Here is a 107507-nt window from a genome sequence, read left to right as displayed (position 1 = left end):
ACAACACGGTCCGATCGGATATTTTCCGTCGGAATGTCCGAGTGTGTGTACAAGGGCTAAGGAGATAGGGGCGTGGTCTGACCACGTAATGGGTGAGATATACTACTGTATGAGGGAGTAGTGGTGCTGATATGAACAAAATGGTCTAGTCTAGAATACATTTTATGGGCCATGGAGTAAAAGATGTCTTGGATGTCTTGTAATGTGTTGGATGTTTAATTCTCCAAACATCAAACAAGCGGTGAGACCTGATTTATTTTTGAAAGGAGGTGGCTTGGAGTGTCCACAAAAATCGTATGCCTGTGTGTGCCTGTCTCTACTATGGGACATAACCAGGTTAAAATCACTCCCTATAACACAAAGGGCTGAGAATAATGCTGTACAAGGAGAAAAAGCTCATCTAGAAAACCAATTTGCCCAGAATTGGGTGCATATAAATTTCATTGTGAATGAGGATGACAAGTATTCACAAACCATGATGACAAACCTCTCATTGGGGTCTGTATAGTTATCCTTGACCCTGATAGGGCAATATTTTTTAATAAGTAAAGCTACACCGGCCTTACCAGAAGGGTCAGGGGCTGCATAAAAAATAGGGAAGTATTTAGATGCAAATTTCATCAAACCCCTAGCTCGGAAGTAAGTCTCCTGGATCATGATAATGTCAGTACCAGACATTCGAAAGTCTTTAAGGGCAAGCCATTGTTTCTGAATGGAGTTTAGGCCCTTAACATTATGAGAAATGAGTTTCAATGCCATATCATATTAACAGTGTATCTGCTTGTTGAGATAATGAACCAAGAAACCTGTAGTTCTCTAAACTGGCATAATGCCCAGTACCGAAATATGAATATACATTTTACAAACTGCTCTAGGAACAATAATAATAATAAAAAAAAAAACAACAGTGAGGGGACCCAGGAGGGGTCTGAAAAAAGAAAAAAGAGAAACCATGGTCATTAAGCCTGAGAGGCAAATGCAACTCAGGAGTCCTAGACCGAAGTCTTGGACGGTTTGGGGCCACACCGCGAATCTCATCAGATGGAAATGTTGGGAGAAAGGATCCACCTGCTCTCCAGCAGGCATAATAATAATAAAAAAACAAAAGTATAGCAAAAGAAAAAAAACTGAATACAAAAGAAAGTGAACAAACTATACCCCATGGGTATGTACAAGGGTATCTTCAATTCTTTGGAGAACTCTAATGTCGAGATCAAAAACAGATCAAAAACAAACTGTCACAAAGGTAAAGGCAGGCCTGCCTGTAACTTGAAGCCATCTGCAACTGTCATCATCTCAAGGAGGACGTCCTGTAGTATTTCTTCTGTTTACTTTCAACAGGGGTCCAGAACTGGTTAAGTGTAGTGGGAGATGGACGACAAGACGGAGCAGTAGGTGGTAACAGAAAATCTTCCAGCAGAGGAGGTAGTTCCAAGCTTCTGCAGCAATGTTGTGTGTTAATTGATGGAGAAGAGCCTGGAGTCTCTCATCCAGTAATTTGGGGGTTAAAACAGCCGGAGTAGCTTGGGGGAACATTGCAGGGGTGTCTTGGGTGAGAGATGTCCACATCGTTGGTCCCCAGCAAGGGATCCATTGTGGCGAACGGGTCCGTGAGTGTAGGCAATTCCGGGGATTGCGGCCTAGTGAGGTATCTCTCCATTGTGGTTTGATAACGTAGATTCAGCAGTGGCCTGTAACAGTGTTTTTGCTGGCCAAATTTACCCATGGGGTGCTGCAAACATACAGGGAGTGTTTGTGCTTACCCCCGTGGCGAATGGAGTAGGTTTGAAGTGGTGCAGGGGCCCGGAGAGCAGATGGGATCCAGAGCTCAGCCTCTACACGTCTGCCATGATCGAAAGCCACGCATGTGCCCCGATTCTGGAATTTTTTTTTGCAAATTCTTTATTTTTATTTTTTCATATATCAAGACATTGTACAATAATATCAAATAAGGATATAAGGATTCATAGTGCACAACACCACAGTTATATATATATGTATATATATACCGTATATATATATATATATATATATATATATATTGTTTATTCTTCTTATCTTAATCATAATTGATATTAATTATCATATTACATGCTCAATATCTCTCTCTATTACATGCTAAATCTCTCTCTCTATTACATACTCAATCTGCTCAAAATAAACACCATTTCTTTTTCCTTTCCAAGAACAAGTCCTGGTTTTGCCTCTATAGGCAGAGAGATAAACAAGGAGAGAGAGAAAAACAAAAAAACAAAAAAACATTGAATCCTCCTCCCCCTCACATCTCCCCCCCCCCCCCCAAGGCCCATCTCAGCCATAATATTCACTGCCCAGTCTCTAACTATTAAATAACTATCTCAGGATTGACCAACATTATATTGTATACCTTGACGATATATTGTTTTCTCAGTCACCACAGAATACATATGAATAGCGTACGGTCTACTTTGAGGAAGCACGGATTCTACGTAAAAATCAAAAAAACCGAAAGTGTTGATTCAGTTCCTGGGACATATTACAGGCAGTCCCCGAGTTACGAACAGGTTAGGGAGTGCCTGTTTGTTCTTAAGTCGGTTTTGTTCGTAATTTGGATGAGCATGCGCCAATGTTTTCTGCTGTTTTCTGTTTTTCCGGCATAATTTTCCTGTTTTCCCGTGTTTTTCGTTGTTTTCCGTTGTGCCCGCCGGTGTCGCCTGCCATTCGTTAGTAGGAGTTGTTCGCAAGTTGGAGGTTCGTAACTTGGGGACTCCCTGTATTTCTACAAAGGGCATTGCCATGGATCCACAAAAGGTAAAAGCTATCCTGAAATGGCCGGCTCCATCAGATAAAAAAGGTATTCAAAGGTTTAAGGGCTTTGCAAATTTTTATAAGGACTTGTAAAGAATTTTTATGCCATCATTACACCCATCACCTAAGTAACCCGCCAGCAAGCCCAATTCCAATGGTCCTCTGAAGCTCATGTAGCCTTTGATGAACTTAAGACTTTATTCATTTCAGTGCAAATTCTCCAGCAACCCGACCCCACTCTGTCCTAGAAGTTGACATGTCAGAAGTGGCCACAGGAGCAATCTTGTCACAACACCAGGGACCCAAGGCGTTACTTCATCCTGTAGCCTTTTCCCCAAAAAAGATGAGCCAGCCGGAAAGGAACTATGATGTCGGGGACCAAGAGCTATTGACCATAAAAACAGCTTTGGAAAAATGGAGATACCCTATTGAAGGTGCCGCACATCCTATCCCGATTTTTATGGGCCACAAGAACCCGTAGTACCTTATAACTGCCAGATGTTTAAAGCCTCAACAGGCCTGGTGGGAGTTGTTCTTCTCCAGGTTCAATTTTCCTGTTATTTACCGGATCCAAGAACGGGAAGGCTGATGCTTTGTCTTGGATGTTTTCTAGATACTCCAGAAGACACCACACCTGGGACAATTCTGTCAACTCAGAATTTTCTTCTGCCACAACCTGATTTGAAGGCATCAATCAAACAGGCCTCCCTCCAGTGCACAGAACCAGAAGTACCATCTCTAAGAAACCAAGAGGGGTTCCTGTGGCACCAGAACAAAATTTTTGTTCCTCAGCAAGCCAGACTGAAGGCCTGGAAAATGTTTAATGACCACAAACTTGCCAGGGGGTTTGGAAGACAATTGAACAATATGCCAACGTAACAAGGGTTCCAACACCAAATCTTGGGGTCTGTTAAGACCACTACCAGTCCCAGAGCAACCATGGAAGAATTCATCTATGGACTTTATAGTAGACCTGCCCCCATCAGAGAGATTCACGACCATCTTGGTGGTAGTAGACCTTCTGTCCAAAATGGCACCCATTATAGGCACAACCTCCGCTATGAACACAGCAAATATTTTCATCAAAGAAATAGTCAGCTACTTGATAATATTTTCTCTGATAGAGAGGTACAGTTCACTTCTGGATTTTGGAAGAATCTCTGCAAAATCCTGGCAATCGAAGTATGTCTTTCCTCCACCTATCACCCACAGAGTAATGGTCAAGTGGAGAAGACAAATCAAACTCTAGACCAATACCTATTGTGCTTCTGTTCTTTCTCCCAAGATGACTGGATCTCTTTACTTCCATGTGCTGAATTTGCATACAATAGCTCCATACAAGCTACAACCAACCAGTCGCCCTTTTGAGCTACTTATAGATTTTCCACCACTCTTTCCTAATACCATTCCTGGTGTCTTCGGTAGACGTCATCCAAGACAGGAGAAGTTTTATCCAAACAAACTATCAAACTCTCCAGGAAGCCATGCAGAAAGCCCAAGAAGACTTAGTAAGATAAGAAGAGGAAACCCTACTTTTAAAGTGGGAGACAAGGTATGACTCTCTTCTGTCAATCTTAAACTTTATTGCCCTTCCCAGAAACTAGGGTCAAACTTTGCGGGCTATTTGAAATTAAGAGGGAAGTGAAACCTGTGGCTTTTGAATTTCTCCTGCCGACTTCTTATGCCGTGTACGCTCAGAATTTCCAACAGAAAAAGTCAGACGGGAGCTTTTCATTGTATATTCCAATTGTGTGTATGCCCCATTGGACTTTTTCACTGGGAAAATTCTGACGGACCTAGAAAGAGAACATGTTTTACATTTTTCAGACGGAACCAATCGGGAAAACCGCTCATCTGTATGCTGTTCCGATGTGCCAGAAATGACGCATGCTCTGAAGCAAGTATGAGACGGAAGCTATTGGCTATTGCACTTTCTTTTTCTAGTCCCGTCATACGTGTTGTATGTCACCGCTTTCTAGATGGTCGGACTTTGGTGTGAACGTGTGTATGCAAGATAGCTTGAGCGGAATTCCAACAGAATTTAGTCGGAGAAACCTTCAGAGTTTATTCCGACGGCAAAACCATGTCTCCTTGCTGAAACTAACTATACCCAGTCCATTCCCTGGAAGAGAAGAATTTGCCACCTCCTCCAGGAAACAAAATAGAATATGAAGTGGAAGCTATCCTGGATTGCCGTAAAAGGGGTAGAAAAATTAAATTCCTTGTTAAATGGAAGGGGCATTCCACAGAGGAAAATTCCTGGGAGCCTGCAAGCATTGTACATGCCCCTAGGCTCTTGCAAATATTCTGAAACAGATACCTTAAAAGATGGTCTCATTTGGGTATCTGGAGGCTGCCCTTTGGGGGGGGGGCACTGTCATAGAAATGGCCCTAGAAGAACTGGCAATGTTGCCAATATCCATCATGGGCACATATGGCAAACTTCCGTGTGCACTGCGAGCTGGTGCACGCAGATGCATGACAGCGTAAACAGGCGGATGTGCATGCGCAATGGCACGCGCATGGCATGACAGATACTGGTGCCCACTGGCCTATTTAAACCTGCTGTTGGGAGCATGATGTTGCTGGATTATCGTCAGCTTCCCTGTGTTTCCTGTGCTCCTGTATTCCTGATTCTTGGACTTCCTGTTACCGACCCAGCTTGCCTTGATATCCTGGTTTGACCTCTGGCTTGTACTTCTGGCTCTGCTCCTGCTTGCTTCCCAGTGTTTGACCCTGGCTTGGCTCACCGACTCTGCTTCTCCTGTGTATGACCTCGGCTTTTTCCAGTTCTGCTGCCTGACTGATCCACCATGTATGACCTTTGGCCTGGCTCTCGGTTTCCTCTCTACCAAGCACCTCAGCATACCTGCTCCTCAAGTGCTTCTGGCCTGCTACAGCCATCTCCTGGTGATCAGCTCTTCTTACTACAGCATCTGGCAAATTGTACTTCTTTTGGCACTGCACTCCCTGTACCTTCTACAGTGGTGTGTTGCACTTAACCTGCAAGGGGAGCCCTCTCAGCACCTAGGCCTCCAACTGGTACATGACACCAGTGCTCTGGCATGGGCTGCTGAAGCCACTTGAAAAATATATACATGAAGAAAGCTGGCACCACACTATATTGCAGTTAAAATGTCAGATTTTTGAATAGCGATGTAAACATCCAACAAATATCAATGCGTTTCAGCCGAATCAGCCTTACTCATGATTAACCCAACTCACCCAGACGCTAGAAACATGAATCGCTTGTGTGCAAAAGCTTCAGATGAGGTGGTTAACAATGGGAAAATACATCAACATAACAGTCTAAACAAGATATAATGAAACATAGTAAAACATGATATCTCAACACTGGAAAAAAGAAGTATAAAGAGGATCAAATATAACAAAGTAAACTACAGCAAATGACATATTGCACTCACATATTACAGATGAATAAAAGCTTAATCATGTATAGATAAAGAAGATAAAGAGAATATATTATTATGAGGGCTAATCAATAGGAATACTTGAGGTACAGATCCACATCCCACCTATGGTTAACCCTGCAGGAATGCTGATCTGTAGGTCAACAATACAGAAAACCTCCTGTTTGAGGAGCCTCCTATGTGTATTTTCACCTCTTACTCTCTTACTCAGGATGGGACTATCTCAATGCCATCAAAGTTAAAAGACATAATGTCCCCACCATGTACCTCCCTAAAATATTTGGAAGCATGCGAGATATTGCATGCATTGGGGTTCATACCATCATGGGTAGTATTCTCTAATGCATGTACACAGAGTACGGGTGGTATTGTTGATGAATTGCAGATCACATTTGGTGCACTGGATAAGATACTATATAAATTGATCCACAATTTATATTTGTGCAATCTTGTATTCTTTTCCCCTGATGGATGATATAAAACCAAATATATTCTGCGCCAGGACCTAGGTGAGAGAAAGGAACACAAGGTGGGTGCCCATTGGCTAGAAAAGCCGCAACCCTGCAATGCCTTGTATAAACTGCTGTATGCATAGAGGATTGGCAAATTTTTCTTTTACTAATTACTTATATATTACTTTACTGTACTCTACTGATAACAATGTAACAAAAGTGGCACCTGCCTTTTGCTTTCCTCCAGACCTAACGTTTTTCTTATCACATAGGAGGTCACCTCTACACTTATGGGAAGCAACTCTGAAGCCCCTCTCAATACACCAGTCTGGATATTCCCTCTCTCTTAACATTTTCTTTAATTTTATCATGTGTAGACTGTTATGTTTAATGCATTGTACTATTGTTAACCCCTCACCTGAAGCTTTTGTACACAAGTGATTCCTGTTTTCTGTTTAACTAGCTTCTGGGTTAGTGGGGCTAGTCAATATTAAGGCCTATTAGGCTGAAACACATTGATGCTGTTGGGTGTTCACACAGCTGTTCAATAAAGCTGACCATTACTGCAATATACCTTGGTGTTGGCTACCTTTGTGTATTAAGTGTATCTTATATCTAGGGGTCTGGTACAGATTTTAAGAGGGCCCCATGCAACAAAACAAAAGAAAGTGTGAGGTCCCCCAAAATATCCATACCAGAACCTTAATCTATAAATGTAGCCTGGCTAGCCAAGAAAGGGTGGGGGGTGAGGGTGTGGCCCTTCCCCATACCATACCAGGCCATATGACCTCAACATTGGGGGATTCCTCCTGGCAAAGCACACTGTCCCCATATTGATGGGGATAAGGGCTTCTTCCTCACAATCCTTACCAAGGGGCCCATGGGCAGGGGGCTTATCAGAATTGGAAAGTTCCCTTTGACAATAAGTGGGCACCCTGATACCGTCCGCCCATGTGAAGGAGTATGGGGTACATAGTACCCATACTCAGTCACAAAATATTGTCACCTAGAAACAGACATCCACAAGTTTGACCAGTTTTTTATTAAAGAGAAGAAAATACTCAAAAATGTCCCTTGTTGTAAATCCATTATCAGTCAGGTTGTTCAGCAGTGCAGATCCATGTCAATCATGATACCGGACAGCTGATGACCTGCCGAAAGAAAAGAAATGCAGTTGGCCAGCCAAATCCCAGTGATTCACTTTTTACCCACTGAATGGAAAGTCTGTTGGGCGACATATGTTATATACAAGGATTGGGTTCTACCTGTAAAGTTATTGACCAGGCAGTGTATGAACATGGCCATATATGGTCAATAACATCACTGGGAATCCACACCCCTTTGTTTACATAGCTGGGGATTCCCAACCAAGTAAGTATATAGGGCCAGTGACATCACTTGTTGGTAAACCACTCAGAGATGCCCTCACCTACCGGCATGTGTAACAATCATTGACACCCAGAAGCAGTCATGTATATGAGCGGTAGTGACACCACTGTTATTCACGATGTTCAGCTCCCGCTAAATAGGTAAATATTTGAGTATTTGTCCAAACCCCCAAACATACAAAGTTCAATCTGAACTCCTGTTCAGGCTGAACATTCAGCTCACCCTCACTGCTGAATCACTGCTGGGAGACAGAGCTAGAGCTTGCTTAGAGAAGTACTGCAGCGCTTCTGCAGTGGAATTTGAGGTACAAGTGCTGAACAGTGTCTTCAGCTCAAGGAGATCAAGGAGGACTTGATTTAAAACGTACTGCATTTGCTGCTTTTAAAGATTTGAAAATGCCTGAATGTTCATAAACTGGCCACAAGTACTGCCTGCATGTAATGATGTCACTGCCTTAACCCCGCTGATGCGTTTCCATTACAGGCGTCTTCTGGGATTGGGAAAGACTGTTATGGGGAAACACGTCAGATGGACTTAGGACAGCTACATTATTATATGCGGGTGGGCCTGATTGTTTACGGCGACTTGATGTTTTTTAAATCAACGCTTGAATAATTTTATGCTTTTAAGTGTAATATCTTTTTTTTATTAAAGTCCGCCATGAGATTTCTCCTCCTTTGCATTTAACACATACCACTGGAGTCTTTTATTGAGAAAAGATTGGGATACACATCCGCTATATCTTCCTTAGCTGCTGTAAGTACTAATTATGTTTATGCCTTGAGATTATTATGGTCTGGTAAGGCGCTTTGTTGCAGAAGACTCTTGAAAGTCCCTTGGAAGGCAAGAAGATCAAACCAGTCAATCTTGAAGGAAATCAACCCTGAATATTCACTAGAAGGACAGATCCTAAAGCTGAAACTCAAATACTTTGTGGAGAAATTACTCCTTGGAAAAGACCCTGATGCTGGGAAACATGGAAGGAAAAAGGAGAAGAGGATGACAGAAAACGAGATGGCTAGATAGCATCATCAAAACAATAAACATGACGTTAAGCAAGATGCAGGAAGTAGTGGAGGACAGAAAAGCCTAAAGCAATATGGTCCATGAGGTCACGAAGAGTCAGACACGACTAAATGACTGAACAACAACAGGAACCTTTAGTATTCACAGGAAGATTTACAAACACTGCAGCACTTTTTGGTATAAAGAGCACCTGGCACTTACTTAGGAGCATTTTGATGGACTGGATTTGATTTAAATGATTTTGGAAATCATTAAAGGGTAACTTCACTTTTGTGTGGAAAAAAAATAGCAAATAAAGAAAAAGCAATATAACGTATACAATTGTGACATAGTCATATTGTAATTGAGTGTTATTAAAAATTACCTTTCCTTTTCAAACTGCAGCCGCTATAATTTTCTTAAGATGCAATGCAATATGGCTACCTGGAGTTGTTCTGTACACAGAATGTGTACTGACCTCTCCCCAGAAACATAATGTCCTGCTTGTGTGATTGGCTCACCAATTTTCCCAGAAGTCTGCCTAAGGCCGCGTACACATGGGCGGACTGTCTGGCCAACTAAGTCCGTCAGACAATCCGACAGACAGTCCGTCCTACTTTTGAATGAACGGACTTGACCACACACGATGAACAGACAGTCCGCTGAAAGCTTGCGCGATGACGTGTACAGCACGTACGATGGGACTAGAAATACGACGTCCAATACACTGCAATGCAACCTTCGGCCGTGTAAATCCTTTCTGAGCATGCGCCATACTTAGTCCGTCCAACTTGCCTACTCACGAGTGGACTGTCCGCTGAAACCAAAGTTGGACGGACAATATTACGGAAATTCCGAAAGACTTAGTCCGCCAGACTGTCCGCTGAAAAAGTCCGCTGAAGCCCACACACGAGCGGACTGTCCGCTGAAACACGTTTCAGCGGACCAAGTCCGTCAGACAGTCCGCCCGTGTGTACGCGGCCTAAGAGACAAGTCAGATTTCAGGCATCTCCTGCAACATAAAAATGTCATTTTTGGTGAGATACTCTCAATAGGAAATCCCGTCTAAAGGGATGCAGGCCCAGTAGCTTTCCTCATTAGTGCCCTGCAGCTGCCACAGCTGACTGATTGTTATGAAACTACTACCATTAGACTCAATTAGCACAGAAGCACAGTGATTTCTTCAGAATAACAGAAGGTAGGAATCTGCAACTCAGTTTGTTATAATATAATATCACCCATCGTTTTTTTCTCAACGAATGTGGAGTTACGCTTTAATTTTATTAATTTATTCAATTATTCGCCCTTTTAGCATTTATAACATCCAGGTTTATTGAAAAAACTAAATTAAAGTAGAAGTAAGGAGTCACAGCTCCAAATGGTAAACAAAAAGTATACAGTAGAGTAATACACAGAATATCATGTACTTTCTTAATCTATACTGTAGGTGGCGATTGAATGTGTTCTGGAGAGTGGAAACCAGAGGTTAGAGCAGATTTGTGTTTATTCCTTTAGTGGAGAAGTACTCACATTGAAAGATAAAGATTTAGGATGGAGCATATTTTGATGATAGGAGGTAATAACAGTGAAACGTGAGAAAGGAAAGGGAGGTATTGAATATAATGGGGATAAGATGTAGGAAGGCTTTTCTTCTAGTATAGATCATACCATATAGCAGCATGCCATTGTTCGCCATGTGTCCGTTCCACGTATTTTCAACATTAAATCATTCATAGCAACAAAACTACATTGACATGACAGTAATTGTCTTTTGTAGAATAGAAGGTTAAATCTTGTCTAGAGCCAGCCAGGGAAGTGAAGGCCTTCCTAACCAGCTGCTTTCAGGTTCTCAAATGCCTGAGAGAATTTAAACATGAACCAGGGGGTCCAGGATTTGCGAAATTGTTCGGTGTTATCAGTTGATTAAGCAATGGTCTCCTCCATATCACAGATATCAGCTACTCTAGGTAGCCAGTCCTGTATGGTTGGGACTCAGGAGGATTTCCAGAAAAGAGGTATGAGTGCTTTAGCTGTGTTCAATAGATGTTTGGAGAGAACATTTTTATATCTCTGAAATGAGACCCTCATGATATGGTGTAGACAACATGCCGCATCAAGTATGAATTAAGCTGTGGCGCTAAAACCTTTTCTAACAAATATCCTGGTGTCAAAAAGGTGTGTAGAGATCTAATCAGTGTAATAAATAGATGGCCCTGTTTATTGCCCCGGAAAATAATATAAATAAATACTGTGAATTGATGTGAAATGTGTGGTCTCCTGAGGACCACCTTATAGGTGGTACCTACCAAATATTATATATATACTTCTTATAAATGCGTGTTGTGTAGAAAGGACAATTTTTCTTGTTGGCATGCAGCTCAAAAAGTACACATGTGTTATAACCAAAGAATAGTGAAAATATTTCATAAAAATGTAAATAAATAAACCATATATGCTAAGTGAGAGAGATCATATGCAAACCACAAGCCACTATATTAGTGGTCTGTAAACTGTGCTCTATATTATGAGTCCCAAGAGTGACAGTCCAAGAACAGCAAAAACAAAAAGAATTCTTTCAATGCCCAAACAAACTTTTTCAAATCGCATCACACAGTTGCTCGAAAAAACGCATAAAGTCTCTTCAAGTAAAAAGGGTAGACCAAAGTGACTAGTGCAGAAAGGTTAGGAGCAATCTTCTCCGGTGCTCCAGATGACGTCGCTCTGACGAAACGCGTAGGGCGTGGCCTAGGACGTGCACCTCATACTGCTATACAGGCAGCAACGCCAGCGCAGCCATTTCAAAGGCGAATTGTTTTATGAAATATTGTGAGTAGTTTGGATTTTAGATAAATAAATCGTTAACAAACAGTGTTGCACTATGGTTGTACTTCTGTTTCCTCCCTCATGCACTTGCTAAACGGACTATTTGCGGAAGTAAAAGGGCGAACATTCCCCCAGCACAGCAGGAGCAGAGCCCAAGGAAAGCTGCACAGTGGCTTATACTGTGACTGCTCGGCTAACCCTTTCAGGGTTCTCTGTCTGGTGAGCGCAATTATTTCTCTGACACTGAGTGGCGCACCGGAGAAGATTGCTCCTAACCTTTCTGCACTAGTCACTTTGGTCTACCCTTTTTACTTGAAGAGACTTTATGCGTTTTTTCGAGCAACTGTGTGATGCGATTTGAAAAAGTTTGTTTGGGCATTGAAAGAATTCTTTTTGTTTTTGCTGTTCTTGGACTGTCACTCTTGGGACTCATAATATAGAGCACAGTTTACAGACCACTAATATAGTGGCTTGTGGTTTGCATATGATCTCTCTCACTTAGCATATATGGTTTATTTATTTACATTTTTATGAAATATTTTCACTATTCTTTGGTTATAACACATGTGTACTTTTTGAGCTGCATGCCAACAAGAAAAATTGTCCTTTCTACACAACACGCATTTATAAGAAGTATATATATAATATTTGGTAGGTACCACCTATAAGGTGGTCCTCAGGAGACCACACATTTCACATCAATTCACAGTATTTATTTATATTATTTTCCGGGGCAATAAACAGGGCCATCTATTTATTACACTGATTAGATCTCTACACACCTTTTTGACACCAGGATATTTGTTAGAAAAGGTTTTAGCGCCACAGCTTAATTCATACTTTATCTCTGACCTACTCCTTTATTTTAAGGGGTAGATTCTAAGCACAGGCAGCTTCAACCTCTCGAGTTTACTTTTTATCTTATTCTTATTTTCACTTGTTTTTCTTTCAGTTTTGCAGTGTATAGGCATTATATCTGTCCATAGCGCAATCTTATTTACCTATTTTCAACATGCCGCATCAAGTTTCAACTTCGTCCCTGTGATCACATATATCACCTCTTTGACTTTGGCCCAAAAAAGTTGATATTAAAGAGCATTGCCACCAAATGTGGGAAAGGGTACCTTTGTCCTTTTGGCAACGACAGCAGATGTCAGGGATCTGTGGGAACCAAGAGTGGAGTTTCACTGGCATGGCATACCAATGGGTGAGTAGATTATAGGCTGTTTCTTGTGTTATAGTACCGAGAGAACATTTGTGGGTGAATATACATGCCCTTTGCCATTGCTTGTCCGAAATTGGCATGTCCAGAGCCTTGGACGGTGGGTCAGGGGTGTTGTTGTCTGTTTTGGGCTCTCTGAGCTCCTTGAACAGATTGTTGCAGAAGCAATTCATAGATGGAAAGTTCTTGGTTGAATTTAGGGGTGTAGGAAATGGTTCCCAAATCCGGGTTGGAAATCAGGGTTGTTCTGCAGGAGTGTAAGGGGACTTAATGGGGTAGATATGTCAGTTTGTTTGACTAGTCAATGAAAGATTGCTAATGTGGTGCCTATTAAAGCACGCTTTTTTGGAGATGGAGGGTAACTTGACCAGGGGATCCAGGGTGAAAATTTTATGGGGATGGGGCTCAGTTTGTTTTCTTTTTTTTTTTTTTCAAAAATTTTTATTGAGAAAAGAAAAGGGTGCATTACAAATGGGTGAACAGTACATATAAAACAGTTTGTTTTCTAAGGAGATCCGGTCCTTGAGATTTCGATGGCAATGCCAATCGATAATTCTTGTGATTTGGGTGGCCAAATAGTAGTTTTGGAAGTCTGGCACTCCCATCCCTCCTCCTGTATTGGATTTGGCCAGCTGACTAAATTTAAATCTGGGAGTTTTGTTTGCTCAGATTAATTTCAATTGAATTAAGGAGATTGCTTTAAAAAAAACTCTGGGGTATTTTAACCAGTAGATTCCTAAATTAATACAGAATTCTTTGGCAAAATAGACATTTTGCAGATGGCTGCTCAACCAAACCAAGAAAAGTTTTGTGGATGTCATGCCTGGAGGTCCTTTTCAATTGTTTTGAGGAGGGGTGGGAAATTGCACTCGTAGACTTGGGAAAGTCTTGGTGTCAGCGTAATTCCCAAATATTTAAGCGCTGAAGCCTTCCACTTAAAGGAGCAATTTGTTTTTATGTTTTTAAGGGTGTCTTCGGGTATAGTAATGTTCATTGCTTCTGATTTTGAGTAATTCATTTTTAGATTGGACACATAGCCAAATAGGAATTCTTTCATCAGGGCAGGTAGAGAGGTGTGTGGACTGGTCAGGAAGAACAGCAGGTCATCTGTGTAAGCTGCCACCTTAAACTCCCTGTCAGCTATCCTGAATCCCTGTATTGTTCTTTCAGCTATCACCCTTCTGATGAAGGTTCTAGTGACAGAATGAAGAGGAGGGATGAGAGGGGACAGCCCTGCCTTGTGCCATTGTTGATGTGTATTTTGTCTGAGAAGGATCCATTAACCTTAATTTGAGCAGATTGATTCTTATATATTGATGAAATCCAGGTCATCATATGGGTACCCAAGTCAACAAACCGGCATGTTTCCAGCATGAGGTCCCATGCTACTCGCTCGAATGCCTTCTCTGCGTCCGTAGACAGGAGAAGGCCATTGATCTTTCACGATCGTGTGGCATATATCAAATTAAGTGCTTTAGTCACATTGTTTTTAGACTCTCTGCCAGGCATGAAGCCTGCCTGCTTTGAACTAATCAAGTCGTGTAGCAGTGGCCATAATCTGTAGGCAATTCGTTTTGCCAAAAGCTTGAAATTAATATTGAGCAGATAGATTGGTCTTTAACTGGTACATTAACCTCCCTGGCGGTAATCCCGAGTCTGGCTCGGGTTGGGACTTTAGTACCATAAGCGGTAACCCCGAGCCAGACTCGGGATCGCATCGCTGGATACAGGGAGAGGTTACTTACCTTGTCCCCTGGATCCAGCGATGTCCTCCACTCTGTGTGATCAAGCTGTCCTCCGCTCGATTCACACAGTGCCCGAATACCGCCGAGCTCCGTTCCCTGCGACATTACGGCGCACGGGAGCGGAGATCGGCGCCAAATTCAAAAAAGTAAAACCACACAAAACACATGCAGTACTGTAATCTTACAGATTACAGTACTGTATAAAAAAATTACACACCCCCTTTGTCCCTAGTAGTCTGTGCAGTGCCCTGCATGCACTTTTATATTATAAATACAGTTTTTTCTGCCTGGAATTTGGAGATTACCCATAGCAACCAAAAACTGTCCCTTTATGTCAAAAGTGATTTTAGACCAACTAGAAAACAAAATAAATTATAATCACTTACAGAATTGAGCGATAGCGATTTGTGGGGAAATTCGTCATCAAACACTAAATCTAATGACAGCGACAATTCTGCAAATTAGCAAATTTCAGTGTTTTTGGATTTGATTACATTATTGAATACATTTTATTATTATTTATTATATTATAAATTTTGTCATTCCCGGGATGTCTTCTAGACTCTAGTTTGAACAGATTTAAGAGAGTTATTCCTAAGAATTACAGGACTACAATAAAAAATGCCAAATTTCCATGCAAAATAATTGTACCGCTTTCAGCACCTAAAACCAGGACTAATCATACTGCCGGGGAGGTTAAAGGGGATCTTTGTTTGGCTTGGGGATTAAGGTTACGTGAGCTGATAGAAAGGCTGATGAGACTTCCCTTGGGGCCGAAAGGGAATTCAGTGCACGTAATAGTGGATCAAGGAGCTGTGAATGTCTTGTAGTAGATGGATTTGAAGCCATCAAGTCCCGGGCTTTTCCCTGCTTTTAGGTCTTTCACAACCTGTCTAAGTTCTAAAGCTTCAATGGGACTTTCTAAATGTAGAGCATCTTTTTCTGTCAAAGTGGGAGGTTTAGAGTATTTTAGGTAAGTCTGGATTATATTCAGTCTATCACCTTGGGCATGTGCGGGTTTGTGTGGACTTGGTAGGTTATAAAGATCAGTGTAATAGTTATGGAAATGGCAAGATATTTTTTCAGTAGTGATGTCGACTTTCCCTGCTTTATTTCAGACACCTAAGATGTTTTGATGTTTTGATTGGCTTTGGCGCTTTTCAAGGCCCTTGCTAGGAATTTGCCTGTCTTATCTATGCTCGTAGAAGATTTTTTTTTCTTAGCTTTGAGCATCTGCTGAAGAGATTTCTTGCTGTCTAACAAGGTCTGGGTGGATTGTTCAGTTAAAGACTGTTTATGTTGGGTTTCAAGAGTGTTTATTTTGTCCGTTAGCTGTTTGATTGCCTTCTCTCTTTCTCTTTTGCGGTGTGCCCTCATTTTGATTATTTTCCCCCTAATGGAGCATTTATGTGCCTCCCAGACCATAATGGGATCAGCACCTGGGGTGTTGTTGTGTTCAAAGTATTCTTTTATGCACACTGATATCACAGGGAGCAACTGGGTATCAGTTAATAGCGTGGGGTTTAGTCTTCAGGTTTTGGGTTTGGGTGGGGGGCTTTGACAGGTTCATAGTCAGGGATATGGGGACATGGTCTGAAATGGATTGACTCCCTATGTTGGCTTCGGTGATCATGTTTAAATCTCTTTGGCAGGTGAAAATGTAATCGATCCTGGAGTAGCGGTCATGGGGAATAGAGTAGAAGGTGAATCTCTGTCTTCTGGGTGGAGGAAACACCACGTGTCAAATAATTGCATGGAGTTCAGAAGTGTTTTAATCTTTTTAAGGATCCTATAGGGTGATGTAGGTTTTTCCAGGAAAAGGTGTCAGCTAGGGGGTTTAGAGGGATGTTAAAATCACCTAGAATCACACATCCAGAGCTAAAGCTTTTAAGTTCAGACAACATATGTTGGCAAAACGTCAGATGAGAGGTGCTCGGGAAATAAACATTTGCTAATATAATGGGTATTCCGCAACATTTCCCTTTTAGGAAGATATATCTTCCTCCTGGGTCTGTCAGTTTGTCTGTGAGTTCAAAAGAGGCATGTCTGCGGACTAAAATTGATATACCTTTTGACTTGGCTATGCCGTTTATGGTGTGGTACGCTTCAGTAAAGAAAGAGTCAGTGAGCCTTGGTACGCGATGAGTTTTAAAATGGGTTTCTTGCAGGAAAACAAAGTGGGGCTTACCTCTTTTGAGTTCTCTCAGGAGGGTGGAGAGTTTTTCAGGAACATTCAGTCACTTGACATTGTGGGATATTACTGCGGCATTGCAACTCAAAGAGGAGTATGCCATTGCGTAGATTCAGAGAGCGCTGGTGAGAAGTGATCTGCAAAAATCACTACTCAGTGTAGATCTACCATTCAACTAATGGGCATAAGAGTGTATAAGATAGAGAGGGGCAAGGTTAGAGATAGTAACAGAGGAAAAGAAAGGAGAGATGAGAAAAAAATTATAGATAAGTTAGTACTCTTCGGGGCTCGGATAAAACCCCAAAAGAATTAAAGTAGTGTTTTTGAGGGCTGTATCAGGCGACACTTTGCGGGGACTAAGATGAGTCAGCTGATCTGAGCAGTGTCTATCAGGACGTATTGTATTAGTACTGTAGACCTGGGTATATAGAGGTAGACAATCCACAGCCACGGTAGTCAGTAAACTTTAAAGCATATAGATCAACTCTGCACTTATGGCGCTTTAAAAAGATAACTAAAGCAGATGCAAAAACAGGAAACAATGAAAAGTAAAACATGAAATGAAATGAGAAACCACTGCACTCAGTCAGGAACAGAAGAGCAGGGATGACCCTATTCCCACTGTCCCAAATTATTGCGGTTGTTGGGTGTCAAGCATAGCTGCGGGCAACAAACTAGAAACCTTTTCTAATCATCACTAAGGTAAAACTGCATATTGACTTGTTCAACCTCTAAACAGGGATAAGTAATTAGGTGTCAACTGCAAGGAGAATGGTTATCATCTGCTCCCTGAAAGACAGCCTGTTATGAGGAACAAACTGTGTCTAAATGAATATATATGTCACCCTAGCATCCTTTGAGTGTGTAACAAGGGTGGGTGAGGTGTGTCCTAATCCTCCTGATGGTTGTGAGGAGCCGAGTTCACACTGATACAGGCAGGGATTTATGGGTATTTGTAATTACTCCTTTAACCTATCAGGGAGGGTGGCAGTCATATGGAAGCAGAAGTGTTCCAGGGAAAATGGAAAGGTTGGGACTTTAAAATTAGACCATGGACATGATGGAGGTAATTTGAATAAAAATACATATTTATTAATTATAATGAAATGCATAACACCAATCAAGTCAAGAACAGACACCACATGTAGGAAAGACATTATAATAAATATAATTTCATAAGTATTTACAAACACATATGTATGTGCATATGTAATACTAACATCAAGGGTACATCACATGTATAACGACCTGAGGCCACGTAGTGGTCTTAATTGATGGATTATACATTCATAAAATTCATATATATACATATAACATTATAGCAGCACTTGCAAAGGGAATAAAAATGAGATAAAAAGAACACCGTAGAACCATGATTAAAAGGTGAAAAGGTATCCAAAGTTGATAGTGTGTTCTAAACACAAGTCTGCATCCCAAATTTACCAATGCGTTTTGTGTAAATAACACTCATCAGGGACGGAAGCTCAAAAAAAGATATAATAAAGTATAATTAATCTAATTATACCTGATCATAAACAGAGGAGGGCAGGTGAGCCCATCCTAAGTACTTACATAGAGTCAATGCAATGAGATGAAGCAGGTGTAGGACCAGGGCCAACAGAAATGTCCGTCCCAGGAGCTAAGGTATAGTGGGGCTGCGTGCTGGTGGGGTGCATACAAAAAGCCCCCCCTGGAACACAAGAAATTGTTCCAGGGAAGTCAGTTTGAGCGATGTAGGCAGTATAGGGGTGGCCATGTCAAGCTCCCTTTCCCCAAGTGGTGGTTGGTGATCGGTGGAGTCCATACTTTGGGCTTGGGGGAATGAAACAGTCACATTGACCTGTATAAGCCACGGGTAGAGCAGGGGAGCAGAATACCTGTCAAACAAGAACTATTACCTATAGTAGAGGTAGATTATCAGAAAGGCAGAAGTAACAGATGTTGTGGACGATTTCAATATTCATCTACTGCCCTGGCGGAGTGAGCCCGGTTGTTTGGGGTTCCAGCTTGCGAGCCACCTTGGAGGAAGGCTTTTATCTTTTTAGATTGTTGTTTTTCTAGGAAAGCGAAGGGAGATCCCGGAGGGGTCAGTTCCAGGGTGGGAGAAGTGGATTAATCTTTTGATTAATCAATAACTATCTTTGTGGGAGAGATACACACTTTGATATTAGAAATATATTTAAAGGGCTAGCACGTTTTTCTGTTTCCTTTTTATTCTTTTTACTCAGTATTCAGGCTTTTCAAAGTGCAGCAGTCCATTTACATTTATATCCTAGCTCTAGGTTGTCTTTAATATATAAAATTGATGAGCCTGTCAGCAGCATTAATGATGGACTGAAGGGGTAATAGCCTATGCAAAGATAATCCAGTGATGAGTGAGTTGCAGTAGTCGAGGCGAGAGATTATCAGGGAGTGAAATAGGAGCTGTTATGGTTAGGAAAGGGTGTATTTTGGAGCTGTTGCGAAGGTTGAGGTGCAATTGGATGTGGGACTGAAAGGATAGTTCGGAGTCCAAGATTACCCCAGAACCTTGGCATGCGGGGATCGGTTGATAGTTGTGCCATTGATCTTGACAGAGAAATCAGGGGAAAAGGCACACGGGAAGGAAAATATTACAAGCACAGTTTTGGATAGATTGAGTTTGAGGAAGTGGTGTGACATCCAGGCTGATATGGCTGTAAATTGATGATACATGACAAGACTGAAGGAGTGAGCTAAAGCATACAGGTGGCACAGCGATGTAGTGGTTAGCACTCTTGCCTAGCAGTAATAAAGGTTGCTGGTTCAAATCCCAACAACGACACTATGCCCAGAGTTTGCATGCTCTCCCTGTGCCTGTGTGGGTTTCCTCCTACATTCCAAAGACATGCTGGTAGGTTAATTGGCTTCTGTCCAAAATTGGCCCTAGTATCTTGGATTATGGGCTCTTTGAGGGTAGGGACCAATGTGAGTGTGCAATGTACAGGGATAGGGATAATTATCAACACTCACTCTGGATGGACTGATGTCTTTATTCAACCTTACTAACTATGTAACTATGATAGAGAGATACATTTGGGTGTCGTCAGTGTAGAAATGTTATTTAAAGCCATGGAAGACTATCTACTGACCCAGATTGAGAATAGGAGAGATCCAGCAGCAGAACCTTGAGGGACTCCAACAGAGAAAGGAAGAGGAGAGGAGGAAATTAAATTATAAGTAATGTTAAAGGTGCATTAGTAGAATGAGAACCATTCTCATGGAGACCAAAAAGGAGAAAAAGTAATGGGACAGATTAACAATCATCCATCAAACTTTCACTTTTTAATACTTGGTTGCAAATCCTTTGCAGTCAATTACAGACTGAAGTCTGGAACGCCTATACATCACCAAACATTGGGTTTCATCCCTGGTGATGCTCTGCCAGACCTCTACTGTAACTGTGTTCAGTTCCTGCTTGTTCTTGGAGCATTTTCCCTTCAGTTTTGTCTTCAGCAAGTGAAATACATGCTCAATCGGATTCAGGTCAGGTGATTGACTTGGCCATTGCATAACATTCCATTTCTTTCCCTTAAAAAACTCTTTGGTTGCTTTCGTAGTATGCTTCGGGTCATTGCTCATCTGCACCGTGAAGCGCCGTCCATTGAGTTCTGAAGCATTTTGCTGAATATGAGCAGATAATATTGCCCAAAACACTTCAGAATTCATCCTACTGCTTTTGTCAGCAGTCACATCATCAATAAATACAAGAGAACCAGTTCCATTGGCAGCCATCACTCTGGTACAAGTTGATCTTGGTCTCATCTGATGAGGTGGTATGCTTTTGATCATGAGCAGTTCCTTTCCTTCTCTATACTCTTCTCTTCCCATCAATCTGGTACAAATTGATCTTGGTCTCATCTGTCCGTAGGATGTGGTTCCAGAACTGTGAAGGCTTTTTTAGATGTTGTTTGGCAAACTCTAATCTGGCCTTCCTGTTTTTGAGGCTCACCAATGGTTTACATCTTGTGGTGAACCCTCTGACACACATACACCTACCTTCTGGAGAGTGTTCTTGATCTGGCCAACTGTTGTGAAGGGTGTTTTCTTCACCAGTGAAAGAATTCTTTGGTCATCCACCACAGTTGTTTTCTGTGTTTTTCCGGGTCTTTTCGCGTTGCTGAGCTCCCCAGTGCGGTTTTTCTTTTTAAGGATGTTCCAAACAGTTGATTTGGCCACACCTAATGTTTTTGCTATCTCTCTGATGCGTTTTTTTTTTTTTCAGCCTAATGATGGCTTGCTTCACTGATAGTGACAGCTGTTTGGATCTCATATTAAGAGATGACAGCAACAGATTCCAAATGCAAATAGCACACTTGAAATTAACTCTGGACCTTGTATCAGCTCCTTGTAAATGGGATAATGTGGAAATAACACACATCTGGCCATGAAACACCTGAGCAGCCAATTTTCCCATTACTTTTGGTCCCTTAAAAAGTGGGATGCACATATACAAACTGTTGTAATTCCTACACCGTTCACCTGATTTGGATGTAAATACCCTCAAATTAAAGCTGAAAGTCTGCAGTTAAAGCAGTTTGTTTAATTTCAAATACATTGTGGTGGTGTATAGAGCCAAAAAGATTAGAATTGTGTCGATGTCCCAATATTTATGGACCTTACAGTCTATAAATAGTAAATTGAAAGAGGAGAGAGAGAATAGGGGAAAAAAGTAGAAGAGAGAAAGAAGATAAAAGAAAAAGTAATCTTAGGTAGTAGAAAAAAATAGATAGGCAAGAAAGATATGAGAGGTAGTAGGGGACCCTGGGGTAGTACATTGTAATAAACAGATACAATGAATGCAGAGAATGGAAGTATAAATTGAGATTACAAAGGTCTTAGTAGGGAAGCATCAAAATTGGAAGGCAAAAAGTGAGTCACCTAAGGATTCCTTATATTCTCAAAGTTGGGTATTTTATCTTGAGTTATAGCCTCTGTTTTGGCATGGATCATTATTTGATTGACTTTATTTTTCGTTTTCGCAATTATTAAGGATGGGGATTTCAAAGCTTTGGCAATTGTTTGTTTGGCTGCTGTAGTGATCTGTAATAGGCGTTTGATTTTGAATTGGCAGTAGGAGAGAGTGGCCAGTTTTAACAGTGCTATTGTAAGATCAGGATTGATAGGAATTTCAAACAGTGTTGAAATCATAAGAAATACCAAACATTTTTTGCTAACGGGCAATCCCACCAAGTATGGTGATGTGGTCCTAGATCATCACAGCCATGAAAACAAGATGGAGAATAATTTGGAGCATATTTCGCAATTCTGACAGAGACCAAATACCTATGTAATTACTTTGTAATTTGTCTCTAAGGCAGCTATAGTTTGTGAGGATGACTTAGTTGTGATCTAAATTGTATCCCAATCAGCTGCTTCCAACGAAAACCCAAGATCCATCTCCCACATATGATGGTTGGTCTGAGTTGAGTTTAGTAATAAGATGAGTGTAAAGAGTTGAAATAAGTCCCTTAGTGTGTGGGTCACATTTACATATATTTTCAAAGCATGTTAATTCATCTAAATTAATTCTTCCTGACGGGGGGGGAGATTATCAGTGCAGTCCCCCTAAGGATGCCCACTCAGGACGACTAGGGATGCCCACCCAGGATCACCAGGTATGCCCACCCAGGACCACCAGGTATGCCAATCACTGCTCAATAGGGATGGCACTCAGTGCCCATCAGTGATGCCTACCAGTGCCTCCTGATCAGTGTTGCCTAAAAGCACCATCTATCATTGCTGCCTATCAGTGCCCACCAGTGCCACCTATAAGTGCCACCTATCAGAGCCTATTAGTGCCACCTATCAGTGCCCATCAGTGCTGCATATCAGTGCCACCTATCAGTGCCCATCAGTGCCCATCAGTGCCGCCTATCAGTGCCCATCAGTGCTGTATCTAAGTGCCTCATCGTCAGTGCCCATCAGTTCCACCTCATCAGTGCCGCCTCATCAGTGCCAATCAGTACTGCCTCATCAGTGCCCGTCAGTGCAGTCTCATCAGTGCCTATCAGTGAAGGGGAAATTATAAAAAATGTTGTTTGTGTACAGTGCTGCATGACTGCACAATTGTCATTCAAAATGCAACAGTGCTTTAAGCTGAAAATTGGTCTGGGCAGGAAGGGGGGAAAGTGCCCAGTATTGAAGTAGTTAAGAGAGCAGGAGCATGACTTTTTTATTTTATTTAGGGTTACAACCACTTCAGCCCCGGAAAGATTTGCTCCGTTAATGACCAGGCCATTTTTTGCAATACGGCACTGACAATTGCATGGTCATGCAACGTTGTACACAAACAAAATGTATGTCCCTTTTTCCCCACAAATAGAGCTTTGTTTTGGTGGTATTTGATCACCTCTGCAGTTTTTTATTTTTTGCGCTATAAACAAAAAATAGTGACAATTTTGAAAAAAATAAATATATTTTTTACTTTTTGCTATAATAAATATCCCCCCAAAAAACCCCAAAAAACTAATTTCTTCATTAGTTTAGGCCAATATTTATTCTTTTTTTATTCTTAATTTTTTTGCAATAAGCATATATTGATTGGTTTGTGCAAAAGTTATAGCGTCTACAAAATAGGGGATATATTTATGGCATTTTTATTATTATTATTATTATTTTTTTTCGTTTTATTGATCGCGATTTTTAATGGGACTGTGACATTGTGGCGGACCGATCGGACACTTTTAACACTTTTTTAAGGACCTTTGACATTTATACAGTGATCAGGGAAGGGGTTAACACTGGGGGCGGGGTGATCAAGGGGTTAAGTATTCCCTAGGGAGGTGTTTCTAACTGTGGGGGGGAGTGTAGTGACAGGGAGTAGAGAGAGATCGCTGTTCCTGATTAGTAGGAACAACAGATCTCTCTCTACTTCCCTGACAGAACGGGTATCTGTCTGTTTACATTGACAGATCCCTGTTCTGGCTCTCTGAGGAGCGATTGCGTGTCGCTGGTGGTCATTTTTTTTGTTGCCAGCCACACGCATCGGCTCCGGCATCAGGCACGCACCCCCTAAAGACATACACAGAGGCTGGTCGGCAAACAGTTAAGGACCTTGCAGCGGACACAAACCTATAACTTATGGTGTATGAATAAGTTGCTTGTGTTCTGTATGGTATTCCAAGATATGACATTTACAGGAAAGTGAAAATTCCTTTTTTCTTTTTCCAAATCATGTTCTGAAATATATTTATTCCCAGTGAATTCCAAGTGTTTGTATTTGAAAATGTAAGCTTTACCCTAGTGACACCCCACTCATCAGCATCAGAGAAATGTCTGCAGCCACTACTATGCTACTATTTCTCAACAGTGGAATTACATTACAGGCCATGTAGTGGGCAGATCATGCCCAGTCTGTTTCTGAATTCTTCCCACAGAACAGTGCTTATATTACCTCTCTCTAGAAGGAGTCAATTACCGAACAGAAATTTAAGCTAGTAAAAAGAAGACATGAGAATGCAACTTTCAGACCAAAACTCTAGTCCAGCTGTATAAATGTACTTTTCTAGAAGGCTAATTAACTTTAGCTATATCTCATAAACTAATAACATAAAAGTTGCCACTTTAATGTAATAAATGTAGTAATCCCAATATTTACATTATATATGATGCATGAAAATGAACCTACCAGTTCCTCGTGATCTGGTGCCAATTCCTTTTTAAATCCATAGGGATACATGAGCATCTGTTAGAATGCATGGAAACTGATGTACACTTTCATAATAGAAAGCTGTTCACAAATATGTGCATAACTGCTTTAGTCTCTGGTGCAGACTCTGGGCCAGTTCCAGAATATCATTTAAAGCATGGATCACCATAACATCTATCTAGAAGAAGTATATTTCACTATTACTATTGCAGGTTTCTATTTAAAGTACTCTGAATAGAAAGGTAAAGGCAATACACACATTTTTTTTGTGTAATTAAAGAATAGACGTTTGCCAGCTTTTTATTGCTGTGTTAGCACTGGAGATTTCCCTTGACTTCCTGTCCCAGTGGTAGTGTTATTAATTGAACAGGAAGGTAGGGAAAGCTCTCCAATAAAAAAGACACACCAGTAAGAAACATAATTTTGTAGAATTATAAAAGACAAGAATCTCATACAATTTTTATTATTGTTTGTGTATGCACAGCTGGATTTTCCCACTCTACTTCTTTGACAATGCTGTCACTGGGACAGAAACAGAAATCTTCCCCATGGAGATACAGATAATATTAAACCTGCCGCAGGCTATCCAAAGAACAAAAGAGAGTTGTAGGTTATTTGTACAAAGACAATTCACCTGTTCATGAAGCATTGAAATTCCTGTTCCTGTTGAGATTAATCCCAAAGCAGCTTTCATTCGGAGTTGTTACACAATTCTTTCTCCATAACTGATCCTGGAATTTTTATCAATGTTTTGAATCATACACAGCGTTTTTTTGAACAGTTAACTTGTTTACGTTTCAACCAGTATATGTCCCTTAAAACACTTCTTACTGACCTCTGTAGCTGCAGGCATTGTGGAACAATATATTCTCAAAGCTCACAAAGTTATTTCTGGTCAGGTTGTACTCAGATTCTACACAGCTTTGTCCTCTCCCCTTTTCAGGGTTCTAGTGTTGTAGAGTAGTTGTTTACATTAGAGTAGGGATGAGCACGCAGTTTGAGTCGAATGTAAATTCGACTTGAATATCAGGTGTTCGCCCGTCCGCCGAATTCTGAACATTTTGGGGCATTCACGGGAAATTTGAGCACCCGCGGAATGCCCCATAATGCGTTGTGAGATCACAGTGCATTAACGGCTGCTGCCATTGGCCAATCATGGCTCTCACAGCAGTGTGCACTGTGACTGGCCAAAGCATGCAGGTCAGGTGCATGCTTTGGCCAATCACAGCGCACACTGCTGTGAGAGCCATGATTGGCCAATGGCAGGGTGCCTTTGGCCAATCATGGCTCAGGGGGCTAATTCCGTACCCCACACTATGTAAGGCTGCTTACATAGCAGCCATACATGAGGTAAAATGTAATTTAAAACTGCTCGCAGCTGTAATGTATTGTCGAATCCTGGCAATATAGTTAAAAATCATTGAAAAAAAATGGCGTGAGTTTCCCCCCAGTCCATTACCTAGCCCTACAGGTCTGGTATGGTTATTAGGGGGAACCCCGTGCCAAAGTAAAAAAAAATGGCTTGGGGGTCCTACCCAAAATCCACACCTGGTCCTTCAGGTCTGGTATGGATATTAACCACTTCCGGACCACTATGCGCCGTTATACGTCCTCTCTTTGAAGAGGAATATCGTTGTTATGTATGTTTATATTAAAACATTTTTTCCTTTAGAAGTGTAATTGGGGAGACACCCAATGCACAATATTTAAAGGAATATTTCATTTTTTTTGTTTCATTTTAAGCATCATTAAAATCACTGCTCCTGAAAAAATGGCCATTTTTAAAACTTATTTTTGCATTGATACATGTTCCCTAGGGCAGGACCCAGGTCCCCAAATACTTTTTATGGCAACAACTTGCAATAAGCTTTTAAAATGAGCACTTTTGATTTTTCATGTTTGTGTCCCATAGACTTTAACAGGATTTGCGTATTCGCACAATTTTTTTGCCTGTTCGCATGTTCTGCTGCAAACTGAACCAGGGGGTGTTTCGGTTCATCCCTAAAGATAAATGTTTTTCAATTTTTAAATACAAATAAATAGATGAAAAGTGTGGCGTACATTTGTGTTCAATCCCCCTGAGTTAATACTTTGTAGAGCCACCTTTTGCTGCAATTACAGCTGCAAGTCTTTTTGGGGATGTCTCTACCAGCTTTGCACATCTAGGAGAGTGACATTTTTGCCTATTCTTCTTTGCAAAATAGCTCAAGCTCTGTCAAATTGGAAGGTAGAGTGTCTGTGAACAGCAATTTTCAAGTCTTGCCACAGATTCTTAATTGGATTTAGGTCCAGACTTTGACTGGGGCATTCTTACACATGAATATGCTTTGATCTGATCCATTCCATCGTAGCTATGGCTGTATATTTAGGGTCTTTGTCCTGCTGTAAGGTGAATTTCTGCCCTAGTCTCACAGTTTTGCTTTTAGGTCAAAACGTAAAATTTTGGTCTCATCTGACCAGAGCACATTCTTCCACATGTTTTCTGTGTCCCCCACATGTCTTCTCCAAACTGCAAAGGAGACTTCTTATGGCTTTCTGTCAACAATGGCTTTCACCTTGCCACTCTTCCATAAAGGTCAGATTTGTGGCGTGCGTGATTAATAGTTGTCCTGTGGACAGATTCTTCCACCGGAACTGTGGATCTCTGCAGGTCCTTCAGAGTTACCATGGGCCTCTTGGCTGCTTCTCTGATTAATGCTCTCCTTGCCTGGCCTGTCAGTTTAGGTGGATGGCCATGTCTTGGTTGGTTTGTAGATGTGCCATACTCTTTCCATTTTTTGGATGATGTATTGAACAGTGCTTCATGAGATGTTCAAAGCTTGGGATTGTTTTTTCAAAACCTAACCCTGTTTTAAACTTCCGCACAACTATAGCCATGACCTGTCTGGTGTGTTCCTTGGCCTTCATGATGCTGTTTGTTTGCAAGGTTTTCTAACACACCTATGAGGGCTTCACAGAACAGCTGTATTTATAATGAGAGTAATTTACACATCGGTGAACTCTATTTACTTATTAGGTGACATCTGAAGGCAATTGATTCCACTAGATCTTAGTTAGGGGTATCAGAGTAAAAGTGACTAAATACAAATGCACGCCACACTTTTCAGACTTTTCAGATATTTATTTTTAAAAAATCTTGACAACCTTTTATAATTTTCCTTCCATGTCACAATTATGTGCCACGTTGTGTTGATCTATCACATAAAATCCCAATAAAATACATTTACGTTTTTGGTTGTAACATGACAAAATGTAGAGAATTTCAATAGGTATGAATAATTTTTCATGGCACTGTATCCCTGTCTTTTTGTAGATCACATCTGTCATAAGTTAATGGATAACTATCGCTGCCCTGGACAAATGCTTCAAATAGCTTCAATGTTCCTGTGTAACATATGTGGAGAAGCAAGCAACAAATGAAAATCAGAATTTTATCAGTTCAGGGACCCAGAGAATGTTGATTCTGAAGAATGAGAATGACAGCTGGGGAACTTGTCCTTTCAGAAAGGAGCCTTATTAGGCTTCATTCATATGACCGTAAAAAACAAAAAAAAAACAAAAAAACGCATATACAAGTGTTTTGAATTATAGATCTGAAAGCAGCTGCATTGTTTTCAATGGAACCATTCACACAGGTGTGTAAACATGAATCTATAAATCTGTGTTTAAGAACATGCACTTTAAGTCCTAATGCATATAAACACATGTATACGCGTTTACTTATAGCTTGTAAAAGGGTGTTATGCCCTCTACACATGGACGGACTTTCCGACAGAAAATGTGCGCTCAGACTGTGTTATTGGAAATTCTGATCATGTGTGGGCTCCATCTGACTTTTTCCATTGGAACTTTCCGACACACCAAGTTTGAGATCTGGATCTAAAATTTTCTGACAACAAAATCCGATCATTTAAATTCTGATCGTGTGTAGACAATTCCGACGCACAAAGCTATTGGCTACTGGCCTCTTTATAGTTCCATCGTACGTGTTGTAAGTCACCTTGTTCTAAGCGATCGCATTTTCCGACAACTTTGTGCGACCATGTGTATGCAAGACAAGTTTGGGCCAAAATCCGTCAAGAAAAATCTGACAGATTTTTTCGTCGGAATGTCCGACCGTGTGTACAGGGCATTAGTCTAACTTTGTTTAATTCTGAGAATTGTCGATGGTGCAGTTCTCACTTTCTGCCACTAAATGTCCCCATGTGTCCTTAATTCCTTAGCTGAAATTTTTTTGCCAGGAAAATCCGAGGCCATTGCACCCGTCTGTCCTCTGCCATGGACTCCAGGAGCTATTTTGGGGGAGCCTGTGTCTGATGGCCAAAACATAACGCATATAGAAAGGAGGACAGATAGACGGAACTGCCTTAAGGACCATAACTATGAGCCCCCGAGGAATGGTAAAAATTAGGGATGGGCCAAACACCCCCGTTCCAGAACATGAACATGAACAGGCCAAACATTTGTTTGAACACGCAAACACATTTAAAGTATATGGGACACTAAAATGAAAAATCAAAAGTGCTAATTTTAACGGCTTATAGGCATGGTATTGTCTTAAAAAGTGTTTGGGGACCTGGGTCCTGCCCTTGGGAACATGTATCAATGAAAAAAAAAAAGTTTTAAAAACTGAAGTTTTTTGTGAGCAGTGATTTTAATAATGCTTAAAGTGAAACAATAAAAGTGTTGTATTCCTTTAAATTTCATAACTGGGGGGTGTCTATAGTATGCCTGTAAAGTGTCCATGTTTCCTGTGTTTAGAACAGTCTGACAGCAAATTTACATTTATAAAGGAAAAAAAGTAATTTAAAACTACCCGCGGCTATAATGAATTGTCGGTCCCGGCAATACACATAAAAGTTCATTGATAAAAACAGCATGGGATTCCCCCAAAGAGGAACCCCGAATCAAAATTCAGGTAAGGTATGGATTTTAAGGGGAACCCTGCGCCAACGTCACATAGCGGGAGACTCCCATTGTGGCGGATCTTATGGAGGACGAAGCGGAGAAGAAGACGCCGGAAGAACATGCCTGACGAGAATACTGGAGTAAGAAGCAGAGGAAGATAGAGGAAGAAGCTGGGGAAGAACAAGATGGAGGAAGAAGAAGAACAATGAAGGAAGACCAGAAGAAGATAGAAGAAGAAGCAGGGAAAGAAGAAGACATTAATAAAGGAGTTATCAAAATGTGTGTCTATTGTCTTTTTTAACATTTTTGACACTTTTTTGTGAAATAGTAGGGGTACATTTATACCTCATTACCAATTCACATGGGGGGCGGGATCTGGGGTCCCCTTGTTAAAGGGGGCTTCTAGATTACGATAAGCCCCCCGCCCGGAGACCCCCACAACCACCGGGCAAGGGTTGTGAAATAGTAGGGGTACATTTGTACCTCATTACCAATTCACATGGGGGGCAGGATCTGGGGGTCCCCTTGTTAAGGTGGGCTTCCAGATTCCGATAAGCCCCCCGCCGGGCAAGGGTTGTGGGGATGAGGCCCTTCTCCCCATCAAGATGGGGACAAGGTGCTTTGGGGGGCTACCCCAAAGCACCCTCCCAATGTTGAGGGCATGTGGCCTGATACAGTTCAGGAGAGGAGCGCTTTCTTATCCCCCCTCTTTTCCTGCAGCCTGTCAGGTTGTGTGCTCGATAAGGGTCTGGTATGGATTTTTAAGAGGACCCCATGCCATTTTTTTTAAATTTTGGTGCGGGGTTCCCCTTAATATACATACCAGACCTGAAGGGCCTGGTATGGAATTTGGGGGGACCCACACACTTTTTAAAAAAATTTTGGTTCAAGGCTCCCCTGTGGGGAAATCCCATGCCATTTATCAATTAACTTTTATGTGTCTTATAGCCACAAGTAGTTTTAAAGTAGTACTTTTTTTCTTTTAGAAATTTAATTTTGCTATCAGACTTTTCTAAACATGGGAAACATGCACCAATTTACAGGCATACTATAGACACCACCCAGGTACGAAATTTAAAGGAATATTACACTTTCATTATTTAATTATTATAGTGGTTAGCACTCTCACCTAGCAGTAAAAAAGGTCACTGGTTCAAATCCCAACCATGACGCTACCTGCCTGGAGTTTGCATGTTCTCCCTGTGCCTGCGTGGGTTTCCTCTGGGTACTCCAGTTTCCTCCCACTAACCAAAGACATGCAGGTAGGTTAATTAGCTTCTTTTTAAAATTGGCCCTAGTATACAACTGGGGATCTTGGATTGTGGCTCCTTGAGGGTAGGGACCAATGTGAGTGTGCAATGTAAAAGGATAGGGACAATTGTAGACACTCACTCAGGTTGAACTGGATGGACTTGTGTCTTTATTCAACCTTACTAACTATGTAACTATTATGAAAATCACTGCTCCCAAAAAAAGGCAGTTTTTAAAACTTTGTTTTGCATTGATACATGTCCCCTGGGGCAGGACCCAGATCTCCAAACACTTTTTATGACAATAGCTTGCATGCATTAACCTTTAAAATTAGCACTTTTGATTTCTCCCATAGACTTTTAAAGGGTGTTCCATGGCTTTCGAATTTGCCACGAACAGCCAATGTTCGAGTTGAACTCACGTTCGACTCAAACATAAAGCCCATCCCTAGTAACAATCTGTTACTATAGCCTGGAGGCTCATAGATATGATCCTTAAGGCAGTTCTGTCTATCTGCCCTCCTTTCTATATCCCTTAGTGAAGGGACAGTCTAGGGCATTTGCAATCTTTTACCCTAGAGGAACCCTCAAAATAATTTTGAGGTTTCTTGGAACCAACGGTAGGATTTATTATATGGACATTTTACAGTAAAATAGCATGATCAGTAAGCAATTGAAAAGTTTAACCACTTGCCGACCGCCAGTAGTACTTTTACTGCTGGAGGGTGGCTTCCCCAGGCACTACAACCTACCCTGGCTTAGAGGCAGGCGTGCGTGCATCCCTGTTGATCTGTGCTGTGAATGGATACAGCAAGAGTTTGTCAGCAGGTTACAGACAATTATTTTAGTTGTACACCGACTGATCGGCTGTGGCCAATCACAGCAAGCGGGACTTTGTGTGAAGCACAAGGTAGCAATAGAATTGATTGGTGAATATGTAGGAATTTTATTGGTTATGACAATAATACATACATAAAATGCTGGTACAAAAAAATATAGTATTGGTGTCAAAAAAATGTAATATTCAAACATAATAATAACAATGATAGCTCATGATAAAATAAAAATAAAATTCCAGAGTTCACCAAAAGCAAATTAGGCAAAATTATTGACACGGTAAAGCCTGCAGGACCTATTGCCTCCCAAGGTCTGTAAATGAAGATAATATAGTAATAATTTGAAACTCAGATAAATGTTGGTAGAAACACGGCAGTTGGTAGCATTACGCGTTTCGTGGTTTTTGAACCACTCATCAGGAGAAAGCACGTGATGGATCTATAATGAAATGGTAATATATGAACAATCAAATAAAATAATGAATAACATGAACAAGGGAAGGGTGGATAAACCCAACACCGAGTACATGTTTACTCAGATACGCAAATTGGTAGTAGGGTGGCTGGGCACCCCAAACCATCCAAGGGAACCCCCAACCTGGAGCTGTGACAGATGGCACGTATACGTGGCACTGATGACACGTGGCACTGATACATGGCACTGATGACAGATGGCACTAATACGTGGCACTGATGACAGATGACACTAATACATGGCACTGATGACACGTGCCACTGATGACAGATGGCACTGATATGCAGCACTGATGACACATGACACTGATAACAGATGGCACATGACACTGACAGGTAGCACCGATGACAGATGGCACTGATACATGGCACTGATGACAGATGGCACTAATATGTGGCACTGATGATACGTGACACTGATTTGGCACTGATGACAGATGTCACTATGTGGCACTGACGACACATGACACTGATGAGGCACTGATGACAGATGGCACTGATGACAGATGCCATTTATATGTGGCACTGGGGACAGATGGCACTGACAGGTGGCACTGGGGACAGGTGGCACTGGGGACATGTGGCACTGGAGACACGTGGCAGTGGGGACACATGGCAGTGGGGACAGATGGCACTTTATTTTCACTTGGCACTTTATTTTCGCTTGGCACTTTATTTACTTTTTTTTTCACTAACCGCTGTAGCGGTTCATCTCTCCCTCCTCACAGGCTGTCTCTGTGTGAGGAGGAGAGCCAGCGATGAGAGATGATCTCATATGTTTACATATGAGATTATCTCTCATTGGACACGTCGCTGTGATTGGCCATTTACAGTGATCTGTGACTGGCTGTGTCCAAGGGACACGGCCAGCACAGAACTTCCCTGATGCGCCCTCGCGGTAGCACGCATTGCGGAAGTAAACAGGAGGACATCCAGGCAATTGGTGTCCATGCTGCAGCCGTCTTTTGGCTATAGCGTGGACGCCTAGTGGTTAAAATCAAATTAGTTGAACCCACATGTAAGGGTGCCTGTGGCCTGGCACCCGGTGTCAGTAGCAGGTGATTTTTTTTCAGGAAATCGGCCCATAAACAATGGTAGACCCCTGCCAACAATGGTAGACCCCTGTAGCTTGAGTCCCGGAAACGCGATCAAGCCTCTGCTTCCTGATGACGGCCTATTTGATTGGTTGAAACGTGTTGAGGCTTGCATTTAAGCATTTTCATACTAACAAAAAAATAACCACATTTACCATAACCATACAGTTCAGTGAATTGACCATGTTTCATGAAATACAATTCTATGTATTTAGTGAAAATTGCAATGTATAGTAACCAGTACAGTAAAGGTTGGAATTTTCAGTTTGACATGAGCATATAATTATATCAGAAAAGTGAAGTATTGTCTTACCTTCATTGTTTTATCAAAATGTTTAAGTAACTTTACTTACATTTCACATGAAATAGTTTTTCACTGTGAAAGTAAAACAAAAATCTACTGCAACCAAAATTTTGTTAATTACCAGTAATTTAATTATAGAAATCTATATTAGATGGATAGGTAGATATATAGGGAGGTAGACAGACAGATATTACATACTTGGAAATGCTGACACTTGCCCCCACACAAGGCAAAAGCAGCAGCAGTTTCATATTGTTCAGGCACAGAAATCTCCTTATGGTCATTTTTGAATATTTTCCTTTTCTTATTCTTCTTTTCATATTTGTCTCTTATCTGTAGAGTAGTACATGTGATCATCACTTCAGTTATTCTCCTATTGTATTTCCAACATTTGTACAGGAAGTAAGCCTAATCTAGGATTCAATCATTTTCAGCCCCAAATGTGAAAGATCTATACACTTTATTGTAAAAGTATCTGACTTTGTTATTGATGTCTACTTCAAGAAAAGCCCCCTTAACAAGTACCCCATAATCTGGGTAAGTTTATTTCAAGTACCCACTTTTCTGGTCTTCAGATTTTTCAGGTCAGTGGATAATATAATTCTGTTAAAATAGAAGTATGGTAAATCAAAATAACAAAAATACAAAAATACATACTTACCTAGGTAGATGCAACATCGATCCCCGCCACCTCTAAGATCGAGAACTGAGCAATAAAAGACCACTGATCACTCACGTATTGGTCTTCAGTTAGCAGAGAGCTGGTGACTGTCAGTCATCAGCTCTGTCCCTCCAGAGCTCACTTGAGCACTGGACTGTGGAGGGGATGGGAGCAGCTGGCTCAGGCTCTCAGCGGTACATGAGAGGCTGAGCCAGCTGCTGGTTAGACAACACACAAGAGTGCAGAACTAAGTCATCCACAGGAGAAGTAAGGCCAAAAAAGATTTGTTCCGCTTAAGATTTTTTTAATTGGGTGTCTTGGGTTTCATATAAAGATCTTAAAATTTAAACTGAGGTATGCAGATACCTAGAAACATTTTCCAAACAAATTACAGAATACTTTAAGAACTTTCAAAATGTCAAAAGATGTTCATGACTATAGGCAAAGGAGGGTGACAATGAGGACTGATGGTATTTTTTTTTTTTTAGGTAGAACACTTCTAGGATAGCTGTAAAACCATTGGGGGAGTTGGCTTAAGCGACAGGATTTTGGCAATGCTGTGGATAATTTTATTTAAACATATCAGTTGACAATTCTTGTGGTTTTTTAAAAAAAATTGTATTGACATTCTTCATGTTTGGAAGATCTTACAATGACCACACTTACACAGAAAAAGTTCACAACAAAATAAATGTATTGCTTTCAGGTTAAACTGGGGATCCACCAGGAGGATGGGTGCAATTGTGTGTTTCTTCAGTTTGAAAAACGATTTGACATTTGAAATTATGCAGTTCAATAATAATATTATAATTCTTTTTTAACCTGTAAATTGCTTACATACCGTATATACTCGAGTATAAGCCGAGATTTTCAGCCTCTTTTTTGAGGCTGAAAGTGCCCCCCTCGGCTTATACTCGAGTCATCGCTGTCTGTCTGCCCGATCAGCGTGTCGAGCAGACAGACAGCGGCCATTCTAGGATTCAAAGGCCGCGCCTCCGTCTCCGCCTTCGCCTGTGATAGGCGGAACACTGAATTTCCCAGCAGTCTGTGTTCCGCCTATCACGGACGTCCTCTCATCCTCGTCCGTAGTATGAGGATGAGCGGACGTCCATGATAGGCGGACCACTGACTGCTGGGAAATTGAGTGTTCCGCCTATCACGGACATCCGATAGGCGGAACACTCAATTTCCCAGCAGTCAGTGGGAAATTGAGTGTTCCGCCTATCACCGACGGAGGCGCGGCTTTTGAATCCTAGAATGGCCACCGACGAAGAGCTGCGGGACGGGCCGGGACGCAGGCCGGGCCGGGACGCAGGCCGGGACGGGACGCAGGCCGGGACGGGACGCAGGCCGGGACGGGACGCAGGCCGGGACGGGACACAGGCCGGGACGGACACAGGCTGGACGGACACAGGCAGGCTGGACACAGGTAGGCTGCACGGACACACACACACACACACACACACACACACACACACACACACACACACACACACACACACACACACACACGGATGCATGCACACACAGGGATGGATGGACACACACGGATGCATGGACACACACACACACACACACACACACACACACACACACGGATGCATGCACACACACAGGGATGGATGGACACACACACACACGGATGCATGGACACACACACACACACACGGATGCATGGACACACACACACACACACGGATGCATGGACACACACACACACGGATGCATGGACACACACAGGGATGGACGACACACAGGGATGGACAGGCATGTCTCACCCTCGGCTTATACACGAGTCAATAATTTTTTCCAGTTTTTTGGGGGTAAATTGGGGACCTCGGCTTATATTCGGGTCGGCCTATACTCGAGTATATACGGTATTTTCTCTTTCAATAATTTTTATTGAAGTTAAATCTTTGATAAATACATCATGTATCATCAAAAAATAGGTATAAAGCAAAAACATAACAGAAAAGACATAAAGTTTAAATAAGGCAGGATTCATCAATCAGTAAAAGACAAGTTATACAAGGTATCTTATACAATTATATCTGGGACTATTATATGACATGAAAGACTTGGAAAGTAAGGATGCACTTCTTTTAGATTTACAACCTCTAAAAAAAAAAAAAAAAAAAAAAAAAACTAAAAGCATTATATGGAAAATAAATTTCCATAAAAACTTCTATAAGGCAGACAGCCTAGGAGTAAGTAAATAAGACCTTCACGAAATCGCTATAGTCCAGTCTGCTCTCCGTATGTTTGTTATCTATTCATTAAGAGACTTCGTAAAATACAAATATGAAATTTATATTAATAATATATAAATAAGGAAAAAAATATATATATATATAAATATATATATATAGAGAAAAGGAAAGGAAAAAAAAAAAAAAAACTTAATTAAAGCTTGAATGGGGGGGGTAGTGCTTACATATTTTCTTTGGAACTTATTTTTACTTTCTGTGTCATCAATATGAGAAGTTACCACTAGGTGGCATAAGCGTTGCAATTTAAAACAAAAAGTGAAGAGCAATTCTAATAGAACATATATAGTTATTGTTAACACACTAATGATTGTTCATCTATCTGGATACTGACGATACGTTATAATAGTGGTCTTGTAATCTTTTTATCTGGAAATATGATGCTTTCTTATAGCTCTTGTATACAATGTACTACTTAAAGTGTTACTAAACCCAGGACTCTGCATTCATTATATCTGGTCTCCCATAGTACACAGAACATGGAAATGCAATTATTTTACTAAATATAAACTGCTGAACCTTAAAATTAACTATGAAAGATCTCACGCTCTTAACATCACCCTCCTCCCCAGGAGGTAACCCACTGCCAAGAGTCTTTCCCATTGCATTGGGACAAGGATGCAATAACCTATCTGGGGATCCAAATTCCTGCCTGTCTATCAGATCTTTACCATACAAACCATCACATTGCCCTCCTTATGGCCCAAAAACACCTTAAGGATGAGATGGTCCTGAATGTATCGTAGTTTGGAACATTCAGCCCTTATTAAGATGATTATCTTACCATGTTTACTATACCTAATGCAAGCAGTCCCGATATTTTTACCAACAGGCTTCTTTGCAACCTACCAGAAGGCTTGTTCTGCCTTCCTGTGGAGTGATTCCCCTCCCCGCATCAAGTACTCCTGCCTTACACTGCCCAAATCTAGGAGCGGTATTGGGCTGCACAAACATTACTTGGCTTGCCATCTCACAAGGGTCGCAGACTGGAATATCCATGCCTTTAAAAACTGTAGGGCCTTTATCCCTTCCTCCCCCCTCATTACTTTCTTTTCTCCTTCCTCTTTCCCATATCCTTGCCCCTTGTTTTCCTTCTTATTCTCTGTCTACTCTGTCATAGAGTTTTTTTTCTCCCCATATACACCAATTACACATGTATACTATAACTTAATCAACGGTACCTCTTCTCTGATACCACATGTGCCTTAATGGGATACACCACACCTTAGTTCCAGACCGGGAACAAATCAACATCCCCACTTCTTCCCCTGATCATATTAGGGAGGGGGGATTGGGGGGAGGTGAAAAGTGAAAATGAGACCCTCCACCCTTCTACGCTATTTGACAAATCTAATTTTTCGTTCCGGTTCATTAAATTTCAAGATGTTCCTCCATGTTGTCTTTTAAACAGTACCTGTATATTGTCCGTGTTTTACACTGTCATGTGACATCTGTTTTGTTCTGTATGTTTATGTTTTTATACTGAATAAAATCTTTATGGAATAAAAAATATATAAACTGCTAAATATCTTTAGTTTAGTCAGTAGTATAGCAGTTATGTGATGTCTATCAGTGTCTAGTCAAGCACTGGTTAAAGCTTTTAGAAACATTTTTATTCTCCTCTGACTGTCCTATTAGTCTGCATGACCCCTGATTTTCTGTCTGGACAGTGCTGATTGGCCCTGTGCTGATCATATGCACCCTCCCAAAATAAAATAAAACTCTCTAGCAATACACACCAAACTGAGCCTGTGCAGAGTTCCTCCAAGGCTCTGTTCTAGCAGCAGATAGATTGGGGACTGTGTAGAAAGGGGAAGATCAGAGAAGACAGGATCAAACAGCCTTTGTTTTTACAATGAGGAGGATTATCCCCTTAGGTTTCACAGTAAGTATTATAGCATGCTTTACTGCAGATTTTACTGTTGTTGTTTTAGTAACACTTTAAAGTGTTCACTTATGTAGTGCCCATTTGCAGAGTGTGTTGGGCATCCAAATAAAAATAAAGATGTTTGTGTGTCTTATATATAAATAAGTGAAACAAATAATGTCCGTGTTAAGATTCTGCCCGAAAAACTAAAATGGAACTGTAACAAGAACTATCACTGCTCACTATTGTATCTTTCCAAAATATGTATACAAGTGGTACCTGGGTTACAAACAAGATAGGGTCTGTAGGTTTGTTCTTAAGTTGAATCTGTTTGAAAGTCAGAACAGGTAACTTTTTTAAGTGTAGCTCCAGCCCAAAAATCTATTTTTAAGTTTTTTTTTTAGCATAGGGAAGGGTTAACACCCCTGTAACATTTGTTTTTCTGTCTGTGCCCCCGTTCAGAAGATTTCACCTCACTTTCTGTCCCAATGACAATTGGATTTTGAAAATTTTGGGTTGTTAGGGAAACAAGGATTGGTGATAAAGCGTCAGTGGAGATACCTTTTTTCCCATATTAACTCTTACAAGAGTGAACTTCCCTTCCTAGGTGTAGATTTCCTCTCACTTCCTGTTGTCTCCCTCCATTTGTAAGTAGGAGTCATTTGTAAGTCGGATGTTTGTAAGTAGGGACCACCTGTATATGCACATAACATGATACCCTGCATAGCCAAGCAATTTGAATGACAGTAATACACACTCCATCAGTTATTGTTCCAACATGAAGTGCAAATGCAAAATAGCTAACAAGTGTAATATAGCTTAAAACATTTGGAGAAAATCTGATTTTAGGTACTGTGGGGGAGATTTACTAAAACTGCAGCATGCAAACTCTGGTGCAGCTCTGTATAGAAACCAATCAGCATTCAGTTTTTTTTTTGTTAAAGCTTAACTCAACAAGCTGACGTTAGAATCTGATTGGCTACCATACACAGCTGCACCAGAGTTTGTACCCTCCAGTTTCAGCAAATCAATCCTACTGTCATAAGGCTAGTTACTGTCTGGATAAATGAGAGTGTGTTGCTTAGCAAACCACATTTTTTTGTGAATTAGCTGCATGTATGCTCTCATATTTTTGAGCAATTTAGTAAATATTGGGGCTTATTTACCAAGGAAGAAGAGCATGTTCACTTGGTGAGATTCATTTTCAGTTCGTTTAGGAAACTAGGTGAAGATAAGTGAAAATTCAGTTTCCAAATAATATTTATTCATGTGCAACTAAAATAAAATAAAAAAACAAGATTTTCGCTTGCACATATTTGGATGAGTGATGTCAGGTTAGCTTCACCACATTCACTTAATGAACTTTCACTTTGTAAAGTAAAAATTAAATTTGCAAAGCAAGCCTGCTCTACTCCTTAAAGTAGAAGTTCAGCCTAAGGCCGCGTACACACGGGCGGATTGTCTGCCCAACTTAGTCCGCTGAACCGTGTTTCAGCGGACAATCCGCTCATGTGTGGGCTTCAGCGGACTTTTTCAGCGGACAGTCTGGCGGACTAAGTCTTTCGGAATTTCCGTAATTTTGTCCGTCCAAACTTGGTTTTGTCCGTCCAAACTTGGTTTCAGCGGACAGTCCGCTCGTGTTTAGGCAAGTTGGACGGACTAAGTATGGCGCATGCTCAGAAAGGATTTACACGGCCGAAGGTTGCATTGCAGTGTATTGGACGTCGTATTTCTAGTCCCGTCGTACGTGCTGCCTGCGGACTGTCTGTTCATCGTGTGTGGTCAAGTCCGTTCATTCAAAAGTTGAACGGACTGTCTGTCGGATTGTCTGACGAACTTAGTTGGGCAGACAATCCGCCCGTGTGTACGCGGCCTAAGACTACTCTAAATCTACTGGAAGCCACATTCTTATGCCGCATACACACGATCGGAATTCTTGTCGGAAAAAGCTCTGATGGTTTTCACGACGGAATTCCGAAGGAATTCGGCTCAGGCTGTCTTGCCTACACACAGTCACATCAAATTCTGATCATTTATAACGCGGTGACGTACAACATGTAGGACGTGACTAGAAAAAGGAAGTTCAATAGTCACTAGCCAATAGCTTCTGTCTCGTAGTTGAATCTGAGCATGCCTGATTTTTGGCGTGTCGGAATTGCATACACACGATCGTAATTACCGATAGAAAGTTTTTCCGTCGGGAAAATTGAGAACATGCTATAAATTTTTGGCTGGGGGAAATTCGGACAGCTAAATTCCGATGGCGCATACACACGGTCGCATTTTCCGATGAAAAGCTCTCATCTGAGTTTTTCTGGCCGGAATTCCGATCGTGTGTACGCAGCGTAAGACTATCTATCTATCTAACCCTCTAAAGCAAAAATCACTATATATACCTTTTTTGTATTAGCAGGTTATTGAATCATGCTCTGGAAGCTTGTCTTTATCAAGGCTTTACATCATGTAGACAGAAACAGGAAGAGAACAACAAACAAGTGCACAGAGAGGAAATCAAACACTTCCTCTTATTACATTACCATAGAATACACATTATAACACTGCAGTGCCACCTGTTGGATAGAAAGGTACAATGTATGTATGTATATATATATATATATATATATATATATAGTGGGGACGGAAAGTATTCAGAGCCCCTTAAATTTTTCACTCTGTTATATTGCAGCCATTTGCTAAAATCATTTAAGTTCATTTTTTTCCCTCATTAATGTACACACAGCACCCCATATTAACAGAAAAACACAGACTTGTTGACATTTTTGCAGATTTATTAAAAAAGAAAAACTGAAATATCACATGGTCCTAAGTATTCAGACCCTTTGCTCAGTATTTAGTAGAAGCAGCCTTTTGATCTAATACAGCCATGAGTCTTTTTGGGAAAAATGCAACAAGTTTTTCACACCTGGATTTGGGGATCCTCTGCCATTCTTCCTTGCAGATCCTCTCCAGTTCTGTAATGGTAAACGTTCGTGTATAGCCATTTTTAGGTCTCTCCAGAGATGCTCAATTGGGTTTAAGTCAGGGCTCTGGCTGGGCCATTCAAGAACAGTCACGGAGTTGTTGTGAAGCCACTCCTTCGTTATTTTAGCTGTGTGCTTAGGGTCATTGTCTTGTTGGAAGGTAAACCTTAGGCCCAGTCTGAGGTCCTGAGCACTCTGGAGAAGGTTTTTGTCCAGGATATCCCTGTATTTGGCGGCATTCATCTTTCCCTCGATTGCAACCAGTCGTCCTGTCCCTGCAGCTGAAAAACACCCCCACAGCATAATGCTACCATACCGCTTAGAAGTAAGGCCAAAAAGTTCTATCTTGGTCTCATCAGACCAAAGAATCTTATGTCTCACCATCTTGGAGTGCTTCAGGTGTTTTTTTTAGCAAACTCCATGCAGGCTTTCGTGTGTCTTGCACTGAGGAGAGGCTTTTGTCCAGCCACTCTGCCATAAAGCCCCGACTGGTGGAGGGCTGCAATGATGGTTGACTTTCTACAACTTTCTCCCATCTCCCGACTGCATCTCTGGAGCTCAGCCACAGTGATCTTTGGGTTCTTCTTTACCTCTCTCACCAAGGCTCTTCTCCCCCAATAGCTCAGTTTGGCCAGACGGCCAGCTCTAGGAAGGGTTCTGGTCCTCCCAAACGTCTTCCATTTAAGGATTATGGAGGCCACTGTGCTCTTAGGTACCATAAGTGCAGCAAAAAATGAACTTAAATGATTTTTGCAAATGGCTGCAATATAACAAAGAGTGAAAAATTTAAGGGAGTCTGAGTACTTTCTATCCCCACTGTATAGTGCATGAGTGCATCAGCAGTCATCTCCTCTGATGGGCAGTATTGAATGTCAATAACACCTTGCTCTTGATTGCCCCTTAGTAGGTGATACCCGACCTCAATGTGTTTGGTCCTAGGATTGACCCTTTCTGATTGTGTAATCTTTATACAACCCTGGTTGTATTCAAAAATAGGAATTGGTTTTGACATGCCTATCCCAATGTCCACAAAAAAATGACAAATCCATATTGCTTCTTGACATACATGTGCTGATGCAATGTACTCTGCTTCAGTTGAAGATAGAGTGACAGTTACTTGCTTTCGACTAGACCAACTTATGGTTCCTTCCCCATACTGGAAGATAAATCTACTTGTAGATTTGCAGTCTGTGTAGTCCCCGGCCCAGTTAGCATCCAAATATCCCACCAGTTTTGGATGTGAGGTTGCTGGTGACCGTAACTTCATCTGAATTGTTCCTTTGAGGTACTGCATCACTCTTTTTACTGCATTCCAATCACGCTGACAGGGAACTGAGACTTTCCTGCAAAGTATGGTCTTGTCACAGTGGCAACATATAGCAGCTTACCAATTGCTCTGCGATACATGTCATTGTTGGGTAGCAAGTTTTCAGCTCTTTTTATAGTCTGGTTCCATAGGAGTTTTCACTTCCTTTGCATCTTGCATATGGAATTGTTCCAAGATTTCCGAGATTTAACTCTTTGGATTCCCAGATAGCTGATAATGTTCCCAAGTTCTTTGATTTCATTTTTTTCTTATCTGATTGTAATCCCCTTCTTGTTCAAAATAGGCTACAATGCCATCAACATAGATAAGGTTGTATATCCTTCTTGATTCTTGGAGTAGAGACAGGGGTCTGCATTACTTCTTGAGAATCCCTCTTTAGTAAGTGCTTTGTTCACTTTCTCATTCCACATCCTCACATCCTGGCAGATTGCTTAAGACCATAGATGCTCTTCTGAAGTTTACACACAAGGTTGTCTCCTTGCTCAAACCCTGGTGGTTGCTCCATGAAGAAATCTTCCTTAATGTTTCTATATATGAAAGCAGTTTTAATGTCTAGGTGTTTGACTTGCATGCCCTTCCCAGCTGCAATGCTAAGAAGCGCTCTGATGGTAGAGTGTTTTACGATGGGAGTAACCCTTGATGACTAGTCTGGCTTTGTATTTGTGGATATTAATTCTGCGTCTGATTTTATTTTGAAAGTCCACTTACTTCCGATAGTTTTGCTGTTAGAAAGAAGCTCTGTGAGTGTCCAGATTTTATTTTCTTGAAGTGATTTAATTCTTCTTCTGCTGCCTTTCTCCATTTATGGGATTCACATTTTGGCAGATTTTCTATTTCTTCCCAGGATGTTGTTTCAAGTATGCTGTGTGTTTTGACAGTGTATGACAGCTTGCGGGGTAATATCCCCTTTGTAGTCCGAGTGGATCGTCTGACTTCAGGCAGGTCAGCAGGATCTGGTGGAGAACTTGATTTAGGTATTGTGAGTGCCACCTCTAGTTCTGCCTCCTGCAAATGTTTGCTTTGGTTGACCTTTTCTTCTGGTTTTCTTGGCATATTCACTTAACAGCTTTCAGGGATCAGTGTTTCTGGTGATGGGCTCTCATCAAAATAAACACTGCGGCTTATTGTCACTTTGTCAGTCTTTGGGTGTAGGCTTCTGTAACCCTTAGTTTGCTCACTGTAGCCTACTAGAATGCCCTCTATGTCTTTGTTCTCCAGCTTGGATCTCTTTTCACTTAGAATATAGGCATATGATTTACATCCAAACAATCTGATGTTCCCTATGCTAGGCTTTGATCCATGCTACATTTTGAATGGAGTACTTTTAATGGCTCTTGAGGGTAGTCTGTTCTGTAGGTAGGTTGCATTCCTAACTGCTTCTCCCCAATACTTTTAAAATAGGTTGGTACAACATACATCTGGCCCTTTCTATAAGAGTGTGATTTTTCCTTTCTGCTACACCATTTTGTTCAGGTGTGTTTGGTGTGGTTGTCTGGTGTACTATTCCTTGTCTCTTAAGACATGAGGCCACTTCTTTGCTTATGTATTCTCCTCCATTGTCTGTGTGTATTATTTCTGGTTTGTGTTGGAATTTGTTGCTAGACATGGCAACAAACTCTTTCTCTGAGGTTTCATTCTTGTATTTCATCAGATAAGTAGTTGTGTACCTGGAATAATCATCAATGAAGGTCAGTAAATATCTGTTCCCACCTGATGTGGGAGTTTTCATGAGCACTTTGCAAGGTGCTATTGTTAAATCTTCAAATAAACCTCTTTTTATAATCACCTGTATAGCTTCTGAACTTCTGTGTCCCAGCTGCCTGTGCCATAAGTGAATACATTTACTGTGTAGGCCATTAGAGACTATATTGGCTTGCTGGTCTGTGGTGATGAGAATGTGTAGGTAATCATCCAGTTTTCTTTTTGCGAGGAATCACTTATTATTGTGAATTGTGCATTCATCACCCTGGAACTTAACTGTGAGACCGTTGTTTGCAAGATTTTCCACTGATAGAAGGCTGCCTTCTAGTTCTGGAACATACAGGACTTTCTTTACAAGGATACTCTGCTTGCCTTGTGGTGTAATGCAGTTCAGGAAGCCCTAGCCTTTACCTCCAGTTGTGATGCTTTTCCCTTTTGCTAGGAAAACTTTGTCTTTTGCACTGTAATCAATGTTTGTGACAAAGGTCTCAGTGATAGTCATGTGGTTTGTCGCACCTGAGTCTATGCACCAGCCATGTGGCTTGCTGCTTTGTGTTACTTTAAAGGTGTCACTCCATGATGTGTCTGCAGTTTCCTTTGTGATTGCTTTGACTCTTTCTTTTGTGAATAGCACTAGCTTTTGCTGCTCTGCTTTCCAGATAGAACAGTCCTTTTTTAAGTTACCGGTCTTACAGTGAAAACAGGCTCTGCTTTCTTTGTTGTATTTTATGCCTTTGTACATCTTAAGAGCTTTGTCATTATGGTGCATATTTTCTTTCATTCTGTTATATTCATTAATTCATTTCCCTTTGACATATTCCAGTGTCAGCTCCTGCTCTGGTCTGGTTTCCAAAGCATTAATGAGAGCAGTATATGTCTCTGGAAGGCTGCAGAGAACCATGCAACAATATGATTACATTTGATGTCCTCTGCGATGGCAGGCAGATGCTCTATAACCTCTAGAATATAATTCACGTGGTCACACATTTGCTGGCCTTCATCTAGTCTCATCTTTTACAACTTTCTTAGAAAAAATGTCATGGTTATGCAGTGATCTTCCTGTTTGCTTACCTCCCCTCATGTTTTCAGACTAAGAGGCCAGCCACTTCCACCTGGTGGTTTTTATAACCTCTCCTCTAAGCAGGGCTCCACCCCAGGCCCTATCAGGGAACCTTAGATTAACCTGTGCACTGCAAGCCAACAGGGCTGATCAACCATTGTGTATTCCTTTGTGTGTTTAGCTTCCTGTTACCTGCCGTGTGCTCTTCTGTTGTACCGTTACCAACTTTGGCGTGTCTTTGACTATCCCTGTTTGCCTGTGATCCTGACCTTTTGGCGTGTCCCTGACTATTCCTGTCTGCTTGTGGCCCCGACCTTGGCTTTGTCCCTCACCATCCCTATCCTCCTGTTGCCTACTGTGGGTGTGAGCTGGGGGACCCTGGGGGTCGCGACCTGGAGCCAGTTGCAGCCAAGTCCATCCTCACCACTCGAGGCTCTGGTGAACACCTGCTGGCTCTTAGACTCCGCACCCCAGGGAATCTTATGATCTAACCCCGGTGGGACCTGTCTCCCATCCGCAGCGGTCAGCCGTAGGGTCCACAACCTTGCGGTGCACTCCTGATTCCTACAGTGTGCATCTGTCACCTCGCCTCAAGGTGACTTGACAGTTTGATCAGCCATGGACCCGGCAGACGTGCCACTTCCTGCAGATGATCCATTGCAGAGCTTAGTTCGCAGACTTGAGACCCAAGAATCGCATCAGACCCAGGTGATGCGATTCCTTCAGGATTTGGCATCCCGTGTTGCAGCCACACATTCATTACAACTACCAGCTCCGGCCCGTTTCTCTGGGGACTGCAAGGCTTGCAGGGGGTTCCTTAGCCAGTGCACAATTCATTTTGAACTTCAGCCCCAAAACGTCCTGTCCGATAGGGCAAAAGTAGCATATATCATATCCCTCCTGTCCGGCGAGGCGCTAGCTTGGGCTGCCCCTCTGTGGGAACTGAATGATCCAGTGGTTTTTAGCCTGTCTGATTTCTTGAAACTTTTTCGGAATATCTTCGAGGAACCGGGTCGTGTCTCCTCAGCGGCTAGCGCTCTTTTACGTCTCCGTCAAGAGTCCGCGTCTGTGGGACAGTATGCTCTTCAGTTCAGTATCCTCACAGCTGAATTGAGCTGGAATAATAAGGCCCTAGTTGCAACCTTTTTACATGGCCTCTCTGATAGAGTGAAGGATGAATTAGCAGGAAGATCCCTTCCTGCTGATCTGGACAGTGTCATCACCTTGTGTAACCAGATCGATATCCGCTTTCAGGAGAGGGCCCTGGAAAAAAGACGCCAGCACTCCCTGTTCTTTAGGCAGCTGGAGCCTACCGAGGAACCTATGTAGTTGGGCTGGACTAAGTTATCTCCCGAAGAATGTGCTAGGCGCAGAACTCTGGGCCTATGTCTCTATTGTGGGGCCAAAGGTCATTTCCGTGACACTTGTTCTCTTCGTCCAGAAAAACGCTCAGGACTAATACATCTGGAAGGTGGAGTATTAGACCCTGAAATATCACCTTCACCTTCTTGTCTTCTCCTTTCTGTGTTGCTTCATGTCGGTGCTTCCTCTCATTCGGTCTCAGCACATCTGGATTCTGGAGCCGCTGCCAATTTCATGTATTTGGAAACTGCATCCTCCATGAGACTTACCCTTTTGCCCCTTACAACACCATTGGTGGTCTTGGCGATTTATGGCACGGTTCTCCCAGGGGGCGCTATCCGCTTTCAGACTCTTCCTGTTAAGATGTCAGTAGGGACACTCCACCAGGAGTGGATAGCCTTCCTTGTCTTACCTAAGGCTTCATCTCCTATCATATTAGGTCTTCCTTGGTTACGGCTCCATTCTCCACACGTTGACTGGTCTGCTGGACAGATCCTGGCTTGGGGTTCCTCCTGTTCCTCTTCCTGCCTACTCAAGGGTACCCCAAAGGAGAAACTTCCTGTTACCACCATCCCAGTATCTTCTGCTCTTCCCGCTGTATATAGCGATCTGTGGGATGCGCCCTGCAATAGTCGGACTGATGCACTCTCTAGGTCATGTGGTACTCTGGATGAGGGGCCCACCTATGAACCTGAGTCGATCATTCACTCCAGTTCGCATAACTATTTACCTTTGCCTGTCCCTAATCTCCCTTAGACGCACAGCCAGGCTAACTTGTCTGCAAGTTCCACAGTTGCTATATCCTGTGATGCGATTGAGATGGTCGCTGCACCTGACAATACTATTCAGTCGACCTCTGCACCAGTTATGCCAGTCCAGCCAATGCCCAATGAGCTTCCTGCTTCTTGTTCAGCACTTTCGGTGACCTGGCATCACCCTACTGCTACTATGTCTGTTCAAACCCGTTTAGGAGGCTCAATCCATCCTTTGGATAGAATACCTAATTCGGCCAGGAGGGATTTTCAATCTTTTTCTCAGGGTTCTCTGCATTCTGTTGGTGTTGCAGCTATCCAGCTTGACTCTTGTGACATGTCACCTTCTAACCAACCTGACCTCAGGGATCCACTGACCTCTGCCCAGTCTGGTGGTCCTGTTATGGATGCCCAGCTCATCTTTAAGGGTGTGGGGGACCCTGCTCAGACTCCTGATCTTCTCATGCCCTTACCCATTCCTAAAAAGCCTTTAGTCCTCAAGTCCTCTCGTCCTCTCCCTACCTCGGTTTCGGTTTCTGAGGATAATCTAAATTACGAGGTTAATCAAGTTTTGGATTCCCGGATTCGTAAAGGCAATCTTCAGTACCTCGTACTTTAGAAAGGGTTGGGCCCTGAGGAGAGGTCTTGGATCACTGCATCTGAGGTCTTTGCTCCTCCTCTGTTGAGGAGGTTCCATCTGGAGTTTCCCTTTAAGCCTGGACCCAGGCGGGGGAGGGGGAGGCCTCGTAAGAGGGAGGGTACTGTCATGGTTATGCAGTGATCTTCCTGTTTGCTTACCTCCCCTCATGTGTTCAGACTAAGAGGCCAGCCAATTCCACCTGGTGGTTTTTATAACCTCTCCTCTAAGCATGGCTCCACCCGAGGCCCTATCAGGGAACCTTATATTAACCTGTGCACTGCAAGCCAACAGGGCTGATCAACCATTGTGTATTCCTTTGTGTGTTTAGCTTCCTGTTACCTGCCGTGTGCTCTTCTTTTGTTCCGTTACCAACTTTGGTGTCTTTGACTATCCCTGTTTGCCTGTGATCCTGACCTTTTGACATGTCCCTGACTATTCCTGTCTGCTTGTGGCCCCGACCTTGGCTTTGTCCCTCACCATCCCTATCCTCCTGTTGCCTACTGTGGGTGTGAGCTGGGAGACCCTGGGGATCGCGACCTGGAGCCAGTTGCAGCCAAGTCCATCCTCACCACTTGAGGCTCTGGTAAACACCTGCTGGCTCTTAGACTCCGCGCCCCAGGGAATCTTACGCTCTAACCCCGGTGGGACCTGTCTCCCGTCCGCAGCTTCTATAATGATGTCCATATACCTTTGGCTGTTTTTTCTGCTCTTGTGTGGATAAGCTGGTCATCTTCCACTAGTAAGCTTATAATTTATTTTGCCTGTCTATCCTTTCTGCTTCAATCCTCCATCTCTCCATTTGTTGGTGTGTCTGTATTCAGCACATGCCACAAGTCATCCTTGTTTAGAAACATTTCTAGTTTAAAACTTTCACAGCTGTTAATTTGCATTGTTCAGCTTTGCTATTGCAACACATCTGAACAACTTACCATCTTTCAGCTGCTTGCATTCAGTACTCACAGACTCAGTGCCTGCTGGATCCACCAGTTTGCTGGCTGTGCCTGGGTGCATAACCTATTAGCAGGTTATTGAATCATGCTCTGGAAGCTTGTTGTATGCAGCAGAACACCTTTCCTTTCATGGAGGATTTCTTTATCATGGCTTTACATCATGTAGAAATAGGAAGAGAACAACAAACAAGTGCACAGAGCACACACACAAAGTAAACACTTCCTCTTATTACATTACCATAGAATACACATTATAACACTGCAGTGCCACCAGTTGGATAAAGAGCTACTTGCTGTTGCTTTTCCAACATTCTGCATCCGGTCTGGTCCGGTGTGTAAAGCGTTTTTTGCTTTTCAGGGTTAGATAGATTAGTCTTAGAATGTGGCTGGCAGTATATTTAGAGTTAGTTCGTTTTAGGCTGAACTTCTAGAGAATGTGCGTTGGTCTTTGACCAGGTTTGCAACTGCATGGATGCATCAACATATGCTCATTTTCTTTAGTCAGTCAGGCCAAATATTTGTATATGCAATATTTTAGTTCTTACCATAATAACTAATGACAGTATATACAAAACCACTATATGTTCCCCTTAAAGAAAATCTTATTGTACACATTAATTCAACACTCAAACTTTTATGATCAGGTTTCCATTTTCTGTAATTAAACATTTTATTCTAAACATTTGTCCTTCCATTACACTTCCTTTGGAAAGTTGAAGTAAAAAAGATTAATCAGTGAATGTTTAGTGGAGATGCTGATGTTTATATATCCTGTATGTAACCCTCTGAGTCAGCAAATTCCATGTCTCATTCCTCAGCCACATACAGCTGTTCTTTGAAATTTCTTTTTCAGTGGTTCATTGAATGCTATATTTATGTTTGCACCTACTATAGCACTACTACTGATTTGGAGTCTTTAATATATTGTGTTTATATGATCTTTTTTTGTGTTGCACATAAAACCAAGTAGTATATATGAAATAAATAATGAAATAAATATTACCCGGGTGGTTTTAGATTCTCTCTATTTATTCCATATATGTTTTAACTTGTCTATTCCTATAGTTATCTAGTCTTTTAAAGCTCTGATAATGTTATGGGGATAGTAGAATGATAGAAGGTTAGCTATGAAAATAAACATACTGCTTAGTAAAGCAACATCTTATTTATTTCCCAAGAAAATAGGAAATGCTAACATAAAAACAATAAAGGAAAATATTACAGATCATACAACAAAAGAACATCAATGATACTTAACGTAAGTCCATCCTCCAGATATTGTCTCATCAGCTGGGCTCAAAATGGCAAGCGAGAGCCATGAGGCTAACAGAAGCAAGAGAGAGAGAGAGCCATTGAAGCTAATAGAAGCAAGAGAGAGATTTTTCCATTCTGTGTGTACTTTTAAACTGCATTCAGACCCCCTCATACACCACATTCCACTAGCCTCCTGTCCAATGGAATATTGCCAAGAGGCAGTCCTTTTAATATATAATGTCTCTGTCCATCCTCTAGGCATCCTACTGTATTGTTCTCTAGTAGGGATGAGCTTCGTGTTCGAGTCGAACGTACGTTCGACTCGAACATTGGCTGTTCGGCCGTTCGGCGAATTCCGAACGTTTGGGCCGTTCGCGTCAAAATTCGAGTGACGCGCGCGCGGACCACAATGCACTGCGGTGGCGCAGTGCATTGCTGCCCCATGATTGGCCAAGCATGCACTGTGACCCCGCATGCTTGGCCAATCGCAGCGTCGGCAGCGAGGAGAGCCATGATTGGCCACAGGCATCCTGCCTGTGGCCAATCATAGCTCAGGCTGTGTAGTGCACGCCCCACACTATATAAGGCCGCCTTTGAGGCGGCTTCGTGTAGTGTGTTACTTAGCATCTGAAGCAGTGGGTGTTCTGTGTACCTTCAACACAGTACACACCAATCGTTTTTGGCTGATTTCCTATCTTGCTGCTGTGTAGTGGTTGTTGTCTGTGCCCTGACTGCAGTATACACCACTATATTCACCTCACCTATATAGCTAGTGATCTAGCTTTAACCACTTAACAACTGCCCATTGCCGATTAACGGCTTCAGGGAGGTTGTTTAACTCTGAGAGGCCGTTAATTAACGGCCTCCCAGAATTCTGCTCTCGCGTGCCCCGAGGTGTGCGCACTCGAGAGCATCCGTGACCGCCGGGTCGCATCACGGATCACGATAAACAGCCGCTCATAGCGGCCGTTTACCACGTGATTGCTCCGTCAAATGACGGAGTGATCACTTGGAAACAAACCGGCGTCATGTTATGACGCCTGTTCCTCCCTCCCCTCTCTGTACCGATCGGTACAGCGGAGGGGAAAGAGATCGGTGTCAGCAGCGATGTGGGCTGCATCTGCAGTGCCCACATCGCTGCTCACCGAATTTAACCCCTCAATTCCCTGCCAATACTCTGCAATACCAGTGCATACTCTGCAGTACCCTGCCATTACTCTGCAGTACCCCGCCATTACTCTGCAGTGCAGTACCCTGCCATTACTCTGCAGTGCAGTACCCTGCCATTACTCTGCAGTACCCCCCATTACTCTGCAGTAACCCCCATTACTCTGCAGTACCCGCCATTACTCTGCAGTACCCCCAATACTCTGCAGTACCCTGCCATTACTCTGCAGTGCAGTACCCTGCCATTACTCTGCAGTACCCCCCATTACTCTGCAGTAACCCCCATTACTCTGCAGTACCCCCCAATACTCTGCAGTACCCGCCATTACTCTGCAGTACCCGCCATTACTCTGCAGTACCCCCAATACTCTGCAGTACCCTGCCATTACTCTGTAGTACCCCCCCAATACTCTGCAGTACCCTGCTATTACTCTGTAGTGCCCCGCCAATACCCCGCCAATACTCTGTAATACCCTGCCATAAATTGCCATACCCAGCCATACTCAGAGATACCCAGCCATACTCGGTGATACCCTGAAATACCCAGCCATAGACGCCCCCCACCCCTCACCGCCCTCCGGTGCTTCTACCAACTCGCCAGTACGATCAAAGCCAGAATCTTTTTTTTATTTTTTTATTTCAGGCTTCCCAGCCTAGAGGTGAGATGTGGGGTCATATTGACCCCCCAGATTTCACTGTAAAGAGGACCTGTCACCCCATATTCCTATTACAAGGGATGTTTACATTTCTTGTAATAGGAATAAAAGTGATCAAAAATATATTTTTGGGGAAAAAAATGTCAAACTAACATAAATAAAGTAAAATGAACAATAAAAAAATTAAATAAAAATTAAAGCGCCCATGTCCCCATGTGCTCGCATGTGCCACACATGTGAGGTATCGCCGAGAATGTTAGAGCGAGAGCAATAATTCTAGTCCTAGACCTCCTCTGCAACTCAAAACATGTAACCAGTAAAAAAAAAAATTAAAGCGTCGCCTATGGGGATTTTTTAAGTAGCGACGTTTGGCGCCATTCCACGGGCATGTGCAATTTTGAAGAGTGACATGTTTGATATCTATTTACTCAGCATAACTTCATCTTTCACTTTATGCAAACATTGGGCTAACAAGTGGTTAATAATAGAGCTTGCAGTCAGTAGTGTTAGGAGATAGTGCGTGCTGTCTGCGTGCTCTGTACCCAGTACATACCGCTATAATATAGGGCAGGCCCCTACTTTCAAACATCCAACTTACAAACATCTCCTACTTGCAAACGCAAGGAGACAGCAGCAAGTGAGATGAAAAAAGATGGACGACAAAACAAATTATACAGGGGTGATAACCCTTCCCTATGTTTTCCAAAAAGCTTAAAGATCGTTTTTTTGACTGGAGCTACACTTTAAAAATGTACCGGTTGAAAATGACAAACAGATTCAACTTAACACAATAAACCTACACAGTCCCTGTCTTGTTTGCACCGCCTGTATACTGCTGTCCTGAGTATATAGGGCCTGGGGGCCACACGCATTTCCTTTTTTTAATATGGGTACGGGGTTCCCCTTAATATGCGTACAAGACCCAAATAGGCTGGTAATGGGCAGGGAGGGCTACCCATGCCATGTTTCTCAATGATTTTCAACCATATTGCAGGAACCAGATATAACATTAAAACCGCAAGCAGTTTTAAATGGTGTTATTTCCGTTTAATGTCATTTTGTGCAGGGACTGTTCCAAACACGGGAAACACGTGGCACTTCACAGGCATACTACAGACACCCCCCAGGCACCATATTTAAAGGAATATTTCACTTTTTTTTTTCACTTTAATCGTCATTAAAATCAGTGCTCCCGCCAAAACAGCAGTTTTTAAAACTTTTTTTTTCAGTGACCCATGTCCCCTGAGGCAGGAGGCAGGTCCCCAAACCCTTTTTAGGACACTATCTTGCATATTAGCCGTTAAAATTAGCACTTTCCAATTCGAACGTTCGAGTCCCATATACTTCAATGGGGTTCTAACGTTCGTACCGAACGCGGGGGTCGTTCGCAAGTTCTGGTGCGAACCGAACCGGGGGGTGTTCGGCTCATCCCTATTCTCTAGGGGCAGTATTCATCCATGTATCTTCACTATATTACCTGGGCCATCTTCAGTGAAAGCTGGCCCTTTGATCTTATATAGCCCACTTATCAATCATCTTGGCAGCCATTGTTCTCTTTGAAGCTTGTCTGTAGAATGTTAATAAAGGATTTTAATCTTTATCACACCAGTTGGTCAAGAGCCAAGCTTTTGTTTCCATACTCCTCCTGCCAGGGGCATGAATCGACACCCTGCTAGGTCAACTTTCAACTTCCAACTTAAGTCATCTGGTTGTATCAAACAGAAAGAAAACTCCAGAAATATCATATTAAACCATGTTGCCTTCCAACAATATACCTACATTTTTGTTATTTCATCGGTATTGCTTGAGGGTGTGACCAATTATAAACCATCTTGTGTTGCTGACTGAGTTTCATATGGCAGTGTACAGTCCACTGCATTTGTGTAACCAATGTCATGACTGCATCAAAGCAAGGCGGGAGAAGATGATGGCCCTGTGCAGAGAGTTCTGAACATTCTTAAATGCATGGTGTTTGCTTTGGTGACTGAGTGAACTTTACAAATTTGGTGTGTTGCTGAGACTGCATATTTTCTAGAACACATCAGGATTCATACAGGGCATATAATATGGAATGGAGCTGATCTGGAGCTGATCTGGAGTTGATCTGGAGCTGATCTGGAGCTGATCTGGCAGATATGAGAGGATAAGATCAGGAGGAATATCCTTTTGTTACCATTGAGAGTAGAGGTAGCTTCCTTATAAAATTCTGTGGTGCACAATCAGCCCTCTTACAACTTTGAGGTCGTCTCCAAGGTTAGCAGGATCACTTACACAAGTGTGGTGGTGGTAGACGAGGCATTCACTGTCTCATGGATAGAAGAAAAAGATAGATGGAATATATAGTTTACATGAATTGTTTCCCTTTTGCTGCCTGACCTACAGAACTGCTGCCAGCTAGCCAGGTCCATACGCCATACTGATGTGGCATTCCTCCTTTTGTTACTAGCTCATGGTCACTTCAGATCATGAACTTATAGCAGAACAAACCAATTGCTGTGATCAGTGGCTGACAAGCCTCTGACCACAGATATTTACCTAAAATTTGACCCCCCTGCCTGCTGATGCTACTCTGTCCTGTGTCTCCTCTGTAGTGCAAGCTTCTTGTCATCTCCCCTCCTATCAGCTTCAGGTGCTTCAGGGGAGCCACATGGGAATTTAACTCTCAAAATTGATCCCCCTGGCTGCTCCAACCTCCCCCCTGTACTGGCCCCCTCCCACCGATCTCCCGACACCCCCTCCCTGCAGCGCTCCTTGTCCTCCTGCTGTATTAAGCTACTACAGTGGGGGCCTCAGGGGATATCAAACTCTCCAAATATATATGTAACGCTTACCCCCCATAGGAACCACTGTTACTTTACCCTCTTTTTTTCCCCAGTGGATTGCCCCACAGCCAGGCACACAATCTCAGCCACACTTTTCCTCAATAACCAGTCTGGGGATGAGGTTTTTGCTGTTTTTATTTTTGGAGAAATTGGATAGAGTTGAGGGAATTTAGTGGGATACTCAAAAAACAGAAACTATGTACAAGGTAAGGACAGTACACTTTTTATAAAGTTGAAGCAGAAGTCCTTGCATATAGCAAACTGTGTACTTTGCAGTAGAAGCATCAACAGAACACAGGCTTCTTTCTTTAGGAAAAGAGCACCAACAGCAGAATCCCTTCAGAAAGAGTCAGATGAACTAAGCTCTTCAGAACACCTGCCAATGTCCACCTTCTAGCACCTAAAAGTCTCTAAAGCCCTATGCACACTATCAGTGTTTCTGCTGAGTTTTTCCTTCAGGTTTACCAAAACCATGTAGTGCAAGGGCCTGCCTGATTGCATACACATTGAAACTCCTAAGGTTTGACCTCATATTATATGATTTTGGTAAATCCGAAGGAAAAACTCAGCAGAAAAACTGATAGTGTGTATGGGGCTTAAGATCTCTCACAGCAGTCTGCCCTGAATATTCATGGACGGTTGCCTCCATCCAACTTTCAAGCGTCACCTTTCTCAAGTGATACCAGACTAGATCTTTAGCAGACAATTCCTCAGTTAGCTCTCTGTATCTTCAGCATCCAGGCCCTCAGGCCTACTTGAAGCCTCTTGAATAGCAAATGCATGGTAGTGATGCCCTGGAGGGCAGCAAGCCTTCCAGGCTGGACTGATCCTCTGCAGAAAAAGACCCAGAGCTCAGTTTTTATATACAAACTCCAAGCAGCCTTCAGGCTGTATACATATTCATACTGCCATATGCATAGCTCCAAACCTATGTTCCAGAGAATTCTCACAACTCTCTGGAAAGCAGAGGGAGCTATAAGACTGACAGCAGCTGAAAACACTGAACTGACATAATTAATCAGCTGCACTGGCTACAGTCAGGTGAAATAAATTTAGCTATTAACCACTTAAGGACCGCCGCATGGCAATGTACGTTGGCAGAATGGCACCGACAGGCACAAGCACGTACATGTATGTGCTTGCCTTCCAGCGTGTGGGGGGTCCGATCGGACCCGCTCCCGCTGGATGCGGCAGTCCGTTTCGCTTCAGGAGCGATCCGGGATGAGGGGATGGCCGTTGGTTTCTGGTCATCCCCTCTCGATCGCTCCTGGCGAATGAGAAGCTTCTCCCGCCTGTGTAGTGTAAACACAGGCAGGGAGGAAGTGATGTCATTCTCCTCGGGGTGGTCTTTTTGACCGGACTGTGAGGAGAACACATAGTAAGTGTGCACCAACACTGCACTGACACGTAGGTACACATAGGCACACAAATCCCCCCCATCACCCCCCCCTGATTGCCCCCCGCCCCCCCCAGTCACAGTGTCAGTTGTGACAGTAAAAACTGTCAGGGCAGTTAGTGTTAGGTCCAGGGTAGCCCCCTACCCCCCCAATAAAGGTTTAACCCCCTTATTGCCCCTAGAGTTAACCCTTTCACCCCCTTTTGCCAGTGTCACTAAGCAATCGTTTTTCTGATCGCTGCATTAGTGTCACTGGTGCCGCTAGGTAGCTAGTTATTTTTTTAGGTTCACTGCCAGGTTTTCATAGCGCTAGGTACCCCCATATACTACCCAATAACGTTTTTGACCCCCTAATTGCCCCTAGTTAACCCTTTCACCCCCTTTTGCCAGTGTCACTAAGCAATCATTTTTCTGATCGCTCGCTGCATTAGTGTCACTGGTGCCGCTAGGTAGCTAGTTATTTTTTTAGGTTCACCGCCAGGTTTTTATAGCGCTAAGTACCCCCATATACTACTCAATAATGGTTTTAACCCCCTGATTGCCCCTAGTTAACCCTTTCATCCCCTTTTGCCAGCGTCACTAAGCAATCGTTTTTCTGATCGTTGCATTAGTGTCACTGGTGCCGCTAGGTAGCTAGTTATTTGTTTAGGTTCACCGCCAGGTTTTTATAGCGCTAGGTACCCCCATATACTACCCAATAACGTTTTTGACCCCCTAATTGCCCCTAGTTAACCCTTTCACCCCCTTTTGCCAGTGTCACTAAGCAATCATTTTTCTGATCGCTCGCTGCATTAGTGTCACTGGTGCCGCTAGGTAGCTAGTTATTTTTTTAGGTTCACCGCCAGGTTTTTATAGCGCTAAGTACCCCCATATACTACTCAATAATGGTTTTAACCCCCTAAATGCCCCTAGTTAACCCTTTCACCCCCTTTTTCCAGTGTCACTAAGCAATCGTTTTTCTGATCGCTGCATTAGTGTCACTGGTGCCGCTAGGTAGCTAGTTATTTTTTTAGGTTCACCGTCAGGTTTTTATAGCGCTAGGTATCCCCATATACTACCCAATAACGGTTTTAACCCCCTGATTGCCCCTAGTTAACCCTTTCACCAGCGATCACCGTATAAGTGCCACTGGTGACGCTGGTTAGCCAGTTAGTTATTTAGGTTCTCCATCAGGTTTTTATATAGCGTCAGGGACCCCCATATACTACCTTATAAAGATATTAACCCCCTGATTGCCCCTAGTTAACCCTTTCACCAGTGATCACCGTATAAGTGTTACGGGTGACTCTGGTTAGTTAGTCTGCTTTTTATAGCATCAGGGCACCCACCATTTATTACCCAATAAAGGTTTAACCCCCTGATCACCCGGTGGGTGATATCAATTAGGTTTTAGGGTCAGGGTCTGCGTCGCCCCAAGCAGCGCTAGGTTAGTGCCAGTACCGCTAACACCCACGCGCAAAGCATACACCTCCCGTAGTGGTATAGTATCTGAACAGATCAATATCTGATCTGATCAGATCTATACTAGTGTCCCCAGCAGTTTAGGGTTCCAAAGAAAAACGCATTGTTAGCGGGATCAGTCCAGATACCTGCTAGCACCTGCGTTTTGCCCCTCCGCCCAGCCCACCCAAGTGCAGTATCAATCGATCACTGTCACTTACAAAACACTAAACACATAACTGCAGTGTTCGCAGAGTCAGGCCTGATCCCTGCGATCGCTAACAGGTTTTTTTGGCAGCGTTTTATATTTAAATCCTGAAGGCAGTGCTTGGGTTTCGGGGTCCCGTACGTGGCTAGGCTCCCAAAATGTCCCCCACCTGTGGTATCCCTGTACTCGGGAGAAGCAGCAGAATTTATTTTGGGGTGTAATTTCACTTATGCCCATAGCATGTGTGAGCAATATATCATTTAGTGACAACTTTGTGCAAAAATAAAATGAAAATTGTAATATTCCTGCAACTTGTGGCAAAATATAAAATATTTCATGGACTCAACATGCCTCTCAGTAAATAGCTTGGGGTGTCTACTTTCCAAAATGGGGTAATTTGTGGGGGGTTTGTGCTATTTTGGCATTTTATGGCCTTCGAAACTGTGATAGGTAGTGAGGAGTGAAATCAAAAATTTGCACCCTTAGAAATCCTGAAGGCAGTGATTGGTTTTCGGGGTCCTCTACGCGGCTAGACTCCCAAAAAGTCCCACATATGTGGTATCCCCGTACTCAGGAGAAGCAGCAGAATATATTTTGGGGTGCAATTCCACATATAACTATGGCATGTGTGAGAAATATATCCTTTAGTGACAACTTTTTGTAAACTTTTTTTTTTTTTTTGTGTCATTATTCAATCACTTGGGACAAAAAAAAAAATATTTAATGGGCTCAACATGCCCCTCAGCAATTTCCTTGGTGTGTCTACTTTCCAAAATGAGGTCATTTGGGGGGGGGGGGGTTTACTGCCCTGCCATTTTAGCACCTCAAGAAATGAGATAGGCAGTCATAAATTAAAAGCTGTGTAAATTCCAGAAAATGTACTCTAGTTTGTAGACGCTATAACTTTTGTGCAAACCAATAAATATACGCTTATTGACATTTTTTTTTTACTAAAGACATGTGGCTGAATACATTTTGGCCTGAATGTATGACTAAAATGTAATTCATTCGATTTTTTTCTTATAACAAAAAGTAGAAAATATATTTTTTAAAAAAAAATTTCAGTCTTTTTCCTTTTATATCGTAAAAAATAAATATCGCAGAGGCAATCAAATAGGTAGTTGGGGATTTGGCCTAAATTTTGAGTCATTCCTAATCCTCACTTACATAGTTGATAAGATTAAAAAAAAAAAATCTCTAAATAATAAAGTGAAGTAAAAAAGGTGTCGGTAGTCAATATTTGTTTTTATTTAAGCGTTATTCAGGACATGATTAGCAATGTATTTGACAGCTAGCATTGTTTCTTCACAGGTTTCTACAATCTCAGATTCAGGCAGTATGAAGCCGTATTTTCCAGTGTCACGCAGCTCAAATGTGAAGGAATATTTAATTCCAGTATCATAGGCCCAGTCATCTGATCCTCCAGAGGACAGATCTAAAATAAAAAAGTAAAGAAAGGAAAATATTGCACAGTTACTACAGCATATTAACTCTAATAATACAAATACTATTATATGTACAATAATATACAACCTTCAATGTATGCAAATTTGCCACTAGAGATGTAAACATTCAATCATACTTCAACTCACCAGATGTACAGTAGTGCTGAAATCTGGTAGTGATTAAAGATAAAGGAATAGTGTAGCTTTCACTTGCTGATGATCTTGGAATTCCCCATGCTATCCTCCTTTCTATCCACCTCTGTGCCCATGAATACATCAGGTGAAGGGCGCTGGACTCCTACTATTGGTGGCCAGCAGGTAATGCAGTAGTTGGCCTGGGTACATGTGCAACTTCCCTACCCCCTCTAAACCACTCTTCATCTCTTCATCTGCTATGCTGAAACCATGTCTGCCTCTGCTGAACTAGTCAAATAATTACAATATAAACAAAAAATGTGGACACCATTTTAAGGCTCACTATAGTGAAAATACTGTATTCTGATAACTCTATGTAGTGGTAGTTTTGTAAGGACAGTGCAACTGGAATGCAGTGTGGAAAGCCACATGGGAACGTGGCTTTCCCTCACTGCATTCTAGTGAGAAAAACTCTAAATATGTGAAGAAGTCATAGGCTAGCCTGAAATAGTGGAGCTGGGGAACTCTCTCAGGGCCTGTTTACATTGGTCCGCGGTCTGGGAAAACCGCATTCCCTACATGTTTCCCACACTGCATTCCAAACGCACTGCCCTTATGATCTGCAGTGGGTGTCAATGCAAGGTTCAGGACACCCCAAATGCAGGTCGCAACTGCAGTGTGTTTGCCCCAACCAGATCACATGGTACAGAAGTACCATGTGATCCAGTTGAAGTTAATTTCCAAAACTAAGGCATGCCATACTTTTTGTGTGGTGTGGTGTGATTTTAGCCCATTTGAAATTAATGGGCTGAAATTGCACTGCACCGGACTCAGATCACATGGAAATCACACAGCATGTTCCTATGTGATTCATAGTGTAAATGAGCTCTCAAGCTGTGAAAAATGAACGATGAACCAAGTAAAAAAAAAGCCATAAACAAAGCATTTATATTAAAAGCAAAAATGTTAAAGTGGAGTTCTACCCACATTTCACACTCCTCACCATGCAGCACTAATGTGCATCCTTAAAATTAATTGACAATGTATTATTATTTTTTCTGTTCACTTACCTGATTAATGCCTGTATCTAATTTCACTTCCTCCTTTAGGGGCCATAGTGCCATAATGTCATTTCCAGCTTTGCATTGGCTCCTGGGAGATCATGACATGACTGCTTCCATAACATTTAGCATTGCCGTCTATGGAAAATCTTGGTCAGCTTGACAAGGCATGCTCCAGTAACATTTAACATTGGCATCTCTGGAAAAATCTTGCTTAGCTTGACATGGCACTGCTCCAGTGCCAAGTCAAGCTGATCAAGATTTTCCATAGAAGCCAATGTTAAATGTTACTGGAGCCATGCTATGTCAAGCTGACCAAGATGGCACCGATCCAGGAAGAAGGGCACTGCGGCTTCAGATGCCCACACTGGAGATGGCCGCGCTCTGAAGGAAGTTGATGCTGATAAAAAAAACTGAGCGTATTTTGGCCAGAACTAACAAAAGGAGAAGCGATCATTCAATAATAAAACTGTGTGGAAGATGACACACTGCATCCGATCACAGCCTGGGTGGGGTAGGAGAGAATGGGTAGGAGAGCGGGCCAGGGCAGACAGAGAGGGGATCTATTACCACTTATAGATGAGATGCCGGTCACTGTCAAACAAAGTCCCGCCTCCTGGATCAGCTCCTATGATGTACACCACATTGGTCCTATGCTGGGAAATTTGAACCAGTGTGACGTCTATCATAGGAGCCAAACCAGGAGGTGGGACTTTGTTAAACAGCAGCTGGCGTCTCAGCTATAATCGGTGATAGAGCCCCTCTCTGTCTGCCCTGGCTGGATCTGCTCCCCATTCAGGTGTATTATGCACACTGCTCTTTGTTGTAATAAATAGGTTTATATCTATTTTTTTTATCTTATGAATTGATTTGAACACATGTTAAATCATAACTGAACAAATTTTAGCAGCACAGAAGATCTGCATGGCAGCAAACTATTAATGAATACACTGCTATTTGGTTTGCTAAAGATATGGGGAATCTTCATCTGCACTTGATTGGGTAATTGAAGGGAATATTCACGCAATTTATTTTGTGAACATTCTCAACTACTTTAGTAAATCAACTTCAATGTACAGGGCTTACTACCTTACAGTTATAATCATATTTGGTTTATGAATTATGGGATATTAGGGTTATACCTTGTGTAATTAATAGCATAAGTGCAAGTGAGATTCAACTTACAGATGGTTTTACCTCCGGGACCATAGGTATAAATGGTTCCATACAAGGATGATAAAGTATTAACTGCACCTTCTGAGAGAGCAAGCTAATATAAAAACAAAAACAAAAAAACATTGTTAGAATAGCATTCTATAGTTACAGCATATCATTTCATTTGATAACATCTAATTTTATATCCTCAGCATTGTAATAGTAATACAAACAACAGTTACTTTTGACAATCCAAAATAAGCTTACATGAAAAATGTTAGTGCTGCCTATGAGCTGGTTATCTCTTTCCACAACTTTCTGGTTTCCCTGCATGGTTTGCAGCTTATCCTATTCTGATATATTTGGGTTACTTTAGGGCCAGTTCACACAGGGAATCACACAGCAATGCGATTCACAAGCAGTTCAGTGAAATTGCACCACACTGCACCAAAACAAAAGTATGCATGCACTACTTTTACAAACTCACTGCAACCTCATCACATGGTACTTCTGTACCATACAATCCGGTGCTGGCAAACGTGCTGTGCTTGTGACCTGCATTTGGGGTGTCATTAACTTAATATTGACTACCCACTACAGATCACAACTGCAGTGTGTTTTCAACATGGTGCAGGAAACACACACCAAATACAGCTTTATGGCAACGCATTTGGAGTGAACTGGCCCTTATAAGGACTATATAACCCATGGTACCTTGCTGCCTACAAGCAGAAATTGTGTGCAGTGTTTCCTGTACTAACCGTGCCCCCTGTAATTCAGTAGGCGGGTTCTGTGAAATGTGCAACAAAGCGGTGCATATTTAAAGAGGAAGTAAACCCTTATGGGTTTACTTCTTCTTTGTCTCCCTGCAAAGGTAAAGCATAATGGGCTACTATGCATCACATAGTAGCCCATTATGTGTCACTTACCTGACACAGAAGCCAGCGATGTCCCCTGTAGTACGAAGCGTCCATCTTCTTCCAGGTATCGCTGCTCCCGCCACTCACAGCACCGAAACAGCGATGACGTTACTCCCGCGCATGCGCACGGGAGCCGCCACTGGCATGCTGCTAACGGCGATAGTGCGCCTGTGCGCCGCTGTCTATGGCGCATGGGCCGTAGACAGAGGTGACTGTCTTTTAGTAAATATCTCCTAAACTGTGTAGGTTTAGGAGATATTTCTTGGACCTACAGGTAAGCCTTAATCTAGGCTTACCTGTAGGTCAAAGTAGTTTGTAAAGGTTTACAACCACTTTAACCACTTTCAGACCGGACCAATTTGCTGGTCAAAGACCAGACCACTTTTTGCAATTCGGCACTGCGTCGCTTTAACTGACAATTGCGCGGTCGTGCGTTGTGGCTCCAAAACAAAATTGACGTCCTTTTTTTCCCACAAATAGAGCTTTCTTTTGGTGGTATTTGATCATCCCTGCGGTTTTTATTTTTTGCGCTATAAACAAAAATAGAGCGACACTTTTGAAAAAAACGCATTATTTTTTACTTTTTGTTATAATAAATATCCCCCAAAAATATATAAAAAAACATTTTTTTCCCTCAGTTTAGGCCGATACGTATTCTTCTACATATTTTTGGTAAAAAAAATCGCAATACGCGATTATTGATTGGTTTGCGCAAAAGTTATAGTGTTTACAAAATAGGGATAGTTTTATAGCATTTTTATTAATAATTTTTTATTATTTTTTTTTACTAGTAATGGCGGCGATCAGTGATTTTTATTGTGACTGCGACATTGTGGGGGACCCATCGGAGATTTTTGACACATTTTTGGGACCATTGTCATTTATACACTAATCACTGCTATATAAATGCAGTGATTCCTGTGTAAATGACACTGGCAGTGAAGGGGTTAACCAGTGGGTGGCAGTGTAGGGGTTAAGTGTTCCTAGGGGTGTGTTACTAACTGTGGGGGGGTTGGGCTTTCATTTAGTGAACACTGATCTCTGCTCCAATCACATGGAGCAGAGATCAGCATTACTAGTTGCTAGGCAGAATGAAATAATGCTGTTTACAACGGCATTTCTTCATTTGGCCGCTCCGTGAGACGATCGCGGGGATGCCCGCGGCGATCGAGTCCGCGGGTCCCGCGACTGGACTCATGGGGGTCCCGACCAGCGCGGGAGCGCGCCGCCGGCGGCACGCTCCCGATGGCAGGGCGGCAAATTTAAAGGGACGTACATGTACGCCCATTTGCCTGCCCGTGCCATTCTGTCGACGTACATCGTCGTGCGCTGGTCGGCAAGTGGTTAATGGATATAGGGAACCAAGCGGTGCATATTTAATGGTGGAAGTGACACTCCCAGCAGCCGGATGCTCTCCTGTAGGCTCCAGAGGCAGAAGAACTCACGGGGGTTATGTAAAGACCAGTGCCCAAGAAGATAAGGAGCAGGGAAAATGTCTAGTCCCCAGGGCAGAAAATTTGCTTTTCTCAGAAAGGAAACTGGGATTTTAATCCAGGATTGCTTGGAATCCTAGCCAGGTCACAGGTGATTGATCCACAATGCACTTTTTAAATTATATTTTTTTCCTAGAGTTGGACTTTAACTTTCTTTTTCAATTTGCATGTATTAGATGTAGTTGATGTACCCAAAAACCCTGCACTGCAGCATGCATGCTCTGGTTTGTGCTAGGTAACAAAATACTCTAGTTGAGCCAATTGTGTTAGCCTTTTATCAAAATATGTGCCTATCCTGCAGAAATTCTGGGCCAGAGAATTAACGGCCCTTTATTCACAAAATAAAAATGTATCAAGTTAGAAACAACTAGAATCATATCATATTTTTGCTTTCTTTGTGTTTCTAAGTGAAACATGGATTGCAAAAAAAAATAAAATGGACCTCGTATAGAAGAGATAAACAGCACCCCTGATTTCACGACTTAGTAGAACTACGTATCCTCCAGAAACATTTGGCTGTTATGTAAGTCTAAGCCCTTGTACACACGGTCAGACATTCTGACCACCAAATCCGTTGGACAAAGTTGTCGGAAAATCCGATTGTACATAACGTGATGACGTTATTTCGTTACGACGGAACTACGTTCAGGCTAGTAGCCAATAGCTTTGGTCTAGGAATTTGATCTGAGCATGCATGGCACTTTGTCCGTCGAAGTAGGCTACACATGATCAGAGTATGTCCAATAAGAGCATTTTGTCTGAAAATTTGACCGGCAAGTTGGAAAAGTTGGTCCGTCCGAACAGTCCGATGGAGACCACACACAGTTGGAATATCCGCCAAAACGGTCTGTTAGGACACATTCCGTCAGAATCTCTGACCGTGTGTACAAGGGCTAATGCCCTATACACACGGTCAGACATTCCGAAGACAATATCCGTCTGATGGATTTTGGACCAAACTACACATGGTTGGACAAAGTTGTCGGAAAATCTGATCGTTTATAACGAGGTGACGTACAACATGTACGACAGGACTATAGCCAATAGCGTTTGTCTCGTAATTTATTCTGAGCATGCGTGACACTTTGTCTGTCGGAACTATCTACACACATATCGTAATTTAAACGATCAGATTTTGTTCCGGGAAAATTTTAGATCCTGCTCGCAAACTTTGTGTGTCGGATATTCTGCCCACACACGAGCGTATTTTCCGAAAACACGATCCGATCTCACATTTTCCGTCGGAAAGTCTGACCGTGTGTACAGGGCATTAAACTTACTACACTTTTACAGAAATGTTGCATCTTCCAAGAGAACAATATTTTATATCTGTCCAGAGAGTTGTGTCCCCAGAAACCAAAAGGATAAAGTCTAGTTTATATAATGTAATACTCACCAGTTCATAATAGTCTTTTGCTTGTTTATTTGTGTAGGAGTAAGGGAAGAGAAGCATCTGAGAATAGGAGTGAATGGTCAGGTAAGCCTTGATAGAGGAAAGATTAGAACGGATAAAGTCACCAAGAGCTCTGGTTTCACTCTCCGATTCAAAAGTTGTACCAGAATAAACTTCACTGCAAGGGCTTGATGTTGCTCCGTTTGCTTAAGAGATAGAGAAATCGGTTTATTTTATTATGTATTGCATGCATTTACAATTATGTAGAAAGAAATATAACACGTTCTATTTGCTCACAAACAATATCAAATTTAAGAAGAATTTGACAGCATGTAGCATTGTTGAACACTTGAAGAATCACTGGGCAAAATACAAAGTTATTGTGTACTAGATTGTAAAAAAAACTAGTAGGTACTATAAGAAGATACTATATATTTTGAAAGGCTTATCAATAAGATAAAGTTTAGAGAGAGAGATTATTGTGTAGATAAGCTAACAGTTAATTAATTATTTTAAATGTAAATTAACAGGTACATTTGTAGTTTATTATATTAAATAAACATCATCTAGTGTTCATTTTTACATTATAAAGTGAACTGTTATGATTCTGGAAGCCTCAGGTTGCATTTTTTTTCTGAATGTAAACCCCACTGGAACAATATACAGTATAACTTCAACTCTCACTTCAATTTTTTTATATTGCTCTGTCACCCAGATGCATAGTTGCCAACATTGTAAAAAAAAAATTCGGGACACTTTTTTGGCAGTAGGCGGAGTTGTGTTATAGTTAGGGGGCGGGGCATGCGGTTATAGGTGTGGCATAGGAAAAGGATAAAATGCGTTGTGCGGCAAAATATGGGCGTGGTTTACGTAAAATCAGCAGATAAAGATACTCCAAATACCTGGTGTTAGCACTTCAATCATCCTGGCACCATGGTTGTTATGGTGTCAGGATGATTGACGCGCATTATTTCTATTATTACATTGTAATATGAAATGAAATCATTCAACTCACCATAATGCAGAATCAGTGGGAGCCATGAGCGCGTCACTAGCCACGTTGCCTGCCACCAGATGCCATCAGGTGCCCCATCAGAGCAGCCTTCCTCACATCTGGTGTCCATCAGAGCAGCCTTCCTCACATCTGGTGTCCATCAGCGGAGCCCCTCCTTACATCTGGTGCCCCTCTGACATCCAGACTCTGACTGCGCCCCTCTGACATCCAGACTCTGACTGCGCCCCTCTGACATCGACTCACTGGTGCCCCCTCTGACGTCCAGACTCACTGGCACCCCCTCTGACATCCAGACTCACTGGCGCCCCCTCTGACATCCAGACTGGCCCCCTCTGACATCCACAGACTGGCCCCCTCTGACATCCCATCCAGAGACTGGCCCCCTCTGACATCCCATCCACAGACTGGCCCCCTCTGGCATCCCATCCACAGACTGGCCCCCTCTGGCATCCCATCCACAGACTGGCCCCCTCTGACATCCCATCCACAGACTGGCCCCCGACATACCACTGGCCCCCGACATCCCGTTGTTCACGTTGCCGCGCGGAGACTAACTTTGAACTGTGGTGCCACCCACTGCACTTTACACACACACACACTGGCAGCGGGGGTGGGTGGCGTCACAGGTTCTCTATTGAAGACCAGCTTCTGGTCTTCTTAAAAATGGCAGCGAAAAACGGGAAATTTGAATTTCCCGGGACAAACCGAATTTCCCGGGACATTTCCCAGGACAAAATTAATTCGGGACTAATGTCCTAATACCGTGAATGTCTCTACCCCATACAGCCATCATAATCATATAGTTAACAAGTAGATGCCAGTTTAATAACTGGCGCGTGTCTGGGTTCATGGACAAGAGACAAGAGATGGCCAGAACAATACAGAATGATAAAAAGCTGATATGCACCCCCCCTCTCTTTATTCCTCTTGCTGTGCCTTGTATTGAGCAAGTGCTTGGAGCTGAGACAAGTGCCGGTTATTAAGCAGCCATCTATCTGCTTGCAAGCTACATTGTCGGATGACCACAGTGGAGATGAGCTCCCTGTCCCATCTTGTTTCTAGGCTTACAAAGCATATATGAAGATAGGACAAAGAGCTACATGTACTTTGCTCCCTGGGAGACAGATCTATGGAATAAGTTAAAGTTAAAATTATTCTTTAATTTAAATGAGTTGTAAAGGCAGAACGTTTTTTTATCTCAATGCATTATATACATTAAGATAAAAAAATCCTTCTGTGTGTAGCAGCCTCCCCAGCAACCCTAATTACTCACCTGTGCCCCATCTCTCTCCAACGACGTCCACGAATGTCTATGCCGTCCAGGACACTCCTCTAGATTGTCTGAGACACAGCAGCGCACTATTGGCTGTGCGACTGTCAATCAAAGTTAGTCAGCCAATCAGGGGAGAGAGGGGGTGGGGCCGGGTCAGAGCTCTGACTCAGCTCTAGTGCCCCCATAGGAATCTGCTGATTGTGGGGGCACTCGATATGAGGGAGGGGCCAGGAGCAGCAAAGAGGGACCCGGAATTTTTTTGCCTAGATCTTTTCTGTTTCCCACATTATGCAGCATCAGTCATTAAGAACTGTGTCATTGGGTACAACAGAGCACAGCAAATATGCTTGTATCAATTCCATATTCTATAAGTCTGAGAACATGCACACAAACAGTGAAGGATATAGTACCTCTGAACATTAGACAACTACCTTCTCAGTTGCATATAAAAGTATAAAGTTTGGATAATGGTGTGTGTTTAAGCTCTGTGTATTGGCAATTTAAGAAAATGTTTAAGCATTTCTGCTTCAAGAGCTATATGGATAGTAGGAGGAGTTGGAGCAGGAAGCTGATATAATTAATAGTGGTGCCATCTTCCTGTACTGCTGAGACACAATAATGGCAACAAGGACACATGAACCCTATGTGTAGCCTACGGAGAAATTTCTACAACAGCCTGAAGGGCCTGCGGTGACCTGGGATCCCTGGTATGAACAATTTTCAATCTTTTACTAGCATCTGGTCTGGATGGGGCCTCACCTGAGATGCAGAGGGCTGCTTAACTCATGAAGAGGAACTTTACTCTCTCAACATTAATTATTCATAATCCTTATGCTTCTAGCATTAGTAAATATATAGGAAAGTATATAATATATACTTGTTTTAAACTTTTTTTTTTTACATTTCTTCAGTTATTTCCTGGTTTCTATGCCTATGAAAATTATGTCATACATCCCAGGATTCTTCAGGAGGGAAGGAAGGGTTTTCTGAGCTACTCTCCTGCCTTTATGCCTGAGCTAAGGACAAATGGACTACAGCAAGTAAATGCTACATAAATAATCTGCCCTTACTCAAGATGGCCGCAGCCAGGAAATGCTTGGGGCTGTTTTTTCAAATGATTAATAGGACAAATAGAGATGGTGAACAGTGGCACATGCAGCAATAAAAACCTGACAGGTGTTCTAATCTTTCCTCTAGTTATACTTTAAAGTGATTGTAAGGGTTATTTTTATTTATTTTTTTAAATAACAAACATATCATACTTACCTCCACTGTGCAGCCCGTTTTGCACAGAGTGGCCCGAACCTGCTCTTCTGGGGCACCCAGGTGTCTCTCGTGGCTCCTCCCCACATCAGATAACCCCCTGGGAGAAGCTCTTTCCTGGGGGATTACCTTTCGGAGCGTGCTCTCGAGACCAGCATTCATGTCCATAGAGGCCGAATGCAGGACTCGGTCCCAAATCATTTTGATTTGATTGACAGCAGCGGGAGCCAATGGCTGCGCTGCTATCAATCTATCCAATCAAGAACTGAGAACCCCAGGCAGAGAGACAGTGCATCCCCGTGGGTCAAGTTCCAGGGCTCAGGTAAGTAAAACGGGGGCCTGTGGGGGCGGTCACTGCCAGGTGTTTTTTCACCTTAATGCATAGGATACATTAAAGTGAAAAAAACACGTAGGTTTACAATCCCTTTACGTGCCCAGAAATTGTTTTTGCAGATGCTGTTAGGGTAAAGGAGAATCTATTTGCCACAATGCTACTAAGCTGAGACAGTTAGCAGCATCCTGCAGATTTGGACCATTCCAGTCTGAGCCTTTTTGATATTTCTCAAATTTTTATGTTGCACAATATTTGCACAGCTTTTTATCAATCGCAAATTTTCAGGAAAAAATTATTTTGAAGCACACAAACACATTATAATGAACAACTTTTTGGTAAAATATAAAAGATGATGTGTTGAGTAAATAGATACCAAACATGTTAAGGTTTAAAATTACACACGCGGCTGCCTGTGAAATGGCAACACTACGGTGCCTCAATGTATCAGTAGACAAAGCTTTAAAAACCTTTACAGGTTATCAGTTTAAACATGAGCTCTGACACTAGAATTATTGCTCTGACTTTTATGTTCACAGTGATACCTCACATGTGTGGTGCAATCACTGTTAACATATACAGTATCTCACAAATCACATTTTTGTAAATTTTTTAGTATATCTTTTCATGTGACAACACTGAAGAAATTACACTTTGCTACAATGTAAAGTAGTAAGTGTACAGCTTGTATAAAAGTGTAAATTTATGTCTAAATTGGGCCCAATTAGCCATTTTCCCTCCCCTGTGTCATGTGACTCATTAGTGTTACAAGGTCTCAGGTGTGAATTGGGAGCAGGTGTGTTAAATTTGGTGTTATTGCTCTCACTCTCTCATACTGGTCACTGTATGTTCAACATGGCATCTCATGGCAAAGAACTCTCTGAGGATATGAAAAAAAGAATTGTTGCTCTACATAAAGATGGCCTAGGCTATAAGAAGATTGCCAAGACCCTGAAACTTTGCTGCAGCACAGTGGCCAAGACCATACAGTGGTTTAACAGGACAGATTCCACTCAGAATAGGCCTCGCCATGGTCGATCAAAGAAGTTGAGTGCACGTGCTAAGCATCATATCCAGAGGTTGTCTTTGGGAAATTGATGTATGAGTGCTGCCAGCATTGCTGCAGAGGTTGAAGGGGTAGGGGGTCAGCCTCTCAGTGCTCAGACCATACACCACACATTGCATCAAATTGGTCTGCATGGCTGTCATCACAGAAGGAAGCATCTTCTAAAGATGATGCACAAGAAAGCCCGCAAACAGTTTGCTGAAGACAAGCAGACTAAAGGCATGAATTACTGGAATCATGTTATGTGGTCTGATCAGGCCAAGAAAAATGTATTTGGTTCAGATGATGTCAAGCGTGTGTGGCTGCAACTAGGTGAGGGGTACAAAGACAAGTGTGTCTTGCCTACAGTCAATCATGGTGGTGGGAGAGTAATGGTCAGGGGCTGCTTGAGTGCTGCCCGTGTTCTGCCGAGAACTGTCCCCCCATCGGATGGTGTCCGTCCCGTACTGCACAGGCGGTACGGAGGACAAGGAGACGCCGAAAGTCTCTGAAGATGAACGGTGCCTGCGCACTTAGTAGTACCTTGTGCCCTGAGTCTAGGTTCAAGCCCCACCATGCAAGAGGATATATGGTAGATGATGTTAAACAGCACTTAGTAAGAGGGCCCCTCGCGTGCTCACTTCGCTTGCCACGCTTTGGGCACGGCTCGCTTCGCTCTGCAATTTTTTATTCTAACTCTATGTCCACTTGGATGGGATGGGGCTTGAACATGGACTCAGTGCGCAGGCGCCATTCATCATCGGAGACCTTTGGCGTCTCCTTGTCCTCCGTACTGCGCAAGCGCAGTACAGGGCAGACACTATCTGATGGGGATAGTATTCAACAAGACACTGGCACTATGGAGTTACAGTTCATTGAGGGAACCATTAATGCCAATGGAAACTGAGTTGCAGGGCAGTATTCCAACATGATAACAAACCCAAACAAACCTCCAAGACGACCACTGCCTTGCTAAAGAACCTGAGGGTAAAGGCGATGGACTAGCCAAGCATGTCTCCAGACCTAAACCCTATTGAACATCCATAGGGCATCTGCAAACGGAAGGTGGAGGAGCGCAAGGTGTCTAACATCCACCAGCTCCGTGATGCCATCTTGGAGGAGTGGAAGAGGACTCCAGTGGCAACCTGTGAAGCTCTGGTGAACTCCATTCCTAAGAGGGTTAAGGCAGTGCTGGAAAATAATTGTGGCCACACAAAATATTGACACTTTGGGCCCAATTTTTCACTTAGGGGTGTACTCACTTTGTTATCAGCGGTTTAGACATTAATGGCTGTGTGTTGAGTTATTTTGAGGGGACAGCAAATTTACACTGTTATTCAAGCTGTACACTCACTACTTTACATTGTAGCAAAGTTTAATTTCTTCAGTATTGTCAGAAGAAAAGATTTAACCCTTTCCCGCCGAGCGTACACAGATGTGCGTACTTGGCTTCCGGGGGGTTATACCGGGATGATGCCCGCACCTGCAGGCATCATCCCAGTACTGATTTTTAGAGCGGGCGATTGGCTTTCCAGCCATAACAACTGATGTGGCTAAAAGCCGCTTGGCTGTTATGCCGGAGGAGCGGTAGGGGACTCCCCCCTCCCGTCGCCTCCCACCGTTCTTACCGGGGCTCCCGTTCAATCGAGAGGCCCGATCAAATATCCAATGCCTCTGGCGGCTAGGAAGGGACTGGAATAAAGCCGTAAGCGGCTTCATTCCAGTCTCCTAATTGTAAACACGGAAGCCACATCATGACGTCACTTCCCGTTTACTCGGCTGCCAATGGCGCCAGATTTAAAAATATATACAGTATTCATAATCGCCGAAAATGGCGATCTGAATACTTTGAAGTGTAAAGGAGGGATTGGAGGTCTTTTAGACCCCCGATTCCTCCATAAAGAGTACCTGTCACCACCTATAACTGTCACAAGAGATGTTTACATTCCTTGTAACAGCAATAAAAGTGATCACATTTTTAATTTTTTTTTAAAAACAATTTATTAATTTTAAAATAAATAAGAAATTTTTATTTATTTTTTTTAAAGCGCCCCCGTCCCTGCAAGCTTGCGCAGCAAAGAAAACGCATACGGAAGTCACGGTGTTCAAATCACACATGTGAGGTATCGCCACGATCGTCAGAGTGAGAGCAATAATTCTAGCACTAGACCTGCTCTGTAACTCTAACCTGGTAACCGTAAAAAAAAAATTAAAAAATCGCCTATTGAGATTTTTAAGTACCGTAGTTTGTTGTCATTCCACGAGTGCATGCAATTATAAAAAGTGACATGTTTGGTATCTATTTACTCGGCATAACATTACCTTTCACATTATGCAAAAAAATTGTGCTAATTTTACTGTTCCGTTTTTTTAAAATTCATGGAAGTGTCCCTTTTCCCAAAAAGTTGCGTTTAAAACACCGCTGCACAAATACCATGTGACATAAAATATTGCAACAATCGTCGTTTTATTCTCTAGTGTCTCTGCTAAAAAAATATATATAATGTTTGGGGGTTCCAAGTAATTTTCTAGCAAAAAATATGGATTTTAACTTGTAAACACCTAATGTCAAAAATATGCTTAGTCATGAAAGGGATAATAAAATATTTACAAAAATGTGAGGGGTGTACTTTTGTGAGATACTGTACGTGCAGGACCTAAATGCGCTGAGCATTTGTGCAATATCCTTGTTGCTTCTGGCTTCGTTCATCACAGAGAAGAGGGATAAACTGATGTTCCTCTTTCTCCTCTGTGGGCAGCTGGCCCAACAGCTTACAGTGGTCTTGGGCTCCCTGCAGAATCAAGTTTGTTTTACATGTGTGAAGGCCCAGCCACCATTCTGTTCAGTGTGGCGGCACATTTGCCATATGTTTTCTATGCACCTTATGGACTACTTGTATCAACTGCATTATATTCAAGGTCCAGCCGTCATTCCTCAAATTGTGGTTTGGCGGTATTTGATATAAGTCGCTGTTATATACAAATTTTTTTCTTATGCAATTTGTTTCTGTGGATCGTAGTTGCTTTTAATATTTATAACACATGCTTTACAATAAATACTACACTATGAGTATTTTTCTTGGTGTTGGTGATTTTCCTGTTTGTGGTCAGGTGAGGGTAAGCAGTTCCCCTGTTGGCCTCACCATAGAGATTGGGAGATTTGCCACACCCTGCTGATTATCATTTACACCTTTAAGAGGAAGATCAATGATTATTGAATGTGTTCTTGCTGTCCTATAATTCAGACATTAACAGGCTCTGGTGAGTTTACTCGTATTTTATTTGGTGGAGGCAAGACACCACAGGTGATATTTTGTGATTGTTCATCATCTGCACCTGGATTTTACATCTCCATAGGACCCTTTTTTTTATTCTTGTGGTTCATTCAGCTGATCAATTTATATATCACTATTATGCACTTTCTTTATTCTTGATAGAGGCTGTATGGTTGTTCTGTCAGTCTGCAGCATGTCCTGTGGCCACCAGGAAGAGGCCGGAACTAGCGTGGAATGCACAGAAGTGATGTCACGGGCCGCAGAAGCACATCCGGGGAGCTTCCACAGAGGGAGAGAAGAGGCTGGCAGGCTACGGACTCAGACCTACACTTTTCTCCCTCATCTCTGACTGAACTTTTTCTCAGGACACAAAATGGAGTCTATTGATTTCCTGTCAGCAGAGCATCCTGGGCTTTTTGTAGTTCCTTCCAAAATACCAGGCTATCGAGCCAATTTGTGAGGGAACTGCATGTCCCAGAATCCATTGCAGCTGCTTCCAGCAGCTTAGTACAGTCTCTCTGATTGGCAGCTGTAACCGTACCTTTAATTGGCTTATTTCTTCCTGCCAATAGGTGCAAAAGAGAGGCTACTGAATGCACAGCTCTGTGAGTGTCAGCACATATTACAACAAACTCAGTCAGTGAACAGGGAGAAAAAGGGGGGGGGGTGAAAATCCCCCTGGCAGCTGCTGGTAGACAGCTCTCTCTAACTCAAGCTGGAAAGTCTGTGTACATAGTTCTGGCCAGCTTGGCGAGTTGTGGGTTATAGAGTGAGACACCCGCTTCACATGTGATCACTGTGGCCAATCTCAGAGGTCAACACAATTGTACACAATGAATGGCATGAATCAAAGCCATTTATTGTGTACAATTGTCATGTGATCTGCTGTGATTGGTCACGGTGATCACATGGTACCGGCAACAGCCAGTACATTGATTATTCATGCGCTTACTCATAGCTTACTCATTGATTACTCATAGCCAGCGGGTTACAGATCATGCCACAATGTGGTCCACGGGGCACGAGCAAGGAGTGGTTCAGAGAAGATGTCATGTCCACCCGGAACAACGAATGTCCCTCCCAGCCATCATTTGACTTTAGACTGGGTAAAGAAGATGGTTTTGAAGCCTGGTGACATGCAGATTTATGTAATCAGAAAGGATCAGACAATTTTAAACTCGGTTACTGTGTAATTGCTAATGTAAATATCCTGCTGCTGTTAGATACAGGAACAAAGGATTCCATGTTGAATTCAGTAACTTACAGTGCCCATTTTCATCATTACCCACTCCAGGAGACACTTACTACTCTAACAGACTATAGTAATATTGAAATTTCAGTGCAGGGTAAGGTAATATTTACCTGGCTGTCACACCAAAACAAGCATTTGAGCAATTTAGCATTTTAGAGCGGAGCCAACCTATTAGGGCTAGACTCATTTCATGCACTTGGATTCAAAGTTCTGAATCAGACAGATGCTGAAATATGCTTGATAGACAATATCTGGAAGAAAAAGATACCCACGGGCTTTTTTTGGAATAGATCACATTCATAAATGTTCTCATTGTGCATTGCAGACCAGAAACCTGAAACCTGACAGCTTTCAATACACATCTTGGACTTTTCTGCTTTAAATACATGCCTTTTGGACTGTGCTTAGTTCTGAGTTACCCAAAAAAATAGTGGTCACAATTTTGTCAGGAATACCTGGTGTAATAATTTACTTGAGTAATACCTTTGTCTGACAGTAGGGAGGTGCCAGGAGGGCTGACAAGGTACCCAAGAAGAGAGGATTTGATCTGCTCTGTGCAAAACCACTGCACAGAGCAGTACAGTATTACATGTTTGTTATTTTTAAAGAAACAAAAAACAAAACTTTAGTATCACTTTAACCACTTGACGACCAGCTGCCGTCATTATACTGCAGCAGGTCGGCACGATCCCACAAGCTGTCTTAGCTATATGTTGGCTCCTTTAAGCGGGATAGCAGGCACGCGCATGCTAATGGAGGCACGCGCACATGCCCGCTGCACTGCAGGTGTGCTGATGCTCATTACCGGTGGACGCGATGACCGCTGGCCACGAGAGATCATGAGCACGAGAGGCAGAACAGGGACGTGTGTGTGTATGTAAACACACAAATTCTTCTTCTGTTCTGAGAGGAGATGCAGATCGTGAATTCCTAATAGATAGGAACCATGATCTGTCATCTTCTATAGTCAGTCCTCCCCCTTACATTTAGAACACACACTAGAGAACACAGTTAACCCCTTGATCGCCCCCTAGTGTTAACCCCTTCCCTGCCAGTGACATTTATACAGTATGCATTTTTATAGCACTGATCATTGTATAATTGTCAATCGTCCCAAAAATGTGACAAAAGTGTCCGATGTGTCCACCATAATGTCACAGTCATGATAAAAATCAGATTGCGCCATTACTAGTAAAAAAATAATAATAATAAAAATGCCATAAATCTATCCCCTATTTTGTAAACGCTATAACTTTTGTACAGACCAATCAATATACGCTTATTGCTATTTTTATTACCAAAAATATGTAGAAGAATACATATTGGCCTAAATTGAGAAAAAAAATTGCTTGTTTTTTAAAAAAAAATTGGGGATATTTATTATAGCAAAAAGTACAAAATATTGTGTTTTTTTCAAAATTGTCACTATTTTTTTGTTTATAACCCAAAAAATAAAAACCGCAGAGATGATCAATTACCACCAAAAGAAACTTCTATTTGTGGGAAAAAAAAAAGGATGTTAATTTTGCTTGGGTACACACAAAAGTAGAACTTCCGCTTTAAGCACTCCTCGCCCCCTTACATGACACGTTTGGCATGTCATTTTTTTGGGGGTGGGCCCCTTCTTTTTAGTGTAACTTCCTGTCCCGCTTCCTCTTTCCTCTTCTCGGCTGCCTAGGCAACTTCTCTGCTCGCTCTAGATGGCCCCTTCCTGCCAACAATCTTTTTGGACACGTCGCAGGTCCTAGAAGATTGCCTGACCAATAACAGAGCGCAGCGCATTTCGTTTTGCGCATTCGCAGTGCATGCCCGACAGTGATGCCATAAGCTTTCACGGTCGGGTGCCTACAGTAAGATGGCACTGCGGAGAGGAGGGGAAGAGGAGCGTTGCTCCGGGGTCTGTTTATTAAAAGTCAGCAGCTACACTTTTTGTAGCTACTGACTTTAATAAACGAAAAAACCTGTGGAACTCCGCTTTAAGAGTTAGTAGGAGGAGTTGGAATATGAAGTTTGAGTGATTCATAAAGATGGTGATTTGTTAACAGTTTGTCTGCACTGTTAAGATAAAATAGATATTTGTTGGACAACTTACTGCCCCATCCTGCATCAAAATTTCTATTTGGATCAGTACCAATGCAGTTTGTGTTCTTGTTCAGGGAGCGTGTTTTTCTCCACATTCGGTCCTGTATCAAATAACAACAGTGTTTAGTCATGAAATACGCATTTATTTATTTTTAACAATAAACACCAAATTTAATCTTACATTTGTCCAGGAATATGCATAGCCATCAACATTCAGGACAGGCAGAACATAGAAATCCAGTGTGTCAAGAAGGTTGGTAAATTGTGGATCAGAGCCGTAAGAATTAACAGCCTTTTATTCACAAAAAAAAGATAAATATACAGAGTTAGAAACATACCTAGCATGTGGTAATATATGATTTTTTTATTGAAAAAAAAAAGTTTTCCTTACATAGAAGTACATGAGATACAACACACACATTGACGCAATTATAATAAAACAAAAACACAAACATAGCCAGTAAAGGCCCATAAGGGCAATATATTATACAATATTCAAATATGGCAATAAATTAAAAAAAAAAGGGAAAAACCTTGTTCAGTAAGTAGTATTCCTGTGCTATGACTTAAGACTTATATTTAAAAATACCTCACTACAGAGCTTAGCTCGAGTAAATTCTATTGGTGTACCCTGAATCGTGTACTATTTATGCTTTCTTAGATAATAGAAACATGGATTATATGAGGAATAAGTTGCACAATTTAGTCATTTGCTTTAGAATTTAAATAGGAACTTTACTTGAAAGGAACTGCAGTCTACTCACATAATTTTTTAATAAAAACAATTTTGCCATTTTGAAGCTTCCCTTAAACCACTTTGCATATTATTTTATATATACTCTGCTTCTGTACTTGCCAAATATGCGTCAGAAATCTTCCTCCACTGAGTCCTGCTGCAACCGTTTTAACTATGGGCAGCTGGAGATGCTGCCTATTCACTTCCTGGATTAACACAGACACACAGAGGTACACCTCCAGCTCTGCAGCTCTCATTAGCCCTCTTATGACTCACCCCCCCCCCCCCCCTTCCTTCCTTCCTGGCAAAGTCTCACAAGAGTGAGAGAGAGATCTATGCATGATGTCGTAAGCCTAGGCTTTTTATTAGACAAGAAACAGGAAGTGGGCTGTATAAGGTATTTACTTGCAGAAAAAAAGTTTTGCTATTTAAAGTTAAAACAACAAGGGCAGAGGATTTAATAGATGGAAAGATGAAAAATTACTGAAGTTCCGCTTTAAGTCATCAGCTAAAAATACTGTAGCTGCTGACTTTTAAAAAAACACATACTTACTGGTCCATGGAGTCCAGCGCTGTGGAGCACTGATGCTGACATCTTGGATTTGGGAGATGCTTGTGACTTTTTCATGATTCACAGCTGGCTCACCACTGTGCATAGACAAGATCACGTGGTAAGGAAAGACTGATCCTACAGCCTTCTGGGATGGCTTATCGTAAGAGGCTGCAGGTGGGGCAAGGGGGTGTAACCTGAGATGATGTCCACCTACGGAAGTGGGAGAGGGTACCTGTCACAAAAATATGCCCTCCCCCTCAAATACCCCCCCCCCCCCCCTTCAAATTTGTAAAAGGAAGAGGGAGAGGATGAGCAGTGCTTTCAGCATATGTTTGAATGATTAAGACGCTAATTTTAAAGCAATACATTAAAAGAACTAACCTCCTTTACAAACCACTGACAGAACGCAGGAGTGACCCATTCTCTGGCATGGAATCCACAATCTATGAAGATGGCATTTTTGCTGGCCCCAGTTTTTCCAACCTAAAAATAAATGTATGCATACATAAATACAGTATATTTAAGCCACCAGTCACAAGCACAGTTCCATGAACATCAACAATTCTTGCTCAGTCAAGGGGATGTCTTTGTAGAATGTATTGCTGAATAACTTGTACAGGAGAGGGGTTTAGGGTGACAGAATATTTCAAAACAATAGTAGCAATAACAGCAGAACAGCTTCTCACTAATCTTCTCTAAGCAGTCCTCTCCTAAAGGTGACAGGGAATGTCCAGTGTATATAAGACTCTATAAGAGCAGTCCCAGTCCATATAGCAACCTCTGGCACTTGGTTTCTTTCTAGCACTTGCACATACAAGCGTCCACAACAAGGCCTTTACTCATAATGTCTCAAGACCTGTCTGCCACTCAGCATCCACAGGTAGATCCTCAGTGAGGGACATAAAATATCCTTCTCCAGACCAGGACCCTAGACCGACATACCAATTCCTGATGCGAACCAACCTGCAGTTTATGTCTCACTAGCTATCTCCTAGAGGCAGCAGCCACAGGAGGAATGGGACCCTTCCTGTAGAGCAGGGGTCATCAACCCCTGGTCCCCAGCCCACTACCGGGCCTTGGCCCTTCTGCAGCTGGGCCGCAGGTGCGGGCAGCCGCAAGAGACATGCTGTGCTAACGGCATGAAAGCGCTGGGTGGATGGAAGAAGCAACGGGCGGGCAAGCAGAGATGATATCATCTTTCTCCACCCCCCCGCATCACCGCTCTTCCGCCCCTCAAAGCCAGTGCTCTGTCTCAGTGTCGGAGGTGCAGCGGGGAGCAGAGAGATTACATCATCTTATACTGCCCACCCGGCATCACCGCTCTCCTGCGTCTCCTCGGTGTGTGAAAACTTAGATTCCTTGTTCAGCAGAGCAGATTGCCTGCCCCCCGGACATCTAATCGGGAATGGCAGAAGGGTGGAGCCAGAGACTGACAGCCGAAGGAGTCCCGGACCCTCCCTCTGCCAGATGAGACCAGCTGCAGCATGAGGCGGGAGACACCCTGCAACATCCAGAGGGGCGATCCCACAGAGAGGTGACGTCATCAGTGATAGGTGAGCAGTGTGTGGCAGTACAGGTGATGTGTGCTGGGACTTGTAGTTCACCCCCTCAGCTGTCTGCCTGACATACCACAAGGGGCACTCTACTTACTCCACATCTGGTGACAGGCTACGTGGCAGGTGGCAATCCACATCTTGTGGCAGGCAGTGTGGCAGGTGATGTGGCAAATGACAGTCCGCATCTGGTTACAGGCAGCATGGCAAGTGACTATCCACATCTGGTAGCAGGCAACAGTGGCAAGTGACACATTTAGGGCTCGCACTGATTCTACATTATGGTGAGTTGAACTATTTCATTTATTACTACAATGTAATAATCGAAATAATGCGCTTCAATCACCCTGACACCATATCAAGCATGGTGCTGTGATGATTGAAGCGCTAATACCAGCCATTGCCCTCAAAAAATCGTGACCCCCCCCCCGTCCTTAGCACAATTTTCATCTACACAGCCAGTCCCCTGTGCCAAAAAGGTTGGGGACCACTGCTGTTGAGGACAGAGCACTCTGGAAAGGCCTCCCACACATTTATGACCTCCCTAGCCACTTTCTGGATTCCTTCCTGCCAGGAATTGGTTGGAGCATGATAAGTATTCATAACTCGAGGGTTGACCCTTCTGCTATATCTTCTGGAAGCTTTGTCCAGATACAGACAAGGGGAATCAATTCCCCAGCGTAGGAATCCCTCACCAGGAAAAAAAACAATAGATCCCTGCTCCACTGACTGTAGTGAAGCCAAAAACTAAATTTAGCCTAGCAGGCTAACTAGAAGAGGGCACTGCATACATTTAACTGAGAGGTACATGTGCTGTTTCATTCTTTGGACATTTGTGTAGTTGCTCCTCCTCATCAGCATGCTCGTCTTGCGTGATGCAATGAAAACCATTTCTGACTTGCTCTGTATGAACTGTGCTGTCTGTCATAATGATGCAGTGGTTGGGTAGGCAAATTATTATAGAGGATGTCAGGTACTGGACTGTAATCCAGCTGTTCTCTCTTGCAAGAAATAGGAATAATAATGTTATTTTATTATTATTATTATTATTATTATTATATAATACAGGATTTATATACCTGCAGTTTATTCAGCACTTTACAACATTAGACAGTAAAATGACAAAACACTTTAACACAGTAGGAATCAGAGAACCCTGCTTGTTAGAGCTTACAATTTAGGAAGGAGAGTCAAGAGATACAAGAGCTAATAACTGTAGGGGATGGTAAGAGATAGTCAGATATATTGGGGTAGAGAGTTCTAGAGGATGGGAGAAGTCCTGGAGGTGAGCGTGAGATGGTGACAAAGGAACTAGAGAGTAGGAGGTCTTGGGAGGAATAAAGAGAATGCTTTGATTGGTATTTTGAAACTAGGTTAATGATGTAGCTGGGGGCAGAGTTGTGGATGGATTGGAAGTTGTTGTTAATATTTTTAATTTAATTTGTTTGGTAGAGGGATTGGCAGAGAGGGGTAGCAGACACTGAGCGGTTTGTATGGTGGATGAGCCTGGCAGCAGCAAACATGATGGATTGCGGAAAACATGAAAGTGGCCACAGCGCACGTGTTAATAAAAGCACATATCAATTTATTGCACAACATGAGTAAACACTTACATTCAAGTAAATGCAGTTCTGCTTGAGCTTGGAACAGAAGAGAGCTGAGTGCAGCACAGCCAATGAACTGGCAGGGAGCTGTCATGCAAAAGATTCCGGACTCGCCAAAGGGATGTGAAGTCAGCGCCGTCTATGGGCTCCTAGGACCAAGACAACACACTTGGGAAAGTAAAAGGGCATATACAATGCATCTTAGAGGCCCTGCCTCTGAAAAAGGAGTCAGACCTTTGAAACTCATTGTATGCGCCCTTTTACTTTCCGAAGCCTGTTGTCTTGGTCCTAGGAGCCCATAGACGCCGCTGTCTTCACATCCCTTTGGGGGGTCTGGAATCTTTTGCATGACAGCTGCCTGCCAGTTCATTGTCAACATGTCTATGTTGTTCTATGTTCTATGTCAACAACGCTTGTTCCATCCAGCTTTATCGCTGACCTTTTAGCTGCACCTAACTCTTCAGTTGCATCAGTCTCTTTCCCTCCATTACCAAGTACTTTTTCAGATATCTTATAAATTTTCACACATGCTGTACCACTATTATTATTATAACCATTGTTGTTATCTATAAGAAATCCCTTATGATGTGTATGATCTCATGAGCACAGTGGGATTAGTTTTCTTTTTAAACATGACAAATTGAAGGGTGGATAGCATATGTAAGGATAAGCCAATGAGAAGGGAATTGCAGTAGTCGAGGCGAGAGATTACCAAGGAGTGAATTAGAAGAATCGTGGTGTCATTGGTTAGGAAGGGGCATATCTTGGAGATGTTGCAGAGTTTGAGGCAGTAAGCTATGGACAGTGATTGTATGTGGGGCTGAATGGAGAGGATTACACCTAGGACCTTGGCATGGGGGATAGGTTGATAGTTGAGCCATTGATTTTGACAGAGAAATCAGGGGAAGAGGCCCGAGGGGCAGAGGAAATAGTATGAGCTCAGTTTTGGATAGATTGAGTTTGAAGAAGTGATGTGACATCCAGACTGATGTGTCTGTTAGTAAGTTTGTGATGCGTGAGGAGACTTATGGAGTGAGCTGAGGGGTAGAGAGATAGATTTGGGAGTCATCGGCGTAGAAGTGGTAATAAAAGCCATGGGAAGCAATCAACTGACGAAGGGAGGAGGTGTAGATTGAGAATAGGAGAAGTCCAAGAACAGAACCTTGGGGGACTCTAACAGAGAAAGGAAGAGGAGAGGAGGAAGTAGAATTGTAAGTAACCCCGAGGGAAGGTGAGGTGGGATAGGTAGGATGAGAACCAGCTAAGAGTACAATCACGGAGACCATAGGAGTGGAGGTTTTTGGAGGAGGAGGGGGTGGTGAACTGTATCAAAGGCAGCCGAAAGGCCCAGGAGTAGAAGTACAGAATAATGTCCGTTGGTTTTAGCCAATAGTAGGTCATTTGTAAGTTTAAGGAGAGCATTTTCTGTGGAGTTTTGAGGGCAAAATAAATAAAAGACAAGTTAACCTTTATGAACAATATTTAGGGTTTTTTACACTTAACATGTTCAGCATCAGACCCCGCTCCCACTGATCCCCCTCCTCTATGTGACAGTCAGCCGGGGCGGGGGTGGGGAGAGAGTGCAACTGTGTGAGGCTCTCATCATTGGTTCTCAGATCTCTGAAAATCAATGAACTACAAGTGCTGACAGCCTTTGTGACTGTCAGCTTGTAGTTCTCAATGAACTACCAGGAAGCTGTTGAGCGCTCTAGGTAGGTAGTTAGTTGAGCTTCCCGTCATTCAGTAACTGCCTGAGGGACAGGTAGACAGCTACATAGACAGTCTGCAGGACTGTGGTAACTATTACACGCACAATTTGTTGATAATGAGTGCAATGCTTTACAGGCTCCTAACAAAAAGTATAAATGCATATTTTTTTACCTGCAAAAAAATGATCATTTCAATTCATGAGTTTTATAGCCTCATATTTCTAAAAACGGCAACTGCTTTTTTTTAAAAAAAAAACCTTGACTAGAGAAATCTTCTATCACCAACCTCCTTCTGAAAATGCTAGTTGCTTGGCTTTCTCTGACAGAGGATAGAAATATTTCTGATCTGAATATTTGTCCAGGTCAGTCACTCAGAAACTATAGACGCCTTTGGATTAGCAAGACAGATAAGAAAACTAGAAATCTCAGAAAAAGTGTATAGCATTGGCAGACTAAATATTATATATTAACACGGGTTTCCTTAAAAATAGACAGCATTTCTGTTTTAAATATTGGTACATTTGAGGATACGGTTACCTTAAGCAAATAAATAGGACGTCCCTCATAGGAGGTTCCAATCTGTGAGCGACTGACAAGTTCTGGGTTCTCTGCTGCAATGTTGGCAGTCCAGGCATAAATCTAAAGTGAAGACAATAGCTATAACATATTTTTCATAAAGTGTTTCTATGAAAATGAATTACAACCGAATTACAGCCTTACTGTTTCAATGTCATTATACTTCTCATAGCTATGTCCAGAGCGAACTTTGCTGGTAAATTGATTTTCAATGACCATTTGAACATCATCAATCATAACCCTGCACAGAAACAGACCAGTATGTCAAGTTGATTTCAATACTATGTGTTGAAAAAAATTGGTGTAAATTCTATATTGCTTATTTTACCATACAAATCTAAAACTTTTAAAATGGCCAAAGAAAAAAAACCCACCTTCTTTCCCCAGAATTTGTTGTAAAATGTCAACCAAAAACTGGGTCACCTTTATTCCTGGTGCTCAGAATGGAACTTACCAACACTCATTTTGAGGAATTATGAAAAAAATGATCAGTTGGCAATGTATATAAGACTTGTGTATGTTATTACAGGAAAATAATAGCATAAAATCAGATTCTTACAAATTCACATGTGCATTACATAGTAGAATGGATGAGCATATTAAAAAAATAAAAATAGCCTAAAATTAAAGAACTAGAAAAAAAAAAAAAAAATCCATAGATTTACTTGAAGTACCTGGGACCAAACACTGCATTGTAAAAATGTTTTAAAATAAAACGTTTGTCCGCTCATTATGTGTATGTGAAAAGTCGTGACTTGCATATATGTAGCTTGTAGCTCTGGTTTTGGTGATTATATTGTCATGCCGTTTTAAGCAAAGGTAATATTTGCTTGTGATTTTTTTCATATCTTACCTAGGTTTGTGACAGATTTATTTTAAGTGTGCATTAGAGGAGTTCCCTCCATACATTTGTCATTTCTAGCTTTGAAATTGTTCATATGTTTACACAAAGCAAAAGGCTGTATTTAAGTCACGTACGGTAAGTAAAAGTATTTAAAAATGATTTCTATCTAAACAGGTAAACTTAATGGTCTGGAAATAGATGAAAGGAACAAAATAAACAACCTATGACTAGTATTCTTTCACTAGTGTTTCGGGGCTGCACTCAACACATAATAGTTAATATTTGTGAACATTTTCAGAGCATGGAGACCATATGGAGAATGCATTGCATCTCCAGGGTTTGGGTTCAAAGCTGAGCTTTGGGGTAAGCAAATATTCTCAAAATGCAAGAGGCTTCTTCTTACTAAAATCTTGGTGTTCTTTATTTCCTCCAGATCTGTTCATATTTTATCCATCATGAAAAAAACCTTTCTTTTTCTCTAATCAAGGATTTCCTTTTATAAGGACTGATTGCTGTTTCTCTCTCCTAGCACAAGGTGACTGGTGTCCTATTCGCCCTCTCTGTAGTTTCCAGCAGGCAGAAAGAAAAAAGTTTTTGGGACTTTAAATGAGGCATAAGACCAGTACAGTCAATTGTCTCCATCCCTATTAATATAGCAAAAAGAGAAAGGTTGGGACTTTGAATGAAGCATGCAGCAGGAAAGCAACATGGACACTATGTACTGATAACAATGTCTTTATTCCATGTAACTGCACATACTCATGGCACACATGCAAGTATAAAATCAATAATAACAAATAAGTTATAAGTTAAATAAGTTAATATATTTACAAGTGAACAACATGGTAATGGTACAGGGCTTGCAATATGCGACATTCATCAATCCATATTCTCAATCCATATTCTCATATTCTCATATAAAATAGAACCCAATATGATTAGCCGAATGACAGCTACAGCGTGGCTCGATAACTCTGGGAGGACGTACATTGACGTCCTCCCTGAGGTGCGCACACAAGAGTATCCAGTACCGCCGAGTTCTCAGGACCCGGCGCATCATGGTTCATGGTAAATGGCCACTGATAGCGAGCGTTTACCATGTGATCTGTCAAATGATGGAGTGATCACTTGTAAACAAACCAGCGTCATGTCCGGTTCCTCTCTCCCCTCTCTGTACTGATCGGTACAGTGTGAGCGTAGAGGGGAGAGATCGGGTGCAGCAGCGATGTGGGCTGGATCTGTAGTGCTCACAGCGTTGATCCGTGCCCATTGCAGCCTTGTCCAGCCGTCCATCCATCCATGCTCAGCCATCCCTCCGTCATACCCATCAAGTCAGCCATGCTCAGCCATCCTTCTGTCATACAAATCCATCCATCCTTGCTCAGCCATCCCTCTGTCATACTCATCCAGCCATCCATCCATGCTCAGCCATCACTCTGTCATACTCATCCAGCCAGTCATACTCAGCAATACTCATCCATCCATCCATGCTCAGCCATCCATACTCAGTAATACTCATCCATCCATCCTTCCCCCATCCATACTCAGTCATACCCAGCTATACTCAGTCATACCCAGCCATACTCAGCCGTACCCATCCACACTAAGCTGTACCCAGCCATACCCAGCCATACTCAACCATACCCAGCCATACTCAGTCATACCCAGTCATACTCAGCTGTACCCAGCCATACTCAGCCGTACCCAGTCATACCCAGCTATACTCAGCCATACCCAGCTTTACCCAGCCATACTCAGCTGTATTCAGCCATACCCAGCCATACTCAGCCGTAACCCAGCCGTACCTAGCCGTACCCATCCGTACTCAGCCATCCCATCCATACTCAGGCATACTCATTCATGCTCAGTCATCCCACCTATACTCAACCATCCACATTTATGGCTCAACCATGATCAGCTATCCCAATCCATGGCTCATCTATCCCCATTCATGCTCATTCATGCCACATCACTTCTCATCCATGCCACATCTATGCCACTACAGTGCCTCACAAAAGTGTAATAGATAGTCAAATTAGATTTGAAATGTTGGGCCTCTTTGGGTGACTCACACATATGGTATCGCCGTACTCAGGAGGAGTAGCAGAATGTGTTTTGGGGTGTAATTTATGGTATGCATATGCTGTGTGTGAGAAATAACCTGCTAATATGACAGTTTTGTGAAAAAAAAAAAAGAAAAAGAAATCTTGATATTGCAAAGAATTGTGGAAAAAAATACAACTTAAAAAAACTCACCATGCCTCTTACTAAATACATTGGAATGTCTACTTTCCGAAAAGGGGTAATTTGGGGGATATTTGTACTTCCCTGTCTTGTTAGGGTCTCAAAAATTGAGATAGGCCATCAGTACTTCAGGTGTGATCAATTTTCAGAGATCGGCACCAAAGCTTGTGGACTCTATTACTTTCACAAAGACCAAATACACCAATCTGGGTTATTTTTACCAAAGATATTGTAGCAGTATACATTTTGGCAAAAATGTATGAAGCAAAATTACTAGTTTTCAAAATTGTGTAACAGAAACTGAGAAAAATGCATTTTTTTAAAGAATTTTCAGTCTTTTTTCTTTTATAGCACAAAAAAAAACAGTGCTGATTAAATACAACCACATGAAGGCTCTATTTGTGTGAAAAAAAAGGACAAAAATTTCATATGGGTACAGTGTTGCATGACTGAGTAATTGTTATTCAAAATGTGAGAGCACTGAAAGCTGAAAATTGGCCTGCTTAGGAAGGGGGTTTAAGTGCCCATTGGGTAAGTGGTTAATGTAGGCAGAAACTATCCAAGCATTGGTAAGAATAGATTAAGAATCTATGTTCTACAAATCTGAATGTAGCATCTAAGGGTTCATTGTAAACATCTGAATGTAGCATCTAAAAATTTAACGCTGTGAAACAATATATAATCTAAATATATAAACTCACACTGATGGTGATAAAAATTGGGTGAAGTAGGTGAATGAAGCTGCTATACACAAAGTGCTAAACACCTGACCATAATAATAATATATAAATACAGCGCTCACACACATAAACCCATCATAAGTGAAAACAAAGGCATAAAGTCCATAAAAAAATGAAAAATGCTTCACAAAGGTGTGCAAAAAAAGTGCAGAAAAAATATTGCAGAAAAATGTTCAGGCGTACCAACACCCCCACATGTGTCCCCACTTACCAGATCACAATGACACTCAGCTTTTCAGTCTGGGGGTCAGTACAAGCTTCCAAAGGATATCCACAGAATGGCCGATACACTGATGGGACTTGATGATAAATAATCCTTCAAATTGGTTTCTCAGCTATAAAAAACAGGTACCCAAAAGAAAAAAGAGGGACTGACGGGAGTGATGTCAGTTGTGCCAGAAGTTGTGTTGCGTCAATGCATTTCACCCTCCCACAGGGCGTCATCAAAGGTCCATTGATGATGCCGTGTGAGAGGGTGAAATGCATTGACGTGACGCAACTTCCGGCACGACTGACGTCACTTTTGGTCTCGTGGAAAGAACGCCAGCAATGGCGTCTGCTGTATTTTCCTATCAATTCCATGCCTGTTTTTAACTTACGTCTCTGTAAGTATGCATTTTTATGCGCAATAAATACCTGTTCTTAGCATACTTCACTATCAGTCTCTCATTTTTCTTTTGGGTACCTGTTTTTTATGGCTGAGAAACCATTTTGAAGGATTATTTATCATCAAGTCCCATCAGTGTATCTGCCATTCTGTGAACATCCTTTGGATATCTTTACAAGCTTGTACTGACCCCCAGACTGAAAAGCTGTGTGTCATTGGGATCTGGTGAGTGTGGACACATGTGGGGGTGTTGGTATGCCTGAAAATTTTTCTGAAACATTTTCTCTGCACTTTTTTTGCAGTTTTTTTATGGACTTTATGCTTTTGTTTTCACTTATGATGGGTTTATGTTTGTGAGCGCTGTATTTATATATTGTTACTAAAATTTCGACGCGTTTCATGGAATTATATCCATTCATCAGGAACAGATTCAAGGAGAATGTCTAAATGTTGAATGTAGATAAATGAACACTATGTCAAAATAAAGAGGTAAAAAAGTTATATATATTATGTTGGGAGAGGATAATACAGCTGAAACCTCTCCTCATACTTACACAATGACCATGGATGTGACATATAGCTGTGAGCATCAAAGATAAACTGTATATTGCAAGCCCTATTGCAAGACCATGTTTGTTCACGTAAATATATGAACTTATTTATTTTTAATTTTATACTTGCATGTGTGCCATGAGTATGTGCATTGCTACATGGAATAAAGACATTGTTATCAGTACATAGTGTCCTTGTTACTTTCCTGCTGCATGCTTCATTCAAAGTCCCAACCTTTCGCTTATTGCTTTTCCAGCATGCAGCCTGTAGTGGGAGGAGCTATTAGGCACCACCCACAGACTATGTGCAGCACACTGATGATGTCACTGCTACCTAAAAAAGTGGAATTAAATATTTGGTAGCATTTAAAAAAAATATCTATATTGTCAAAAGTATTGGGACATCTGCCTTTACATGCACATGAAATTTAATGGCATCTCAGTCTTAGTCCGTGGGGTTTAATATTGAGTTGGCACACCCTTTACAGCTATAACAGGTTCAACTCTTCTGGGAAGGCTGTCCACAAGGTTGAGGAGTGTGTCTATGGGAATGTTTGACCATTCTCCCAGAAGTGCATGTGTGAGGTCAGGCACTGATGTTGGATGAGAAGGCCTGGCTAATTCACCACAAAGGTGTTCTATCGGGTTGAGGTCAGGACTCTGTGCAGGCTAGCCACGTTCCTCCACCCCAAACTCGCTCATCATTGTCTTTATGGACCTTGCTTTTTTAACTGGTCCAAATTATTTGGTGGGGGGGGGGGGGGGGTTATGGTGTGGGGTTGTTTTTCAGGAGCTGGGCTTGGCCCCTTAGTTCCAGTGAAGGGAACTCTTAAGGTGTCAGCATACCAAGACATTTTGGACAATTTCATGCTCCCAACTTTGTGGGAACAGTTTGGGGATGGTCCCTTCCTGTTTCAACATGACTGCGCACCAGAGCACAAACCATGGTCCATAAAGACATGGCTGAGCAAGTTTGAGGTGGAGGAGCTCGACTGGCCTGCACAGAATCCTGACTTTAACCCAATAGAACACCTTTGTGATGAATTAGAGCAGAGACTGCGAGCCATGCCATCTCATCCAACATCAGTGCTTAACCTCACAAATGCACTTCCGGAAGAATGGTCAAACATTCCCATTGACACACTCCTAAACCTCGTGGACAGCCTTCCTAGAAGAGTTGAAGCTGTTATAGCTGCAAAGGGGCGGGGGGGGGCAACTCAATATTGACCCCCTACAGACTACGACTGGGATGCCATTAAAGTTTATGGGAGGATAGTGTTAGAAGATTTGGATACACTAATGAATCAAAGCCAAACTCCAACTTGTTTTTTTTTTTTCTTTTGAGATAAAGGTTTTGCATGAATAAGTAAACATTTTTCATTTTAATCACTCCTGCCAGTGTAAAGTATTTTGTCGCATCCATGTAAGCTAATACATTCTGTTGGAGGGCTGGAGTGGAGTGCTTGTGCTTTTGAAAAACAAATGAAAAACAGATGCAGCGCTCACTTCAGGGTCCCAGAACAGAAATGTGAGAAATTGGAATAGTCGATACTCTGGCTCCAAGTGTCCTCCAAACACCTGAACCGAATGCAGATATATACAGAGAGCTGGCAACTTGCACATGCGTATTAAAGTTTTTATTTATCTACAGAAAAGTGAGGATAAGAACAGCTTACATGTTTCGTCAAATAGCCTTAGTCATACCAAAAATATGTAGAAGAATACATATCGGCTTAAACTGAGGAAAACAATTGTGTTTTTTTAAATATTTTTGAGGATATTTATTATAGCAAAAAGTAAAAAATAAATTTTTTTTTCAAAATTGGTGCTTTATTTTTTGTTTATAGTGCAAAAAATAAAATCTGCAGAGGTGATAAAATACCCCCAAAAGAAAGCTCTATTTGTGGGAAAAAAAGGACGTCAATTTTGTTTGCGTGCAACGTCACATGCGCAATTGTCAGTTAAAGCGAAGCAGTGCCGAATTGCAAAAAGTGCTCTGGTCAGGAAGCGGGTAAAATCTTCCGGGGCTGAAGTGGTTAATAAATGTTTTGTTTTGGGTTTAATACTGTTTTAATAATGTTTCTCACAAAATATACATTTCCCAAATGTTCTTACTATGACAAAATTTCAGAAAGCCATAAAGGCAGAGCAGCTTTGATTGCACTTACTCAAATGGCATTCCACTGTGAGAAATGAGAGCTTGAATGTCAAAAGCATTATCATATCCAACCCGAAAGTCAGCAGCCTTTCCTTGTTCAAGAAGTGAAACTGAGTCAGGAACCCAAAAATCCAGCTATGAGAGAAAACAGAAGATAGACATTGAAGGAGGACACTTCTGGGTTCAATCACCTATAGCAGGGATATGCAATTAGCGGACCTCCAGCTATTGCAGAACTACAGATCTCATGAGGCATAGCAAGACTCTGACAGCCACACGCATGACACCCAGATGCAGAGGCATGATGGGACTTGTAGTTTTGCAACAGCTGGAGATCCAATAATTGCATATCCCTGACCTATAGGTTCATTTGATTACATAACACTACAGTAGAGAAAAACAATGCTTAATCTCCTGCTGAACTGGAGAATGAAAAATAAAGCAGTACGAACACCTAAGATAAGCAAAGAAGCAAACACCCAGTTAGGGGTTCATTTAGTAAACATTTAAATATCACTTGTGGGTGAACTTAGCCCTAAGTGCACAACATTCACCTCTCTTTATTCAAATGTATATATTTTATATTTACAAAATATATTCGTATATATTTGGAGTGGCATCCCCAACCACCAAAGGCCTAATGGTGACCTCCAGAGTCAGGGAGAGCTGACATCCATCTCGCAGTATGGGTTACTAGGCATAGTGGGTGTGGTGTAGATAGAGTAAGTTGGGCACCAGACTCTTTGAGAATGCAAAAAGAGATTTATTGTCTCTTAACAAAACTGGCCTGAACACCCTTATACCGCGTACACACGACTGGACTTTCCGGCAGACTAGGTCCGACAGTCTTCCCCATGGACTTTCGGCAGAGTTCCGATGGACTTTCTGAACGAATGGAGTTGGCCACACATGAACGGACTAAGTCCATTCCTTAGTCATGATGATTAGTTTTGAACGTGATGACGTAAACGGGACTAAACAAGGAAGTTCAATAGCCAGTAGCCAATAGCTTCCCTTGCGTCGTATTTGGTCCATCGGACCAGCACACAGACGGACGGTTTTCCTGATTTTAGTCCTTCAGAATTGAGTCAGTCGGATATATTTGAAACATGTTTTATTTCTAGGTCCATCTGTTTTTTTTTTCTTCGAAAAATGATCAGACTAGCCCACACATGATTGGATTGTCTAACGGACTAATCCCTTCGGTCCTAGTCTGCCGTAAAGTCCGGTCATGTGTACCATTAAGGCAGATGCAAAAATGCTTGACAGACTCCCAGACAAAAATAGGAATAGAAGAACAGCTATACAGTTCAAGGGCCTTTAAGCTGAATTGCAAACTGTAGACCACTGTCTCTTATAGCAACTGAACTTGTAACTTCAACTTTAACCGCTTCCCGACTGCCTCACACAGATATACTGTGGCAGAAGGGCACATAAAGGCAGATTAATGTACCTGTACTTTGCCCTTTAAGAGGAAGCTTGCGGGCGCGCACGTGCCCGTTGGGAGCTCCGTGACCGCAATTTCGGGTCCCGCGGACCCGATGTCCGCAGGGATACCCTCTCACGATGAGGAAGAACAGGGCGATGCTAATGTAAACAAGCATCTCCCCATTCTGCCTAGTGATAGTGTCACTGATCTCTGCTCCCTGTAATCGAGAGAGCTGATCAGTGACATGTCACACACAGCCCCTCCCCCCACAGTTAGAATCACTTCCATGGACACACTTAACCCCTACAGTGCCACCTAGTGGTTAACCCCCTCACTGCCAGTGACATTTTTACAGTAATCAATACAAGTTTTCAGCATCGATCGCTGTATTAATGCCAATGGTCCCAAAAATGTGTCAAAATTGTCCAATGTGTCTGCCATAATGTCACTGATCGCCCCCATTACTAATAAAAAAAAAAAAGATCAATAAAAATGCCATAAAACTATCCCCTATTTTGTAGACGCTGTAACTTTTGCGCAAACCAATGAATAAATGCTTAATGCGATTTTTCTTTACCAAAAATATGTAGAAGAATACATATCGACCTAATTGAGGAAAAATAATGTTTTTTTAAATATTTTTTGGGGAAATTCATTAAAAAAAAGAATGTGTTTTTTTCAAAATTGTCGCTGTTTTTTTGTTCATAGTGCAAAAAATAAAAACAGCAGAGGTGATCAAATACCACCAAAAGAAAGCTCTATTTGTGGGAAAAAAAGACGTAAATTTTGTTTCGGAGCCACTTTGCACGACCACGCAATTGTCAGTTAAAACAATGCAGTTCCGAATCACGAAAAAGTGCTCTGGTCAGGAAGGGGATAAATTCTTCTGGGGCTGAAGTGGTTAATGCAGATCAGAACTCGCTGTAAATCCTCTCACAAAGCTCCTAGTCTCTCACTAGACTCTTCAGAACACCCTCAATTTTATTCCCTAGGGCCTAGGCCTAAAAAAATATACAGTATAATGTCTGGGAATTCTAAGTAATTTTCTAGTAAAAAAATGCAGATTTTGTAGAGAAATGTCAGAATGTATGAGAGAAATGTCAGAATTGGCCCTGAGGTCAAGTGGGTAATGTCAATGTCAATAAAAAAAATATTGTTTACAATAATGGTCTTGTAATAGTGTATGTATTTATATCTATAGTGTGATGATCTATGCAGCCATCCCTATGTACTGCATACACAATGTCAGGAATTAAGGCTGGAGGAGTCAGTATTTCCCAGTGACAAGCCTGCAGTTTCTGTACAACTCCTACATGTTCATAGATAATTAAAATGTCATTGTGCCATTCCACATTTCCTGCAGTGGGGGTTTTCTACAGCTCAGCAGTTTACTAGCATTAACCAATCATGTACATATGAAGGGTAAATACAATATATGATATGTTGTAGGTTTCAGAATACTAAATATTAAATGATTCTTTCAAATGTTGTTATGCCATGAGTTTATGATTACAGCTTGGCTCAGATCAGACTTATTTATGCATATTTCATGGATATTTGTACAAACACTCTCGTTCCGCGTACACACACGACCGGAATTTTTGACGGGCTTGGTCCGGTGGACTGGAATCCGTCGGACAATTTGGTCGCGTGTGGGCTCCAGCGGACTTTTTCTTCCCAAAAGTCCGGCGGACCTAGAAATAAAACTTGCTTCAAATCTTTCCGACGGACTCGAGTCCGGTCGAAAAATCTGGTCGTCTGTATGCTAATCTTACGGACTAAAACCGATGCTAGGGCAGCTATTGGCTACTGGCTATGAACTTCCATCACGTTCGAATCCGTCGGATTTTTGGAGTGATCGTGTGTGGCCAAGTCCGTTCGTTTGAAAGTCCGGCGGACCTCATCTGCAAAGTCCATTGGACTGTCCGCCGGACCAAGTCTGTCGAAAGGTCCGGTCGTGTGTACGCGGCATTAGAGTTTTTTGTAAACTTTGCTTGGTGTGAGTAACTAAACATGGTGATGGTGCAGAATGGAGAGGGATGTACTGAAGACATTAAATACACACAGGAAGATTTTGAAGGACATTACAACAGTCAGCATGTCATATTAGCTAAGGATACAATATATGTAAACGCAATATTAAATGCAAGCCAATAGATTATGTGATATTTTACAGTCACTGCCTTTACCATGTTGAAATGTGTAGCTTTGGAAAAAAAAATCTACAGTTAAAAGAAGTTTGTATTAGGGTTATAGACCAACTTCCGAAAAATAAAACAAATTCCCCCACCAACGGGGTTTTTAGGCAGCAATAAACAATAAGCGTAGCATACTATATAAAAAAGATTATTTTATTGTATGGGAAAACCATGTATCCGATTTGGAAACTGGTCAGAACTCTTTAAACCCGAAGCGGGGATTTCCCTCACCCCGACTAAACAAGGGAGTAGGAAACTTGGACGCATTTGTTACACGGATCCAAGCGAATCCTTCAGTGTGATCAACCTTTCGTCCTACGCGCTATCACCAGTGGAAACTGCGGTTCTGGCGCGTGGTTTAACATTTTGCCCACAAGAAAACTTTGATCCCTTTGGGACCATCACAGATATACAACTTTTTGCACGCAGGCTTTTGCTAAAGAGCCTGCACACTAGGAATGCCACTGATATCAATGCCATTGATTACCCCAAACTCAGTATGAGAGAATTTAAGGCCCTGAGAGATTTGACACTTCTATACGAAGAAAACAATACTCTGGACCTCATAGACCAGATAGATCTGGATATGCTATTGGATACAACGAATGAACCCCCCAACACCCCTGGGTCGATGGTCAAAAAACCCTCAGGTAAATTTCCACCTCTAAGTCTAAACTCAAATATTGACACATTTGTTAAACAAGTATCGAGGGATATCCGTAAATTGCCATCTAGGAAATCTCACCCTAACAACTTAAATGCAGAAGAAATAAAAGCTCTTCATATGCTGACAAACAATGTCAACATCACAATAAAACCCTCCGACAAGGGGGGTAATGTTGTCCTTATGGACAACTCAAACTATGTACGCATGTGCCAAGAGATTCTAGACAACAAAGAATGGTATAGGACTATCCCGAGTACATTAATACAGACTTTTTACAATAAATTTTACAAGCTAATAGATGCAGCCCTGGCTCAGGGTGGCATCACAAAGGACCAACATGCCTTTATTGGAATTAAATATCCTAAGGCCGCCACCTTCTATAGTTTACCAAAGATCCATAAATGCCAAACAAGACCTCCTGGCCGGCCGATCGTTTCAGGGAAAGGGGGAATAACTGAAAATCTTAGCAAAGTCATTGATTCATTTCTACAGCCATTTGTTTTGAGTATGCCCTCATATGTGAAGGATACAACGCATCTACTACAAACCATTGAGAACCATACCTTAACTGCTAATTCCATCTTAGTGGCAATTGATGTGGAGGCACTGTATAGCTCGATCCCACATGAGAAGGGGATCAAGGCTATACAAAATCTACTTCAACTAAGTGGGAGATATAAATTTGAAGTTAACGAATTCATAGTGGACGGACTTGATTACATCCTACATCACAACTTCTTCCTATTCAATGACTCCCACTACCTCCAGGTGCAGGGCGTGGCCATGGGCACTTGTTGTGCCCCGGCCTACGCCAACCTGTACCTGGGGGAGTGGGAGAAGTCCCTCCTGGATGACGGGGACCTCCTCGAATACACGCGCCACATTGCTATGTGGCGGCGGTATATCGATGATGTCCTCGTCATCTGGGAGGGATCGGAGGCTGCCCTGTTGGAATTCATGTCCTGCATGAATATAAACACATATAATCTCAAGTTTACTGTGACATATGACACTCAGAGCATTACGTTCTTAGATGTCACTATAGGACGCACCCCAGATAACTCCATTTTCACCTCTCTATACCGAAAAAGCACTGCGGGCAACACGGTATTGCATGCAGATAGCTTTCACCCTATGGCCCTAAAACGGTCTATACCCTACGGCCAATATCTCCGCCTCCGCAGAAACTGTTCTAATGACAGTCTCTTTAAAGAAGAGGCACAGAAACTTCAGACTAGATTCCTTGCACGAGGATATAGTCGTTCTTGCCTTCGCAGGGCCTACAACAAAGTTGCAGTGTTACCACGCAGGGACCTCTTGTTCTCTAAAAAGGAACGCAGTGACCCTACAGTGGATCCACTGAGGATCATTATGCGCTTCAGCAAACAACACAATATCATTTTGGATATTATCCAAAAACACTGGTCGATCTTAAAAGACGATCCTAAGATCGGCTGTCTGGTACCAGTACGCCCCTCTATCTCTTTCAAAAGGGCCTCTTCACTATACGATAAACTGGTGCAGAGCGAATATAGGAATGAGAACAAAAGGTCCAAACACTGCTCAGTTCTTGGCTCCTTCCCTTGCAATCACTGCTCGTGTTGTAAATACATTAGACGTGATAAAACCTTCTGTCTACCAAACGGTGCCAACTTTCGACCCACACACTTCGTAAATTGTCAGACACGAGGAGTGGTTTACTTCTTGGAATGCGAGTGTGGGGCGTACTATGTGAGCAAAACAAAACAGGAATTCCATCGCCGAATGTCCAAACATGTGTATAGCATGGAAATAGGCAACTATTACCTGCCGATTGGACGTCATGTCGTGCAAATACACAACTATAGAATGCCTAAGTTTACATTCACTGCCCTAGACCGTATACACATACCTGTTCGGGGGGGCGACTGGAATAAGACCTTATTACAACGGGAACAGAGGTGGATACATAAATTGGACGCCACCTCTTTCCCAGGCCTGAACGAATCGGTCTCTTTTGCTCCCTTCCTAAAGGGGTTCTCCTCAGGGAGGACACAGTAGAGACCGGGTGTACCTGCCCCCTTACCCTGTGAGCCCGTTCTCCTTTATGCTCCCTCTTTTTCTCTTCTCTAACTCTTTAGTAAGTGTCTAGGAACATCCCCTGACCATGCCCCTCCTATAAATTGTTGATAGTCTCTAATTATTATGATTACAACTAAACAGGGTACCATGGTACAGTGTTCGCAACAGAACACCATATTCTTCTGTGATTGATTGTATAATTATGTTATCACTTCATTTTTGCTGTTTTTATATATTCACTTAGCTATATATTTACTTTGTCTGTCCTTGAATAAAGACGTGCGTTTGCACGTCGGGACATGCATGCTATATGTGTATATGTAATAATCTGAAAAAGATTTTATTTTATTCTTCTCTTTGCTTAAGCAAATGGCTTTTTTAGCTAATGGTGTGTTGGGATCGGTCGCCTGTCCCTTTCCCCCCCCCCCCCTTTTTCTCCTTTTTTTTTCTTTTTTTTCTTTTTTTTTTTTTTCTTCTTTTCTTCTCCCCTCCCGTCTTTTACCCACACACCCTTACCCCATCCCTGCTCTGGGGGTTAGGGGAGGTATTGGACAGTAGCGGCATATCCCCACATTGACCTGATCCGGGTCTATGCTTGTCCCCCACATTTACGGTCCCTCTGCACATTGCCTCCAATGCCCTTCCGCTTTTATGTGGAGGAGGTGGTGTGTGGGGGGTTGTTTGCCTCTTTTGCGCGACTCCCCGACAAGGGCAGGAGGGACCCCTGTCTGTGCACATGCAGGGCTCTCTCCACAGATGTCTCCCTATATGACTGGTGCGGGCTGGTCCCGCCCAGCCATTGGAGACACGTATTTCCTTGTCGGCGGCGTCCCTGAACACTTCCGGACGTGCCTCACGTTCGTCTGACCCTTCGTACGGACGGACGTGACGCAATCGCGTCGTGCATTTGCGTCGGAAGTGACGTCGTTTCGGGGTCGCTTTACGACCTTCCGGGACGCCGGGGCGGTCACACGTGGTCGACCTGTTTAGGCGGCCAAGCAATAATAGGCAGTACCAGCCAATGGGTGGGCGGCCATTGCCTGTGATGCAATCCCGGGGCACTATATAACACAGTACACTTGGCAGTAAACGTCAGTTCCTGTACACAAACAAGGACTCTTGTATCTCTGAATCCCTGGTTGGTAAGTTTGACTATCTGCTAGCCTGGCTGACATGCCCCCATTTTATTTAAATAATTTTCTCAAACTAGCTTTTTTAACAGCTAGCTCGCCTTATCACTCTATTCATTTTTAGATGGGGGTGCCCCTATGGACTAGGAGTCATTGACCGTATCTGGCACTCTTCCCGCGATAGTTTCCCAGCTACTGTCTCTCCTTTTCCACTTTGGGAATCTTTTGTCCAGCCTAGCTATCCAGGTAACTGTTATTACCCTCAGTATAAACATGGTTTACCACATCTGAATAGTTATTGTAATCTTTTTTTTTTTTTTTTTTTTTGTCACCTCTCACTAGTCCAACATTAGCATTCCATGTAATTTTATTTTTATTTTTATTTTTATCCGTCACCAGCACCCCAATGCACTCTTCCCATTGTCACCCTGATTTCCTAATATGTTATCCCTTAAATTCTTTTCATCACACCAACACCCACACCTTTTACCTCACTACTCACTTCCCCTGTACACTATTCACTCACTCACTCACTCTAGTCACCCAATATCGGGTTGCCATCACACACACTATTTCTACCACATGTCATTTCACGCTTGTCTTCTTTTGATTAGAGTTACGTTTGTTGTTCTGTTCCTCCTTTTTAGTGTGTGTTTGGTTTTTGAGTTTTGTTTTTCTTTCCCCCCCTTCCCCTCCCCCCCCCCCTTTTTTTTTTTTTTTTTTTTTTTTTTTTTAGATGTGAATACAGATATCTGGGGATATTCCCTTTATATGCACACAAATCATATACATGATATCTTCATACCACACATGTGGGCCTATATATAAAATATAGAGAATATAAAAAACAAATATAAAAATATATATGTCTAATTCCGATTATGTTGGGATTTCCATCACAGGCGTGGCTTACCATACAGGCAGGCTGCCTACGTTTGCACCTACTTCCTACAACCTTTGTGGGGCATAGGGTTTTTGTCGTGTGACCGCTCGTGAGCCGCGCCTCTGGGCTTCCGACCCTCACCCCACTGCTGGATTCTGTGGCGAGATGTATGGACCATACACCTTCTTTAATTTGTGAGGGACGTCTAAGCATGAACCTGGGTAAACTCCACCATTAAGCACTATAATTTATATGAACCTCTCGGCAATACTATACTGGGTAACTACACTAACAAATTTAGAATATGTTTAATACTAATACTATTCGATAGATTTATTAAGTTGTATCTTGTCTCTCTATCAACAGACTATCTCTGAAGAAGACCCTAGTGGTTGAAACGCGTTAGAACTATAAAAAAAATTTCTTTTTGCTGTTACTAATTTTATACAGTATATTTATAGTTAGGTCTGCTTAGTGTATGCCCATTGATGTCATTGTAATTTTTGTATATACAAGCTTGGTTCTATCTATATTTTTTATTTTAAATACCTGGGTGAAGCTCATGTTTTTACCATACAATAAAATAATCTTTTTTATATAGTATGCTACGCTTATTGTTTATTGCTGCCTAAAAACCCCGTTGGTGGGGGAATTTGTTTTATTTTTCTGATTTATAGGGGTGAGCAGCACCCTTCTTGCTCTTGTCAGCAGTGTGTTCTTTCCAATATTATAGACCAACTTCCCACCTATGTGTTATGATTATTATGTTAACATGGTATGGTGCTGTGCATTGCAGTTCCATTTATTTATTTTTTTATTTTAAATGGCACTCCAGCATAGTAGTGGAATGCACCCCTGAGCCGAATGGATTACCATATCAACACAAGTTGTGAAAAATAGTGCAAGTGCTCTTTCAGGTCCCATAAAATACAAAAACAAAAAAAAAACATAAAAAAATCATTAAAAAATTTCTCAGATGATTATTATTATTACTGACTCAATCTTTTTTTGTTTTTTACTAATAGACCCCCACTTTCAGCACTAGACTGCCATGGCAGTGCAAGGGCTTAGAATCTACACTAATTTACACTGAGACTTAGGATCTGTGATAAAATACGCTGAAAAAGACTGGTGAACTACAGAAGTCATAGTATACATCTAGGAAATAAGTGTAGCGTGGACCCCCGACAGGCCCCACGCTGATTTGCCTTAGGTTGTCTTCCCATTCAGGTATAAAGGAATCCATGCACACGACCACTTAAACAGTCTTAGCCCTTGTACACACGGTCGGAGAATCTGTCGGAATGAGTCTTATCGGACCGTGTCGTCAGATAATCCAACTGTGTGTGGTATGCATCAGACTGATTCCGTCCGAATCTCCGTCCGACCCAATTTTCCAACATGTTGGAAATATTTCCTGACCAACTGGGCCGGACGGACCTAATCCGATCATGTGTAGAGCATTTTCATCGGACCAAGTGCCACGCATGCTCAGATCAAATTCCTACATCAAAGCTATTGGCTACTAGCCTGAATGTAGTCCCATCGTAACGAAATTACGTCATCACGTTCTGAAAGATCGGATTTTTCACCAACTTGCCCCGACCGTGTGTATGCAACAGTTTCGGACACAATCCGTCGGACTAAATCCGACGGGCAAAATCCGACGGATTTGGTTGGCAAAATCTCCGACCGTGTGTACGTGGGCTTACTATTCATTGACCAGGCCAGGTGTTGTCTTTTTATGCTTTAATGCTGGTTGATCTTGGTTTGGGTGCTGCTTTGGGATACTCCAAATTTAGTGTGCAAAGTAACTGGAGGAACCCTCTAATATTTCTAGTCTCTTCAGAGAAATCTGACTCTTGGCAAAGACTAGAAACACAAGTAATCCTGGAACTGCCAGTAGAGCACAGAAGGGATTAAACAGCAGACAGTCACTAGGATCCTACTTCCAGGTCTCTACTTACTGTGTCCTTGGATACTTGGAACAAATCCAGTATTGGTCCAATATTGGCCAGACACTTCTCCCATGAATCTTCAGGGCAGATCCTTAGTGAACCCCCTTGATTTGGCTCCAAATGCTCCCAGAAAATAGGCCTCCCAACTCCCACTGAACAGGGATCTCATTGAGCTTCTGCAATAGGCCCCCCAGCTCCCACCAATATTTCTAATATTTACCAAATGCAAGTTTTGACAATTACCTAGTGGTCATCCACTTCCAGTAAGCCTCCAACATGGGTGGCGTATGTGTAGCAGTTGGGGGCTTACTGGAAGTGGATGCCCACTAGGTAATTGTCAAAACTCACATTTGGCCCTTTTCTCTTGGGTCTTTGGGTCTTGAATCCTTTCTGCTGACACTCCTACAATGAGATTTATAAGGACTTTTTCTCTCATGAACTCACATTCACTTTCACTGTTTCTGAGGACTTTATGCTTATAAAATATTTGAAACTATATATATTCAGCTAATCTCTGAAACAAACCATAGTGTGGACATTTTTCTTCTTCTGTTTTAAAATAATCTGTGATACCATGGTAAAGTTGATGACAGTGTTCTCCTACACAGTTTACCAATTTATATTTAATAACTTTGTGTTTGATTTTAAAATGTCTTAATTTACATTTTGACGACTTCTGTTTCATTGTAAAATGTATTTGGTTAATAGGGGATATGCTAACAGCTTGAAGCTTACAAATACCCACAAATACAGAAAGAGATGGTGTTAAAATATTGTTATTATGTTCCTTACCAATGACTCACATTTTTTTTTCTTGAAGCACCAAGACAATACAATGATATGCCAGACATAGAGGTTAGTACTAAAATACAATACAGCGTTTTGCTAGTGTGCCAAAGTTTAAGTACTCTTGTCTGTCTCCATCACGTACATGCTAAATATTAGCAGTGTCCTAGGGTCAAGGAACATTCATTCCTTGCTTGTATTAGTAAAGAAATTCTCATAACAATTCTTCTGCTTATTTATTATCAACCCTTTTAATATGTCTTCCTACATGCAATGTGACTTGATCTGTAACACATGAATGCATAACAGGGGTCATACAGCATAATGACATCCCCAGGACCCACTGTTGCCATGTACATCCACCAATTAAAATGAATACTAAGAGGCAGCAGAACATGGTCATGCACTGGCATTTGTGTAAAACACCTGCATGTGTACTGATGTATGCTCAGAACTCAGATACCCTGCAAAACCCTGGTGTGCGACTGCATACGCAGATTTCCCATTCATCAATGAGCAACTGTCCATTGTGCCAGTGGGTCCCTGGGGAGGCATTACCTAGGCTCTGCATGATGTACTGCCTGTGTCACCACATGCTATCATCTCAACAAACAATCTCTGTTAAATCAACTTTAGATTTACCAAAACAATTTAATATGAAGACCTACGTATGCTATTCAATTAATCTGCATCCAATTATGCAGGCTCTTGTATATACCGGTTGGGAAATCTAAAGGAAATTGTACAATCAGATAGTAACATCTCCTGGGGCGGGCGGGTGTCATATGACGTCCTCAGCTTCCCAGCTGTCTAGTGGACATGCGCACGCCCCGCCATGTCACTCGAGAGCCAAAGTGCGTGCCCGGAGGCCGCGGTGTCCACTGGGCACACAGGAGTGCCTGATAACAGAGCATGACCATGGATCTGTGTGTGTAAACACAACTATCCACATCCTGTCAGGTGAAAGGAGACCAATGGTGTGTTCCCAGTACAGAGGAACACCGGGGAGTTCCCTCCCCCTACAGTTAGAATCACTCCCTAGGTAACACATTTAACCCCTTGATTGCCCCCTAGTGTTAACCCCTTCCCTGACAGTGGCATTTATACAATAATCAGTGCATTTTTATAGCACTGATCACTGTATAAATGTGAATGGTCTCAAAATAGTGTCAAAAGTGTCCAATATGTCCTCAGCAATGTCAAAGTCACGACAAAAATCGCCTTTTTGACACCAAGGACTGGCTGTGTGGAAGAAAATTATGATAAGGCTGGGGGGGGGGGGGACTGGGATGCGTTTTTTCACTGGTGATTTGTTGGGGAAATGGCTAGTGTTGACGCTTCAATCGTCACAACACCATGGTGGACTGTCACTTGCCAGGTGGGGATTTTCACTTGGCAGATGGGGTCTGTCACTTGACAGGTGGGGATTGTCACTTGCCAGATGAGGACTGTCATTTGCCAGATGTGGATTAAGAGTTGAAGCTGTTATAGCTGCAAAGGCTGCGCCAACCCAATATTGAACCCTATGCACGAAGACTGGATGCCATTAAAGTTCATGTGCCTGTACAGGTAGGTCTCCCAATACTTTTGAATATATTTTTATTTACAGACTGTTTCATATAGGCTTCCCTTCTAAAGAGCCTCTGCAAAGATCTGGTGTAGCTGTGCTTACCACTTAATCAGCTTCTAGATTTTCAAAGCTTAAGGCTGCTTTCACACTGAAAGCGCCAACCGTTAGTGGTAAAGTGGTGCTCATTTTAGTGGCACTTTACCACTGTTTAGGTGCTGTTTTGCAACGCTTTTTGGCCGATAGCAAGGTGCTTTTAACCCCAAAGAAGGGGTTAAAAACTCCTGTGTTGTCGTGCTTCTGAAGCGCTTTTCAGGCACTTCGGAATCGCTGCCCATTCATTTCAATGGGTAGGGGCCCCCCAAAGATGCTGCTTGGAGGACCTTTTCTAACGTCCCGCAAACGCACCACCCCAGCGTGAAAGCACACATTGGAATAAATGGGAGGCAGTTTTCAGGCGCTTTATAGTCGCTATTTCTAGCACTAAAACATTTCACATTAGTGTGAAAGGGGTCTAACTGAACATGCTGAGGATACAAGCTGATTGATTGCCCTTCACAACTGCTACAGATTCTGTTTGCCCCAGTTTTAATAAATTCACGCAATGTATCACCTCACAAAAGGTGAAAAAAAAACAATGGAGGTTTCCCTTAATGGTGATCGGCTATCATGATGATCACGTGATCAGGTGCTGGTTTATAACACTGTCTGTGACAACTCAGTCTTCATCCCGAAGGTGCACGATTAAGTGTGCGCCCAGCAAAAACAAAGGTGTGCCGGCTGCATGGCCCAGTCTGTGCTATCACATGTATGGGTACAACTGGTGGACAGGAATTAAACAAATGAGCATACCTTTCAACTTTCTGAGATGGGAATGAAGGACATTTACTAGCAAAAGTAGGTAGGTATAGGACACGCCCCCCTGCCACACCCCCTTAGTTAAGATTAGTTAAACCCACAAGTGCTTTTTTACCACTATTATTCCCTTATACTGGCTTTGGAAATTTACAAATGCAGCAATTTAGAAATCAGAGGAAAGGTTTAGCATTGGGAAACACTTTATGAAAGATAATTAGTGCATTTTATATACAACTATATAGACCAGACCAAAATGAGGGACAAATGAGGAGGAATGAGGGACAGAGGGACTTTGTTCCAAATCAGGGACAGTCCCTCGAAATCAGGGACAGTTGTGAGCTATGAATGAGCACAACACACTTCCTTCTTCCAGCATTGACTTCCTTTAGGGCTCCCTCGTTGGGTCACATAACGTCTCATAAATGAAGTCAGAGTGATGGAAGACTTCCCTCTGCCAGACCCTGTGAATGCAGGTCTGAGCAGGGGGCAGATTGATATAGTTGGTTCAGTTGTCACTGACTGTGCGAGCCTGTGGGGTCTGAATGGGGGAATATCCAGCATATATTGCTACTGGCCTCACTTCTGAAAATACTAATGTACTTTACTAGCATACAATACTAACCTGACAATCATTCTGAGCCAAGGGCTATAATACCGTAAAGGGCACAACTCTAGAAAAAATTGTGTGTGTGTGGAACTCGGACATTATTTTAATGTTCTAATGTGCATGGCTGTTCCAGGTCAGTGACGCAGAAGGTACTGAAGCCAGAAACAGCCCAGAAACTAGGATTTTTAGTAAAAGGTCAGCAATGGCAGCCCCTATAGTTCTTTTATGACAGGTATACTTTAAGTCACAATGATATGGTAATGGTTGGGGGAGGAGTTCATATATTTTAGAATAGAGATCTTAGCTCTAGTGTCCTGGCATAGCTGAGGTTGTGCTTAAAGTGGTTGTAAACCCTTACAAACCACTCTGACCTACAGGTAAGCCTAGATTAAGGCCGCGTACACACGCGGGGACTGTTCGCTCAACTTTGTCCGCTGAACAGTGTTTCGGCGGACAGTCCGCTCGTGTGTGGGCTTCAGCGGACAGTTTCAGCGGACAGTCTGACGAACAAAGTTTTTCGGAAATTCCGATGGAAGAGGTCCGATCGGATTATATTGTCGGAAAATCATATCATGTGTAGGCTCTATCGGACTTTTTCCGTCAAAAATTCCGACAGAAAAAATTTGAGAGCAGGATCTCAAATTTTCTGACAAAAAAATCCGATCTGACTTTTTCCAATCGTTTGTAGAGAATTCCGATCGGACAAAGTGTCACGCATGCTCAGATCAAATTACAAGACCAAAGCTGTTGGCTAGTAGCCTCAACGTAGTCCCGTCGGAACGAACGAATGTCATCACGTTTCGAACGATTGGGTTTTCCGACAACTTTGCCCGACCGGGTGTATGCAACACCAGTTTAGGACAAAATCTGTCGGAAAAAATCAGACGGATTTTGTTGTCGGAATGTCCGACCGTGTGTACAGGCATTATGGGTTCCAACCAGCATTTTCTTTTGATTCTGGGTGGAATATATATATTTTTAGGAATATATGTTGCTGTAAAGTAGAAAAAAGAAGCTTCAAATAGAAGTGCCATTGTCTGAAAGGGCCAGGAAAGTAAATTACTATAAATTTCATATAGCTTCATTGCGTTTGTTGTAGTTGCAACAGACACAGGGAGGGTTATTTACTAAAGGAAAATCCACTTTGCACTGCAAGTGCACTTGAAAGTAAAGTCACTGTAGATCCGAGGGGGATATGCAAGGAAAATAAAAAAACAGCATTTTAGCTTGCACATGATTGGATAATAAAATCAGAAGAGCTTCCCCTCATTTCACTTCTACCCCTCAGATTTACATGGACTGCACTTCCAAGTGCACTTTGAGTGAAATTTCAAGTGATCTTTGCACTTGTAGTACAAAGTGGATTTGCCTTTTGATTTAGAGTGACTGCACTTCCAAGTGCCCTTGCAGTGAAAAGTAGATTTTCCTTTTTTAAACAACCCCCTTAGTATGCATCCCAGTAGTTAGAGAGATAACATGCATCTAAGGCTTCTCACACTAATACTTGCTATTTGACAGATGCTGCGTATGTGAATGCCTACATTTTTTACATGTGGGACTCCCGAGTTTTCATGTCATCAGAGTATTTGCGGAAAATATTCACAGGTAAATGTAAATACCCTTATAAGATGCTTAGTATACGTCCTGATTCTTTATCTTTATCATACCTTTGTCAGGCTGGCTATGGATTTGAGAAGTTCCACATGTTCAATTGTTTGTGGCACTACCCGAAACACTTTATCCCTTAAAAGAAATAAAAATAATGGCATGACAAAACAGTTTAGTAAGAAAGGATAGTTAATTTAAGGTGGAGTTGAAGGTACAGTGGTTATCCTTACCCATAATAGGTTAGGGGTTCAGCAGACACTGCAGCAACGCATGTAATAAGGAGTAAGGTCCACATGTTGGCAAAGCAAGAAATCAATTGTTGGCTGCACATTTTTATACTCTGTGCTTAGTACGCGTGCCACATGCTTCATGAAATGTCTGTCTGTGTTTGTGCCTCATTTTGCTTTGCGTGTGTTTAATTATAGCCATGGCCCTGAACCTTTTCACCACACACCTGTGGAAAATTTCATAGCAAACATAACACTTGTGAAACATGCACTGAATATGATGTACAAATAAACTTTATTAACCAGCGCTCTGGCCTGCCTTTGAATATCATGGCTATTTATCCTTCTCAGAGAACATATTTATTAAAGCTGAACTTTGGGCACGAAAATTATCATTCATTATATTCCTTAATGGAACCATAAC

At 42.2% G+C, this 107507-nt stretch overlaps 1 protein-coding gene across 1 annotated transcript; it reads right to left on the bottom strand.

Annotated features, from left to right (window-relative positions):
- Positions 1-59317: 59317 nt before the first annotated feature.
- LOC143988575 (carboxypeptidase B-like) lies at positions 59318-107243 on the bottom strand. Its single transcript, XM_077488250.1, has 11 exons — positions 107087-107243; positions 106916-106991; positions 91115-91239; positions 84105-84201; positions 83922-84023; positions 78900-79001; positions 77411-77521; positions 77240-77330; positions 65697-65899; positions 61918-62002; positions 59318-59526 (listed from the first exon to the last, which is right to left on the bottom strand). Exons 1-11 carry the CDS (start codon positions 107185-107187, stop codon positions 59342-59344), a joined length of 1278 nt encoding a protein of 425 aa, XP_077344376.1. The 5' UTR covers positions 107188-107243; the 3' UTR covers positions 59318-59341.
- Between the last annotated feature and the right edge of the window lie 264 nt (positions 107244-107507).

Source organism: Lithobates pipiens, unplaced genomic scaffold (assembly GCF_037356315.1).
Source record: "Lithobates pipiens isolate NorthernLeopardFrog02 unplaced genomic scaffold, aLitPip1_a1.2 Scaffold_18, whole genome shotgun sequence".
Taxonomy (NCBI): domain Eukaryota; kingdom Metazoa; phylum Chordata; class Amphibia; order Anura; family Ranidae; genus Lithobates; species Lithobates pipiens.
Note: the sequence above shows the minus strand (reverse complement) of the source record. Positions and strands in the feature narration are given on the sequence as shown.

Coding starts and splice junctions, on each gene's coding strand:
- LOC143988575 (XM_077488250.1), bottom strand. CDS start 107,187: ATGTGCAGCCAACAATTGATTTCTTGCTTTGCCAACATGTGGACCTTA. Junction 84,024..84,104: donor AGTATAATGACATTGAAACA/GTAAGGCTGTAA, acceptor TCTTCACTTTAG/ATTTATGCCTGGACTGCCAA. Junction 79,002..83,921: donor GTCCTATTTATTTGCTTAAG/GTAACCGTATCC, acceptor ATTTATTTTTAG/GTTGGAAAAACTGGGGCCAG.